The following is a 115,194-nucleotide window of genomic DNA, read 5'->3' as shown; positions in this document are numbered from 1 at the left end:
TTTAGAGCTCCACCTTGGAACTGCCCACTTAATAATATCATTAGCATATAAATTAGCTTGAATTAAAGTCCAAATCGTCTACTTGATAATGGCAAGCTGCAAAAAGTAGAATGTTAGCGAGACTGAAATCAAGGTCCCGTTGGCAGGGGTGCAGATACGTGCAGGACGCTGTTTGGGAGCCTTTCCAGAGGCGTTGCTACTAAAGATGTGATAATATCAGAAATTTGGTAGTCAGTACCAATACCAGCAAAATTCCACGATTTTCGATATCCAATTCAGTACCACGATAAAAAGCAAAACAATATATTCCATGTACTTCAGCATGTACTTACGAACATTATGATAACACGTTACCTTCAAGTATTTATACCAAACAATGCAAAAAGACATAAAAAACAAATAATAACTAAAATGAAACAACTATTGATATTATAAAATATGACACACAAGGACAACATTGGCATTGACAGTTATTGTTAATATTATGTGGAATCAGGCAGCAGATGACATGTTGGCTCTTGTACCCGAACATTGCCACAAGTAAAAGTGTGTACGCCAAGTCCGAACCCAACGTATTTTCTACATCAAAGACTATTTTTTTAAATCGGAACATTGGCAAGGATTTAACCGATTTAACACAATCTAAGACCAAGAACGTATTATAAATGAGGCCCGTGGCTTTCAACATCGAAAAACATGCAAATGCTGGCGCCTTAAAAAGTATTTTTAGCTTTCTTCGCTGCACAGTCCCAGCTAGATAAGGATGTCATGGAAAGGGCAGTCAGTCAGACAAGCTTATAATTATACCGGTGAAGCCGATAAATGCACCATATAAATAAAGAACTCACAGACTGGATACATGAGATTGAAAAAAGCAACATTTCAGTCGTTCACTTTATCAGACAATCAAAAATTAGAATACGGCATAATTTTTGAGCGCATATATGTATGTGTGCATCCTTGTATGTTTATATACATATAATAGTGGCTATACATACTAGAGCATATAATTTAATGCATCACAAGTGACTCCACCCCCCCCCCCCCCCCACTCCACCACAATTTGGTTTAATTCAAATCAATTCCGGTTTAAATGTTTAATTATCATGAATTATAATTCTCTGTATATTATAGTCCTAATGTAGGCAGCAGGGAGTGGGAGGAGTTTTCTGCAGAAACGCTCAGTCTCTCACCCACGTGCATTTTGTGATTTTTTTTAATTATTGAAGATATGAGTTAGCGGCTACTCTCTCTCTCAAAAGCAGCCCTGGTTCCCGACTGATGTGTGCTGAAAGAATTTTCCCAGCTGTGCTGTAGAAAAAACACATCATGTTAGTCAAATCTATGGTTTTGCCCTACTTATAAAAAAGCTGAATCCCTTCTCCCCTCTCATACATCCTCTCTTTTTAGTCCCTCCCAAGGGCAGGCTTCACGGTTCTGCCTCAAACCTGCCCCGTCAGCACGTAATTCAATCTATAACCCAGCCTGAATGAGTAATGTAAGTGCACTGTTGTACAAGAATTTGCATGACTGCCTTGTGGATATATGCTATTTGAAACATTTTCTCATTTCAATTGTTGCAGTGAATTGAAAAAAAGAACCATGAGATCTTTACAAAAAATGTACGAGTAGTAAAATGAATTATTTTGTCTGATGACTAAATCCAATCATACTGCACCCTCCACATTACAAAATCCCAATGAGGGCTTCTTTCTCCTTGTACAGTAATTTCATAGACAGCTGGGATATTTAAACATAAATGCTGAAATTGAATGTACGAGCATTATCATGCCATGAAAAAAGTAACAAGTACGATCAAAGTAACAAGTTCAAAGTATCAAGTAAGATCTTATACTCTTAGATTACCAATTAATATATACAGTATATGTTTTTTTTCTCAGGAAGTCTGTATAAAATGAAGAACTGAACATGTTTGAGGACCTAGACTGACTTTGACTTTGAATTAGATAAACAGCATGTGCGATTGATGGATTGATGGGGAGATGAAAGAATATCTTACTAGTGAGGAATTAAATTGTGTATTTCCATTGCAGTCTGGTTTGCACTGCCTTTGTTTGGGGCTTTAGTTCATATCCTTCTGTTGTCCCACTTACTGTAGGATCATTGTCTAGCCAGAAGTGCGAAAGGCCGTGATGATTTTTTTTAAAGCATTTGTTTTACTGCCTGGGCTGGGCAGCTGTTTTGTAATGGGGCCTGTTGGGGGGGGCACTCATGTGTCTTTTTGACTGTGGTAAGGGGTTTCTGTACTTTTATCTTGTACCTCTTCTAAACCTAGTGTGTTGAGTTAGCATTTAATCAGTAATGAGTATTATTCAGTGCGATTACTAAGATACCGCTGGAAGACTATCATGAAGGAAAATGCTTCGACAGCATGGTGTGAAGAAGCCTTAACAACAATGAGATTACGATTCATTCGGCTAAATCACTTTTAACTGGATGACCACTTCAGTGTGTTATTGAATATTGATAATCCATGAAGCCAATGTTTAATCATCCCAAGACCTCAACCTAATCACCTGCATTGATTATTCCTCCTTGTTACTGTCATTGCAATTTATCAGAGGTAGGAGCTGTAAGTGGGATTGCCATTGAACTTTATGAAAAGATAATATTCCTCAATAGTTTGCTCAATAGAAAAGTATGACTGTGTTCCAAGGTATCCCAGGAATTTTATTCTCTTGATTATTTCCATTGTGTATATTCAATAATAATGTGCAAGGCAGAGCTCCACTGAGTCCTTCACGTATCTCTTTGTCTTTTTCATGACGAATATTTGGTAATAGTGATACTACTGCTGATGTTCTTGCATGCTTGATGGTGCCCGGAGAGTTTCTGAAGTCCTTTCCTTTACTTTTCAGCACCTGTCTTATATTATGAACAGGTTGAGTCGATCAGTCTTATTTATCACAGCCTCATTCCTCCTAGTGTCAGTAAAACCTCCCTGAACCTTTTGGAGATCTAACCCCTGGATAACACAGTACTTCACCAGATTCCTCAGAAAGTGTCTGTGGTAATTGCAAGAAACATTTCAATTAATCAAACTCATTATGAGGCGGGCTCAGGGAATGGCATGACAATGGCGAGGCTGTGATGCTGTTATGTTGGTTTGTGTCGTCAGTGTGGCCAGTGACTGTTGCCTTTAATTTTTAAAAGAAAAACCTTAACTCTTTTTTAAGCAAGGATAATATGGAAATGACATCATTTCATTAGGTGCTTCGTTTGGTAGTTAATGAATGACAGTTGATCATGGCGCCTACAGAAGTAGCCCTTCTGCCTGGCTGGTGTTCTCTGAGCACATAGATCTGGGGTCACATTCGCACCTGTGACCCTAGACTTATGCCTGCTGAGTCATCTCTTCACATTTTCTGAGGACAAAAGGCTGGAAACATGATACTTGCCCAGTCAGAACAAATGAGCATTATTACAAGTTTTGACACTGCAGTAGGAGAACATAAGCCAGATGTATCCTTATCTTCATTTGATGTTCTTAAGCATATTATCATGAATTGCTTTTACATCAGGCATTGCTAGGAAAGATCGCTAAGGTTACATGGGTCGTTATGCAGATCCGGGTCCATGGAACCTGGTCATGGTCTAACCTGCACCTTGCCTAATTCTTTCTCGCTAATATTTCTCAGGACCTGCTTTTGTGGTGTGACATTTCTTAAAGATATGTCCATTTATGCCATTTGTAGTCTTTACTGCCGCATTGTTTTTTTTACTAGCATGAGCAAGTTTATGAGCACTTACAGGACCAGAGCAGTGACTGACATGATGTATTATGAAATATATTTGTTATGGCACGAGTCACATTCATGCAGCTAGTTCTTTCATAGCGAAAATGAGAGTAAAACAAGCTGATTTTCATTTCTCGAATAGTCCGCTGTGTCATAGATTGAATAAATCGTTATCAATCGTTAGTAGCACTGCAGCCTGCATTTATTTTAAAATTTTGCCAAGCGTGACTTTAAGGTCAGAAAGCACATAAAGGGCAGATACAGTGTGTTGAAACAGTATGTCCTCAGTTGCACTTTTTTGTCATTCATGAGCTTTGGGACCCATGGTTTGTTGTCTATATTGCTTTCCTTCGGTTCTGTGCTTCAGGCCGTGACTTATGAAAAGCATGACTGCCCTCCTCTCTCGCTGGAAGGTCAGTCACTCTCCTGTCTGGTTCCTCTGGCTCTGCCCTCTACTACCCTCTGCATTTCCTTTGCTACACAAAGACTTTTTTGTTTACGGGCTTTCATTGATGCCTCTATTTATTTTATGTTGAGGGTTTTATTACTTCTTAGCATTGTTAACCGTACTCTCACGTCTGCCCTTCATCTCTTATTCCTAGAATCGCTGCCCTTCTCTCGATCATGGGCAAGAATAACCATGTTTTGAGCTTATTTTTATTTTCCTACACCAGGGTAATATATTTTAAGCGATACATGCATAACAAATAAAAATAAAACGCTAAGAAAATATGCGAAAAATTTTGAGGGTTTTATTTGATTTTTAGTCTTAAAAAACTAAAGTGGATTTTCAGTGTTTCTTTGTTCCTGCAGTCCTCTGTATTGCCTGCAGGTGGCAGCAAATCTGGTTAGGTAAAAATTTTTGTGAGACCCAGTTAAGTGACGGGAGGGGAGTCATGTGGCTGAAGATTACCGCAGCTGAGCTGCAGTGATGCTCTTCAGCCACTGTGGGGGGTGAAGTGCAGCGCTTTGATGCTCAGTGACTTGAGACTGTACCTGATAGCTACAGGAGAGCCTGAAACAACTCAGTGCTCGGTGTGTCTCTGTCTTCCCCAGCAGTATACGGATATGCCATAATCATAACCATATCTTTCTGTGTCACTTCCTCAGAATCCCATTTCCAGACAGACGACAGAGTGCGGTTTGCGCAGTGTCTACAGCACCCAATAACAGTTTGCTGAAGTCTCTTCTCTCTCAAATGCACATTATATTTAGAGCAATAACAAAATATAAATAGGGTTGTACAGGCTTCTAAGGTAGGAAATGATTGTTGAATGATAAATCTTATAAATGTGTCCATCGTTTACTCTGGCACAGTTTGAAAGTGTTTATAATTCAGCAAATACTGCTATGATTTGCACACCTAATATTGACTTGTGGCTGCAAAAGAAGCCACAGTTAAAGACAACAGGAGAAACAATGTAAAAAGTCAATATGTTTACATTTGCATTTAGCTATTTAGTTTGGTCCAAAGCGAGATGCAGATGTGGCAGATCTCTGATACCTCACAAGCACACGGTTGTCATGGATCCAACTAGGTAAAAGTGCAACTAGGTTTCAGTTCCAAGGAGTGAAGTACCAAGTGCTAGCTAGAACTGGAGCAAGAGCTGCAATTCGTTACAAAACCTCACAAAAACCAGACAGTAGAGCTATTCAGATCAAAGACACCACGAGGACTAGGCTTCTATGAACTGAGAACAAAAATAAAAGAGGATCCAGTATTGACAATAGACCATAGACAGGAGATGGTAGATGTGGATAGAGCACGTCAGTGGTTGGATGAGCTGGTGAAGATGTTATTGGAAAAGATGGGTCTTCAAGTTATTCTTGAACGCTGAGAGTGACCAGATGTGGATGGGTAGCCTGGTCCACCATCGAGGAAACACACACAAGAGATGTGTGAAGTTACGCTGATTTTCATGTTGTGGAGGGGTCTTCAAGTGGAGTTGGCTTGCTGATCAAAGATGGGATGTTGGCAGCTCAGTGGAAGTGGTTGCCTGTAGGGAGTCAATGAAGAGAGACAGGGAGGGGGGCAACATGAGAGCCAACTGGGAATTTAATAGTATGCATTCTGTACAGTATTTAATATTAATCAACTATGTTTATATTTTTAAAGTCAAAACTAGAAAATTTCTCTCGTGGTCTATTAGAACGAGGTGTGTGTGTGTGTGTGTGGGGGGGGGTGGTTATATGTTATTTCATAAGCCCAGATCTGTGAGCTTTTACATAATGCTTTTACATAATGCAGTGGATGGTCCAAACCCATTATCAGATAAATCAGGCAGCCGGGGGGGGTCAAATTGCAGTGCCCCCGAAATGCGTATCGGTTTCTGCTGTGAGTAGTTTGTGTAAGTAGTAAATAACAATTGTTATTCAGTATAATGAAGAAGGAACTTTTTTTATTCCTTTTTCTCTCACTTCAACATTGGAGTGGAGCATTTTAAACATCTGCTCAAACCTTCCTGACATACCATGTTCAGACAGTACAAGAGTCCAGAAATTAGACTCATATTTAGATATATTTAAATCTTTCCCCTATCTACATTTTATTCACTACTGGACTTGACTATTCTAATGGTTCCCACAGAAACAGACGAACTGTCTGTCTCTCCTGTGCTTCTTTTTTAAGGGAGTCTTCTCTCCCTTAATAGACGGTTTATCTTTCCCCATGAGGCTGACTGTGTACATCTCACCCTGACTTGGTTTCTCCATGTGCTTCATGTTTTGACCAGAGTGGTGTCGGTCACATCCAGTGATGTCTCAGGCAGCCACAGGTCTGACAGCGACCAGGATGTTGGGAAAGGTTCCGAGGTTTGGCCCTCAGCTGCAAGTCGTCGGCAGGTCGCGGGCGGGCTAGGTTTGACGGGGACTGGAGTATTCTGGAGGAAAGAACTTAACAGAAATGGAAAACAGAGAGTACTTCCTCCCTTTCTCTGTTTTCTTTTTCTCTCTCACCCTCTCTTATGTCTATCAAGTCTCTCGACAGCCAGGCCATGGTGTGAGGAATAAGCATGGATTTGGGTTTTCAGCAGTCTTACAGCTATGCTGCAAAATTCAAGACTCGGGACCTTTGTTATGTACAATATCAGGTCATGAAACATCCTGTGCTTTTTGTTTTTTGTTTTTGTTTTTTGCACCGACCTACAACACGATGATTTGGCACAGCAAAAAATAAATAAATAAACAACCAAAAACTGGTCGGTGTTACTTTTGTCAAGCTCCATCATAAAATCTGCAGACACTCTACAGCAATTCCTCCTCACATATTGCATTTCCATAATATTTGTCTGATTTGTTTCAGCTTGCATGTAGATAATCCCACTTTAAGCTCATTTAACGCAGGTGATAGTAAACGCGAAGCATGATGTCATTTTCCACATTCTTGCCTGCGATTTCCTCAAACCCGCAGATTGCAGTGCTGGAAGGGGCTCGCAGTCTCTGCTGAGGCTGGCACTAATGAGGCAAAGCGTGAGGCTGAAGGCTCTCATTTCAACACCGTGTTTTTGGGCTCGTATGATGTCTGATTCCTTCATCTATCAAGATCCCCCGTCTCCTACATCAGGTGCTTTTAAATCTCCAAAGAATAAATGTTGACCAAAAACAAACCACTGAGGTGGTTATCAAACGAAAAGTGCCAGGAATGCTCATTGAATGACCTTTTCCCATCGGAAAGCAGACAGACACCTCCCTGCTGCAGGTACCTTTCCAGTACACTAAGGCTGGTCTTTCTTCTTCACTTCTCTGCAGATATTGCAGAATTGAGCACCGACTGCCACCACTGGCCTGCCTATGCCCTGCAGGGCGTCTGTGCTGCATGTCAATGTTTTGCTTAAGCGAGGTCTTATGCATCAGTCAGAGAGTCAAGTGTTAATTTTTGCAGCATGGAAGACCAGCAAAACTCACAACACAACTGAATTGAAGCCGAACCCACCAATACATTTGGTGTCTTACCCTTTTCTTATGCGGCAAATTGGGCTGTTTTGAAGAGGCGTACAACCTCATCTGGGTGTGACAGAAGGATAAATCCAACTCTGGCCCCTGAAATACTATCCAATTTTTCTCCTGTGAGCAGCACTTCAGTTTGGTAAGCGGTCTTCTTGATCATTGTCACTGTGGGAGAGCTGGCCAGTGAGAGTAAAAACTGCACAAGACCAGCAGATGAGCAACAACTCACTATTCACATCTCATATGCCTGCATTTAAGCAAACGTTGTCTTTACACTGAAGCGCACCAAATACCTGGCTGTCCGAAACACCAATATTACCATACAGTTATTATATTGTAAACAGTAGAGTCACCTACACAAGCTTAAATTCACTGTAAAGGAAGTTCCCAGGTTACAAATGAGATCTTGTAATCTTGTCTGTCTTTAAGTCAAATATGTAGATGAGTTGTGAAAAGAACAATACGGCACGAAATAATTAATGCTACTAATAATAATAATAAAAGTGACCACATACAGTACCGTACTGTTCCTTGAGCCAACAACCCGCTGAAGCTGCTCAATGTTTTCATAAGCATCACAAAGTAGCACATACATTCATTATTAGTTACCGTTATATTCAACTAAAATTTTTTATGTAATAGGCTTTATGACAATCCGTTTGTAAGTAAAAGTCTGTAAGTAGGACGTTCTTAACCCGGGGGCTGCCTGTATTATAAAATACGCCAGCATAACTCAATCAAAGCCATTAGCTAGGCCAGTACATTTAATCTGGATGGCACTGTACCTGTTTTATGGCTACCTGCTTGAACATATCCAACTTTGGAAGACATGAAGCGTCCTAGTTGTTTAACAAACTAAAAATTTGCCATTAATGATATTCTACAACAATTTCTCTGATTGCCTTAACAATATATTTCTTTACTTTCCTTTTGGGCTGCAAGTCTTCTGCTTGGAGATTTGATGTTGAAGGATTTTGCTTTCCAGGGTCTGGACAGTATTTCTGCTGGCTCCCAGATGAGGCAGTCAGTCCATGGGGCAAATTTTTCCACTCGAAAGGTCAAAGTCATGCACAATTCCTCGCCAGCTGCAAAGTAAATACATTTGGTATCGCGGCTTCTTGTGCTTATTATGCATGTGCTTGAAGCTGCTGGCCCCTTTGAATGGGATCCTCTTCGGTGCAGAAATGTCATGCACTACTCAGCAACATGACAGCATGTCACAGCCTAAGGGACAGGAAATGACCGCAGGACCACAGCAGCAATACCAATGATAACAGAAATGATGTTTACACCTAAGGTTTTTGTTAAATATTAAGACAAAAATGTTTGCTCCCAACACCAAATGCTTTCTTTTATGTGTTTCATCAATACATATATTTTATAAAGCCAATGAAACCTATTGAACTGAAGAGGGAAGAATGAGTTGAATTGAAAGGGATCATTTGTTCATTCATACAGGGCTGTTCATCCTTGAGTAGGATTTTCTGTTGAGTGTGTCCAATTCCAGGAATGGCTTCAGTTTGAACAGGCGACCTTTGTTTTCTGTGGGACGGCTGTTTGTGTCCCCAGGGTCGTGTCACTGAAACTTAAATTCCTCCACCTTTCTGGGTCTCCCAAACACGAATGCCAGTGTGACGACCGGAGAATGACATGTGACATAACCGCTAATGAATTCCTCCCTTTTCTTGAAATATGGGTAAAAATGTAATAGGCTGTCCATCAATGCTTGGTGCACAACCAGTCATTGACATACTTTGAAAATAAATGTGAGGGAAGGTCCTGAGGAAGGCATTGCTCCTCATTGTCCTGTTTTCACTGCCACTGTTTGTGCTTGAAATCCTGTCGTGTGACATTGCCAGTGCTGCCCTCATCAAAAACACCTGAGCTGTTTCCCTTTCTTCATCGCACTGAAAGTATTGCTCTCTCACCTTAAGTTACAGAAGATTTAACTTACGGAATTCAGCACAAGTCTTTCATTCAAAAGGAACAATTTGTATTATTTTTTTTTAGATTAATGTAAAACACCATTAAGCCTTTTATAAACAATGTATCATTTCTCAAACTTTAGGTAGAAAATATTACAAATTAAAACATACGCGCATTTCTGTCATGTAAAGTGACCTATATATTGTTGCACACACGCACACACACACACACACACTACAGGCTTTAAGATGAAATGCATACTGTTGCCTTTGCACTGCAACAGGAATCAGACAAAGTTACCCTGGATACCAGACAATTTGATAACTTGCCAAATAGTAAATGTGAATTGTAATACGATGATGCGAACCTACAGATACCAAATGCATCTATAAATGCTCGACATACCTGAGAAAAGAGGAAGCTGAGTTTTGTGTCATTTGTGCATCGTGGGGTTTTCTATCACAGTAGACAATTTGAAGACATGTCTATGTCACATTCATGCAGTGCTGGCCTTTGTGAATCTAAATATGTCTTCTTTGCCAAATAAGATCACTGCCAAACAGAGCCATCTGGTATAACTACTAGTGGGGAGACACTATCTGACACATTTGAGCATCTATGGTCACACAACATATGAGTATATTTAAAATGATCATGGGGCAACATTTTACAATAAGACATTTAATAATCGTTGGTCTTATCTATGCCTCTGATTTACTCTCATTGTCATCTAACAAGATCAATTAAAGAGAGTGCTAGATCCAAGTCCTCATTTTACGTGATATAACCCAACCCATGCCAAGACAATAATCTGCTTGTTTAATTTCAGTAAAAAATAATTTAATCTGACCATTCGATTTAATAGGAAGTCAGTCTATAAAAGATGCACAAATGGTGATAAACTCATCAATATATAATATCATCTTACTTAATAGTTAATGTGTAGCATACATCTTTCTGGCAGTTTATGCTGCTTGGTGTATCTGTGTGTGCACTGCCAGCCCCTCGCACTGCACACTGCTCTCAGACGAGCAGCTCTGCTCTCTCTGGTGTGTGTCCTTTGTGCAGGCTCTGCTTCGCACGTGGTGGTGGCTTTGCTCGGACTGTGCTGCGAATTGGAACCCGGTTTGAGCTACAGGGGCTTTCACACTTATAAACAAAGAGGAGACTGACACGCGTCGTTCTGGCTCACAGATCTGAAAGTGAAAATCAAAGTCTATTGACCCCGATGTTGGCAGTGCTCGCCGTGTGTTGCTTTGTGCTCCTGCTTGCTATGCATAGTCTCTTGCCCTCTCCCACCCCCCCCCCCCCCCCCACACACATATTTTTACCTTTCCTGTGCCAAAGAAGCGAACCAACGGACCCTATTCAGAACCGCAAACAGCCCAAAGGCCAGGCTTGGTTCAGCACCACGGAGAGCGTCGGTGCTCGGCTCGGATCTTTAGATTCTGCTCAGGGGAGACAGAAGGATACACCGTGCTGAATTATATTCCATTGATCGCCTCCACCTCAACAGGCTGCAGCTCCCAGGCCTATTGGTGCCAGGTAGAATCCTGACCTTTGAGGAAAGAAAGAGTTCCAGAAACCGACTTCGGTTTATGGTCTGTTTAAAAAGGAGAACAGATCTTTTGGGCGGGGGGGTAAACAAAACAGATTGGCTAGCTCTCGGGAATGGCATCATGGTTGTGGTCTGGGTTGGGGGGTAAAAGGAAAAAGAACAAACAAATTCATGCATAATGAATGGAACAATGGGCAGGAGACTCCAATCGACATGGAAAAGCCGGATTGGACCCTATGGCAGCCAAGGCCCACCAGAAATCTCACAGACCAGGATGTGACATCACTGGGTTCTCACAGTACCTTTCATACACTGGAGCTACTCCAGGTCATTTCATTTCAGCAGAATGTCACCCCTGCATGTAATAGCAGAAGGGGAGCACCAGCCATATGATGCAAGATACTTCTCAAATTTTGTTGTACATCTCATCCAAAAAACCTTTCAGCATGGGGTGTTGATACCTCTCCACCTTCTAGAATGGCACTACCTGTCACCTTCTGTCTGATGTATCTGCAAAATGACTGATTTGGATACATCATGACTGATTTGGAAAAGTTAGGTAGCATAAAATGTGGGCTATCAGAAAATGCTACCTTTTTGGACAGGACCGCTGTGTGATGGGAGTATGTTCTGCAGATACTTTCTGGGTGTGATGTCTGTGGCAGGGCTGGCCAGGGATGAAGAAATGGGAAAAAAAACTGTAATTAGTCACCCAGACCAGGCTGGCTTTCCAAACTTAGGCTGTGGGCAGGCATGGATCACAGCTGTTTGAACTTTTCAAGGTTGAATCCACCCGCCATGCTTGAGAAATCCTAAATAAGCATACCTCCCGCCTTCGGGAAGTGGCGGCCGTGAGGTCTCTGCGTCTCCGCCTGACTGCACCATTCATTGCTGTACACAAAGATGTAATTGAGATGATATCAGCACAGGCAACACAAGGATGAAGAATGCTGCCCATTAATCAGCAAAATGTTCCCTGGCCCCATGCAAACCCAACAGAACTGTACTAAATATTTATAAACCAAAAGGAGTAAAGATGGTCGACTTTACAAGGCTGCCTCTGGCGATAAGAGAATCTGGTAAGAGCTGTGAGGAGTAAAATCAAGGCTGAGCCAAGCAATGTAGAAACCGAACAAAAGGAGGTGTGCGTTACGTAACCACACCTTGTTTATTGTTTAAAATCAAACAGGTCCATCTGGTTAAGATGCTAGCACATCGGACAGATGCACTCACTGTGAGATTATAAATTTACTCATAGTCAGGCATTTCAGCCAATGTCCTGCTGCTTAGATCTTCAGCTTGAGTAGATATAATGGGCAGCACTACAATGCCTGGTGGAGTCTGTATGTTGTGTTCTATGAAGTCTGTATGAACAAGGCAGTCCACGTACTGAATCTCCTGCTGGATAATAGTTTGTGCTTTTTTGCTCCAGAATAAACTAAGCCTTACAGGGGATTAGACAGGATTGGGTGTTTCTGGCGAATTTAGTAGCCACCCCTTCCAAGCTTTCTAGAGGTCAGCACAGAATATCTGAAGTGCATTTCAACAGTGTGTCGGCTGAATCTCATCTCCTCGATTTCCCTTAAAGGGCCCTCGCCATTTAGCGGGGAAACGTAGATACAGATGTAGAGACAAGCACATGCTTCTTGTTTTCTGATGTGGAAAAAAAAAAAACTTTTTTTTTCTCTAAATCTACTGTGCAGGTCTTGGTCCTGGAGCAAATGCTTTAACAATACAACCTCTAGGGAATGGATCAGGTGCAGCACATATCAAACCTTATTTTTAAATGCGCTTGGACCATCATCCCTTTGTTGTTTAATAAATCCTATGATTCACTATGACCATAATTCAAAAACCATGGGTGGACTGGGAAGCTCCCAAATAGAAACTCATAATGGGCTGATTTCTGCCCCAGGCTCCAGCCCAACGTGACCCTGTCCCGGATAGCAGTTGGAAGACAGATGGATAGATGAATAATTATTCCTAGTTTTCATATCGCACGGATCTTAAACTTTCGTTAAAGCTGACTGATTTATGTCTGCACCCATGTCCAGGGAAAGGAAATCGGCTATTAACCTTTCAAGTGCTTTGGTCTCCTCCAGTGTATCCAGCTAACAGGTTATGATGACTTGCTGGAGAAGCATTTCCCAACGGCTACTCAGAGCCAGCAACCATGCGCTGCTTCCATCACCTTCAGTTCGATCCTCGCTTATCTTTACCAATAAGAAATAAGTATACATCCAATAGGGAAAACCATAATCGATTCGACTGATGGGGCCCTGATGATTCTCCCCCTACAGGACAGCCAGGGTAATGCACACAATTATCCACCTATCCTTTTTCAAAGCCTGTTGTAACAGATGATGGAAGTTTGCTGTTTCTGTTACACATGGTTTTATGTTTTTTTCCATAGTGATTAACAGCAATCTAATAGACTCTATATAAGTGCTGTTATAAGAGTCATTCTTGGGTGGCTATTCGAGTATTTTTGGTGGGTTAGAATGTTTGAATTGAGTGGGAGGTTTGGGGGGGGGGGATCTCCTGATGGATAACAGTTCTCAACCTGCGGGGGGGCATTTTAAAAGAAGGAATGGTGAGTTCTTATGGGATGGGGTCTATTAAATCACTAATGAATGGTCACATTTAGTCTGTCTCTGTTGGGTGGGCAGACAATCGGTTTGGGGGGGCAGATGCACTGCCCACCTCCCTGCCCACCCACAGCCATGTCCATGCTTTCTGTCCTTACTCCTTGAAGAAATCCCCACAAACGTATGTCCCCTTCAGCTGTATAACTCAGATATTGATGGATGAGAGATCATTCTCCCCCAAAACCCCAAGACAGAGCCCAAACAGCTTAGTACTTTCTAATTTTAAGCCCTGGCTAATGATGCCATCATAAATTGGGGGTGTTTCCTGCAGGACAGCGACCCGGGACACAGCATCACCACCATAGTGAGAGGGAGGTGTGAAATCACCCACTTTCTTCTCGATGACAACCATACACCTCCACCAAAGAAGAGTCACCAGAGGTGTAGGGGCCAGGGGGGTGGGGGGCGCAGATTTGCAACCCCCAATAATTATTTTTGCTTAATTAACTCCCCCCCCAGTTGCATTTAAATTATTAAGTTGTGTACCTTCCAATATCAGATTACCTGCAATGCCCTTGTGTGTAACTGCTACTTGTAACTGAAAATTGATTTAAAAAAAAAAAACAAAAAAAAAACAACCTTTGTATGTAGTAGAATTTTTATTGTATATTTTTATTGTAAATATAAATTGTTCCTTTCTCAAATTTCAAATCTAAAAGTAAACTGATTTACTTTGAATTAAGAAAATACAAGGGGTTTTGCGTATGTTTTTCCTTGAGTTTCGCTAAGTGTCACTACACTGAAGAACAGTACTGTACCTTTCCCCGATGCTTCACTTGGCCTAGTTGTCAGTCAACCAGGACGAGTCGAGTAAAGAAAACAGCAGCGGTAAATATCAGAAAAAAGACTGAGGGAAACCGAAGTCAAAGAAAAACAACTGTCAATAAAACTGCCGACAGGCTCCGAGGTGCAGTGTGAAGGTGTTATAATCTGCCTTCCTCAGAGCGCTGATATAGCAGAATTGCAAGGGCTTCGAAATGCAAAGCTCACAGTTTACAACATACAGAGCAGATTATAATTTATTCGGTGCAAGGAATATTCGGGCTGGATTCGGATCAAAGCGTCATGTTACCTCGTGGGTGTGACACCCGGCAAGGAAAGTGTCTATGGAGTGACAAGGTCATTTTTATCGTTGATGGACATCTTTGGTATGAATTTTGTATACTATAGAATAGAATTCCTTCATATACATTGCTTATCTTCCTACAGATGCAGCCACTTCAATTTTCCCCTCCCAGCTGGCTGCCTGCCGGTTGCCAGCCAACTGCCAGCCGGCTGCCTGCCGGTTGCCTGCCAAAAGCCAGCCAAAGGGAGTAGCCCCCCTCCTTCTGGGGGTGTGCCTAAATTCTCGTCTAAACCTGCCCATTTATTCACTTGCAGGGTGTTACCATGAGATGGCGCTTTCTTTACAAAAACACATTTTAGTTGTGGTCACAAGTTTACATACACAAGTACAACAGGTATCAACCAGAACCCTTTGGTAGCCATTAGCAAGCCTCTGGCATAATTCTGGCTGAATATTTGACCACTCTTCTTTGCAGAATTTCTAGTTCATTTAAACTAGTTGGGTTCCTGGCACGGACCTGGCTTTTCAGCATAACCCACAACTGTTTTGAAGCTTGGCATCCTGATCAGGAGTGACAATTTACATAAAAACATAAGAACATAAGAAATTTACAAACGAGAGGAGGCCATTCGGCCCATCAAGCTCGTTTGAGGAGAACTTAACTAATAGCTAACTAATTTGTTGTTCTAATATTCATTTATTGTTTTGTATTATTCCTGTAATATAATGTGATTGCATATTTTATACATCATCATTTAATCTGTTGCATGTTATAAGCTGCAAAAAGGGTAGTATTGTGTCTTTTCTTATAGTTTTGTTCAATTGCTAAGACAGAGTAGAATCTACGGTACTATCATTGCATTGCTCTGGAGAAATATCTTGGCATACAGCATTCATTGTTTGATTGTTTGATCTTGCGTCAATTAACATAATTTGTTTATTTTATGTGGTTTTTACAATCTATTTTAGAAATGTCTTGTAATTTAGCAAAATGACATATTTCAGTTTTGACTGTTTTATTGGCAGTTTTAGGGTCAGTATGTACTTATGTGCAAAAGGTTTTTTGAAGCATTTAGTTATTGATTGCATTTTGTATGAAAGCAAAGCAAATGCTTAACAGTTTAGCCCACATAAGCTAATGTTGTGGTGACTGTATGAAGAGTTTTGAGAAAGCAACTTCAGTATTGCAGTATCTGTCTTAGCAATTGAAAACAACTGTAAAATTGACACTGCCTTTCCAAACTGGTGTGAGGAGCAGTGACAGACATTCCAGACTGATGGGCCACTGACAGTATGCAAAGGTGTGGTGACTCCAAAGTCACTTCAGAGTTGTAACACTTTAGTAACCAAACCTCACACAATTCTTTGAATGTCTCATTCACCTTTGTGTAGCCAGCCCCTATGTCTATAAGCTTCAGAGCTCAAACGTCTTGGCTAGAAATGTTTATAATGCGATTTTTCACAATTTGTCAGCACTACTGAAAATAGGTTTCGAAAAGTGTATGTTTAAAGTAGATTTTAACAAAAAATAGAATAATCACATTAAAATGATCTCAGATTATTGGTGCTGAGTTTGTGCTGAATAAAAGCATTTGTAGCACTTTGGGATAAATATTGTTTAGATAAGTGAAATATTTTACAGTTTTTCTGAATTGCTGAAATATTAGAAATCATTTTGGGAACAAAACTGCATGCCAATTGCCAAAAGTCATTAAATCAATCACTTGGCAAAACTTTAAACCATGCTCACCTAGTTAGACACAATTTGCAGATCTCAGTCACCCTTTTTGCAAAACTCGAAACACATTCTCATTCATCAAAACACATTTTGACTTATGGTGAATTTTGATGCAAAATAGAAAACACAGGCCACAGAGGTTAAGCGCAGCGAGCACACAGTAGTCATTTAAACACAATGACTCAAAACTGTTCACACACATTTATAAACATTTGAAGAAGCCAAAGAGTGACTAGAACATAGAACATGTGCCATAGGTGAATAGGAGCGGAATAGGAGCAGAATTTCGACGTCAAATTACAAATGGGTCACACAGAGGATTCTTTCTTTCCGTGAATCTGGCTAGGCAGTTGCACAACATTTTACTGTAATATGCCTCTCATTTGTTTATTTTTTGGACCAGCCAAGGTCCCATCATGGAAACAGGGGAAAATTCAAGCGGCTACATCTGTATATATGAAAATGGTATAATACTTGCAATATACAATGCTATTTCATTATACATTTCATTTGAACAGTCCTTTCTAAACACAGTCGTCACCTGGATGAGTCAGAAAACATACTGATGAATGAATAAATGACATGTTCACTGCTATAGTTATTTAAATCCTAACTGATCGCTATTCAAAAGTATCATGATAAAAATGAATTATTTTTAGACTTTTAGCATATAAAATTATACTCCCTGCTGGTTGTACTTCTAATATGTAAGAAGCCACATCCAGCAACGCTGCATAATGAAGAGATTCTCCATGTCCTTTGGCTCATACATAAACAGAAATACCCAACATTTTCTTGCATATTACATACATGCATATACAAATTCACGCATCCAAACACAAATTGTAAACAAACAGATACATTCTCATACACATACGGGAAGTGATGTCAGTCCTTGTCTCCAAGGAGATGGAAACAGTTGCTAGGATACTGTGATACTGGAATCTCTTTCAGCCCTCTGTTTCTGTGTCCCTCACACAGTAAGAAACATTGTGCAGTCACACAATGAATTACTTCCTAAATCACGTCTGCATCTATTGATTATTATTTTAATCCCTCACTGTTAACAAAACAGGGTTTATTTCTGTTCATATGTCTGCAACTTTTATTTGATATTGTTTATAATGTCATATGCAATATAATTCTTCTTCTGATTATCCTGATTGCTGACCTGTTTGTATTAATTAAGTCACTTGTAAATTCCTGCCAAAAATCAGCCTTGTCTTGTGACTGCTACAGCATCATAAGCCATGCAAAAGAAGTTGCAGGTGTTGCTGGGCAACGCTCCAGAAGCAGGCAGGTAAGGGCTGTGGTCCATGTGGATCCGAGGCCATGCCCCACGCCTGCTGCCAGAAGGGTACGAAGCTGCCACCGGTCCCATCGTTCCGGCTGCATTTACCCAGAGCTGTACTCACGCTCTCTGGCCAGCTGAGATGAGCCAGCAAGTGAAGTGGAGGAGAAAGTCATGGCGAGTCCCAGGGTCACAGCAGCCCCTGTTGCTTGTGTATGTACTGGCACTCAGAGGTTCACTGATCTTCATGTTCATGTCAGCACATGGTCTGCTCATCCAGTAATCTGTTTCGGAGCAGATGGTAGCATGCACACAATATTTAGTAACAAAAATGCAAGCATAATCAAAGGTGGCTGAAAATGACTCAATAAATGTCCCAAAACAGCAATAATTGGATTCTGAGTAACACGAAGATTCCCTAATTGGGCAAGCAGAAATGAATGATGAGCTCTGAGCCTATTGTGTCTGTTTGTTTACGGAATACTGCTGCCAGGTGTCCATCAGATCCGGTCCCTGTAGCTTTTAACTCAGTATGTTGTTAATGTCCTGCAGTTGGTGTATCACTGTATTCCTCACCCTCCCTCACAATGTCAGGATCAATGTCCTGCATTATCCATTGAGTCACATGAAGTATCCGTTTCAATGATAAGAGCGACCGAGGAAAGGGTTCTTATTCTGGTATGTTCACCTGGTGGAGACGCTGCAGTACACAAACACTGATACCAAGTGGAAACAGAAAGGCAGAAGAGATCAGGGTAGTGGGGGGGGGGTATGAAGGGTTCTTTTAAAAAAGGAGAGAAATAAAGTGGGATGGACTCGAGGACAGAGAATTCCACAGAGGAGAAAGAAAAGATTGAGGAAGATTGAAAATTTAAAATGTGGTCTGTGAGGAGAAAAGCAGGAGGGAGGGAATGAGGGAGGGATATTCACTGCACCGTTGTGTGACTAGAAATTTAATGGAGGGAGGGAGGGAGAGAGAGAGGGAGAGACACTGGAAGCATAGGAATACAGAGGAAACTGACTTGAATATAATTCCTAGTCAAATTTTGAACACCGATTGTTACTGCATGCAAGAATAATTGAAAAGGGGAGTATAGAGAAGGAGATGAGGTGGGGGCAGGAAGGCAAGGCCCGAGCTAGGGGTGACTGCTTCAACATGAAGTTATCCTGCTGTCTCCTCTGCTGGGCACTGCAGTGAAAGGGCAACTCGAAAGGATTGGGGAGTGGTGGAGACAAACAGTCGAGGAGGCGAGGAGAAAGAGAGAGAGGCACACACAGACCCACTCAGTGTATGTGTGTGTTTGGAGGGGGGTCAGCTTGGAGGAGCGGATTCGGTCTCCAGTAGCAGTGGACTACGGCTATCTTCAAATCCAGGGGATTTAGTAATCAGGCTAGCAATAGTCATCACTGTCAAACTAGTATCACTACTACTGATAATAAGACTGTTGGATGAAGAAGTTTAAGGTTGCTTAGAATGACAAAAAAATATCAAAATCAGCTCTGAACTTACTCAGAATTCCTTTCACTGGTAAAAATGCAGATGTTCAGGTTTTCATTTCAGGGTGTAAAGTGTAAGATGAAGAGCAGGTCATGGATGTGCTTAAATGTGTCAGAAAGACAGAACGCGTGAGTGGGAATCAAAGAGTGACATAGCAGGGCTATGGACAGAAATAGTGAGCATGAAAAAAGAATGACTGATTCAGGCCTGAATATAGAAAACTATCAATGTACGATCAATCACTCTCATGCCCTATTTATATTTTACACTGTACTTTTACAGACTAGTTGCCTGTAATTTCCCCCAAAATGCTTCACTCCCAGTGTTCTATATCAGTACCTATCAGTATCACTTCCTCAAGCTTGCTGTGACTTTTAATTAATTTGGTCCAATTAAAAAGCCACCTTTGTTCCACTTCTGCAAATAAGGGGTATTCATTTCAGGGTATATCTGGACAGCTGCTTCTCTTCTTGCAGAAACTTGAGTGTCAGTCACTTGGCCATAGTGGATTCTTCTGTGCATGTCTGAGTTCTGAAAGATTACTACATCAGACATCTGGTGTATAAAACAAGGACTACACATTTCAGCTTCTCCTTGTAGTCGAGATCTGTTTGTTGAGCTGTGTCAAAACTCCCTTTTCAAATGCCTATGGGCAGTGTTTAAAATATAACCCCCCTATTCCTCTTAACAGTGTGTGTGCTCAAAAGTAAGCTGCCCTAGATTCTCAAAGACAATCCATTTCTGCTGTGGTCTCTGTCGTTAGCCCAATTTTACTCTCCTCCTGCTTTTAATGGAGACACTAATCAAAACAGTGCAGAAAATACTCGGTGTAGTTTTATTCAGGTGCTACAGATGACGTGGAACTGTGTTTTTACTCTCTATTGTGATTCTTTTTGTCCATGATGCAATTTTCACAGAAATAACTATTTGACATCAAGGGATACAAGTCTAGTTCACACTGTCTTAGCATAATATCTATGACTATGACAACTAGATATGCATTTCTATATTTTTTATTCAATCTCTTTATCATTTCATAATAATGAAAACAACTTCGCAAATCGCTCCATGTCTCTGCTGACCCCCAGTCATGTCGCTGCTGACTCCCAATCACGGTGAGTAAACACCCACAATAGAATTTCATATTTTCGCTGATACAGGGGACCTTTCAAAATGCAATAGTTCACGAGGTCTTGACATACGTCTGTTTATTATTTATGCTTATGCGACATCTCAGACGATGACGCCGATTAATATTGATGAGTTATTTCTGAATTTTTTTCACGTCTTTAGATGAGTCGTCCTGCTTAGTCTAATGGCTTTTTGCTGTCTTCAGCTTACCTTCGGATAGTTTAGTATATAAATAACAGTAATTTCGCAGTTAAAATACAATTACGGTACGCATTTACTTTTATGAGATGCAGCTGATGACAGACTGCATAATCCAAGCAGCGTCGTCGGGTGCTATCCGATTATAATATGGGTGTGAATTTCGTTTTCATGTTCGATTTATTCTGTATCGTGTACTTTTAATACTGGTGCGTGGTTATAAGGCAATGCAATGCTTTTGTTTTAGATTGCTAGCTCTTATTTGATCGTCACTTTGTTGCATGCTGCCAGTCCTAGTGGGTGTGCTGCGTCTCAGTGTCGCTCAGCGGCTCAGCATCGGCGGCGGCGAGAAGCCGCAGTTTATGTTCAAGCGACTCTTTTTATGTTTTTATTTCTTCCTCCTCCGACAGCGTTCGCATCTTCTTTACACACGTCTTTTGCCATCGTTTGTGGATATATTGCTGTTTTATCCGTCACCTTAGTTTGCATTTGGAGGGGGTGGGAAAAAAAACCGGCACGTCTTTTTTTCGCATCACCCTCGTTCTTATCATCTATAGATTACTTATATTTGACCGGTCCGTTTTCATCATGCCTACAGCGGACGACGAGAAAAAGCGTCGTGGTCCAAGCATTGCCGTAGAGTAGATCGATCTGGGAGCGAGAGAGGACGGAAAACTAAAGAGTGCGACTTAGAAAGCGAGGGAGAGGAGACATTAACTTCACGTCGCTTTCGTTGAAGGAAAAGACGGGGGAAAGAGGTAGGATAAATAGGAGATGGCGACAGACAATAAGAGCCACATCTTAATTTGTACAATGGCCTGCGTGTTGACGGCAACAATGCAGTTTGCTCATTAGCAAAATACATACGAGATCAATACATGATTACTTACAGTGTATCCTCATTAATTAGATTGCAGTATGTATTCATGTGCGGGCATCAATCATTATAACAAATTTTATGCGGCATCCTTTGATGTGTAAACGTGTTGATGTATCTAATGAATATTTGTCAATGCTGTACACGGTCACCTTTAAAAATGGGGAAAAAAAATCTCTTTTCTAAAGATGCACATACGCAAAGAGAAATGCATTTATTAGAAATTATGGGGATTAGAATGTATGTATATACCCTATTTAAACCCACGCAGTTATGCATATGATCATTATTACATGACATTTCCATTTTTTTCGCAGTTAGGTTTTATAGCGACCAAATCAACCATAACTTAAATGTATTTCTGCGCTGGTGGTGTGTGTCGGCTATACATAGTGTGCTCTCACCGTTGTTCAATATGTGACAAAATGCTCCAAGCTACGACAACACATGTTTTCTGGAGGAAGCGTATTCTTCCATATTGTGGTGAAGTTACCAGCGATGGTTACTTCTTGGCTGCTTTATTGCGCCGGTTGAATACTTTATGGTGGGAGAATGTGGGAGAATTTAAAAGCGTGCATATTTATAGGCACACAAAGGAAGCTGCGCCAGTGTGCGGCGGTCAACACGATCGCTTTTGCTTGTTTAGGTATTTGATCTAATTGGAAACGACGCATCCTACCTCCATCGCCGAAAATGCGGAGAAACGATATAAGCATCGCGGCCTGCACCCATTCCTTAAAGCGCAGAACTCAGTTTCCAGAGTTGACGGGGAAGGAGGTGGTCGTTTTTAGTTAGGTCATAAAAAAACCTCTTTCGTGTTTCGTCCTCAATCACCAATATATATTTATTCTACGTCGAACAGACCGTCGTTTATTAGCACACATTTAGCATGTTGAAGAGCCGGCGCATGCTATGCATTGCAAAATGGTGCATTTTTCATCAAGGGCTTCGAGTCGTTTCTTCTTGACGTTACACAATTTATGGGAAGTTATGAAAGAATTTTAAGTAGAAATGCATGTGCGTGCTTGGTGCATATGGAAATGTACCATGTTTCTTGGGTGGGCATTGTGGTTGCGCCCGTTATGGATGGCATACTCATCGTGGTTATTTTGTCATAAATAACGATAGTACTACTGGATTTGAACATTGATTAAAATGAGATTGTTTATCTGGACGGTTAAGAAAAAGTTGAAGGATGTATGTAAGCACTGAATAGGTGACGCGGCATGGCAGATCACGGCTAAAAGACTGATGCCTCGTTGTAATGTTAAGCTGGAAATCCAGCAGGTGATCGCCAGTCTTGATAGCAGACGATCATACCTCGTAATAATATCACTGGCTGTTTTTAAAACAGCTGCATACTTTTGCGGTTCACAAGTATTTTTAGATCACTGACAAACTTTAACGAGCCTAGACGTTTTAAGACTATATTATGTTATTGTGTCTATAAAGCAGCAGAGCTTCATTAACGTTTTATCTGTCTGTGTGTGTGAATATATCAATGTTAAAAAGCATATAAATGCGATACGTTGATGTACCGAAATGAAAATTGTTACAGTACTCTCAGCTCTCTCTGCTTTGATGACTGATATGAAAATTTAATCCTTATCTTGCTGTGGTTTAAAAAGTACTTTGTAATGATAATTTATTGCTTATATTTTGGGCAGGCATCCATGAATTTTAAATCTAAATAAATTAACGGCTTTGAAATTTATTTGGCAGTTCAGCATTGATGCTAATAAACATTTGTGCAATAAATGAATCATTTGTAATAGAATAAACAGGGCAGACACAACAGGATCTGACTGTTTTTTGAGAAATAGTTTCGTATAATTTTTTTTAAATACCTATTCTTGTATCCAGATATTTTCAGGTATTTGGAGTATGAAATGCTGCTTTATGCTTCGTAAAAATCACATTAGGTGAAATCCTTTCCAAAGACACATGGAAATGTTATTATGGGATGTAGTCTAAACAATTCTGTTTATCGAATGTGGCCTGAGGTCAACAGATCTCCGAAGTATTTAAATAGACTTATCATTCAAATATAATAATGAAAAAAAGCTAATTAGTGAAAAATAAAGAAAATGTGCATATATACACATTTGACATGATGACACAAGGTACAAGTTAAATGCATTTAACTTTAGCGTGTCTGTGATTCTTGGTATAGGATCTTTGAATTATTATAATAATAAGAATAGCAAGAATAATAGTAATAATATCAACATCAATGATAACAATAATGAAACACAAATGCTCTCTCAGAATCAATCATGTATGTTACTGTGTGTAATTGCCAACCATTGTCCAAAGCTCAACACATGCAGCATTCACTTGTTACCAGTATAGATTCATAGCTCTTTGTTTTTATGAGTTATTTGTCCTTTGAATTAGTGCTGGTGAAATGACATTAAAATTCAGTCCTTAACTGAAATGTCACTCTGTATCTCAGCTGTCTGGAGTCATGTGCTGGTGACTGAGAATGGGTATAGACTGGATATACGTATCTGCCTTATATGGATACTTGCCATGCTTCTCATGAAATGGGAAGTTCTTTGAGGTTGAGCAGGATTTTTTTGGGCATATTTTGCGTAACAGTAAGTTTTGCGTAAGTTACAGACATCTTATTTTAATCAATAGGTTCAACTAACATGTAGAACTTGACTATAAGTCCCCTACCATGATATTTTTACAGTGTATACAGAGCCGATATATTAAACAAATAGATGCTAACTGGCACAATACTAGTGCTGTCATTGCATCAGAAAAGTAGTATCAGACATATCTTGTGACATTTTTTCAGCTTTGTGGTATTCTAAGTGGATTATGATATGTATTGAATGCTTCCTTCTTTTCCATCAATGGGTCAAATGCCCCCCCCCCCCATTCGGTCATTGCCTGATGCACAGATTTAAAAATTTGTTTCCCCATACAAATAAACTGAAAAATCAATCACAGGGAAGTTATCTAATGGAAATAATATACAGCATTGTTATTAGAAAGCATTACTTCTTTCACGGTAATGGTAAATCAGCATAGTATTCATAGCATATAATTTTGAATTCCAGAATTCTTGCACAGAGCAGCAATTTACAGTCTCCGGAACCTCCTTGTACAGTTACATGGCACAAAAATGGTCCAAGAGTTTAAGCTGATCATCTCGAGCACAGGAGAGCTGATTTCTGCTTCTGACATTCTTTACTGTAAGCAGCCTGCTGACATCAACGGACACCTGAGATGCCTGTAGGAGATGCTTGTGTGAAGACAAATTAAGCTGTCTGAAGCCAATACAATGTGTATGGGAAGCCATTTTTCAAAATTTAATGTGACTGCTTTGTTTCTGCTGTTTTAACCTTAAAGGAACTTTGCCGATCTAGAAATGTCATTGTTGTACTCTTATGCTTTGGGGCAAGATGTATTCATAATCTCTCCTCTTGAGTCTTGAGCTGAATACATGTGTTATTCATCTGGATGCTGGATTTTAGTTTAAGCTTTAATCCACTGCTTGAAACATTAGATGAAAATGAGTGCAACACGATGCCATACCGTGGTAAGGCTTGCAAAGAAACACAGGCTCTCTTCAGAGCAGAAAAGCTAAATTTGGCGAAAAAAGAGATTGCTCCTAGTCTAAATCTAGCAAGTGTGTATATAGACACACACATGCACGCACAGGGAGAAGCGTATGTTAAAAAGATTCTTTTCAGGAAAAAAGTGTTAGGAATCAGGAAGAATCAGAGTGCAGACTCTGGAAAAGAAAACAAAGTTTTAGTTTGTCATGTCATGTATGTCACCAGATATATTTTTGTAATGCAGTCACAAACAGCCTTCAGATTACATATGGGTATATGCACTTTGATTTGCTTCAATTTGCGCTAGCAGAACAACCTAAAATAGAGTAGAGAGGTATATGAAGAGGATGTGAGATCCTGGTATGAAAAACTTTGCGAGGGTAAGGAAATTTCTGGGCAGCTATTTTGCAACCTCTTGGCTAGTTAATGAGCGAGTGTGGGTGTCAGCCGGAGAAGTGTGAAAAGTTCTCTTTCCTACATTAAGACTTGGAAGCAAATTAAGACAGGAATTATATTTCATCAAGTGGATGATTGCTCTAATCATTTCCAAACGACAGCTTTTAGCTCTCGACCAAGTTGGAAAACAAAACTTAATTTCTGGTAGTGTTGGATGCGTTTTGTTCGGTTCACACATTCTCTCATACGTTGCCTTTGCTGTGGTACATGGTGAAGATCCAACATTACACTGGTACAAGGACATTTGGTAGCTTTTCAGAAGAGGGGGCAGTCTAGGGATCCTAGATCCACACGAAGAAAAGAATAAATCTGAGTGGTAGACTGTTATAACCCTAGTGTATACTCTGAAGGCTGCTTATGTATGTTGGAAGAGCTAGAGGTATGTACTTCAGGTAAAAATGGGGAGTTTGGCTGTTTCTATAATTTTGAGCACCAAGACAGTTCTTTTTCAGCTGCAGTCAAAACACGTTGGTCTCGACAGGCTTAAAATGGAATAGTGCAGAACTGATAAGCTGAAGAAGAGTGTGGCTTGTTAAAAAGAGAGTAAGGACAAGGAAGGAGGATAGACTTGTGAGTCAGGTCTGTAGTGAAGAATGGCTCTCACGGTATTCATTAAAGGTGACCTTATTAAGAGGGAGGTTGAGGTAGGCCAGTATTTAGTTGTAAAAACGATTTGCATATATGGTGGGGTGCAAGCGGGTGTATTGTGTGTGTACTTTGGTATTCTTTGGAGAGTGCAGTGGAGAGGTTGGCGTGTTGGGGAGCCGAGTGGCCAGCCAAAAAAATAAAAATAATCACCTTCATGAATAAATTAAACCACCACTAACCCACATTTATACGAGATTTTTCTTGGCCATAATGTTCTTTTTTTTTTTTTCAAAAGATAAACAATCAAGTTGGGGTGGCATGGTGACTCAGTGGGCCGCGCTGTCGCCTGACACCTCCAGGGTTGGGGTTCAGGCCTCGTATGCGCAGTTCTGGGCATCTTCTGAATGATCTCCCTGTGTCACATAGGTTTCCACCTGCAGTTAGGTGAATTGGTGTCTCTGCATTGCCTGTAGAGTATGACTGTCGGTGCCCGGCGATGGACTGGCATCCTGTCCAGCGTGTACTCCAGCCCTGTGCCCAGTGCTGCCTGGGACAGGCTCCAGACCTTGCAACCCTGACCAGCACAAGAGAATGGATAAACAACCAAAAGCTATATATACATATATTCGGATAGCAATCATCTGATAATAATGCTTATGCTGAAGTTTCTGACCAATCAACAATAAATACATCTCTCTCTGCTATGCTCTTTACTGACAAAGTAGGTCTCAGTCTAATTCTTTTTGTATGGCTGCATATAATGTCAAGTAATTGTGAGGTGTGTAGAACAGGTTAATGAGAAAGGGAAAGGACTTCCAGGAAAGGGTCACGGTTATGCAGTATCCATATTAAGGCTCATTAGGTGGCCGATTGAGCCTGCAGAATGCGATAAATCCCGAAGAATGAAACAGGAGGAGACAGAAGCTGGATGTGTGCTATGCAGCAGCCTCTGGACGTTACTGCAGCCAGTGCTGTCCCTGCTTAACACCAGTAAATTATATCTTGTTGAAGTACCGCACTTGAGTAACATCATCATGTTTTACTTTATTTACTTATTGCCCCCATGGGGAAAATGGGTTATTACCAGGCATGGAAGCAACAGATAACGAGTGATCAAAGTGAGACGACTGGGCTCTGGAACTTAATTAGCTCTATGGAAGCTGTCACTAAATTATAAGTCTTTAATACTGATTATGACACATCTAGATACTTGATTAGCAACTCGATGTTAATCTTGATTTGTGCTGCTCTCTGGTGTAGGTCACCCACCCGTCTGTCCATTTTCCACGAAGCACTTATGCAACGAGGGGTCAAGCCGGAAGCCTGTGCCAGGAATCACTGGGCAGCGTGTACCCAAGCAAAGATGCCAGATCATTCGAGGGCACGGGCGCAGCGGGCAATTCGAACGCACCAGTTCACCTAAACTGCCTATCTTTGGACTGTGGGAGGCAACCCACACAAGCACATGTAGAACATAGCATGGCGCCAAAGCGAGAATCAGTCCTCTAGCTATGGAGGGCTGAGGCCTCAATGCTAACTACTTAGCCACCACACTGCATTCTAGAACTGCTGAAATTTACATTTGATATATATGCATGGATGGACACGCAAGTACGCATTCACCTTTAAAAACGATACGTGCAACAATCGATTGTGGTAAGAGTATAAATGCGTACTTATTTTATGTGCATTTGCACTAATATGAAAACAAAATGTCCATCCATCCATCCATTTTCTAAACCGCTTATTTTACTGGGTCACGGGGGGTCCAGGCACGAGGCAGGGAACAACCCAGGATTGGGGAGTGTGCCGTCATAGGGCACACACACACCAGTCACTCAAACATGAACTCCTATGGGCAATTTAGCAACTCCAATTAGCCTCAGCATGTTTTTGGACTGTGGGGGGAAATCGGAGTACCCGGAGGAAACCCCACGACGACATGGGGAGAACATGCAAACTCCACACACATGTAACCCAGGCGGAGACTCGAACCCGGGTCCCAGAGGTGTGAGACAACAGTGCTAACCACTGCACCACCATGCCGCCCGAAAACAAAATGTAATACATTTTAATCTTTATATGCTAATTCTACTTCATTTGCGGTATATAGGTTAAAATTAAAGGTATTTTCTTGTCATAGCAGCACAAATGTATATAAATAAGTACGCTTTTACAAACAATTGATTGTCTCATGTATCGTTTTTAAAGGTGAATTCCTACTTACGTAACAGTTATGTCCATCCCTGTGTGTGTGTGTGTGTGTGTGTGTGTATATATATATATTGTATGCGTGTGTGTGGATTAGGTTTAAAAACCTGTTTTTTGACATTATGGGGACCATTTTTCAGGTTCCCACAAGGATCTGTGAATGCAATCAAAAAAGTATGTTGTTAAAGTCTCATATTTTGTTTGGTTACATATGGTTAAAGTTAGGGCTGGGTAGGGGTTAAAATTGTCATGTTACGATTAGAATTTTCCCTATGGAAATGAATGGAGAGTCCCCACAAAGATAATTACAAACATGCGTGTGTGTGTCTGTGTGTCTGTATAAAATGTGTGTGTGTGCAAAAGCCAAAGGGAAACATATTTAAAACTATTTATTCCTGGAGTAAGAATATATTTGAAATTCCAGTTTTCTTTAACTACTTATTGATATCTGTTGGATAGAAACACACAGCTTTGGTTCCCAGATCTCTCCTCTGAGGCACCCCAGCCATTCCAGATTTCACCACCACCTCACTTAATGAGTGAACTTCATTAGTAAATTAACTTCATGACGTGCTGGTTATGCAAACAAGGTGGGTGAGTTAGACAAATACATACACATGTCGAATTGTTACTGCGTTTAGTAACCATTCATTTAGGTTTTTGAAATGGCTAAAATGCTTCTACAGACATATAATCATAGATTACACCAGCATAAACATAATTTCAACATAATGTCCTCTTGCTGCCTAAGACTTTTGCATAGTACTGTATATGTACATATAGATAGTTTTGAGTATTTAAATAGTAATAATAATTTAAGCTTTTAACACAAATACATACACTGTATGTGGTATGTGCCCTATTAGTGCACCCACCTTACAGTGCTTCTAACAGTTTATGTTTACAGCTAGTCATCCAGTTTGTGTTTACAGTGGTCATTCATTCTGCGAAAACAATAGGTGGTAAATCAGGAAGTGAGAGGGAACAGAGTGTTCTTGCTCTCGTTAGCAGCACACTGTGCTTTTCCACGGAGGAACAAAGAATGCTGATCAATCTGCATCTTACTAGTGTATACATTCGCTCATTTGTCTGAGATGGCAACATGGTTCACGAGGTCAAATGTAAGGCTGTACAATTAATATTAAACGCCTGACCGAGTGCCCGGTTCCAAATAGCTAGTCAGGTATTAGCGTCTAACCCCCTGCCATGGGAGCTCGTCATTCCTTGTTATCTCGTTAAGGCCTCTAGTCCTGCCTCATATCTGATGGTTCTCACGCTCATTTTAACTGACAAGCCTCAGTACTGAGAGGGTAGGCTGAGTAAATTCAATTACGGACACAATTAAGGTTATTAAGTGCTCAGGTGCTCAGATTGATCACAAAAAACGACAATTACCATTGCCCCCAGGATCAAAGTGGGACCCCAATACAGCATTATTTATTCATTTTTTAGGCAATACTCAGCCTCTCAATAATGTATCTTGTTGCCCAATATTTAATTCATTAGAACAACAGCTACAAAAGACAATTCTCCCACCTTTTAATGCATGCAGTCTTAATTGTATCTATTTATTTTAAATAAGAAATAGGATTAGCCTGGATTGAGAACATGAATTCCTTTTGTTTTTTTTTTGGGTCTTACTGTTGTTGCTTTTTTATGCTTTACTGCTGCAGGCAAGCTGGTCAAAGCCATTAATTAATAACAATAAGGAATAGAAAAGTAATATTTGATTATATTCGGTCTGGTCAAACTAACAATTATACTTTTGATTCTGTAGTGCTGAGAGTTTCACTGGGTGGTGTGTAGATCAGAAAGATTCAGGAAAATCTTTTTTTTCATAGTAATTCCAAGTTTTATTTATATTGATTGACTAAAATCTAAAAACAATGTATATTGGCCTGGCATTTTATATGCTCCTAAAAGTGAAATCTCTACAGCAAATGAAACGTGAAATTCGATTACGGCTTGAGGTTGAAAATAAAATCAACCCTTCTGCACCAGTAACCACTGGAACATAAAGCCTCTTTATTTGTTGTTGAATTTTTTGTGCAGCTGTTCTTCCACCAATCTGTGTATAATATTCTCTGGTTAGAGTGTTGTTGCATTGAGAATCTGACTATTTCTGGTTAGAATCCAGGCATTTTAAGTATAGAACCTGAAGGCTGGTGGATGTGGAACGACAACCACTATTACTATACTTCATGCTACAGAAACACGGCGCAGTGTAATACAAAAGAAAGTTTATTTTTCAAGAAGCAATTTTTGATAAATAGTATGCTTTTGACATGCACCAAATAGGAACGTCAGCAAAAATATTCTCCCGAAGGCAGGGAATTTTGTTTTCTCTACACATTCATGAACAATGCCAGCTGAACATGATAAACGATTTACCTGCTTGTCTACCTTGTTGAGTTTGAGCGGAATATTTTGCCATCATTCCGCTGCATTTGATAACGAATTACCGTAAATTACCTGTAAACGAAACACAAGATGAAATTACAGTGCTATTAGTCATGGTTCTCACGGTGTGAAAACTCTGCCATTGTGTGTTCATCGAGCGATTTTTCTGAAGAAGACGGGGCCCTCGGGGCTGAGCATTTTGCTTATTATCTCACTCTCATTGTGAATGCTAAGCTTTGCCCGGAGAAGCCGCGAGGAAGGTCCCAAACCACGCAGTGTACGTCCTTTGTTGCTCATCCGATGTTGCGATGCCCAAAAGCCCACAGAAGAAGCTCTGTCCAGTCTGCATGTTGTTTTAAACGTCACTTCACCAGTGAGAGGAGTAAAGCATCAACACAGCCCAATGATGCCAACTAAGGCTAATAGCCCTTTAGCTTATTTTTTCTTTTACGTTTGACCAAACTCTGCCTGTCTGTACGAATGTGTGACCTTTGTTCACTATTCTGTCCTGGTCCACTACAGGTAAAAGCACTGTATTTTTGCTACGAAGGATGGGAGGAGGGTGGCAGTGTGGGAGGGATGCAGTTAGAGGCAGAGAGTTTGGCGTAAATGTAGCCATGGTAACTGTCTTAGCAAAGATTTACATAGGGGAAAGTGAGAGGGAACTATGAAGATCACAGTGTGGTAGAAATATACGAGAACATTATTTATTTAGCCAGTGTTCATCGGCAATTTGTCACCAGACAGATCAATCTATTTGTTATTTATGTAATGCCGTATGGAACAGACAGGCTGTCTCACTGAGTATTCACTTAGAGAAATTGAGGCTGTGTAACACTATCATTTTTTAACTGTATATAACAACCACCACTTGTAAGTACAACATACATCATGTCGGGTTTCTTTGTGTTAAGATCAGCGATCCGGCCGGAAGGATGCCACATATAGACCACAAGATCTCATTATGTGGGTTTTATCTTTTTAAGAACTGTTTGGCTATTTCTGCTTCTCCACTAATGTTTTTTGGCCCCATTTCAGGGTGAGCGTTGTGAAAAGGCAGGTGCCCATTTAGAAACTGCCGCACATGTGCTGGAAGCTGCCGCAAATTGTGGTTCCCCCCCCCCCTTTTTAGGCAGATGTTCATTAAGTTAATGCAATTTAAAGTTGTGCCGTTTGATTGGTTATTAAGTATGTTTGAGTCCTGTAGCATTTTTTTAATTACACATGTGGTGGTGGAGTTGATTGCCTTCATAATTTCAGTCTCCTCTTTCTCACTTCGGTCTGAAGTTGGTTCCCTGTGAATTAAACATAAAGAGCCAGCATGAAAAGAAGTAGTGCAGGTATATGTAACAGGAAGGGAAGCGCTTTATGTCGTCTCGCCTTTACGCGAAGCAGGTGGCTGTACCCACGGGGGGAATGAAAACTCTGCATCTGTGCCAGGCTGGGCAGAAAGCTGAGGTTCTGGAACAATAAGCACATCACCTAGATTTGGGAAATATCCATTAAAGTAATGTAATACTACAACATCCATTTAATAAGCATTATTTAGTGCACAGTGGCTCAGTGGGTAGCACTGTCACCTCCCACATCTGGACCTGTGGGTTTGAATTTGCTGTTCTCTCCATTTTTGTACAGGATTCTATAAGTGCACTGGTTTCCATCTGCAGTCAAAGACAGGCACATTGGTGTCTTGATACATTACTGGGCTACTTCTCAATATGCTGTACAGCGTTACGGTACATTTTCTTTGCTACAGTTAATCCGCTAAATATCGCAGCCAAACTAGACCACACTCCTATGCCTTGCAGTCATGTTTCCCTTCACACATGGAGCCACTGGTTTTATAAACATGATGTTGGGGTTAAAACACAGCTGATGTCCTGCTCCTCGTAAGCTGTCCTTAGCTAAAGAGCTGGGTGACTCACAAGGTTGGAGGTCAGTGCTGGTGTGCTGAAGGGCCCTGGTTCATGGCTGGGGCTGGCCAAGTCATTTCTTTGGGTGGTGTTTGGCTCTGCAGGTTGGGTCTCTGTGGCCGTGATTGGAAGGTCGCTGCTTTTAATCCCATGCTCAGCAGAGTGTTACCACTGCTGGGCTCTTAAGTAAGGCCCTTCACCCCAATTGCCTCAGGGGCACTGCCAGGCACTGACCTCTGACCCCACACTTGCTCTCACCTGTCAGTGTGTTGAATCAAGAGCAAGAGTGGATAGGTGCAAAGGCAATTTTCCCATAGGGATGGCCAAAGTGCCTCTGTTTTATATTAGGGTTGCTGATCTAAGGTGACATTCAGTCTTGTTCATGTTAATATTTGTACATGCATTTAATTTGAGTTAAATTGCGAAACCTCTTAGCCCATGGTTCAAATTTCTGAACCATTTGGAATAAAGGTAACACTTGTTTGCTGAATATATCCTTTTTTAAATCAAACATCTCAGTTTAGAGAAAACCACCAATATCCAACAATATCTGGTATTAGCAGTGATGCGTAGCTATGTAAATAATATCATGGTAACTGTTTAATTTTCAGGCTTATAGAATGGTCTAAAATGGGTACCTTTTACAATCGAAATAATGTGAAAATGAGGTTAACAATTAGAAAATGAGATACATAAAAGCAAAATAAGCCCCTGATACAACTGGAGATTTTGTTAGCTTTTAGCGTGTGCTAATGTAAAGGTCACCATATGCATCTGTCACTCTTGTCTGTGCTGCTGTTTAGCTGCTTTGCAAAAGACATTTTTGACCATGATGTCATCGAGCATTAACTAAAATCTCTTAAATTGGCATTTTGTGTATATATTCAGGAATTAATATTTTAGTTCTAATTTAAAAGTGTTTCATAGATGCTACCAGTTTCTGAGGCGTCATGTAACACATATCAATCCCACTACTAAATAACTTAACCAAAACTAATACCAGATATTTACTATGCATAAGATACATGTAAACATATCGTTGTTGTGCTGGGAAGTGGTTGAAACTAAATATCAAGTCAGAACCTTCTTCATGGAACAAGAATTCTTAAGACCTCTGATCATTACAGGAAAACTAAGTACAGTCGTCCATTGACTTACGTCCTGTCAAGTAACATCCAATCGTACTTACTTCCTGGCCAGTAATGTCCAATCATACTTACTTCCTGGCCAGTAATGTCCAATCGTACTTACTTCCTGGCCAGTAATGTCCAATCATACTTACGTCCTGTCCAGTAATGTCCAATTTTACTTATGTCCTGTCCAGTAACGTCCAATCGTACTTACGTTCCATAAGAGCTTTTATAAAATTTATATCCTAAGCAGAAATTGTGGACTTCAGTGGACGTATTTTACCGTGTGTGGTGTGCACCAAGGAACAATTCTGCTGCCACTATAAGGGTTTAGTTAAATGTGTGTGATGTTGTATCTAATTGTTATTCAGTAACTTTGACCTCTTCCTTGTAATGATGGAGGTATGTCCAGATTGACTTACAGTACGTCCTCATTTTTTGTTATGAAATCTGGACATATCCCTGTGCTTGAAACTTGTACTGCCTACTGCAAAGCATGCACATTTTAATAGGGAGAGTAATATAAGTACACTGTATTCCTTAACATTGTATCATATTGCTTTCTATTGCATCAATATACCTGCTGTTTAACTTCTAATAATTACTGAATGTTACTTGGTTGTTTCTCACCCTTCTCTTCTACATAACCTTCCTTGACATTTTTATTAAACATGCAGCCTTCCTTTGCTATTTATCAGCATAACACAAACCTCCAAATGCAGCCGTTACCTGTTATCGCAGCTCTCCTGTGTGAAAGATTTGAAGGCTTTTGTCTTGGCCTCCCTTAATGTATCTGGCACTCTCCAGATTTCTTTGTTAATCTAAGAGTGTTATCCAGCATCGTCTGTCCCTGGCGTTGTTTCTGTTCCTTGTCCGTTCCTTTTATAGCATCATTGTCAATGCATGAGGTGACCATCAGTCACCGTGTCAGTATTTTATTAGTGGCTATAATGTAGTTATAATGGTTGATGCCCATGTCAATGATTAATTCACTATAAATAATCTGGAACCAAATTCTTCACTTAGTTTTGTGTTAATCTCCATCATTGTTCATGCTCTGCAGTGCCCAGTCTGCCAGTCAGCAGATAACAATAGATTTTGCTTGTCACAGAAAAATATGCTGTAGTGTCTGTATTTTGTGTGTGTAGACTAGCCCCTGTCTCTTCTTTTTACAGTGTCAAGTCGTATTCAGAAACGCTTTCCCCGAATACCGAAGAAGGAAGACATTCAACAAATACAGCAGCTATCAATACGCATTCTTTGAATGTGTAACATACAAGTAATTTTAACGGAGCAATGAACATTTCTTGCTGAAGGAAGACATCTAAGGACATTGGGAACCAAAAAGGGAACTCGGAAAATTTTGCGACGTAAAAAACGAAGATAAAATGAAGCTTTTTAAAAGGAAACATTAGGAAATACATAAAAACCAACTGCTTTAACGTTTCCTGAACAGAAGAAGGAGGTCAGTTTATGACTTAATAAAGTGTGGAGAGAAAGAAATAAATATCTACCGCCTGGAGTTGGCCAGTCATCACAGTGAGCAAAGGGGAGGGTCATGACCAAGTTGCCATGCGTGTCGCCACGGTGACCAACATTTGCAGCCCCTCCCCCCTCCTTTTTGTGCTAGTCCAGCTGCTCTTGCAGCTCCTCCCTCCTGGACCAGAGCTGGCTGTAGCCAGCTCTGCCTGTCCTGCTCCTTGCAGCTGCTCCAATCAGGCCAGTCGAGTGATCTGTACAAGGAGGAATTTGGAGGAGGTGCCTGAAAGTATATCTGTCAACACGCGATACCTCAACCTACAGGAGAACTCAATACAGGTAAATGCCATGTTTGTCTTGCTGCAGCTGTGTGCATCAATCCATTTTTGGTTGTTGAGATGAGACCACCTAAAGTCAGACTTCCCCATTAAATGTTACAGTACTGGGAACCAAAACTCACTCAGCCCTCATGCAGTCCAAGAAAGTTCCTTCCTTAAGGCCCATGAAAATTAATACTTACTTACACACCGGATTGAGAGAATTTTGGATTTTTTTTCTTTGGTGTACATTTATAGGTTGTCCATGACCATTCTGCTTAATTGTTGGGAGTTCATGTGAAATATAAGAATCTTTCAACAGTTAAAAGTTCCGTGAACTGAAATCGAAAGCTGACCATAAATGAATATTATGCTGATTACATATTGAGTAATACACATTTCAATAGGAGACTAAATCTAAAACATAGGAATGCATGGTCAGGTTTGGGTATGACAATGGGACAATGGGACCTTTAGATGTGTTGGACGTCTGTAGGCGTGTGTGGGTTGTCATTGAGTCCAACACTCTGTAGCATAGTTTGGATACTGTGTGTTTATGTTGTACTGGGATACTGTAATGTTTTGACATCATAAAGAGGCAATTAGTGGCTACATTTTTAATCAAGCTTAAAAAAGCTAATTTATGGCAACTCAGAATGATGATCACGTTAAGAAATAATTAAAAACGTCACTACATTTTACAAGTGGGTAAGTATAAATAATCTCTATGCACAACTCGACAAAGTCCAAAGTCAAGGAAGAGATAATCCACCAAGGAAGACTTCAGTAATTGAAAAAAAGGAGCAGATATATTTATAAATAGATTCATTTAAATATATATGACTATGTAAACTGAACTGCCATACACTAGGAATGTACTTTCTGACATTTTCCATCACAAAAAATATAGTACAGCAGCATATAGCAAATATAGCCAATAAATAAATAAATAGTAGTTAAATATATTTAGTTATTTACTTACTGACTTTTTTCAGCTGCATTTCTGCTCTATCGGCTAAGGAAGGTACTTTGCAGATATCTTTAATTTGCCCATTTCATTACTGAATGCTTCTTTGCTTTTTTTACCATCACTGCTACTGGTATCCTGTGCATCAAACATTTGTATATAAACCAGAGGAGGTTATTCTTGGCAAACAGCTGATTTTTATATTATTGTTATTACACTGACATGTTTCATTACCATCTAGCACCTAGTATATAAATGAAAGTGACCATGTCACCATTAGTGACTATTAACAGATTAGGAATGTCAGAGCTACTGGTACTCAAACGTTTAGGAAAGTATCAGTACTGAATCTGTTAAATTACTCTTAGTCTCTTATTATGTTGACTTCTTTTGTTTTATAATATGTAATAAACAGTATCTGTTGATATGTTGAAATCAGCTACAGTACTTGATTATTGTATGAATGTAGAGGATAAAATGAACCACAGATAAAATGTAAGATTCTATGTTCTGTTCTCATATTATCTGTCTAAAAACAGCATCTAACAGAACAAAAACACAAGATTGTATTGAAAGTGTGCATTGCGTCACATCACATTCTGATTGTCACCAGTGGTTTTATGGTTTATAGCTATAATTTGAGAGGATGAAATTTGCTGGTAAATATCTTCTAGCTGTATATATGTTTATACTTTCCATTCTAAGGTCTTAAATAAACCATGCACGACGTTTCGATCAATGATGGACCACATATGTGACCCGTCGCCACGAAATGAGTCTTAAGTCGCACTGGTAGAACTGCACCCACAAGACTCATTTCATGGTGATGGGTCACATATATGACAGTGGTCCTGTAAGATTATAACGGAGCTGAAAAATTCTTCTGGTGATGCTGGTGTCAACAAACCCACTGCTGTCAGTCATGTAAAAGTATAGCACATATTAAATAAGTATTACATAAGTAATACTTAATAATGATAAACATGTTACTGGTGTATATATTTTCTATACTCCACTTTTTATTATTATTTCAAAGTGTGCACATAATCTGCTTTTATATATATATATATATATATATATATATATATATATATATATATATATATATAACACACACACACACACACATATATATATATTTAGCGACACATGACTGTAAAGAGGGTGTTTTACTGGAGAGAATATCCACTCTTAGAGTAACAATAGTCTTGCTAATGTCAATAATTATTTTTATTCAGATATTTGGAGGTTTGACTAAAAATGTGACACACACCCTATTATTATTGCAGGACATTTTCTGAACTGCCAGTTTGCTGTATTGTTTCATGGTCTCGAAATGTTTATCATATATCACAACTGTCAAACATGAAGAATATGTGAGTAATAAGGGGAGGATTCAGGTTTTTTTTTCAAAGTCGTAGTCCTGCAGTGGTAATGTGAGACACAGGTAGTATATTGTGGAGTAGGTAACATGAAGAAAATCCAAATCCCCAGTCCAAATCATTAACCAAAAATCGGTAGTCAAACACAGGCAGGGGACTGTAGTTCTGCTCTGAGCTAAACAGGGAAAGTTACCGAATAAAAGATGCAAGACCGAGAACAAGAAGATCGAGGTGATCAGGGTGAAAGTTATACACGCAAACAGGGTAGACAAGAAATGAATGTTTAGGGTGGTGGAGATATGCAATACCTCGCAAAGAAATGAATAAAAACAAGGTCCTAAAATATCACACCGGTAAAGGAATGAGCCGCAAGTGTAGCGAAACTCTGTAGACGGAGTGTGGCGGAGCAGAGGTTTGGCTGGGTGCGCGTCTCTTCATAAAGGGCTCATTCGGTCCACTGTCCTTCTAGAAAACTAGGTTTACCTATAAAGTGAAGACCAAAATGCCTCTCCATTTGTTTACTGTCGATAGATTCCCATTTACTGTAGGTACAGATGAATTAAATTTATTTTGTGGAGAATGATGCATGTATTCATTTATATGTGCATTATAACAAATTATAAACGATGATCTTCCACAGCACAATTTCCATATTGAAGAAGCTGTTGATACGCATATTGTTGAACAGGCATATGTACTTCACATAAATGTAAATGATGCATATTTAAGGTCAGATTTATTGCATCCAGAAGAAATAATTGTCCTACTGCGAATAATGTAAGAGAGCCTTAAGGGGTTTCTGATTAGCTGGCTTATTTAGCAGAATGCCCTGTGAGTATCCTCTGCATAAATGTCACCCTCCTGTGCCTGTTATTCCCCAGTCTTGCTTATTCATGCCTTTGGGGTGTTATTTGATGTGTTAGGTCAAGTCAGCCAGAGTGAAGTTCTCATTCATCAATGACCAATCAGGGTCATTTGGCCAGAAGGGAGTGTGGCACGACGTGGGTGAAATGATATGTTGCTTGCTAAACATTATCTAATATAGTCAAAAAATAATGGTAACGGTGTTATGAGATTTCTAAACAGCTGTGGATGTAATTGAAGCACGGATTAAATCCATTTATATTAAAATGCTATATACTGCACACTGCCCAGGTAGAGTTTCGAGGTCAACAGCAAACACAACAGTCTGTGTTGTATTGTAAAGCTCATAGACAGAAATTGTGATCAAATGGAATGGAAAAAATACACTGTGCCATAGTGACAACATAGGAGTCAGAATCTTTGGAGAGGAATGTTGTGTAATTTCTCCAGGAGAGATTGCTTCAGTTGTGATTTACTGAGCGAGAAAAGTCTGGTGAAACGGCTCTGCAGAAGAGACATTCCAGCAATTCTGCAAGGGATTCACATCCCGCGATCAAAGCAGTCAGAGAGGCTGGGCAACCTTCTGTTTTTGCTTCTTAAGCAGCCCAGTGACAACATGCACTTTTAGGATCAAGGATCCTTACCCGAGAATTTCTCATCAGCGGCGAAATGCTGCATAATGATATGCAAATGATCAGTTATCATGCGCCTGCAACACGCTGCATGCAGCCCCGAGCTGAAACGAGCACAGCCATGGCTGTATATGGAAAAATGGATTTCACATCATTATGAAACAGCCTCGGTACACCTGCACACATCCCTCTTTGCATGCACAGGGTAAGATGATGTGTCAGATTGCACCACATTCTTCCTCTGTGACATCCCCAGCTAGATTCATGGCAATGAAAGTGCACAGTCCCTATTGCCATCCTGTTAGAGGTTAATGTGCTGCCTCTTAAATATTCTTCCAGTGAATATTGAAATCGGTCGTTTTTTCTTCTTTCCCCATCTTGACAATGCCTGTGCCAGAGATTTTTATAACCATTGTGACTAAATGCCCACTAAATGTGCAGTAACAATGACATGCTGCTCAGAATTATTGAAGGCTTATTATGTCATCTCTGTCCTATTTTTTAGAGTTAAGATATTGACATCAGGATTCCTACATCATAGTAAAAATGTGCTTACACTCTTACCGAAACAACATTATAAGTGTAAACCACACAGCCAAAGGTTGATCTGACATTGACAATAAATGTAAAGGAAAGATAGTGGATAGTTTTTTGACTATCCACTTTAAAAACCAATCTACAGATCATTGGTGAAGGCAAGAAATAGTTTTCTGGCTGAATATCTAAGTGCCCAATTAGTATTAATATCAATATCTCGCATGTGTTTGCAAAAAATGTATTTTAATTTAATAAATGTTATAAAGCCAGTCAAGCTGAATAATGACCATATGGTAAAAAAAATGCAGCATAAAACACATTGAAGTCAAAACTGATCGCACATCAGACTAGAGAATGAAACAAAAGTAAAAAGAGTCTATCCAGGTAATTCGTAGCATGTCCGAATGTGAACTTATGCAATAAAAGACATAAAAACTTAATAGATTCATAAAAGGGAGGTCATGCCCTTAACATAGATTTCCCTTACGATAATGAATTTCTGTTCTTATTCCAGTGAGTAACAGGAGTACATACTAGGTACCTGACTGATCATAGATTGCCAGCAAGGCTTTGAATTTCAATTTGTAGGAACCAACACATAAACCCAAAATAATACTATGTAGATTCTGCTGCATGTCGTCCAAGAAGCTATTGTGAATATTAAGAGAACTTTATATGCTTACAAATGATTTTGTCTGCTTATGTAGTTATGATTTAACAAACGTCGCAGAATTATTGAAATCCTTGCTTAAAATTTAAATGGTATTTATAACATTGGTAGAATTATAAATTACAGTAGCGAGATGTATATATGGTACATAAACGTCTCATTTAAGTGCTATTTCATTGTAGTGTACAAAGGTGTGCAGTAGATAAAGTAGTGTGTTAATGGATACAGTATACAAGTATGTTATAACATCCACTATTTGTCTTTTTGTTTGTTTTCACAGGTGATAAAGTCTGACACGTTCAAGCACCTGCGGCATCTGGAGATTCTGCAGCTCTCTAAAAACCAGATACGTCAAATTGAGGTAGGGGCCTTCAATGGCCTCCCTAACCTCAACACTCTTGAGCTGTTTGACAACCGCCTCACGCTAGTCCCCTCCCAGGCATTTGAGTACCTCAGCAAGCTGAGGGAACTGTGGCTGCGGAATAATCCCATTGAGACCCTGCCTGCGTATGCGTTCCACCGCGTGCCCTCCTTGAGGCGGCTGGACTTAGGGGAACTGAAAAAGTTGGACTACATCTCCGAAGCTGCCTTTGAGGGACTCATCAACCTGCGTTACCTGAATCTGGGCATGTGTGGACTTAAGGACATACCTAATCTCACACCATTGGAGCGCCTTGAGGAGCTGGAGCTTTCGGGGAACCGGCTGGAAATCATCCGGCCGGGTTCCTTCCAAGGGCTCGTGTCACTGCGCAAGCTTTGGCTCATGCACTCTCAAGTGTCGGTCATCGAGCGGAATGCCTTCGACGACCTCAAAAACCTCGAAGAGTTGAATCTTTCTCACAACTCTCTTCACTCTCTTCCCCATGACCTCTTCACCCCACTTCACCAACTGGAACGGGTGCATCTTAATCACAACCCCTGGGTGTGCAACTGTGACGTTCTGTGGTTGAGCTGGTGGCTGAAAGAGACGGTACCCAGCAACACTACCTGTTGTGCCCGCTGTCATGCTCCACCAGGGCTAAAGGGCAGGTATATTGGGGAGCTAGACCAAAGCCACTTCACCTGCTACGCCCCTGTAATTGTTGAGCCCCCGACAGACCTGAATGTCACTGAGGGGATGGCAGCGGAGTTGAAGTGTAGAACCGGTACATCCATGACCTCAGTCAACTGGCTTACCCCCAACGGCACCCTCATGACCCATGGATCTTACAGGGTTCGAATCTCAGTGCTGCATGATGGCACGTTGAATTTCACCAACGTCACAGTCCAAGATACAGGCCAATACACTTGCATGGTGACCAACTCTGCGGGCAACACCACGGCAACAGCAGTGCTCAACGTGTCCGCCTCAGACGCCAGCAACAGTTACAGTTATTTCACGACTGTCACAGTGGAAACGACGGAGACCGGTCAAGAGGAACATTCCGCCCGCCAGTACATCAATGAAACCTTTGTTGGAATTCCTGGTCCCACAATGCCAGGGGAAGTTTGGGGTATGACCACAACCCTGTCCACCACCTCTTCTGTTTCGTCACCCTCGAGGTCCTCATCCCAAGCCACCGTGTCACCCGAAAAGGCTTTTACAGTGCCAATAACTAATATCCCTAATATATCTGGTCTGGATGATGTGATGAAGACCACAAAAATCATCATCGGCTGTTTTGTTGCCATTACGTTCATGGCAGCAGTCATGTTGGTCGTCTTCTACAAGCTGAGAAAGCAGCACCAGCTTCACAAACACCACGGCCCAGCACGGGCCATTGAGATTATCAATGTTGAGGATGAAATTGCAACCGGAGGAGGAAACGGAGTTGGTGGCAGTGGGATTTCTGGGGGCTCTACTGTACATGGAGGTGGTGGAAGCAGTGGAGGAGGGCAAAGTTTAAGATTGCACCATCCAGAAATCGTCAACCTTCCCAATTTAGTGAGAGCAGAGCATCTTAACCATTACTACAAGGCACATCATTTTAACAATAATGTCATGGGAATGGGAATTGGGACAGGGACTGGTGGCGGAGTTTCTGGGCCTGGAGGAATTCTCAACAATAATAACAATCCGGCGTCTCTTTCTTTGCCTTCTCAGACCCCAATTTCATGTACACAAGTCCCGATCTCCTCTAATTTGCAGACCACATCTGGGAGCAACATTAACCCCAATTCCAACACCATGTCATCCCCCCTCCCTCTGCCCCTCCCCTTTCCACCTTTGAGTTTACACGCATCTCTAAAGGGTTTAATGGGTCAGAGCCAAAACCCGCAAATTGAACCACTTCTGTTTAAGAATAGCTCCAAGGAAAATGTACAAGAGACTCAAATATGAGTAGCATGTGCAGAAAGCGAGAAAGGATTTTAAGGGCCGTGTTTGTTTTAAACCCTAGGCTGTATTCTGAAATCAGAAAGCACACACAAATGATTAGACAACATTGTCCATTACATTTAATTACATGATACTAAGAATGAGACAGTTGTCAAGGAAAAAAAAACTATAAAGAGGAGTGAACAAAGGATGCAGACATTAAGTGGACAGTTCCGTACACATTAAACTATACCAAGCCAAGAATTATCACAGATATACTTAATGTAAAAAGGTTTCTGTTTTAATTAATGGCAATGGACGTGAAGTATGTAATGGGAACTGCTACAGCAAAATCTGTGCCAAAGCAAAACCTTCCTCATCAATTTTGTATCGATATCCAAACATACAGATTATAGATATTGATATTAAGTTTTCTCCACTGTGTTTTTGCCACAGTTAAGATGTGCAGAGTACACAACAGTAGTACCAATACAGTATTTATTTTCTTAACTGTTGCAGGAGCAAATAAGAATTTACAAAGCAATTGAAGGTTACTTTTCTCAAGTGCATAATAGCAGGCCCTCTCCTGGGATTTACACAGTGTAAGTTTTTGGGGTTGCATTTGTTGTAGGATCCCAGCATCTTAAAGGCTATACAAACTGCGGGCCAGCATCATTTAGAGCCATGGTTTGGTACTGCGATACAGTGCAGGTATTGTATAATCTAGAAATCTTATTGTACAGTGCAAATAAAAACTGTGCAGTGAGACTATAGATATCTTTCATATTTTCCGAGGGAAGATTTGCTTCGAGTGTAACATCTCCCTTTTTTTATTCATGAAGGACGGATGGAAAAAATAAGCGAAACAGCAGAGGATCTTATGAAAATACATAAGATGTATAATATATTTTATTTGTAGGAAGAATTTGATAATACAGTGCAATCACTGAAGGATGTTAGATACACAATGTTTAGTTAATATTATTATGGTTATGATGGACAGAAGCAGAATCTTGACAAATTTCTCTTTATTGTTGTTGTTGGGACAACAGATGAGAGATGGGGAAGTTGACTGGACCATGGAGTTCAAAGGAATCATATATAGGAAAAAGAAAAATTATTCCAGTTATGTTGACTTTAATACAGGGCATTTGTTAACAGTGGTCAGTCATCACCCAGTTCCCTAACATAACAGCCAACAGTATTTATATTTGGGGCCATTGCATTGGCAGTGTGAACATGCTGCTTAGTTGTTCTCCTCTGAATTCTTCAACCGCTTGAGTTTTAAAGTAGCCATCTATCTATATACAATTTGTGCATTTGTAATAATAATAATAATAATAATAATAATAATAATAATTGTCATCATCATCATCATCATCATCATCGGCAATGCTTTTTATTATTCTAAGTCTTTGTGACATACTAATATCTTTGACTTGCCACTCCCTTGAGCTTGTACGTGCATGTCATTATAAGTTATCCATTGTGGACCTGCTGGAGCAAATATTTTACAATTGATTTAAATAATTATACTTGCATTCTCAAGGATTTTGTGCCAAATAACTAACCACAGTAATTCTGTGAGAATCGCAGATAAACTTACATGAAGTGCAGTAAGTATATTTAAATCATCCTATGCATCAATAGCTTAACAGTAACTTCACAGTCGCTTTCATGTCACCAGTATCCATTAGATGGTCCATGGGTTTTCTTTTATTTTTTTAATTAAACATTCTGTGTTAACCATCCAACTAACATTATATATTTTTAAAAGCAAAAAATTATATTTGTACCTTAAATGATTGGTCTGTACATTTTCTCGGATCATAAAAGTCTGATGTTAGGTTCACATTTGCATTTTATTTCAAACAATGATGCAAATTATTATTTTTTTTTTGCTTCATGTACTTATATTGTGCAATATGCTTATGTATTGTCCATGTTGCAATTATGATTGTATATTAATATGTTTAGCTTTCGTTATGAATAATAATATCCACAGCAGTTCTGTGCATTAGTTTCCATCTGATAGACACTTTGAGCCTCTACTTGAGCCGGTTATAAGGGCTACCTCTCTCACCACCCATTCCGTTAAAGCTTTGTTTGATTAATATATCGACTAATTAGCTAACCATTATGAAATTCAGGAGATATACTTCATTTTGTGAAAACCTGTTTTCGTATTAATTCTCTATTGATTCTTTAGTATTTTGCTTCTGTCTGCAACAAATTACAAAGAGCAGTGCATCACCACTTCATAAACGTACAGTCGGCCTATTTCCCCCCGAAAGCCTTTTGCGAACTTTTTTTAGTAGCTGGAACTCTTATATACCATCACCGACATCACTGATCCACACATTACACATGCAGATTGAAAACAGTCTGCAGTATTATTATTATTAATATTATTATTATTATTATTATATAAAAATACAAGAGCTGTACAATCTTTTTTTCAAATGCCCTAAATTAACTTTTGTAGTTGAATAAGGTGGAAATGTATGTTTAAATAAATATTAAGACAAAACACAACAGAAATGGCATAACATCTGATGTGTCATATATGTCAACAACAGAAAAGTGAAAAAAAAACAAGATTGACAGAAGCTACAATGAAAGCAAGAAGAATCACCAAACGGAGGAAAAGGTCCTTGTATTGACAGGAAGGAAATGGAGCGTGCTATCAAAACGGACACCCCCTCCTTGTGCGCCCCTCCCCTGTTTTGTACAACACAGAACTCAGCCTGTCAAGACACTTTTCCTGCTTGTTTAAAACAAAATAAACTTGATGGATTATAGTGGATTATGATGAAACTTTAATGCCACGTTAGTATGAAAAACGCCGTGAACAGAAAAAGGGGGACAGCTTTTTCACATTTTAAAAGGTAAGCGAATCCATTTAATAGAAGAGACAGAGACTGGATTAAAATGATGTTTGTTGAGTTTTTTTAATGAAAAAGGACAAATAAATGAAAAATCTAGAAAGTTATAGATAAAATAAGTGTTTCTTTGTGTTTATTCAGTTTTATTTTTTCCTTTTTTAAAATCAAGTGTTGTTATCTCAATTGTAATATTGTTAATGTTATTATTATAATTATGGTTATTGTTACAAAATTGTTCTGTTAGCAGAAGTCACGTCAAAATTAAAAACTTGGCACATAAAATGGTGAGCGTACTCTAAAACAAGTGGCAATTAGATTTTTTTTTCTTTTTCTGAATTAATGTTGAGCTTGACACTGTGTACTGTGTGTATGTGTGGGTATGCGCGTGTGTCCAATGACCAAACACGATCCTACAAAGATCATGACATTCAATCAAGCTATAATTCTCTTCCACTTGCAGTCGTCTCATTTCTTAATGTTACAGCTCTGTTCCTTAAGTGGCACCACAATGTCAACATCATTGCCCTGTTTCCATGGAAATATCTTGCCCAAATATTTCAACATCTAGCACTGAATAATCCAGTGTCAACCGATCAAAATCCAGTCTAGCGCCTTCCAAGAAGCCCAATCAATTTATGTCAATAAAAATATACAATATAAAAAGGAAAAGGAACCTTCGTCTTTAGTCAAACGTATGTGTTGGCTTTATTCTGTCTGTTTTAAACAAGCCTAATACACAATTAATGTTACTGTGCAAATGGCTTGTTTTTTTTTGTGAGGAGTTGAGGGAAGTGACAGACAACAATCAAAACAATCAAATAATCAGATATAATTTAGTGAACTCAACAACCTCAAGAACTCAGCAACAACTGTTCATTGTTGCTACTACAATTTGAATTATTTATAAATGTGCTAATAGCTAAATCCAGCTAGTTGTACTGTACTATAAAAACATAACCATACTCATTAATTAAAAGACCCGTGGAATAGTGTTCAGTCATGCAGAAATAAAGAGAGAGTAAGAAACACTGATACTTGTTGGATGGGTTTTATTTAAAATATGACTTTGAAGGATACAAAAATCCTCAAAAAAGCAGTTCTTATCTTTCTGCACAAGTATTATCAGTTGCATTTTGCAATCTATCAGACTTTCACAGATGATACCAGACTAACTTAGGAGCCTCTGTAGACAATATGCTAGTTTTGTGCCAGTTTATTATGGCCATTGTTAAAATAGAACTAAAGAAATAATTTTTACTTTGACTTGTCACCCATTTGAACTCAGAACATACTCTTAGGCAAATTTATAATATGTGTGCCTCAACTTAAACATGTTATATTGGGTATTTCTATATTTCCGTTTATTGTTTAACAGAAGAACCAGTTATTACAAATTCATTTCATTACTAGGGTAAGTAGAATTTTCAACAGTGGCAAACCTGCATTTTTGCTTAAAATTTGGTAAATAATTTCTGAAAAATGCATTATATTGTAATGATTATATGGAGATGCTAGTGCGGGAGCAACAGCTTCAGTTTCAGAATCTTACACACAAAGGCAAATGAAATCTGATCGTTTTCCGAATCTGCAGTCCAAGCAAAGCCAGAAAGTCGCAAAATAGTTCCAAACCCCAAGATGAACAGCAAGAAGATCAGGAGGGCAGGAGGGAGTCACAGTCAAACACCGGAAAATGAAGCAAACACTCAGAATGGCAGGACACTCAATTCTTTGGAAGGAATTAAACTCGGGCCTTTTAATCCTTGCCAATTAACTGGGTTGATGAGCTTTAGGTGAGCCTGGTATTCAGGTAAGGCAGAGCTGCAGCCAACTAGGCGGAGCCAAATGGACGTTCTGCTGGATGGCGCATGTTACAGTTTGTCTTTTGCCAATAGCTGCTGATGCACTGTAGCATGTTCCTAAGCATTGTGGTTATTTTAAAAATCCACGTATCTTTGATCAGATGAGCGATAAAACAAAAGGAAAATGTGCTGCTCTAAATTGACTGAGTCACCCCAGGCAGAGTACCTCACTTAAAGTAAAATTAGAATTAGAATAAAATCACATAAATCTGATTTGGTATCAGTTGAGAGTGATTTAAGTGCATAACTGATGTTTTCTTGGTCTACTGCTTCCTACTGAGTCCATGAGCTTTAAGGCATATCCTCCTTTGCTCAGTGTTGTGGTAATTTAACTTGTTGTTAAAATCCTTACAGATAATAAATTATCAATGGTAAATTATACTGTAATCTTCTCCAGGTAAATAACCGAATGAATACCATATCTGCAGATCAGTTACACGAAGAAGTGGGTAAATGCATAGCATATTAACCAAAGAGATACTCTTATAATGAAGAAAGAATCACATTTTCCCCACTGTTTGCCATTATGCAATGAACCCAAGTTAAAATGTTATAAATAACTGTACATACATGAGTTAAGGACATTGGTTGTGGTCATTTATGTCTTAAACAGGTCTGGGAAATTGTGCCGTGAGGAGAAAATGATATACAATACAATTATCAATCTTGCTATATTATTCCTTTGTTTTTCCATATTCTATAAATATGTGTAAAGATTTTCAGTTCTTGGTATAATCATTAGCATCTTACATTGTTGCAGAAATATTCCAAACTGGTTTTACATGCATGTGACATCAACTATTATGAATAATGGATTATATTAAGAATATTAGGCAAACATAATCTTTAACAATGAACAATTATGGAAAACAATAGGCGGTTCTTGTTTCAACATTGAACATATATTTTAAAAAGCCCTCTTTGCTCAAATGAGAGCACAGAATTGCTAAATCTGAAGAAAATGGGTCTACCATTAGTGTAATTACCTGTATGAAGTAACTGAAAAGTGAACAAATGCAGTAAAATCTAAAGGTGAGAGCCGAACTGCATTATAACTTCATTAGTTAAAAAAAATTCACTGCCAACTTGGCGAAACAGTAATAAGACACATTAGCCCATGTTTCATCTTTAAATATAATAACATGTTTCAGCAATTTTACATTTTATACATTGTTTAAGATGTGGGGTGACCATTGATATATGATACACTGTCCCTTAAGTGCTCCATTCCTTGAGACTCCTCAGCCTCTTTCATGTATCGCTCTTCACTTACTGTCACACTCTTCTTGCCATTAGCACCCTGTTCACCTAGTTAACAGAGTGCACAATAGTGCTGTCTGTTCAGACTCTAACAGGGTGCTTGCTCCATTTGACGCCTGCTTTGTGGCCTCTGCCAAGACGAGAATGGCCCCAGCACAGAGTATCTCACAGTCTGCAAACGTTAGATAGTAGAACCTAAGATGAAGAAAGGATCCGGGAAGCTTAATCAGCCCCCCCCCCCCCCCCCCCCCCGTGTATATAACAGGCCTGTGACCAGGCACAGCCCACTGCCTGTGGAATTTACTTGCATTTGTTTACCGGCATTTCAAAATTAATTGCTAATAGTAAATTTTGGCTCCTAATCTTCGTCCCTTTTTTTTCCCCTCCTCTGTATTTGGTAATGTACATATGCTAAAAATGTATATTATTTTAATGTAATTAATTAATAAGTAACTGATTTGCAGAGGGGAAGAAGGGGGTGAAACTGAGATAATTTTTTTTTTTCATTTCATACTGAAGAGAAACATTTTGATTTATATTTTTAGAATAAAGACTATATTTGTATATTAAAGTTGCCTAATATATATGGATTATATGTATAAATCATCTATCTAGAGAGAAATGTAAGTATATTGTTATATATAGTACTTTTGTTGAGTTTTATCCAGTATAAGATGTATTTACATTTCTCTACACATATATGATTGTATTGTTTCTGTATCTATTCAGCTCATTTCGATTCCCTTCTTTCTAAAATGTATTCCAGTATTAGGTATATAATCTATGTGTTTTTCTCCCAGTTTAAGTTTGAAGACATATAATGGTGGAACAAACTTGTTGTTGCCCTTCAGAGTTCCATGTGCTGTTCTTCTTGGTCGTTAGCATCCACCTAATTGCATGACGCTCCCCGGATCATTACCTCCATCTGCTGCTTTAAGGTATTTGTTTGCAATGATTTAAAGAACTGCTGTTGCTGTAACTGGGTTTCAAATGAATAAATGACAAATGTTAATATGCATATATATGTATATGCATATACATATATATTTGTATAAATCAGAAGCCGAAGGACATGTGCCAGTTTTTTGATAACCAAATTTGTTCTGATAATGAGCTGTCTAGGATAATAAAAACATTCAAAAAGACGTCTGTTTCTACATAACAGTCCTGTATTTTCCTAAATATCAAAACGGTGTAAGCATATGTCTACTGGAAGAAGCACTAATCCCAAAACCAGCCTTCTGGGTCTTAAATAACCCAATCAGCCTAATAATTCTGCACCTACAGTATAACATGCAGCCAGAAATGGTGGTGGTGGGAGAATGAATCCATTTAATTAATCTTGTGCCAGGCTGTTCTCAGAGCACTGTGACAGCCCAGAAATTGTTAACATGAAGACTTTGAGAGAAGAGAAATTATGCTGACCATTAGTTATATAGAATGCATATACACAGGCAACATGAATTTCATTGTTTTGAATCCATAGGGTGAATATTTTGCCTGTGGTCGAAATTTCACCATGCGAGTGTGTGTGGGTTATCCCCCAGTTAGAAATGTGTCAATTTCTCTTCCTTCTGTTTCCTCTGACTGTGTATGCTTGTAATTGTATTTGTATATGCATTTCAGAACCATACAGTGAATTAAACCTGATAATCTATCTATCTATCTATCTATCTATCTATCTATCTATCTATCTATCTATCTATCTATCTATCTATCTATCTATCTATCTATCTATCTATCTATCTAATAATTCCTAGACACAAATGGCAAGACAGATCTGGAGTAAAAATAAGACAGTAAGAGATCTGTCATCCTATTTCACTGTGCAGTACTATGTCATGTTTCACTGTAGTTACACTGTAATTATGCTGTTGTCACTAATCAGTGACTCTAGTTCAGTCCCTGATTTGATCCATCTTTCAATATCATTTAATGTTGATGTGCAGTGATGTCACCATTCATGCCTTTCGGCTCAGCTGTGATTCAGTCATTAAGAATAACCGTTGACCTGGGGGTTAATCAATCACCTCGTAATAATACTCTTATACTCTGCTCACTCTCTCCTACCTTCTCCTCTGTTCTTACACTCCATTTACACCTCCTTTCTCACCTTTGTCCTCATATTTCTTTCTGTTCTGAAGAAAGGCATTTGTTTTCTTTGGGAGGAAAAAGCAAAGTGACATTATGAGATGAGTTATTGATCTCAAAGCTGAGAGAATAGCAGATTGTGATGACCTGCATATTCCTAAACACACAACATTGGCCAATTTATTAATATGTTTGCTTGAAAGGATCACAATTGTCCACACTTTTAACCAACGTGTTACCGCAATGAGTAAAGTATTGGAATCAAGAAGGTCTGATGTCTTCTGCCTTTTGCTGTTGTTGATGGCTCAGATGCTGAAGTGTCCACCCTTCTGCGAATACCGAGATCAGTGTGGGTTTCAAAGCAATCAGAAAAAAATGGATATCCTTCATAATTATGTCTTCATAAATGGTGATTTTGTAAAAATGCTCACAAAATGTAATTTTTGGAAAATACACTCTGGAATGTGCATTTGGTGTTTGTAGAAAGCTAGATTGTTTAGTTCCTCATTATACGATTTTATCAGAGGGTGCCTACATGATTGCAATGTCCCTTCATTTATAACAATTAGTGGCCATTAATTCAAATGAATTTTTTACCAAGGCAATTCAGGTCAAGCTCTTGCCCAAGAACTTTTGAAAGATAACTAGGTATTTCCTGGGATATGAACCTGTGCCCATTTTGACTGTAAATCCAGTTCAACATAAATCAGCTCAGATTACAATATCTCACGCTCTGAGTTTGATGTACCACATTATTCCAAAGTCGACATTCCAAGCTGTATAATTAGATGAATATACCATGTGAGATAGACACAATTTCATTGGGTGGGGCCCAATTAATTAATACTGCATCTGCAATACATGAATTCATTACTGCACATGGAAAACACAAATGTAGGTAGTCAAGGCGATATCAAAATGTGTCACAGCACTGCATGATTGAAACTAAATTACAAGTTAACTGCTGTCATCCACTAGGTGGTGATGTGAGCTATGAAAAAAGATGCTTAAACATTGCAAAATGTTTCATTGCTCTACTAAAAAAAAAAAAAAAAACTGAAAATAGAAAATCTAATTGGCTGTGCAAACTCAAATGTAAACTCGCTAAAAATGTAAGTTCAAGAATAAAGGTCTGCCACAGAAAGATCAAACAGCAATGAGATAAATAGTCCAGCAACAGCCTAAATAAACAATTGATGATGTTTGGTGAGTGACATTAGCATTGTTCACAGATGCCTTTGCTTCCTCCCCCACCCCTTTTCGCTTGTGCCCCGCTTCGTGCTGAAGCATTGCCATGGCGACTGAGAAATGTGGGAATACCTCTGTCCTTCGGAAAGCGAGAGAAGGAGGCAACTAATGGCGATAATTAAAATACATAGGCCGACTTACTGACTCAAAAAAGCACTATGACATTTCAGCTGTGGTACTGCATCGAAGGAAAGTATTTATATATCGAATATGCAGACAAAAAATGTTATCAATCACACCAAGATGAGAATAGATATGAGTTGCCAGTCAGAATAGTTATATATGTATGAATTCTAGTAATTGGTTTATTAGTCTATCAATGTGTTTTCAGAATTTCCAATCTGTAGACAGACTGCAGTCACCATGACAACCAGCAGCTTAAAATAGCCCTCACTCTTCTTGCGTCTCTCCTTCCTTTGCCCAATATTTTCACTCAATCCCCTTATCACCTACACCCAAAAGTAGCGCAATGGATGTGTACTGTTATGTTCAATTACTCTGTGTTTCCACAAGTACTCTCTTACCCTGTTCCTCCATGTAAAAATTATGCTCAAATATATTTCATTGGTTGCTTGTGTTTCCATGGAAACCATCTTGAAACCATGGCAACTGTTTGAACTGAGCCAAACGTTTTCTCTAAACTGCTGCATTCATCCTCTCTCCCCCCCTTGTTTTTTTTCTCATTGCAGTGTTGGTGTAAGACTATGGACTGTCTGCGGCTCTGTCCACGTGCTCGCCAACTGATCGGAGTTCCCCCTTCTAGAATAAAACATTTGGAAAATATAGTGATGCCTACACCTGTTCATTTGTTGATATTAGTGCCAGAGATGTGACTGTGCTGTCTGCTGTTGTATCACCGTTGTTCCTCCATTGCCAGTAACAGTACTGAAATACAACCACAACTGGTAATCCTTCGACAAGAATTACACTATGTCTGCATAAGAATCACACCAACTGCGGGAAGAAAAAAATAAAAGGAAAAATATTTCTTGTAAGCTGGCAGTAAAGAGAAATAAAAAAACACAGAAATTGTCAAATTAACAATTAATGTGGTAGAGTGCCTTGTTAAATAAGGTACAATTTTCGCTGTCTGCAGTGTGAAAAGTGCCTTTGTTTTTCACAGGTGCTTTGTGATCAACTTACCTAACAGTTTGTTCTATTTATAATGTAAGATGCTTTACTTTAGCTTACCTACAACTTCAGGACACTGATGGCTGAACCTGCATGTCCTCTTTCTGAATTAATAAGCATCTTGAATCTATAGAACAGAAAATGATGTTATTAGTATCCATTTACTTCTTTTCCAAGCTGGCTCACAATAGTTTATTTGCAAAAGTGGGAATACCTGCAAGCAACTCACTTCATTAAAGAAATCTAAATCATTTCACAGAGGATTTTTTTACCCTGTTAAGTGGAAAGAATAGCATGCTAATGTCTAGCCTCAGGTTAGAGGGCAAATTCTTTCCATGGCAAAATACTTAGGGCTAGCTAACTTTTTTTTGTAGCACAGAGATATAAAGTATTGTTATCTGAAAATGCCCAATCCTCACACACCCAGAATCCAGACAGGGTTAGTAATGTGACAGACACAAACAAGCTAAGGTCAAGCATAATTTGAAGCTTATTTTAAATCTGATGTCACCCAAACACCGTAATGTAATTCATATTTGCTTCTTGTTTTTCTTTTCCCTTCAAATGTCGATTTAATCCATTGATACAAACAGCAGTCTATCTGTTCGTAAAAGGCACTGTAATTGCCAGAAAAGGTAATAAGGGTTTGCGATGCGCAGGTGATGAAAGGCGGGATCTTCAGGTAAATGCGATATAAGGCAGGATCTGCGGTACAGGATTTAGCACTGTGTCACGGAAAAAGAGACTGCAGAGGGGCATTTGTGGTACATAAAGTGTTTAAAGGTAAATGCGTTTAAAGGGATGGGATAAGGGAGATACAGTAGAAGGACTCATCAATTTCGTAGAACAGTTAAAAAAAGTAGGAAGGCTATTAAGTTAATTTTTCTGTTTTGCCTATTTATTTATTTAACAAAACTGAGGAAAAATGTTAGATGTTAGAATTTATTCAGATCAGCAAAAATAATTTGGGTCGGAAAACAAAGGTACATGATAATTCAAGTCATATTTGTAGTTTTAAGTACATTAAAGTTCAATGGTATACTTGCATATCACCTGAATGAGAACTAAAAAATAATTAATTATTGTAGGTGACATTGAATAATGGGGTAATTTTCAAGACAATGGACGCCTCAATGCATTCATTTGGTTACAAAGTAAGGACATTGATCACTTATTATAATCATTTCCTATACCATGTCGATACAGACAGAAAGCAGACAGGAATGTGGAGCTGTCTCTGGTGTCTGGGATGCATCTTCGTCTTCTTCTGGGTCTCCTCGGAATCTCGTGTCTTAAAGTTTGTGGCGGTTGTAAGTCTGCAAACAGTCTCTGTCGGTGCACTGGTCCCTGACACACTGTGTGTCAGTATTAATGTGTGCCTTTTTCCAGGTGTTTCGCCATGGGGATCGCTCTCCTATTGAGTCATTTCCCAGCGATCCTCACAAAGAGGAGGTATGGGCACAAGGATTCGGGCAGCTGACAGAGGTACAGCCTGGGGCAGTGACTCTGACTGAAGCTCTATGCGGGAAGTAATCAATGTAAAATCTGAGCATTATTTAATCTCAAAACCTGTACATTCACTCTCCGTGGAACATTCTTTTTATGGTATGCTGGCATGCGTTTGTTTGCTCAACAAAATGCATTGTATTATAGTACTAAGAAAAATAATAGACTTTTCACTGAGTGCATTATAAACAGAAAGGAAGGCGGGGTGAGCTTGCAAATAATCGCACATTTACATTGAGTAACTGTTGTGAATTTGTAAAGCAGCCTGAAGGCTTTTTATACCTCTTCTAAAATGAGAAAGCAATAATGGAATCATGCTTTACCCTATATTTTAAATGGCTTTTAAAATAGAAAATAAGAAATAGAACTTCTTTCCAAAGATGCAGAGCTATATTTACCTGCAAACTTTACCAAATGGAAAAACTAGTTTCCCTAAGAGGTTCCAGACAAATTAGGTTTGTCACGTAATCATTTGAATCACCAGCCCACCTTAAAAAAAAAAAGTCTTTTCTGTGTCATTTTTTTGTTAAGGCCTGTTATTGCCCATGACGCTATACAATGACATGATGCATTTCTATTTCCAGTTAGGCATGAGGCAGCAGTATGAATTAGGGCGGTTTTTAAGGAAGCGCTACGCCGGCTTCCTTAACGACGACTATGACGTGCGAGAGGTGAGTGTTCGCACCCCTGACAGATGTGCTTGTGAGTGACGGTGGTCTGTGGCCAGCATTACATGTCATGTATGATGACACTTTGGCCCTCCTCACTGTGTCCCACAAGGTGTCTATACTATAATTACACAGATCACATTCTGCACGCTGCTTCTGACCTCTCTGTTCTCTTTCTGCGAAGCAACATGTAATTACCACTGTAATTATAATTCTCTCCATCCCACTGTTGCTGACTCTCTGTCTCTTTAACTCCGTATTCGTCTCTTTCTGTGGTTCCTCCTCCTCACTGTTTGTCTCCTTCCTCCCTTCCCCTGTTATTTTATTTATTTTTTTTTTTTACTGTGCCACCGAAACATTCGCTATCGTCCGCTTATCCTTTACTATTCTCCTGCTCCACTTTCTATTTTGATTGTAAGAATAGAAAAATTAAATTTCATGAGCAGTCTGCATGCCGGCTTCTCTGAGACAGAGATGTTTGTCAGAATTTCCGTCGACGTTGGTAGGTTTCAAGTGATCTAGCAAGAGGTCTGGTTCTGACCCACCTCCTCTTAGGTCTATGTGCAAAGCACCGACTACGACCGTACATTGATGAGCGCCCAAGCTAACCTGGCCGGGCTCTTCCCCCCCAATCGGCAGCCCCCGCCCATCAGCCCCCAACTGCCTTGGCGTCCCATTCCTGTGCACACCATTCCCAAGTCCCAGGACAAGGTGAGGGGCACTGGAACTATTAGTGGAATTATAGCATCTTCTCGGACTGTCCAGCAAGCCATGGCAGGCTGATAATTATGCAATTCCTGGCAAATCTGCCTGTGTTGGTGTCTGTAGGGAGCTTTGGGTAGTTTTTATAAGAATGCAAAGAGTGTGTGACGTCAGGTACTACATGCTGAAATGAAAGGAATCCTCCACTTTTGTCACTGTGGGAATATTTACTTATTTTAATGAGCAATATTTATATGCAAACCTAGAATTGGTATTTTATGTTTAAGGTCTATGCATTCCTACAACCCTTACAAATTAGCAGCATTTAATCACATCTTTCCAGTTTATCCTTCAGTAGTACCATTACCTTGAGTTCTCATACAGTCATTACGATTGTATCACATTCACTGCAGTTTTCGCACAGGCACAGGAAGTCAGCATGTGTTCACCATTCCAGCCTCACCCTCCTCATGAAGCTCCAACAAACAGTAATAGGCATTTTCATAGAATCTTCTCATACAAAGCACATTTGCTAAATCTGTGGTATAAATTAGTGGCCTGGGTAAACATACCAATTCAGACAGTCCCCAGGTTATGAACGAAATCCATTCTCTAAGTCTGTCTTTAAGTTGAATATGTAGGTAAGTTGGAAAAAGAATAATACAGCACATAATAATAATAATTATAGGGTAATCATAAAAGTGACTACATACAGTAATGTACTGTGCCCGGAGCTGACAAACTGCTGAAGCCGCAGTGTTTTCACGAGTGTCACAAAGCAGTGTGTGCATTCATTATTACCTCCCGTTGTGTCTAATTTGGATTTTTAATGTAATAGACTTTGTGCCAGTCTGTTCTTAAGTCTCTGCTGCCTGTAAGTCGGACGTTCTTAAACTCAGCACTGCCTGTAGGCTAGTATAAAAATTGGTTGAATTGTTAGATTATTTTAAGGATGTCGTCCATTCTTTGAAACCCTCCGTGAAATGCTGGTGCACTGTTCATTTTTAATGAGTGCAAATACTCGTTTGGAAGCTGAGAATTCGTAAAGATGGGTGAATACTCTTTTATTACAACTGGCAGACTTTCATTATGTCAAGTTCACTTAAACCATGTTTTACAATTGTGTTCAAGTAAACTATATTTAGCCATTTGACAGAACCTGGACAGGAACTGTAATATTTATATAAAAAAATCTTAATTATCCTGTCACTCTACTGAAGCCTTTTACTGTAGCATTTCAAGAACAATTAATTCATAAGACATTAACATGCAGTCTGCTTTTCTCTCAGCTGTTAAAAACACCTGGAAAACATTGTCCCAGATTCAGGGAGCTGATGACGGAAACATTTTCCAGTGCAGAGTATCAGAGAGCACTGAAGACTTATAAGGTCGGCACAGAAACCTTCAAATATTATTCTTGTTCCTTTGAGTCTGACACTTGACCTAATGTTCCTTTCTTTACCTTTATGTCTGTGTCAGACTTTGTTATTCTGTTTCTTTATCGGTTTGTTTCTGTCATTCTTTCCCACATCTTCTGCATCTATTATTGATTTTTTTTTTGCCAAAATGTATTTTAAATTCTCACCCTCTTTTATATTTAAAATTCAACAAAAGATTAAATTACAGGAAAAAATTAAAGTGAAAAACTTTAATTAAACAGACTATTAGGAGTCTCATTAAACAAGTAAATGGATTCTTGAGAGCCCTGTACAGTACCTCAATCGGATAGATTAAGTGAAAGTCATTGCCCTCTTGTGGCAGATCTGAAAAATTGCAGTTATAATACCTCCATGTCACATCTCCACTGTGCTGTGTCGCTTATGATTGTCCGTTCGATATTGTATTATACTGTAATAAGTTAGACTAAGTTTGGAATGAGTTAAAAATTGCCCAGTGTCCTGCAGTGTAACCTTTCTGTTCAACAATTAACTTAGACTTAGACGGAAGCTCTACTGAAACCAGCTTAGTTAATTTGAATTGCTTCAGAGTGATGTGTGTACAAACTTGAACAATTGGAAAGTGTGAAGCTGAAACTCATTTAACATGCATTGTGTGAAAGACTCGCCGAAGTAGCTGAATATTAAGTAGCTATTTATACTGTATAGTTCAGCTAACATCGGCATTATCTTCCCTGTATAATTTCAATGTAATGGGTGGTATTTTCTCAAGGCTCTTCTTATTCTTTCCTCTCTTTTGCATAAATGTATTCTTCAACAGGACTTCATCCAGGAAATTTCAAATAACACTGGTTACCCGGTAAACAGGCTGGTTATGAGGAAAATCTGGAGGGTGTATGACACACTGAACTGTCAGGTAATTACTTTTAAATGGGAGAGGCATACAAATTGTTAAATTAAATTCTAATTTAGAATGTAATCATTTAAAATTTAATTGATAACTGATTTCATTGACTAATACATAATGCTTATTAAATTAACTGCACATCGACCTAACAAATTAAATAACAAAAAAAAGCTGTAATGACTTCTAATGCATTAGCATCAGATGCCTTAATTATGATTGAAAAAATTGAAATAAGTCAATGTACCTCAGCAGCATTGCTACTTAAAGTGTTACTCCAATATCCCAATTGCAATGAATTAATGTATTTTTATTTATTTATTAAATAGAGAATTCATAACCTCACCCTGCCTGGCTGGGCAACCCAGCACGTGTTTAATACCTTGGAGGAAATTGCTTCTTTTGAGGTCATGTACAGTGTGTTCACCTACAAGCGGAAAGACAAAGCCAGACTGGCTGGGGGTGAGAGTCACTAGTGACATCGAATGGCTCCTTTCTTTCCATCTTTCTGTTATTGCTGCAGATTTTGATTTTGTTCCGCTGACTGGCTCTGCTTTGTGTTTTATGCTTTCTAATTACACTCTTATCAGCGCAAATCCTCTGTGCTCTACCATGTTTGTAAATAGACAATACTGCCAAAAATAGGTAATACATCAGCAATGTAGCCAAAGGCCATGCACTCGTTGGTGGATTGCTTGATTCGGAATTACAATGTGATGATCCCCAAAGATAACTTCAGCCATGACCATTTTACTCAAACAGAATAAGTGAAAATAAACCAAAATGCATTAAACGTGTGATAGCTAAGGTGCATTGCAGTTGGCAGTTCTTTCTGACGAGTAAGAGTTTGTTTCTAAGGAGTATGATACATAGTGACTATGACTGACGGCGTTCGCTGAACACAGTTGGAATGATACGCTCGTGTAATGTTAAGGGAGGTTAATAAGGTTGGGCTTCAATGGGGTAGATCAAGTCTTGGTGATGTTGTGGAATCGAAGGTCCAAAATGAAACAAATGGGGAAATTTAAAATGCCTTATATGTTAACATTACAGCTTGTATCTTATTTGCATAGTAGCAGCCATTAAGCAAAGGCAGTTTTTAGACTTTTGTAGCAAATTCAATTTGCAAATCCAAGCGCAGGGGAGTTTTCTGTTTTTTGCTATTTTTGCGTGAATTGGAGCCTGCACTCGAAAATGTATGAACAAGTTTTAAATGTGACCCGGCACCTTTTCAGACTGAAACCAAAGCCTCATATGAAGGTTGCTAAATCACACCATTTTTTTGGCAATCAAGCATATATAAAGTATGCTGTTTGTCCTCTGGCACAAGCAGGCGAAGATTGGTGTAAGGTAAGAGATACACAGACACCTCTTGTGTGTGAATCAAGGGAGCAGCATCTTGGAATCAGGTGCGTTTTTAAGCAGGTAAAAATGAGGCTGAACAGCATCTCCTGTTAGATTACGAATAAGTGTACTACGGTTATTCAAAATTAAGTTTTTTAAAAATGTATTTTCAAGCTTCTTCTACTAATATAGATTTTTAAACAAATTGTCGATTTCGGGGTTTATTGTTTAATTAATCATCAAGTACTATAAATTAATAAAAACTACAAATTACAGTTTTAAAATTATTATGATGTTTTATTTTTCACCACCTGTGTTTCGTTTTCCTGAGAAAAACATTTGGTTTAAAATGATCATGACCTTACAAAATCAACAATTTTGTTCACTTTCTGTATATTAACTAAATATGTGGTTCCCTTTCCTAGTAAGAAATCACAGTTTCAAGACAGCAATGTTTCATCACGAAAGATTCTGCTGAACTCCAATTTCATATGTATATCATTCTAACATGTTATTTCTGTTGGACAGAATTTACAGTCTCAGTGCTTTGAAAGGTCAAAGGTGCAAGCTTACTGGGAGAAGTTTTTCTTAATTTTATTAAAATGTTAAAGTCCTCATTAGAATAGAAGTTTTACATTTGGGAGATGAAGGGTAGTGTCTAAAGTAAACTTCATTCTTGTTCTATTTTCTGATTGTAAAATTCTGATTTGAGGCATTACACAATTTTTATCACTCTTTTCAGAAGTAACACATTTTAGGAAGGCTGACATACATGCAGCAAGTTACATAGCAACACATAAAAAGATGATGTTTGTATATGATTAAAATGGAATAGTACTGCAAAGGTTATCATTATGTTTCATATTATTCATTTGATTGCCCAGACAAAAGTTCCCAGGGCACAGGGTTTGAGTGTTACAATGTTTCTGGGGATGCAGTCATCACTGCCTTGTAACAGTGAAGCCTGGCCTTGCAAACTCCATTGTGACTGCATGTCCATGAGAAGCTGTAACAGGGCAACAATGCTCACACTTAATTCCCTTCTAAGCCATACAGTCTTATTGTCTCTGGCTCCTGATCCTTGCCTGTTCCCTTTCTGCCGTGTAGAAGTATGATTCTGACTTGCTTGTCTTACTAACCTGGCTAATGGCCATTGATGTCGAATTCTGGTTCCCTTGCTTGTTCTCTGCTCCTCCAGGTCCTGATTCCTGGTTCTTTAACTTGTCAGACTGGCCCTTCACTTTTTCTCCTAATGTCCTTCTCAGAACACAGATAAGACCATCCTGGACTGCAGTGGCTATTAAGCACTTTGGTGTTAGTCCAAACAGAAGACTAAGCTTCAGCAACAATTACAGAATTACCAATTAGATGACAACATTTTCATAATTTTACAACAATAACAGTTTTACAGTTTTAATATTACATAACTGGAAGCCAAAAGGGGTGTTTGAATGAGGGGTGAATCCAAATAAATACACTCACCGTGGAAACCACTCAAAAATGTGAAATTAAGCATTTAAAATTACGTTTAACAAGCATAATGCATCGTTAATTTCAGGAGTATTGTTGAATGCCATCCTTGGGAATTTCACGAGCACTGTGAAGAGGGAGAACGAATTGAAGTTTGTTATGTATTCTGCGGTACGTTGAGCCCTTCTCCCAATGCTAACGTGCTAATGTGCCTGGTGCTGTTAGCCGGCTTGCCTGCTGATGGTTCCCCTCTTCCTTTCAGCATGACTCCACGCTCATCACCCTCCAGGCCGCCCTTGACATCTACAGCGGCCGCCTGCCGCCTTACGCCGCCTGTCAGCTCTTTGAGTTTTACCAGGAGAAAAATGGGTTTGTAATGTCACAAGAAAACGGAAATACGCTACTGGAGTTATGGGTGCATGTGTAGCTTTATTATTTAATACATTATCCATCAATTTTCTGTAACCACTTATCCAGTACAGGGTTGTCTTGAGCTTAGAGCCAACGTTGGGCAATGTAGAACGTGGGCAAGAAACACTTTATGGCACGGCAGCCCATTGTAGATTTATTATATTACCTGCTATGTTTTATCGTTATTATGCATTATTAGCATATGGGCCCCAGTTTCTGTCTCATTGTGTTTCGGGAAACTTTCTACTCGCTCTTCACACAAAGCTTGTGGTATTGTGCCCCACTGTGAATCACTGCAAATCACGTAGCTGCTCATGGTATCACAGTGTGGCTCGCTTTAGAACTCCATCTCGGCCTTTGCTCACGTGATGCTAGTGGAAGAAAATGTTTCATGACTCACTCCTCCAAAATATCCCAAAGTGGCTCAATAATATTCAGATCTGGTGACTGTGCAGACTCTGGGAGATGTTCGACTTCAATTTCATATTCATCAAACCACTCTGTCACCAGGTAAGCTGTGTGTATTGGTGCATTGTCATCGTCATGACCCCTTCAGGGTCCAATGTTTGAACCAGTGGGTGAACATGGTCCATCAGAATGATTCGGTAGTCCTTTGCAGTGTCTATCTAGAAGAAGTAGCTTGCCTCGGAAATGCCATGATATTGCAGCCCAAATCATCACTGATCCATGTCCATGCTGCACTCAGGGTACGCACAGTCCAGTTGGTAAGCAATTTGTTTGGGGCTTCCCCACACCATAACTCTCACTGGTATGGGAAAGACAGTGAAGGTGGACACATCAGAGAACAATGCATGTTTCACATTGTCCACAACCAAAGATTTGCACTCCTGGCACTAATGAGATGAACGTTGGGCATTGGCACAAGTGACTAAAGTTTTGGCTCTGGAGCTCCCGACGAACAGTAGAAACAGGAGAGTCAAGATGCGCATTTAATTCTGCTTTGAGTTGGGCAGCTGTGATTTTACGTTTCTTGGATACAATTCGGGTTAGTACACGAACATCCCTTTCAGACAGCGTGAAACCTCAAACACGATTGGCCAGTGTTTCAGTTTCATTGTCCAACTCCTGTGTTTGTTGTATTTTAACAAAACACCTACTGTGTCTCCTCTGTTACTAGGATGTACTCCATCTCCTTGTTTTACCGAAATGACTCAGCCCATGACCCCTACCCAACCCCTGTGCCCGGCTGTCCTGTAAACCCATGTCCACTCATCAGCTTCACTGAGGTTATCAACGATGTCATTGCCCCAGACTGGGATTCAGAATGTGGACTGAAACAGACTGATTCTCACTCAGGTGAGACATAAATTGTGAATAACATAGTAAAGATATTAAAGTAAAGATTAATATCTATTTTTTTTTAACAATTGTGGTTTTATTTCAAACACTCGTAAATATAATTTTTTTGGGGCTTTTTCCAGGAATCGTTGCAGTTATGTCCGCTGTAGTGGCTGTCCTCATCATGGCACTGCTAGCTACCATAGTTTTTTCTATCTACAGGAGAAGATGTTGAGGTTCTAAGTGAACAGCTACCAACCGGTATCTTCTTCTGTGCTGTCATGACACTGTAACTTTTGATTGTATCATTACAGATTAATGGCAATGTTATGTAAATAATTCTGCTGACTAATGCAGTCCGATTTTGAGTAATTCGTAGAGAAATGAGCCAGGGTTAGGGAAGAAATTAGATGTTATCACTGTGAATGTAGAGAGTCTTACTCCTGGCATCATGGTGTGGGGAGCCATAGGGTATGACATCATGGTGCGGGGAGCCATAGGGTATGACAGCATGGTGTGGCGAGCTATAGAGTATGACATCATGGTGTGGGGATGCATAGTGTATTACTTCAGGTCATCGCTGGTAGTGATTTGGGGGACACTGATGGCACAGCGCTATGTCAGTGACATCCTGTGTCTGCATGTCTTACCCCTCCTGAGACAGCACCCTGGTACAGTCTTTCAACAAGACAACACCTGTCCACATATGGTACGTGTGTCTTTTGACTGCTTGCGTCATGCTGAGGCCATCTGTGGCCAGTCAGGTCCCCTGATCTTTCCCCAATCAAACGTGTTGATACGTCAATTTGGACGTCAACTCAGACCCAGCACCAGTGTGCAGGATCTCGAGGGCCAGCTCAACAGCTGTGGGCCGACTTGCCGCAGAAGAGGATAAAAGGGCTCTACGACTCCCTTCGGCACCATATTGCTGCACGTATCCAGGCCTGGGGGGTGGGGGTGGGAGCCACACTCTACTGACATGGGACCATCAGTGTGCCCGTACTGCCAACTCTGTTGTCCATTTCATTTGATATAATAATAATTGTGATACAGTCACATTACCTTTCACCATGTGCAGATTGAGTTCATTTCCATCACTCTGGGTGCTTCATTTTTTGTTACTGAGTGTATTTCAAATATTTAACAATTAGATTGTTCAGTTAAACGCTTATATTCAAAATAAGACATAACATTAATTTTTCAGTTCTGATTTGTTCCTCTGCTGAACTCTTTCACATGAACCAAAAATAAAAAATAAAAACTGGCTGAAATGTAAATAGTATTTGTTGTTATTGTTGTTCAAAGATAAATGTATGGAACCAAATTACAGACAGCGCTGCAAACAAGCGTGTGTACTGTAAGCAAAAGCACATATGTATTGCAAACAAAACTGATGTATTGAGAATTTTTTTCTTTGCCATATTTTGTAATAGTTATTTTTTTCTTTACATTTCACTTTTTCAGTGCTCATTATTCTATACGGTGCACATGTTGCATTTTGCAATACTTCTCTTTGTGCTGTATTTTCCCTTGTGTTTCACTATCTGGCCTCTCTTTGACCATGGTAAGGGTGGGTGGGGCTTTGTAGGGGTGCTTGTCACTACCTGCTCTGTGCCACCTGCCTGTCTGCACATGTGAACATATATACACTGCGTTACATTTTCTGGCATCACTTGTTTTGTTTGTCTTGCCATTTTACAGCAAGCGAAATCGTACACATTTATGTCAACATTCATCTACAATAAATAAAGTCTATATAGCGAAACATTATCACACCATGTCATATGTAAAAATGCATGAAATATAAGATAAAAATTTGATATCACCCAGTCCTAGTATGGTATATGATGGCGTAACTGACTGTTTATTGTGATTATAATGATAAAGTCTTGAATCCGCTGTTAGCCGAAATATTTTGGGATGACAATCTGAATATCAGTTTTTAAGGATGGGAGAACAATTAATTTGATACAACTAATTCATTGAAATGGTCACTTGATGTATTTAATTGATTTGACTTTTTGGGATGGAGCCTGGCTCAGAGGGTAACCCTTTTGCTTCATACATCTTGGTTTGTGGGTTTGACTCCCACACCGGCTCTGAGCATGTAGATACTCCATGTTCACGCCATAGATGTGTGGGCCTCTTCCAGATACCATGGTTAACTCCCACAGCTTAAATACAGGGGTGTTTTGGTAAATAGGCACCCCTAAACTGCCCATAGTGTATGAGTGTGTGCCCTGTGTTGGATTGGCATCCAGGACAAGCCTGGCCCTGCGCTGGGAAGTACTCCAAGCTCGCTGTAACCCTCTGCTGGATAAGTATTTAGGAGAAATGGATGGATTTCTTATTGTGGAAATCTTTTATTCCTAATGGTGCTAACTTTTTAATCTATTTGCCTGCATGTGTACTCTGGTAGAAAGGGATTAAAAGAGCTTACCGAAAGTAATACAAACACAAAAAGTTAAGATTTGAATAACAATTTATTTTATTTATTCTTTTTCGTGTTGTAAATTAGCATTTAAAGTGAAGTCCGCCTTGTGTTTCCTTCATCTTTCTCTCCAGGTTTATCTTTCGTATTTTCTTTCACTTTTTCTCTATGGGGATAGCTGGAGATAAAAGAGAAAAAGAAATACTTATTTAATATTACAACATCTGATTTAGCAGAATTTGTTTGCTCATTAGACCTGGTTTTCATGCAGCTGTACTATAAAACATGAAATATCACGGCAACCATAATAACTGATAAATTAATGTAAAAAAATATTATTCTGTATCAGTTTTGTACACTGTTGTGTATTTATTCATACTGAGGCTCACCCTTAATAACTGCGCATCATGATGTTTCATATGAAGATTTTACTTTTATAAATTTTACTAAGCCTTTATGTATCAATTTAGGCTGAGCAGCAAGTCTAAGCCGAATAGCTAAGAAACAAATAAATGTTGCTTATTTAAGGGATAAACCATGATGAGGTCTGTGGTTATATGAAAATAATCAAAGACAACTTGCTGTAATGTTAACCAAGTTGATTATTTTTGTATAAACGCACACCTTGAAGCGGATTATTTCGCTTATAGCATGGTTAACAAACAAAATATAAATATAATAGAATAAACCAGTCAGTTAATTTTCAGAATAAAATGATCAAAGTTAGGATTTAAATAATGTTCAATGTGCTCAATGTAACAATATTCCTCTAATAAGCGCTGGGAAGTGCAACTGCTGCACCAGTGATATTAGACAGAAGTATATCAGTTATCGATTGAAGTTTCTGAAGCAGAAATATGGAGATGCAAACAAAAAGGGTGGCCATTAATGTAAACGAGGAACAAAAATAATTCCATCTGCTCGGTTTTTGCTCTTTTTCCCACACTTCCACGTAACTGGTATTCTCTGAGGAATCCATGTTATTAGGGTCGTAATCACATGATCAGAGGCTAGTTGACATCAAGTTTAAAGTGGCATTGCAGAGCAGTAAAGTTGACTTGTCAACTAGTCAACTAGTATTTGCAACCCCTAATGGGTAGAACATCTGCTCAGGCTACTCCCTGGAAGCGGCAGGTCTGTTAAGTTACCATAGAAACAGTCAATGGTACTTCCATTTAGAAAACCAAGGAATATTATGCTGATACGAATGACTGCTTATTTATGAGTAAAAAGTCACGCTGTATTTTATATTAATGTGTGCATAGTGCACATTAAGATAGAACAGTTATTAGGCTGCCGGAATTACCTGTGTGGATACATGAATATAATCAACGCCCACCCACCCATCTTGGGAAAATGGTGTTTACCAAGGCCATGATATAAGATACTATTGTCAGTAAGTCACTATCTAAAGTGAATATAAGTGGGTTGTGCTTCAAGTGGAATGCGCTCTACTCCCAAATAACAGGACCATCATGATGGTCACAGCAGTACCTCGGATCTCCAGCTTGCACTCCACCTCATCCTGGCCGAGCTCATTGACAGCCCTGCAGCTGTACCTCCCCCCATCGAATGTGCTCGGCTTCCTGATGTTAAGGGTCAGCACACCCTGGTTGTTCTGCATGATATATTTGGGGTCTTCTCCGATGATCATGTTGTTCTTCATCCACATGATCTTGGGCTGGGAGAGGATAAAGATTGCGGATACAAGATCTGTTTTTTTCAGTGCTTTGCGGTTTGGAGTGAGCGAGTGGCCAAGCCCGAACATTCACTCTAGTCCCCTGTGTCATGGGTTTTTAGTTTTCATGAAGAATGAAATAAATACAGGGTATTTAATATGTCTGGTGTGTTTTTGACAGAATTCAGTAATTAACATCTATTTCTCCAAGACACATGTAAATGATTCCCCCAAATCGAAAAATCCACAGTGGGCCAGATTAATTTATGCCAATTCCAAATGGTTTAGGCCAGGCAGTGATTTACAGTATATGCTTGACCCCACCCACTATAGTTGATAAAGTTAATTCAATACTATTCAACTGGAGAATTTTACGTGATTGTGAAGCCACCATCTCAGGTTAGTATAAAGGCCACTACTGGTTAAGACTTGTGCCTGAAATTGGAAGGTTGCCAATTAAATCCCATAGCAGACTGACGCTTTGGACTGAAGCATCTGCTAAGGAATTAAATGTAAGTTAAAAGACTTGGAATATCAGTAGTGCGCTGGAGATAGATTTGTTTAATAAATAAAAGCAAACAGATCCAATGCAGGCAATTCTCACCTTGGGGTATCCACGCACAGAGCAGCTGATGGCAGTGCTGTAGCCTGCAATCACGGATCGATCCATAAGGGGTTGTGTAAACTTAGGCGAGCAGTTCATGTCTTTTTCCTTGAAGGAGACTGGGTGGTATTCCAAACCTATAAAAGAAGCCAGGACGGTCAACTGCAAACCAGTGCGATGGTTCCTTAAACACATTACCCGATACAATACGTGCATATAAATGAGCTGCGTACCTGTCTTGGCAATGACGGCAGAGCCCTTGCTTATTCCGGCCGATTCGCTAAGTCCACAGTAGTTCTCGCTAAAGACACGGAAGATGTACTCATTTCCCATGACGAGGTCAGACACGGTGCAGTTGGCGCGTCGGTTATGCTCATAGACGGTGAACCACTCCTGGAGAGTACAGAATTAAAACGAAGTGAACGACATACTTCCAGGCTTAAGGTCAGTTGACACGTCCCTTCTGCGCTCACATACGGAATATCCATCAATGTTTTATTACTCTTTATTTAATTTATGTCTCTGAATGAGCTTCATTATCACGACATTCTCTTTTCGTTAGTGGGAAACTGTTAGCGGCAGCATGGACTCCCCCACCCCCAATCTGAACGAATTGGGGGGGCATAGGGGGCCATGGGAGCAAATAAAGTCACATCTACACGTCTGTTTGCTTCTGAAAAACTCAGATGTAATCTTTCATCCCTTTTTTTCTAAATTGTTGAAGCCTGCTCACCTCACAATACACTTTAATGCCATTATGTAGATATAAAACTGCCTACAGTGTATCTAAGGTTCACATTTTTGCTTTAAAAACATGAATATCATTCAGGCTTTTATTATGGAATTTTATTGGTTTGCATTACAACTTTTGTAGGTAATTTGTGTTATGATTTTTCATCCCTGCATTCTTAAGGCTGCCCCCCCCCACCCCCGGATTCCGCAGTTCATGAACGGCTGCCATATTACAATAATGCTGAGATCTCACCATGGTCTTTTTGTCGGCTTTCTGTATCGTGTAGCCAGTGATCTCACAGTTGCCATTATCTTTGGGGGGCTGCCATTCCAGTGCAGCGTTAAAACCCCAAACATCCAAGATCTTCACTGCCATGGGTGGACCAGGCTTGTCTGAGGGTTAATGGTGAGCACAACATATGAGCTACTGCTGAGACTCTCACAGCATCACAACGAGTCCATACATCTGCTGCATCTTTGCTTCCACCATTAATCATTCAAGCAGAGATACTTACCTACTATCTGTATTTCAATGCCGGCCGAGTCCTGCATGTTCTCAATCTGCAGGCAGAGCGTGTATTTCCCTGTGTGATCCCGCTCAGCGGCGCGGATGAAGAGGATGGAGTCAACAAAGGAATTGCGGACGCTGACCTTCTTCACATCTATGGGTTGACCATCTTTAGTCCATACTGCCACTGGGCGAGGCTTCCCCTGGAATGCAGAGCACAGAGACAGTGACCGTCTGAAAGGCTGCACTGGCTGTGCTCTATTATTACTCACCAGAGAAGCCACACACCTGGAAGGGAATCACTAGGTTGATAGTCTCACCCACTTTACGAATGTACTTGGTTCTCAGTTGACGTGGGAGCCGGATCCTGGGATGCTCTGTAGCAGAGAATGATATTGGATGATTTACATTTCTAATGAGATTAAGCTTAATTTGTCATTTGCAAGTACATTAAAATGTTTATTATGTGCTTATTAGAATGCGCAAATCTAAACGTTTGAGACAAACACACACAGACACAGATAAAGGCGAAAGTGACACTTGGGGTCCAACCACAGGGTCAGGCCACGTGTCCCCGGGGCATTACAGAGGGGGGAGGGGCGGGGGGGGGGGGTAAGAGTCTAATGGAGATGACTGTATTGCCGGTTCTCAAACCTGCAACTTTCCAATCACAGAGGCCTCATCAGTGGAGTCAGCACCAAAACTACCACCCATGACACAATGCGAGCAAACAGTACTGTAACACACAAAAGGAAGTGCCTGAAAAAATTCACCCATAATCTCTCGGATGGTGACAGGCTGATCGAGCAGTGCGGGTGGGCTCTGGCCTGCCATGTTAACAGCCACCACCCTGAAGTTCATCCTCTCTCCCGTCGTCAGGCCCCGCACTGTGTAGCTGTTCTTCACCACTAGGTCCTTATTGGCTCGCACCCACTCGGTTTCTAAGAGACCAGGCAGGCAGACATGAGACAGATGATTTGACACCATGGAAACAGAGGATACAGTAGCAACTGCTGAATAAAGGCATGGAATAGAGAAGTGAAAGTCACCTGTGAAAGTAACAGACTGCACAGTTTGAAAGCAGCCATATCTGTACTAAAGCAGCATCTTAATGACACAAATGCATCTTTGGTTGATCATACCATAGCAAGCACTGGAGGAGACTGTATTCATGCGTTAATGCTGAAGAATATTATTTCCTGGAGCTCAATATAAACTCACAGTGAATCTCAAAAACACAAAGATTTCTTGCCATCTTTGACATTCCATCCATCTGTTCATCTTACATCTTTCATTATATGTCTTTGGGCCACATTGCTTTTTCATCATAGGTCCATGGTATAATATGTTAAAACACACACGGAACATATCGGGACCTGAATCCTCAATTACATAATATTCCTGTTCCATATTGACTGGGATGTTTTTTGCTGCTTGTTTGGTCTGTATTTCTTAAGAATAGTTAAGAACATCTGCAAAATCATGCAAGATAATTTGTGCATTTAATTTTTTCAGGACCACTGTACTTTAAAAGCTTAGAGTTTAGATGCTTATGTTACTTTATGTCTATTCTGAATTTACTGACTAAATTATCATATTAATTTTACAATGAATTATCATCTAATCATTTATTGCAGGTTAGTAATTTATAATATATATATATAGCAACAATGAATTTGTTGCACACTAGGTATGGGCATTATAAATCAGTTTTTTTTCCTTGAGAAATTATGCGGAATAGCTATTATGACCGGGGTAAAAATACTTCATTTTGCTGCATTTTGGGTTCACATTTTATTCAGAGCACAGTGATTGCCGTGATTTTTCAAACCTGCCACCCACTTACCATAATCAATGTATTTTCTGAAACAACATGCACTGGGAACACAAATAGTAAAACTAGCTCATATTATGAATGCTTCCAAATGGCAATGAAAAGAATTAAATATCAAAAGAAAGCTATAAAAAGGTATGGCAATATCACAGGAAAGGTAGAATTTTTTTTATAAATGGTACATGTTTGAATATGGAATAAAACTGGAAATGTGTCACTTTCAAATGAAAACCTAGATATGTCACGTATCTCAAAACAGCAGGAAGTGTCTCATTCTATACCATGCAGCCATAAAATAGAAACAGTATTTTCTAGCAGAGTACAAGCTGCAAATTAAACAGTTCTTTAAACTGAATAATTGTAAAATTTATAATCAGCACTTATTTAAATGTGTCCCTTGCCAGTGATGATGTGCTTAAACTAATAGTCAAAAGAACTGCATATTTTTTTCACCTCATTTTCACTGAACAAATCCGGCTCTCATCAGGCACTTGGGATTGAGAAGTTAATGTTATTTACAGTCATACGTGTTTCTCTGTTTTGTGGTATTAGCTGGTTTGTTTTCTCTCTCTGTAATGTCTTCCCTTCTCCCAAGATTGTGAGCGGTGCTGTGTTTGTGTGGACTGAGTACTGTCGACAGGAGGTGCATTAATGGGTGCTTACCTTCTGCGCTAACGCCTCCCTTGCTGTGCATAATAATGTATAGTAGGGTGGTCTGTGCTAATGTCTTCTATACTGTATTGGGGTGCTATGTATCGTGACCTCATTGCCAGGAGGAAAGCACCATTTCTGCCAATCTCCTGTATCTCCCCTCTTAGCCAGTGTTTGTGATTGGTGTTGATGCTCGATATTGGTTATTGCATTGGCCTGGCTTGCCTTTGAAAAATGGTGTATTTGACCTCACCTGCATCTGTGCATACATGTACATATTGTAAATAGTTATTTAAATATTCCACTAAGTGACAGCAAACTCGGAGGGAAAATGACTGGAGTTTTCTTCCCAGACTGTAAATGTGCCATGAATCATACAAAGTGGAAGTTTTCACCATTCCACCAAAGAAACCAGAATCTCAGTTTCAGTTTCTCTGTTTACTGATGCAAACTTTCTTCATTTAAATAGGATGAGTTTTGTTCAGTCCTGCTCAATGTATCACCTTGCGTCTTGTTGTTAGTCATAGTCAGTTTATTCAGTGCTGCAAATGACATATTTACTCATGACAGCGATTGCCAAAACAAAGTCCTGATTGTTAGCTATCCATGGAAGCATGGCCCTGATGCTGTCTGCAGATGTTTGCCTAGTATGAAGAACATATCTTGCAGACTTCTTATTTAGCATTCGATTCAGATTTGTTCAAAGAGATTTATTCATTTGCAAAGTGCACACCATTAACAGAGCTAGAGGACAGATCAAACATGGAGGATGTGATTAAACCCATCACTGAAAGTTAGGAGCATATCTGTATGCGAAGGAGAAGGAAATGCTGGTTTTCATGGCTATTTGACGTTAACAAATTTGTAACTATTAACTAGTACAAAAAATTGATATTCACATATTTAACTTTTAAATCCCTCTAGTGGAGATAAAAATGATGTTCCTATGACTCTCGTACTTTAAACACTCAGTTACACGCACCATGAATTTTATCAATTTATATTTTAACAGAGCTAGTTTTGTGCTTTGTGGGATGGCTCCGGGCTCATTGTGATTCTGTTCTGCAGAAGCAGTTATGGAAGACGAATGGATATTTGCCTGTCTATATTTATGACTCACAACTGTGCTTCCATGCACCAAGTAATGTGCTTGAAGATGAACAAATCACATGCATGCAGACTAATCATTGATTTGCCATTGTAATAAATGAATCAACCAGCTCGTCCAATCACACGACAGCTGACCTCCTTACCTCCTTCCTTGCAGTACTCGATGATGTATCCATCAAGCCCGCCTGCTCCAATTCTCTCTGGAGGAAGCCACTTCAAAGAGCAGGTACTGTCTGCAACATCGTCCACTAAAAGGCGAGTGGGTTCACTGGTGGGAGCTGAGGTAGAGAAAGAGAAGCTAGCACTTCATATGAAACTGAAATCCAATGATCACCTGTGTTTCTATGTAACTGGCATAGATGAACATGGAGGAATAGCAGAGGCACCCCCGTACCGATGGGCATGAAGGGCTTGGAGTTGAGACTCGGTGGAGACATGCCAATCTCATTGATAGCAAACACTCTCATTTCATACAGCACTCCCTCAATCATCCTCTTGGCCTCAAATGTAGTAGATTTGTAGATGTCGAAATTCAGCTTTGTCCATCTTGACGACCCCTTCTTCTTCCTCTCCATCAAATAGCCTGAACAAAAATGCAAAAACGCCCCAAAGACAGATGAAAAGCACATGATGCCAAGAGACTACTTCAGTTAGTTTGACTGACATTCATCCCCCCATAACTCCTCCGTGATTGTGGTCCCACGAGCACACACACACATATATATATATATATGTGTGTGTGTGTTTTCACATACTGTATAAACAGCCAGTTACATGTGAGTGTGTATATATATAAATATATGTATATGTGTGTGTGACTGGCTGTAAACTTGTATGAGCCTGCTGGAGTTCATTGGGTTCTCATGACTTCATGACTGATGGAGGAAATGTGATGGAAGACTCCCATAAAATACACATACTTAATAGAAGAGTGATTTATTGGCAATGACTAGAAATTATGTCTTTAAATATAGGAGGCCTGCTGCTGAAATTAGCTGATGTGGATTGCTGCAGGAAAGGGTGCGCAATTTAATGTGGTTTTTATTAGGCATTAACATCAATCATGACACTTTCTTTATAACTCTGCCAATATCCCCATATGCGATACACAAAACTTTAGTGATTTTAATGAAGGGAATAGACTTTATGCAAGTAAAAAAAATGGATATTGTTTATGTCTTAATCTGAGAGGAGAATGTGCAAAATTTCTTTGTTTTCTTATCTAAATTAATAATTGCCACCTTTGTTAAAATTTCTTTCACCCAAGCAATGATGTTTAGAATTTAACAATACGCAGAATGTTGCCTTAGTCACAGTCTACCCACTAAGTGCAATGCTGAAGGAAATAACAGAGAGAAAAACTTTTACCTTTAATTGGGACACCCCCATCAAATTTGGGTGGCTCCCAGGTAACAGTGGCACAGTCCTCTCCTACTGATAAACACTTCACACCTTCTGGGGGGTCCGGCACATCTGGAGGTGGGAACGGTGTCACAACATTAGGCACTTATGTGTGTGAAACAGGCACAGGTGGAGGCAGAGCACATTGAAAAGAGGCAGCATTTTACATTTGGAAAGGCCTTCTAATGGCGGACAACTTCAGCAAGGGGTTTAGAACAGTGTTTCCCAATGTGGTCCTCCGGGAACCCCTAGACAGTCCACATTTTTGCTCCACCCCAAGAAGCAAAAAATTTGGACTTGTCGGGCTAGGAGCTTGGAGGGAGCAAAAATGTGGACCGTCTGTGGGTCCCCAGGGACCGGGTTGGGAAATACTGGTTTAGTGACCTGATACAGACCCACAATGCGGATGTTGAGTGAGGCTTTGTCCTCTCCAGCCGGGTTGGTGACAGTGATGGTGTAGCATCCCGCATCTTCCCTCTCAGCTCCCTCTATCACGAAGCTGCTGAGGTTTGTCCTGCTCTCCACCCTTACCCTTCCTTCAGTTGCTGTGATAGGCTAAGACACCATTATACCAAATCATAAGTTCAATGTACAGAACACATCGGTGTACTTATTATCACATTCTGTTGCCGATCATGTGTCTCTTTCAGTCAATGGCTCATTCCATAGTATGGATAGTAAAGCCAACTGGTCACTCTACAGATTGACACTAATTGTTGTTGCAGTTCCTTCCTCACATTGTCCCCTTTCATCCAGCAGATCGTGGGAGCAGGTTCCCCGGTTATTTCCACATCCAGGCGAAGCTTGTTACCAGCCACAACAATGATAGTGTTCTGAGAAACTACGTTCCCGGTGGTATCCAGGTGGATTTTTGGAGGGTCTGAGAAAAAAGAAGAGAGACAGTGAATATAACAATACAGTCATCCTGCATCACTTCGTGCTTCGACTTTCGCGGCTTCATTCTATTGTGGTTTTTTGTATATTCATTAAAAAGTTGATCGAGACAGTGAAAATGATACAACGCTACGCATCGGAAGCATCTTTGCTCTTTGTAATTAAATTTACAATAATAATAATATGATATACGTAACATCTAATATGACTTATTTTCTCTTATTTGGTCTAATATATTGGGTAATACGAGTGTAATTGTCATGACCTGCCAGTATGATGCTCTTGTGTGCCACGCCCCCTTATTAGCCACGCTCCCTTATTAACCACGTGTGCAGCCCCGATCGTTACCAGCTGTTTCCTGTCAGTCTGATTCCTCCAGTGTATTTAAGTCCACGTCAGGGTCTGTAACCCCAGTTCTGTCATTGACGTTTTGATGTTACATGTTCCTGTGTCCTGCATTTGGAGTGATTCCTCGTCTCCCCATTCCCGCTTCCGTATCCAGGAATCATAACAGTAATGGTGACTAAAGGGTTTTATTTCATATCTAATAATCTTAAAACCCGTATTTAGAATGCTGTAAATAGGTTTTCTATGCTCTATAGTATATAAAAAAATATTCGATTTATAAAGAAAGAATCCTACTTTGCGGAAATTCACTTATTGCGGTAGAGTCTGGAACAAATTAACCGCAATAAACGAAGGCCGACTGTATTCACATTTTATAGACACACACACACACACACACACACACACACAAGTTGGTGTACCTATCTAAATGGGGACCATCCATTTATCTCTATTGGAAAAACCCTAATCCCAATCCCAACACCCCTAACCCCTACCCATCTCTAACCTTAACCATAAGTAGCCAACCCAAATACAAGACTTTTGGCATTTTTACTTTTTTGATTGCATTCACAGATCTTTGTGGGGACCTGAAAAATGCTCCCCACAATGTAATATAAACCTAATACACACACAGACACAGACACACACACAGGGCCAGGTTACTTGGTTCACCTACTTATTAACACAAACTGCCTGCTCTTCCAAGGAACAAATCATATGTCTGCACCTGAATACATGCAGCACACAGACAGGGTCAAAAGGTTCAGCTGCTGTTTAGAATAAGAATGACTAAGGTGCCATGCATAAGTGAATCTGAATACGGTGTTTTTATGGGTAGTAGATCGGCTGGCTCAGGCATCTCCAGAAGAGGCACCTCCCTGTGAATGTCAACACACTGCAGTGTGCAGAGCTCACAGAGAACCATATGCCGAATGGAAAACACCCAGTCAATGGCATTTCTGTGGCCGGAAGCACTTTGTTAATGAGAAAGATCAGAGGAGAATGGCCAAGCTCGTTAACAAAAATGACAAACAAGGGCGGTGTGAAGAGAGGGCTTTCTGAATGCACAATTCATCTACCCTTCAAAGAGTTCTGGGTAAATAGCAGTTCCTAATGAGGTGACCACTGACTCTATATACAGCATGCCTGTCGTGGATATTTAGCAACACTGACCTTGACGGGGTACGTAGTCAATCTTGATTTCTGAACAAAGAGAAACACAAAATTCGTTTGCATTGCATTTTGTTTGTTTTTATATTTAATTGCTAATTTTTCATATATAATATGACTGATATATGAAGTTATTTAAATATTAACTGAAAATAATACTTTATATTTAGCATGTCAGGAATGCACTATGATTGTAATGGGAAATGAGTTATGGATGGATGGATGGATGGATGGATGGATGCTGAAGCTTCTTTATTACAGTATTAAGCTTACTGCAACCTCTTTATGATGATAATTAGTATAGCAGGTTTTAATAAAAATACTTATTTCTGCAGTTATTTTGTTCTTAGCTTCTGCAGCTCACTCACCAAGGAAGTTGAGCTTGGCAGAGAGGGAGAGGGCATAGCCGTCGGGGACAAAAGTGTAATCGCCAGCATCCTCTGCCTTTACATTATCAATGGTCAGCTTGTGGATTCTGAAAAAACAGAAGACACAAGAGTAGAGTTATAAGTTAAAAAACAGACACACATTTGTATTCATATCTGTATAATCTCTTAAACGTAGAGGACGGAATTTGGAGAAACAAAGACATCACGTCATTCCAATTACATCATTATTCAAAATTTCAAAGCTTTATTTGTCACATACACAATTACATTGAGTGCAATGTGCAATGAAATGCATTGCCTAGCTTTAGAATATGGGAAAAAAGGGACATAATTTTGAGACACAAGACAGAGACAAGACATCAGGTGTTACAGACATTAGACATTGAATATAATCATGAAAATCTATATAGTGTGCAAAGTGGGCTATATGTAATGAAGCAAGGGAAGGTAGTGCAAGAGTGAAGGTAATGCAAGAGTGCATAAACAGGTAACTATTTATATATGTACATGTGTGCATTAAGTTGGCTGTAGGGCATGGTGGTGTGTGGGTCTAAAACACTGTCCTCATTAAGGACCTGTTTTGCCTGAGGAGAGAAGCACTACCCCAGCCTTCCAGTGCTGGCCTTCAGGCAGAGGCAGTACATGCCTGACGCCAGCACAAAGAGCCCATTGCTGGGGAAGGTGGGATCCTTAATGGCCCTGGGCCTGGACTGTATGGTTTATAAGTTCAGGGTGTTGGAAGTGCAGGTCCAATTGCATGCTCGCTTGGCCACACAATCCTCTGCGGAGCCTTTATGGTCCTGCCCTGTACTGCTTCTTAACCAGGCGGTAATGTTCCCTGTCAGGATGTTTTTGGTGGTGGTAGTGTATGAATGATGCTTAGCTTCAGATGGATTACATAGTCTGAAGTGCAGGTGGCATGGTTACCAACAGTAGAAGCTTCTTAATATTGATTGGGGCAGCCAAACCTCTAAGGTGGTAGAGGAATTTGTGAGCCTTCCTCACTAAGGAGCCAGCGTGCACTGGCCAGCTTGTTATCGTTGATCAGGCCTACCACAGGTGCATCGTTTGCAAAATTGACAATGGGATTAGAGTGGAATGCGGCCCTGCAATTGTAGGTATACAGGGAGTACAGAAGAGGCCTCAGGATGCAGCCCCAAGGGGGTCCATGTAGGGGGTGAGGATGGCCGAGGAGTTGCGGCCCACTTGTACTACCTGGGGTTTGTTTGTTAAGCCTCTGGAGTCAACGGCATCATCAATCACGTATCTTTCTCGTGTATTTCAGTTCATAACTCGCTGAAATCTTATTGTAGAAACATGAAAAATGATTTAATTAAATCATATTTATTAAATAAATAATTAAATCTGATGAAATCTGCAATCGGTCTTCTTTTCATAACGTCCATTGTTGGAAGTATTAAAGTTTTTAAAATTAAGTTAAATGAAGTTAAACCATGTCACCTTACTTTGTTTTACCTGCATCGGGGGCGTGTAGCACCGCCCTCACCTAAAGATCGCTATTCGCATTCTAAATATCCGCATTACCACATATTCAAATTGCATTTGCATGGTAATTTGATGAACAACACAAGGGTGAAACGCGATCCAGATACATCCCCATTAGCACCATAAAAGGGGGGGAGGGATGTGCCCAGGTGTGAATGGCTCAATCACACACATGAAAGTTGCTACATATTCAATGAAAGGAGCCCAGAAATAGTGACATGAGTTAGGTTCTTCTTATTTATTTTTCCATCTGAATGTTGCAACTACACCATTTAGTCATCTTCATGTAGCCAAGACTTTGGTGATCAGATATCTGGGATCAAAACAAACTGCCATCATTGCTTACTATGTAATTTAATAATGTTTCTGCAAGTGTTCCAAACTGCATTTTGCAATGTCTATACTTTAATGTCAAATTACAAACTTCACATAAATCTGACATATTTACAAAGTGCACTAAGATTAAGATGAGTTTAATGCCAAAAGAAATATATAAGAAATAATTTATTTGCCATGAATTAAGTTTATGATATTGAATGAAATGTGTGACCATGCCCCAGTCAGTGAAAGTATGTTCCCTACCCCTGGACCCCAGAGGGTTAAATAAGTTATGTATCCAGTTACACAAGGAAACATTCAGTCCAAGGTCACTGAGTGTAGTGACGAGTCTGAAGGGGTTTAAGATGTTCAATGCTGAGCTGTAATCGGTGAACAGCATTCTCCTGTTCCAGGTGTGCCAGTACTGCATGAAGTAGGAAGGTGATGACATCATCAGTGTGTCTGTTTGGTTGTTATGCGGATTGTTTTGGGTCCAGGTCTTTGGATAGAGATGTGCATATGAGATTTTTCACAAGTCTCTCAAAGCACTTCATTGCCATTGAAAATAGTGTCACAGGGCTGTGATCCTTCAGACAGTGTGTGGCATCTCTGGTGCCGGTACTTACGTTCCAACGTGTGTCATTTTGATGCGGTCACTGGCCTGGACCTCCACTCCATCCTTAAACCACTTTCCTGTCACCTTCTCATCAGAGACCTCACACTTGAAGACGGCCTGCTCTGCCGACCTCACTGTCAGGTCTGCGATGTTCTGCAACACCTGCAGCTCTTTTTCTAGGGGATTTTGGGAAAGAGGGACCGTGAGGCTGCAATTCAAACTAACTCCAAAAAATGCAAGCATTTCAGGCAATATATCTGCAAACTTGAAATAAGTGGAGGATATTTGGAAATACACAAAAGGAACGAATGGTTCTCAAAATGTTTGCTCAAAAGTGCACATCAGATTTTTGCTCAAAACGTCAGTGGTCCAGAACAATTTTCAGTAACAAAACAGAACTTTAATGAATTAACAATAGCCTTCGACATAGACATCAACAAATAATAAACATGGGAACCTTTTTGAGGCTCAACTCTCCGTCAATGGGGTGAGATTGCATATATGTGTGCGAAATTTGGTGATTCTATTTTGAATTTTTGTACTAAGCCTTTTTATGTTAACCATATTGATTCTTAAGGTGCATTTTTGGCTGGGTCCAGATTAACTTGTGGTTCAGTCTGCATCCGGACCGTGGTTTGGACTTCCAGAACCCATGCTATAGAGAATTTAAATACTGTACAGTATTTAAAATACTCAACAATCTTTGTGGTAGCATTCAAAAGAAGGAAACATTTAATGTAACAAATCATAATAAGCATTGTTTATTTCAAGAATTAATATTGACAGTGATTAATGAGTAACTCACATTGTGTCATGATCATCTCTCGTAGGAGTTTTGGATTGACACAGGGTAATTTTCATCTAATAAGTGGCACAGAAGGAGTGACAGTGACACGCCTCACTAGCTATGACTGCCATAGCCTTCGCTGATGTTTGGTTTAACATTCATTTGCTTCCTGCATGCTTGGTAGCACCAGACCTGCATTAAAATGTATTTATATCTCATCCTTGCATTCTCAAGGATCAACATGACTGCATCAACACAATTTGACCAAGTATAATTTCTGCCTCGAAACCTAAATTGGCATTTAAAGGTATGCCTTTTGGAAATATAGTTTACTTTACAGATATCTATAAATCTATAAATTATTTCACAATCTCTAAATTTAATTAATAATCTGAAATGCAGGGATATCTTTAAGTTAACATACAAAATGTGACAGTGTTTTATTTTTTTGCATCCAAGCCATATCAAGGTATATTTAATCTCCTTAAAATAATATTAAACACACCCTCTACATTTTTAAAGTATCCTACTTTTTATCAAGTAAATTCATGTCTCACTGTTTTCCGTCTTCAATCAGAAGTAAGTCAGGTTCCTTTGAAGTAGCCACATAAATCAGTAACTAAGTTTCAAATACTTTGCATTACCTTCATTTCATATCTAAAGTAACCTGAAGATGAGGTAGCATCACAGGAAAGGAGAGAACATAATGATGAAAAGAAACATGGGATGGAAATGAAATCTTGGCCACTGAAACAATACCTTCCACTTCCAGTTCTCCCTTGGAATGTCCACCATTGGTGTAGACATGATATATTCCTGCATCTTCCAGTGTTGCTTCATTAATGATTAACCAGTGCTTCTTCCCATCTTTCTTGAAGCGATATTTTTGAGTATTATCCCTTGATAATTCCTCGTCTTCCTTCGTCCTGAGATAAAGAGAATTAGAAAAAGTCAACTGAGAAACAGTCAATATCATGTTCTGCTATCTATGTTTTTAATAATCATCACACATATTTAGTGCTTTTGACTGCAATGTTTTGCCGGACTGCTGCATTATTTTAATAGATGTTAATTATCAAGCTTCACAGTAAAGCAGTAGAGGTGTGCAGGTGAAGCTGGTTGCACTGACCATTTAACGTGGGCACCTTCTTCTGACACCTCCACCTCAAATTCCACCCTTTCTCCAACCACAACATGATAATCATCCAGTAGCTTGGTGATGGTCACAGGAGGTTCTTAGGAAACAAGGTTTGACAACGGAGGCACATGTCAGTCTAACACAGCATTCAGACTGACAGTCAGCACGCAAATGATTATGTGCGGCTCAGTGGGTTTGGCCTCTGTGTTCGTAATCAGGTTGCTGGTTTGAGAGCAGGACAAGATACACAAAAAGAAGCATTTCAATGTACTTGTGAAAATGATAAAAAAATACATAATTTTTATAATAAACTCTTGTTGTTTTTAATAATAAGTGACTTCACACCATAGTAGTCACCTTTTTAAATTAGCCATAATCCATATTGAAATGCTGGGCCAAATACTTATCTCTGAAAAATCAAAGTTAATACAAATTAGAGATTTGCTTTTTTTCCCCTTTCTTTTTTACTCATCTTTTTTATCAACTTTGGGTAAGTGGGAAGCACATATTATTTCATGGTCTTGGTACACAAATGAAAATCTGTGCTTGTTTTTTTATTTGTGCTTGGTGTAGTGTTACATAAAGTCACTGACCGATCTGCATATCATTTGTAGAAGCAGATCAGTTTGCATTAGTTTGAATCAATGTGAAAGGGGCATTACTTATAACGTGATTCGGCGAGAAGATGGAATTTGACAAATTCTTAATAAATTAAACTATTTATGTCAACAAGCACTCTGTGCTGTCTAAGACCAAAAATGTTGCGTGAGCATTTCATGTGTGGATTATTTACATCCATACTGCTATTTTGCTCTTTTGTAATTTACTATCATGTAAGGAAGTTCTTAAAGTGTAGTGCATTGCCTATAAATGCGTTCCTAGTAAAATAGTCTGTGCACACTTTGTTTCTTTGGAATCTCAGTGATTGTGAATATATCTAACCATGCCAGTGAATGAAAATGTGATTGTATAATACTCTAGATTACGAATCCAAATCTCAATCCATTTATTAGTTGAAGTACACAGTGTTCTTGATTGAATCCCACTCTGGGTTTCAAATTAAAAAATATAGATGTTCTGTGCATATTTCAGCTATCATACTTATGACTAATGTGTTTTCTGATGATTCATAATTTGCTAAATAATCAAAAATTCTTGTGATTATGTTGCAGTGTTTTTATGTAGTTCTGACTAAACTACAATATAGTCATGCACACACACACACACACACACATATGTAATATATATATATATATATATATATATATATATATATATATATTAGCATTTTCTGTTTTCTTTTTAGGCATATTTTCTTAAAAATAGCTGTGGAGTAAAACAACGATTGCTCAATTCATGCTTTCTCTGAAGTGCCCATAAATTCAGCTATGGGATTTTGCATATTTCAATTTAAGGATGTCTAATGATGGGGGTGGTGTGCTGCTCAGCAGGTCAGGATGCTTTGGGTCCCACGGTTGGCAGAGTGATTACAGCCTTGAGCCCTGAATAAGGCCCTTAACTCCAAATGCTCCAGGAACTGGCCGACCCTGCTTTCTCTCTGGATAAAAACCATCTGCTACATAAATAAAATGTAAGGATGTGGCCATTTTTCTTAGTATTTGAAGAGCATCAGGAAACACAGGTAAGCTACGTATGTCAATTTCACCACTCTGAGTTGTTTTCATTTAGTGCTGTGTTTCGCTCTGCGGTCCTCAGGAACCTGCAAACAGTCCATACCCCAGTAGGGAGCTGGAAGGAAGCAAAAATGTGGAGGGTCTGGCAAGGAGTTCAGAGGGAGAGAAACATGGACCAATCGCGGGTCCCCGAGGAGCGAATTGGGAAACACTGATTTAGCGTAATTACCCTTAACAAAGACCTCCGTGAAGCACTTGTCCTCCCCAATGACACACTCATAAGCTGCGTCGTCTGCAAGGGTGCACTTGTTGATGATGAGTGTTCTCTTGTTCCCCACACTTTCAAACACGTATCTGATGACCAGAAAAGTGACAATCCACATAAGAAGATACAGAACCCAGCTGCATGCAAGCGAAAGATAAAAAGTATTATCAGAGTAACACTTTACCTGACGGGGTACAAATAATGTAGTATTATACTATTACTTATGTATTTACTAAACATAAACTAAGTCTTATTTACATACTGATGTCATGCTAATTCATAAATAATAAATAGTGAAGCATGTTCTACCTCAAGCAGTTACTATATTTGGTACTATATCTGTTAATTCTGTAAACCTTTGTGAACTATTGAAGGAACAAGTCATGAATAACACAAGTGAAATACTGATCTCATGTTAGTTCATCATTAATGAATCATGATGCATCTTTTATGTCCAGTAACAATTATATCCATCCATCTATCCATTTTCCAAACTGCTTCTCCTGCTGGGTCGCGGGGGGTCCGGAGCCTAGTAACAATTATATTTGTTCATGATTGGTTGATAATTTGTACATCAGTATTTATGCCCATCTGGTAAAGTGTCACTAGTCCATTTCAGCCCTCCATCTCTCCATACTTGGCTGACGGTTTGATCTCCTGTCCATTCTTTAGCCACTTGACTTGCGCATTCGGGTCAACCACTTCCACCTCCAGAACAATCTTCTTGTCCTTATCCACTGAATATGCAGGTTCCAGCTTTTTCAGGAAAGCTGCAAATTAGAGATTGAATGTTGTGTACATCCTGCACTATGTGTGCTACTCGAAGCATACAGACCAGTCAACATTGTCAAATATTTGAATATTGGAGAATGTGCAGAATATCATCTTTGTCCTTTCTCACTCAGAGTGCAGTGCCCCTAGAGACGAAATTGAGCAAAAGCAAGTGATTTTTCAGATCGGTTTTGTGTCTGACGGCACAACTCAGGGCAGCAAGTATAAGAGAATCTGATAATACTGCTGCCGTTAATGTTTTACGTATGTTTACATTGGCATGGTTGTCATTAAAAATGTCATTCAGATTCTGTGAAATTTATTAATAATAAAATTAGAGTGAATTTTCAGTGTACCAGTAGACTTCAGATTGTGAATTACTGTCTTGCCTGTCCCAGTAAATACAGACTTTCTTGGTTCCTTAACCAAGAAATAAAATAAACTTTGGTTATAGTTTATTTTGGCTAATTTTTTATAAGCATCAGTATATTTATTGCAACCAGTTCAAATATTGCAATGTGAATTTTTCCATTATTGTTCAGCCCTAGTTTCAATCATTTAAGTTGTCCATCTGCAGCAAAAACTGATGTCTCATTTTGTATGGAGATAAATTAATGGAGCAGCCTGTAAGCTACAGATGTATTGTTAGGATTGTGTTGTTAAAAATAAAGAAATCCCTATTTCCCGTCACTGCCGAGTGCACAGGCTATTAAATGTCACTGTATGCAACTGCATTTGAACTGTTTAAGTTTAATTTAATTACAGTTTCAATTTAATTAATTTAAGCCACTTTTCAAGGTTTTCTGTTATCCTTGCAGCAATAAGTAATATGTCAGTTTGAATTGAATGAAATCCATACTCCATAAACATTGTGCGGGGGGGGGGGGGGGGGGGGGGGGGGGATGGGAGATGGGGGCATCGTTAGAATTCAGAATTCAGAATATTATCTGAATAATGTCTGGGGAAATCTGACTAGTAATTCTGCCTGCAACTCCCATCCTAGTACAGACATTGTTGGAAAACTGTTACCACTGACATTTTTCAGCAAGTTGTACTGTCGTTTTATGAAAAAGTTGTACTTTGTCACAGATTCAATTGTGAGCCCCTTTACAGACCAAAGTGAACAATACCTATTTCCTGATGTCCTACTATTACTCTCACCATCACTTGACGTGGGCTCTGCCGCCTTCATCTTCTTGAGACGTTTCAGCATGCCCCGCAGATCTGTAATACCGTACTGGAAGGCAATCTTCTCGTATTCACTCGGGTGCGCATTTTTGAGAATGGCCCAAACATCAACTTCCTCTTTCACCTGTTCCTTCTTCTTCCTAAGAGTAGGAGGAAAGAGGGAGAGAAAATGATTAACTATAATCATCCAGGGAAAACTTCACATCTAGAACAATGTTTCCCAACCCAGTCCTCAGGGACCCCAGACAGTCCACCTTTTTGCTCCTCCCAGCTCTTGGTATGTGGACTGTCTGGCAGGGAGCAAAAACATGGACTGGGTTGGGAAACACTGATCTAGAGCACAGAAAGACAAACTGTAGGTAATAATTTAAGTATTATATGAGCCAATCTTGGAAAATTACACAGTCAGGAACCTGTTTTGGAAAATGACGCAATGAGATATACAAAAATAGTACACCAGACCTAAAATCTTTTTTGGTAGCTCTTTTAGCTAATATGCACTTATGTTTGATTTTAGTATAAATCAGCATTGTTAATCTTTACTGCAATAGAAATCAATCGTGCAATATGGCAGTGGAACATCAGTTTTATCTAATGGAACATGCCAGCTATCATGATTGTCTTGGACAAAGTAGCACTTACACTGTACTTGTCATTCATTTTGTCCATTTGTAATGTTCTGCTACATGTGCCTTGGAAATAGCTTTTAAATGACTGGCTGCAGCATTTTTCTTGATTTGTTATAACTTTGCATTTTAACTCTAAGACTATAAAGGCTTGATCCTTCAATGAATGTTCTCCAATTAGTAAGAACTTGCCATATATAACCAAATAAGGTATCTCTTACCTTTTGGTTGCTTTTAAGAGAGCACTGAAATCTAGTTCACCTTCGTCTTCCCCTGCATCCCTGCAGAAATTACATTGTGGTGTTGGCAAAGAAATTAACGTGCTTTAAAAAAGTTGTGCAGATGGCTTGTCCAACACATAAAATCATGCCTGGGTAAACATGTTTAGACTTTACACACAGATACACACACACTTACGCTCTTTTAAATGCTTCAAGAATGTTTTTTTGTCCCTCCTGCTGTGCAGCTGAAAAAGGAAAATATATGTTAGCATATTTGAGATGCACAAATTTTTATAGACATTTTTCCTGATCACAGGTATGACATTCAGCCAGTCCTCTTTTGTACCAATAATTATAGTGCTGTTTCTTCAAGTGGGCTCTTCTATTATAGCCACAAGATAATCATAGACTCCTTTAATTTAATTTCACTAGATTAAAATTTCTTTTCAGCATAAATCTTGTTTACTTTTCTTATATGCTGCAGTATAACATAGGAAAAGAAAGATTGAGACTATAATAAAGGTGGAGAATTCAGAACACAGACAAACATACACACACCCACACAGATACAGCATACAACATTACCCACACGGATACAGCATTACCCACACAGATACAGTGTTACCCACACGGATACAGCGTTACCCATATGGATACAGCTTTACCTACACAGATTCAGCGTTACCCACATGGATGCAGCGTTACTCACACATATACAGCGTTACCCACACAGATACAGTGTTACCCACACGGATACAGCGTTACCCATATGGATACAGCTTTACCTACACAGATTCAGCGTTACCCACATGGATGCAGCGTTACTCACACATATACAGCGTTACCCACACAGATACAATGTTACCCACATAGATACAGCTTTACCTACACAGATACAGTGTTACTCACACGGATACAGGGTTACCCACACGGATACAGCATTACCCACAGGGATACAGCATTACCTACACAGATACAGCGTTACCCACATGGATACAGCGTTACCTACACAAATACAGCGTTAATCACACGGATACAGCGTTACCTACATGGATACAGCGTTACCTACACAGATACTGCACAGCTGAAAATACATGAATAGGGAGTTACCTACACAGATACAGCATTACCTTGATAGATACAGACTTATGTTTATGGATAGAGTGTAACCTATACAATATGGAACTACCTACGTAGAAAAAGAATTACATTCTGTTCATCATGGTAAGTAACATGGGGGGAACCTGGACTCTATGCCAGGCAGCACAGGGCCTGCTTGGTACACGGTCCATTCCAGGAATAGGGATGTGTTGCGGTTCTCATCTCTCCAGAGAGACTTTTTTAATGCAGGTTATGAGCACATACAGTTCTATAACATGATCTATAACAGCGTTTGTTAATCAAGTTCTTGGGGACCCTCAAATGATCCACGATTTTGCTCCTTCCCAATTCCCTGCCAAACATTCTACATTTATATTCCCTACCAGGAGCTGGGAGAGAGCAAACACGCGGACTGTCTGTGGGTCCCTGAGGACCGGATTGAGAAATACTGTTCTATAACATCTATACCATATTTCTACCGGTAATATTTGTATTTGTTCTGTGGACAGAAATCAACCCCGTAAGGGTCGAAGGGAAGCCCTACTGTAGAAGAGAAGGCACTTCCTGGGAGAGTTAGGGAGAGAACCGGTGACTCCCATTACTGAAAGACAGTAATGCTTTCTTGCACATCAGCCAGTTCATACTCCAACAAAAGGGGATGAAAGGAAAAGGCAGTAACTCTGTACCCCAAAACCAGTAAAATATGCGACAAATGTACTAAACACACTAGGAAGGCATATGTCATCATTAGCACACACTACCAGTCATGTGCATGCACACACACTCAAACAAGACTGTTCATTTCACCTTGCAATTTGTGATGTCAAATGGTCATTTGAACATATTTTTTCCTCTCTTTTCTTTGTAGATAAAATTTCACACAACAAAAATAAGTATGTGGCACCTTTTGGCCAAACTCTGACACATTACAGTCTTCGATAATCACACACCCCCCTCCCCCCCTCCACCATGCACTGCACTGTAGTGTAATAACACACATATTTGCTTATTTTACTCAAAATTCATGTGCATGAAATTTCTTAAAAGTGCAAAACTTGTGCTGCTACGTAGGAAGGATGTTGGTTAAACAATATAGCAAGAACAACAATAGGTGGTAAAATATGGTTTCTGATTGCTTTAATCAGCCACCCAATTTTAGACATTAATTTCAAACATGGAACTCTGTGTCTTACGTCGTTTGAGAGTAATCTGCTGAAAGTAATTTGTCTATAATTTGCCTGTGTTATAGCACAGCAAGCCTGTCCATCCATTTTCCTTAACTGCTGCTCATTTTCAGTGTCACAGGGGGCCTCAGAGGCTACAGGTGCAAGTGAAGAGCCCAGGATGGAGCACCAACCAATTACAGGGCACATTCATACACACCATTGGGCAATTTGGCAACTACAATTAAACTTGGCATGTTTTTGGACTGTGGGAGACAAGACCAACCAGAAGACACCTTATGACAACAGAGAGAACATGCAAACTCCACACAAACACAACAGTGCTAACTACTACACCACCATGTCACCCACATGAAACCATGCAATTATTAACTTGTTTGTTTGTCTTGATGACTTGATAACTACATTGTTGCCTGTTTTATTAGTTATTGTTTTTACTCTCTAAAATGAATCCTAGCTGATTGTCTGTGGTAACTTCTGTCAAACTCTTCAGAGTGTGAGGTCGCTTTATGAGCATAATTATCTTACCTTCCACACTGATCTCAAATGTACTGCTATCGCACTTGTCTTTGGCACTGATCTCACACCTGTAACCACCAGCATCGCCAGGCACCACTTTGATGATCGTCATCTCATATGTGTAGATCTGAGGGCAGCAGAAGCTTTGCAGCAGTTTTCCTCCCACAGGCAGTCACTCAATGTAATGACGTTGCTATTAAACCGTATCGCGGGAAGAGGACATTGTAAATGTCACATAACTTCTGTTTAATGACCCACGTCCCAGTGAGGGAGTATGTGATAGAAAGCCACACATGCTTCAGACCAGGGTTAACTGCATAATTATATTGAATATTAATTTACAACATGTCACTTATGTGGCTCAGTTTACATGCATTTAAAATGTTATTGGTCAATAAGAGGTTACCTTAGTGCTGTTTATAAAATGTAGCTGGAATATCACTACAGTGTATGAGAAGAATATTTAGTAACACTTTCTATGAATGCCATGTCATTAACAACCTATGAATACATCCATAATACATTATAATACATCCATAAAGTATTATAAACATGACTATAAATACACAAAAACAAATCTTTAAATATAAAAAGCAATAACCTATTATAGTGTTATTAAATGTTTTATGAAGCTGACATCTATAATGCACTACAGATACCTTCATAATGCAGTCCTTAATTTTTATACCAACCGTTATAATGCATTATGAAGGTATCTATAATGCATTATAAATGACAGCTTTAATTAACGTGTTACCAAAGACTCCTTGAATATTTCTAACCAGTATGACCCGCACCCCCATTAGTACTGTGTTCCTTGGGCAGTGATTGGTTGAGGAGCATCGCCACAGCTCTGAGCTACATTGACTGGTTGTGGTGAATGAGATCTGGGTTGCCATGTCAAACTGCCAAATCATATGTCATGTGAAATGGCATCTGGCTGTATTCTGTTCATTTAATTGTGGCCAGACCTTGGTGTTCCTATCGTAGGTCTCCTTGAACTGTAGGTGCTTGCCAGCCTTGCTGCCCAGGTCCATCCACTTTCCCTTCATCCACTTCAACACGGGCTTCCTCTGCAGGCTGGAGGAGTCCACCTTCGCCGTGAATGTAATGTCGCTCCCTGGCAGTACAGCCGCTTGTTAATGGCTCATGCGGCGAACAGTCCATCCTCAATTGGCTGATTAGAAACATTAAGATGTTGATTGGGTGGGACTGGTTACTGACCTGCAACTGCGCAGACCGTCTCTGGCTTCTGCACAAAGAGCCCAGACTGTTCTGTTGCCTCCTGGGCAGGTGCTGTAGGGGACGAGTGACAGCCAGAGGTGTTACTCACTATGACAGGATTATTAGGAAAGAGAGGCCACACATCCAGTGACTCCTCTTTCTGCAAGAACTTATATATCCAGCTAAAAATGAAGTGGAGGAACAAATGTATGTCACCAGATCTGTGAATACAGAATGTACAATGATGAGTTCAGTTTTCCATATCCAAATTAGACACCATGTGATCACTTCATGTGGAGCGAAATACATTCACCTTAACAAAAAATGCACTACGCCAAAACTGAAACAGGACAGCATATAACAGTAATAAAAACCACTATTGTGTGCCTTACTGTACTGTTCAGTCATGATTCTGTAGACCTTACAATAATGTGTTTATATCATACTTACCCTTTCTCTCATCTGTTATTTCAGATCGCAGTCAAATTGGAGAAAATACTGTATAATCTTGTATAATCTAGGGAATTGGGCAGAATTATAGCTCATTTTACCTGGGGGCAGCCATTTAGTGCAGCCTGAGGCATAAGGGCAAAGTATTTACATGTCTGACATTTTGATCAGCTGAGAGGGCAGAAAAGCTTTTTTTGGTTCAGTAACTGATTCTAGTGCCAAATGCAACAAAAAATGAAAATAGGAAACTGGGGCAGCGTGCAGCTGAACAGGTGAGGGAGCTGAGCCCGTGTCCAGAGGCTCCCGAGGCTGAAGGGAACATTCCTGTCAGTGGAGGTGGGGCCCTAAATCCCGAGGCTGTTCACCTGAGCTGCCCCGAGGAAACTCGTTGAGCCTAGATGTCATCGCTCCTTCGTCACTCTGCACGAAGCCATCAGCTAAACAAATGCAACTGAATGTTTTATCGCCGATTATAAAAAAGTGTCAATTACACACTTCTATTGAATAGTTATTTCAGTAAGAGACAACTGTGTGTTTTGTCTTCAAAATTAAAAAAAAAAAATCCCTGTGAGCCAGTTTATTTTAAGGTGATGGATGTTGTAGTGTACTTGTTAGTGTATGACCTGACCTCATTATGTCTCCACTGCTCTCCTGGCATTCCTACTCGTTTGTTGACACTTTTATTTTTTGTAACAATCATTTTCTTTTGTTTTTTTCTGAGGCCTTTAACCACAGTGCTAATGTATAAGTTCTGTAGAGCTGCAATCCATAGCTCAAACACATACTACACAGATACGCACACCGATTCAGACACAGACAAGTATGTGCGCATAACAATACCTACAGTATGCAGAGAGCTCTATGCCTCCTGTCACCGAATGTTTCGATTCTGACATGTGTAACAATGCAGTACGCAGCAGGTAGATCGGAGTGATGAGCTCACAGATATAAACAGGAATGCAGACGCATACATGCACACGTCTTTCTGAGCCTGCAGAAACTGCTTATAGATGCCGTGCAGTGGCAGGCATAGTGATTCAGACATTTTTTGTCAGTTTGTGTCACTCTGGAAGACAAGCAACCTTCATGAAAATGCACACAAATGGCGTGAGGGGGAGTGTATGTGGAGAGGAAGGTAGTCTCATGCATTAATGGTCCCTCAGCTGAAAGGTCATGCAGAGTTCAATTCCAAAACATAACCTGAGACTACAGAAGCTCATGACCTCTCATCATTACAACTTTCCCACATCCTGGTGATTCCAAGCCCAAACATTATCCACATACTGTGGTTCTACCCAAAAACATAGATTTCTCTAGAGTTATAGAAGATGACTCGTAGCACCTGACCCCGTAGCAACTGGGTCACTGAGCTTTGGGTTCCCACAGTATCAGGCTAGAGGTCGAGATATATAGCATGCAAGAGTCAGACTGTGAAGCTCACTCTGGACTATTTTCCCATACAGGTTCCTTACACACAGTCTTACACGGCTATACCATATCTTACTTGTCTTATTAGGATGACTAGATAATCCATCTCAGGAAGGACACTTTGGGCTACCTCAGGTTTTACAAGCCACTTTAAATCTGAAAGGTTTCTATGCTCGGCTAAATAGTTCAGTTCTTCTTGTATTTTGACTAGTTTGCTTACTTGATTGAAAGACTCATCCAGCTGTTTCACATTAACATTAGAAACACATGTATGACTATAGCAGACTGACCAATCAATACACAGCAAGGAGTCAGTGCTTAAGCGAAATCCATGTCCTTTTGATTGAAATGGTAGTTTATAAATCCTGTCCCGACTCAAAGTGTCCTCCCTGACATGGATTATCTGGTCACCCCATGTATTTTCGCCCTCTGAAAATGAAGGGAACCTGCTTTTAGGAAAGGAGTGGATATAGTACAAGTATGGAGGTTAAATGGACATGCTGGTGAGAAAACACATAAAACCTTCAAGTGCAATACAAAGCAAAAAGCATTTCCATTTGTGTCAAGACACAGATGTCTTATTTTGAGCACATTATGAGAAGACCCAGTGCACCGAAAAAGACAATAATGCATGGAAAAATTGAAGGTACAAGAGGAAGGGGATGATCAACAAAAAATAGATGGACTCTATCATCACAACAATGAGCATGCAGTGGGGAAGGCTGAGGACCCAGCAGAAGGCAGGTCATTCTGCATGAGGCAACATTAATGTGACAGACACCCAAATAACAATGACAATACTGTACACAAACATCAAAATTTGGGGCATCTAACTTTAGTGTTATAAATGCAATTAAAAACATTCAACACACTCCCAAAACACCCATGTAATAAAAACAGTAAGATCCTATGGTAAGGATCTTATTTTCACGGTACCTGATGGAATGCTTTCATAAGCCATAAATAAATAAAATCTCAGCATTCGCACACATACAAACAAATGCCCCAAAGAACTCATGCAAAGGATTATGTCATCCTCCTCTGTAAGTTCTGTAAGATCCACACAAACTTCCATTCCAAAAATGAAGGGCCGGTAGGCTACTTGCATCAGTTAATATCTCTTCACACGCCAACAAACTTTATTGCTATTGGTGTGTATTGTTTTGCCTCAATGACACTATAAAAAACATTAATGAGGAAATACATATTTATCATGCACTTTGGTATGTATTGCATGGTGAACACTTGTCCAGTAATCACCATAATAGTCATAATCTTTATTTCCAGTTATTCATATTCACGTTCTCTCTTCTTCACCATCTTATACATTAACTCGGCCCTTCAGTTTGCTTCCAGTCGTTAATAAAACTGAACAGACTTGTATCTAAAGAGTTGTTAGGGGATGCCGCAGCATGTTGCAATATGTGTAGAAATTAAATATCACCGTGTTTGATAGTACAGCATGAATGTGAAAGTAGTGACTAGCAGAGGCTGCACACAGATGCCTCCAGCAGTGTGAAATTATGGCCTGTAGGACAGTTTTAAAAATAAAGACCACCGTGTGTCGACTCTGCAGGCACAGACACAGGAACCCTGTAAAATATAGACAGACAGCCATGCCCTCTCTCGTCTGCCTTACCATCACCCTCTGGTACATTCTCTGAAAAAGAAAGAAAATAGTAATGATCACTCCAAAATGCAAAAGATAATGTTGCAATCTTAATTATTAGTGTAATCTTCAGGGTACATTCATACTTTCTCTCTTCATAACCACTTACTTAAATAATTATATATTTAAATATTCCGTTATATAACACTTGGTACACCCCGTGAACAGAGTTCATTAAGGCCGATTCACAGTCCCTGGGTTAATCAGCTGCATGTCTTTGGATGGTGGGAGAAAAAGACCTGAAGGAATTCATGCCAGACTGGCCCACATACGTAGGAAGGCATGACCCTGGGAATAGAGTATCCCCAAGGGCCACCTCACAAAAGTACCACAATGCACCACTGCATCTTACACTGCATTTTACAGAGATGACTATTCATTGCACAATATGCAAATACTGTATGTGCAATAAGGGGCGGCATGGTGGTACAGTGGTTAGCACTTTTGCCTCACACCTCTGGGTCCCAGGTTCAAGTCTCCGCCTGGGTCACATGTGTGCGGAGTTTGCATGTTCTCCCCATGTCGTCGTGGGGTTTCCTCCGGGTACTCCGGTTTCCCCCCACAGTCCAAAAACATGCTGAGGCCAATTGGACTTGCTAAATTGCCCCTAGGTGTGCATGTGTGAATTAATGGTGTGTGAGTGTGCCCTGTGATGGGCTGGCCCCCCATCCTGGGTTGTTCCCTGCCTCGTGTCCATTGCTGATAGGCTCCGGACCCCCCGCGACCCAATAGGATAAGCGGTTTGGAAAATGGATGGATGGATGCATGTGCTATAGCCTATGACATATTGCCACTTATCCCCCCTGCACTTTACGTTATGTTATTGTTACATAGTCTGTCTCTTTATCATTTAATTCAATCAGGATATATTGTTTGCTTCTGTACATTGCTTACCTTTTGTATTTATTGTTTGCTTTGTGTTCTTGATTGCATCGGCTTTGAAAGTCACTACCATGATCTTATTGTGCGGAACACAATGACAGTGACACCTTTGAATATGAATCTTTGGATCTGGAGTCTGAGCCACTAAGTTACCCTGTTCTTCCTGAAAGGATCGGAAATGAGGTTAAGTAGTACAGACAGGTAAATAGGAATCCAGCTGAGATGTGAAGTGATGGAGCAGAACCTCATTTTGTTTTTTAGCCTATTTAAAATGTAATTATTTATATAATACCCCAAATATGCAATGTTTCACTAGCAGAGTTATTGCGCTTATTAGCCAATTTAAAAAATTTATTTCAATTGTAGTTACTTGTCAATTTCTGTTTTATTTAATGTGTCATACACACCTAAAACCTCAATACACTTCTCACAACATCTATCCTATGGATGCTAGCAGGGGTTTAGTTGTCTATTCATCCACTATATTTCATCCACTAAATTGTCCTTCTGTTATTTACTTGGGTGTTTCCATATTAATCATATAAAGGAAACTTGACTTTCTAGTCTCACCTTCAACGTCTTGAGTTTACCTCAGCATACTATTTTATGACACATTTTGAATATATTTCAATCAATTGTGTAAGTAAAACTTAAAGGTTAGTAGATACAGCACAAATGATGATTGCAGAGACAAAGAACTGAATATACATTTTAAAAATAGCAATTTCGCAACCAGGTTATTTCATTGCTCATTTAGATCTTTGGAAACGGAAAAATTGCCAAATATACAGTATAGTGTTATTCGGAACCGTGCTCCATTGCAACAGAAGCATCAATTTTTTCAAAGCATCTGTTTCTCCTTCAGTCGTCATATTCTCTCTTGAGCACACAGAATAGGACCCCTGCTGGACAGGGTGATGCACATATGTATGAGCTAACGTCAGCATGCAGGAAGCATGATGATGACAAACACTGAACCTTCTGCAAATGCTACATATAAATAGAAAATTGAGAATATAAATGTAAATATTACGTTGAAATATTATTTTAATAAAAACTTAATATTACAGGTAAGAGATAAGTAATAATTTGAAAAATATGTCATAATTTGATTCATTTTGGATTGAATTTCAATTTTGACATATCTCATTTTTAAATAGCCATAAATTTGCTTCATTCTGAGACCCTCTGTATACCTATTTTGACAGTATTAAAAATAAAGGACCATCTGTGCCCCTCAACGATTTTCAACTTCTTTAATAACAACTAAATAAACAAAATGTCTTCAGCAGGGCATTGTTGACAATCACAATGCACATACAGGTAGATTTATTCAGGTGAAACGGTGGCTGTATATTACCATTATTTCGTAAACATGCGTGTGTGTTTGTTCCGTTACGTACTTATGTCCCCTCTGAGGTCGCTGTTGGCTGCAATCCCAGCCGAATAAAGAGATCAATGGAAATGTAAACGTGAAGTAAAGTTAAAAATGGGAGTCGCACCCGACTGCTCTGTGACACAATGCAATACAGTCAGGAGATGAAGCCTAATTTAGCACTGCATGTCTCGGGACGGGGAAACCTCATGTCATGCGCTCAGGACACCGCTGTCCCGATGCTCTGACGCAGGCCTCTGAAACCGATGCAGTCAGCTGTGAAATTTTGTTGATACCAGACAATCTGCCTTCGGACAAATTCAGCTTGGCTGACATAGGTACGCTTTTCACGGATTTTCACTTATGTAGGGAGAAGATCGCGGCTAATTTGTCGTGCTAAGATTGCGGAGCCTTTTGCGATGGTGAAAATCTGTGATTCCACGATCGAAGCTTGAAGGTATGAGAGCAAAAAAAAAAAAAACACTTCCTGCTAACCAGTACTAAACTAATTAGTATTAATTAAACAGCAAAATATTTGCAAGAAACCTTACAGCTTAAAAACATAATATATGGATAACCTATATTATATTTAAAATATAGTATTGTTATATATGCTATTTAGCATTATTTATTATAAAAATCATCACATGAATAGGACCATTTCAGAATCAGGTTGATCAGAAATTGCTATGAGGGTAAAAAAAAAAAAACACACTTATTTGATGTAGCTGTGCAATTGTGACAAAGCATGTAAATGAAAATCCAAGTTCATGTCATTGCGAAGAGCAGAAAAGCTGCCGTCCAAATGTCAGTGCTGACTTAGCAGTCAGGGATAAGGGCAGGAGGGCAGGACATTAGCTGGCTTCCTGTCAGTATTCTGCACGCCGTTATAAGACACCATTCCTAGACTGTTACTTATATTTAGCAGCCTAATGACACCTCTCATTATGAGAAGCTTTACAACTAGCTTTACATTTTTCAGCTAATCTAAAGCCCTTAGTTGTCCTGAACATTAAAGAGCCTCTTTTTAAATTTGGTATTTAGCGTGAGGTCCCTGGCTGCATCCTCCAGGTCAGTGTCGTAAGAACATTTGCAGAAAACGCCAGTGACCACATGGTTTATTCCTGAGGGCTCAAGGACTATCTGTGTGCAAAGTGATAATCTGCTGTGATTGGATCATATTCCATGGTGTTGCACTTCTGTCATGTTACGGTTATCTACATAAATATCTTTTTTTGGAAGTAAGAGACTCTTCCTCATCTGTAGAGAGTGATCAATATCTGGAAGTTGTATTAAATTCCCATTTGCTGTTGTGTCATCCTTACGAACTCATGTCATTAAGACTTCACCGGAAACTCAGGATAAAGCATAAGAACTTCAACACGCAGAAGCTAGGACGCGATGAACTGTGCCGTTGTTTTAAGCATCATTTTATCATTTTCTGACATGCTGAGTGGTCTCAGTTTTCCCCAATGACTTTGTGGTTAGTTTCTTAAATAGCCTACAGTCACATGACAGCAGTGCATGAATGAAAGCCATTAAAAAACACAACAGTCCTGTGCACAACATATGAATTCAAACAAGCATTTTTACATGTCAAAATTCAGAAAAATATAGGAAATGCAGTTAAAGCAATTTTTTTTTAGTTTTCCCAAAACTCACATAACCCTATGCTGCATGGCGACCCAGATGATGGTATCATGAGTGATGTGTTAATTAACTGTCCAGTGTCCAATTTCAAGATATTGGCATATATCACCCACACTTAGCCAACTCGGAATCAGTCACAAGTAGTTTTACGCTTTTATATTATTTTATTATATATCATTTTATATTATTCTGTGAAGCAGAACCATTATTGTGGAACTTCCGTTAAAAAAAAAAAAACTGAAAAAAGTTCAATATTTGTAGAAGTTTATGCTGTCATACATGAAGACATGCATAAACTTTCAGACAGAGATTAACATTTTTCTTTTTAGAATTTTGGATTTAAAATTTTTCGGATTGCGGATGAAATACATTACTATGTGAATACTTTGCTATACATGCAATGAGGTCATTTTTTATCCATGCAATATGAGTTTGCATGATTCTGACAGGTCTTGACAGGTGTCTATGAAGGAGCAATACTTGGACAGTGATTCCATGGGTGTGTTTTGGCAGCACTAGATGGTACGGTTAAGCTGTCCATTAAATCACTAGATGGATTTACAGTTGTGCGGATAAGATTTACAAGGCTAATGTAAAGCAATCCAGGCAGACTTCAAAAACAAACTAAAAAGGAGATGGATGTTTAAAGAAAGAAATGAGAGCAATTGCAAAGATAAGACAGTACTGATGTCTGCAAAGTAAAAGAGATCAAGGCAGTTTTTATGAAATTCCCAATGAAAGGTACTTAATAATAGTGAAAAACCACTGATTAAATAAATAGGAGTTAAGACTGAAATTTCAGAAGAGACAGAAATGTAACATAAGACAGTGGTGAGGTGCAGACTGTCACCTTGTTATTACAGATTGTCGAAATGATGATACAGGTTATGACCGGGAGACATTTCACCTTAACAGCTACCAATGCTTAGAGGAAGGTGGAGAGATGCAGCAAATTGGGCAGAATGCTCAAGGTGACAGGCTGAGCACCAGAGGTCACATTTGTTGTGAAACGTTATTCTCCATATCCAAACTGCGGCTAAAAGTGGAGAGTGCAGGAATGAATTATTACCATTATTAAATAAGGAAAACAGATAGACAAGCGACAGACCTGGAATAAATATACTTGCTGGAGCAGAGACGTTTCAAATTTATTACTGATGGGGATGCATGTGATATTGGAATAAAACCTGATATCCTAGGATATAAAATTACATCAGGCAAGGTGCCTGGATGTGACACCAAGGAAAGATGCGAGGTGAGTGAGAAGGGTTAGAGGGCAAAGGTCAAAGGAGCAGATGGATGCCAAAAAAGTTCCTTTGAAACGGAAAGCAAGGGAAGGGCAAAGCAGGGGAAAATTAATGGAGGTCAGGCTGCTGGCAAATACCATGAAAACGAGAAGATGTGAATGGGGAGAGTCAGGTGCTATCATTAGCTTACGAGGCTAACTGTGTTATGTTCTTTGCCATACATACATGGAAATAATAAAATAGCATAGCGCATACTTTAATATGCAATGTGTTAAATATATAGGTTCATTTAAAATGTCGAGATGCTTTCAGCTTAGAGTATTATTCAGCAGCCCAAATGTACAGTAAGAAAGACTTGTATTATGCTAATGAGTCATTCGGTTTCATTTTCATTAAAATGAAAATGCTGTCTTCTGAAGAGTGTTGGAACATGGCTGCATGATAGATTTGGAGTCAATGGACCACAGTGCTATACGAGAGCTATGTGCCACTTCAGGCTAAGGTTAGCGTGAGCTTGAAGGTCATAGCAGGAACGTAATGGGTGGGTGCGGTGGAACAGTAAGGTAATATAATAGCTAGGAGGGCGAAGTGGAGAAGACACGCGACCATTTGACTGTCAAGGAAAAAGGAGGAAAAAGAAATTAGCTTGCAAAGTTTTATTCAATGACTGAGAGAACGACTTTGGTAACCGTTAGGCAGTATAGAAGTATGCAATGGCAATTTAGAAGGACTTAATACGCTTGACTATTCCTGGTATTAAAGTCAAGAGGACTGTTAGAAAACTTTCGTATTATATTGTAACATGAATGTGTGTTTGTGACGATCAGGTGCATGATGGGAAACGGTAGGGCAGGGATAAAAGGCAGCCCCGATGCTGTAGGAAAAAAGAGAAAGAGGGATGGTCACACCCAGTGCAGCAGAGCCCTTGTTTAACGGACAGCCGCCTCATTCCTTCCATATGCCCTCACATTCGCTCCGCCCGCCATTCTCAGGTTTCCGTCAGCGTGCTGATTTACAGTGACATCAGATCTCTGCAGTTAAAAAGGAGCAGATGGCTCATCGGGGGAGGAAGCCAGTCATATTTTTCCCTTTCTGATGTAAACATTTCTATAAAAAGCCATTCAATTTGTATTAAACGTTACGTCGTTTCCATCACAGGTTTTAGTGAATGTATTACACTGAATATGGTGTCAATGTACATTGAAATATGGATCTCGGAATGTATGCTTTTAATATTCTACACTGAAAAAAATTTTAATAAAAAAACCTCAAAATACTTCATCTAAAAGTATTCACCCCTTAATATTAGCAATGGTAAAGGAATCTCTACCTTTGCACATCATTCACCTTCAGAATTTGTATCATCTTGATTGAAATCCACCTGTTTGTACCACCTGATTAAAGTTTCAGTTAAAGGACCATTCATATTGAATACACTTGTCTATGTTGAATAATACACATATATATCAGAAGGTCCCATCATTGAGCATTTGATATGCTGTCATGTGAAGCAAAAAAGCCTTTCCAATGTGAGTGTGAGTGGACAAACACTCACCGCTCTGTGGCCATCAAATATCAAGACACAGAAGGCACATAAACCTACCCAGAATCTTCACCAAACAAATCCTTCAAAGTACTAAGAAAAATCAGCACACATTAGAAAAAGCCAAACCTCCAACATCTACATGTATCTATCTAATGACTCACATGGATGAAATTGTGAAAAAGCCAATTAAATTCAAGTTCAGATACCATATATACCTAACCATTAATCAAAAGTTCCCTGGAGGACACTGTTTGACAAAAATTAATTTGAATTTCTCTGTCATTATTATGCAAAACGTAGGAGACTCTCAAACAATGTGGGAAAAAAAACTGTAGGCTAATCAAACACAATTAGAGTTCTATTTTTTTCCTTTACCAAATGTTACATCTAGCAAGATCTTATCTGACAACCTCAGTGCCATTCTTATATGTAGTGGTGGCAGAATCATGAGCAGGAGCTGCTTGAATGGAAGGAATTGAAGGGTTGGTGGATGGAGCAAACACCACACTACCAATAGACCATTAAGTAAACAAGGTCAAAGTGGAACACTATTCAAAGGTCTTGTGGGAACAAAGATTTGCTTGCAGCAGGACAATGACACCATAGAGTTTGGAAAGACCAAGACAATGGCCAGAATTGAGTGCCAGGAATTTTCTTGCTGCAGAACCTTTAAAACAAAACCTAAATTTTTGTGAATCACTCCATCCATGGTAATGCTAACACTCTAACCTCTTGATGAAGGTCAAGGCTTGCATGAGGAGAGGTTGCAGTCCTTCCCCGGCAGCACAGGCAGGTCAGTACATTGTAGATCACATATAAGCACATGCAAATTGTAGATATCAATTAGCTTAACTTGCATGCCTTTGGACTGCAGGAAGAAACCAGCAAATCTGGATGAAACCCAAATGACATGGGGAGAGCAGGTAGGCTCCACCCACTCAGAGAGAAGCCATCATTTAAGAAAACACAATATTACAATTTCCAGCAATAGGACATGTTGACTTGTTAGGAAATAATCTAATAATGCCGGTGATTCAAGATGTTTTATTGACCGTGTGCAAAAAGTGCATTGGGGTGCTTATTTGTTCAATCACATCCAACACATTGAACAACTAACAGTCTACAAATAAAAAAACATAAACAGACAATAGGTGTAATAGCACAGTGAGAACATGTGAACTAGTAAGAACTTCATTGCTGCTATTTGTCTAAACTTATGCTAAAAAGTGGCTTTTGGGTGATATACAATGTACAAGCTCCAAGCAATGAAAGTCCCAAGAATAGTGCATTGCCTCTGGTGTAAGTGAAACTGTTGAAATGCCGCAGTGAGTGACCCCCCACCCGCCAGTGCTGGGTGCTGATAGTGCATTCCAGTGCTGGCCAGGAGCCTCAATGTGTTTGCAGTCTACCCAAATGAACCAGACAATTCAAATTAGCGCTTGACAGAACGTATCGATTTTCTGTTGCATTTCAGTCAATTGTTGTTACATTGAACAACCAAGTACCTAAAGACTTGTTCGAATTAAATTCAATTTATATATGTGTTTTCTAAATAACTGAAGAAGACCATGTATTCTAATACAGTTTTAACTATATGCCTTTTCTAAGTGCATGCATAGTCTAAGTGTTATTTTATCCATGTTCCACAATATTGTAACTTAGCCCAAACATCATGTTATAACAGTATATTTCTTCAGATGTAATATAATTCTGCCAAAACCTAGCAACCGTCGCCAGGCTGTAAAAAATATTCACACCCTCAAAACGAATGAAATATGAACCAATCATGCGGCAGCTGCAGATTAGAACAGACTTCTACTGGATTTCTCGCAGAATGTTTTCCGGAATTGTCCTCTTTTGATACTAATGGAAAGATGGAATGAAACTCTTCTCCTACTTGACACAGAGTAAGTCAGATTTGTCACGACATCATAATTCTATTAACCCTGTCATTCTATTAAGTTTCGCGGCAACCATTTATGAATTTTAGCAAAAGACAATGACCACACCTCAAAATACAGCTTGGTAGGTGTTGTGTTTTAGCACAGATACAGTATGTTATTTTGTTAAGTGTCTATAATTGCTTTTGAAGCTGTAAATATATTTCCCTTCCAACACCTTGCAGCGAGTTGTAAAACGCTGTGATACTTCCCACTTGCCAGTATTTCCTTACTTAGCACAGCTTGCTTTGCAATAAGTAAGCAGACTTTGCACCATCCCAAATATCTCACTTACTAAAGCCCTACTAAACAGAAAGTTCTTCTGCAAGTAACACAGCATTTCTCCCCGATTTTCTAAATACTTCATAGTTAGAGGAGAACTGGGTAAGCACTTTGATACCCTGTACTGTCAAGTGATGTGGATTTAACACTTAATTTTGACATGATGCTTAGACATTTGTATTGCTCATCTCCTAATCCTTGACCTAATCCTTATATAGATTAGAATACCATACTGATTAACTATTAGGGGAAGGCAGTCTACTGTATTTTTTTTCCAGAAAACCCACACAAATGGTGTATAGATACATAGAAACAGCATATTAACATTATTTTGGCCGAACCTCAATATACAAGACTCACTGATTCATTTGCCAACTCACAGCTGATTAATGGGCTTGCTGTCACTGGAACACTGTCCATCACACCTTAAAATGACACACTCCAAAAAAACTGGCAAAAATGAACACTTAGTAATACTATGAACATGCCAGCACTAACAAAAGTCTGTTTCTAGTATATTCCATTGCTGTAAATGACACCTCTGCATGAGCTGGCAAACAGTGAAGGCTCCTATATAATTGAGATTACTGCAAAGTATATATAAAAAACAAATTCTAGCATAAATGAGTATGTTTTAGGAGCTTTTACTAAAAAAAATGATTGCTAAGCAGTTTTTGAGGGGAAAATGAAAAAGCTACCCAGTGAACAGGAAGCAAAAAGTGGATATATTATCAAACTCACAAATTCCAACACTGATATGCACTGCAAATTCATGAGTGTAATAGTATCCATTTCCAGAATGTAGCAGGTATTATCAACAGGTATTTTGCCAGTCACTTCAAAGAAATTAATCTTATTTTTCTAAGTGATGTTTCTGTATTCTCATCAAAACAATGTCCTGTACTTTTTTCAATTATATCAATGTTTGCTAACAAATACAAATGTATTTTTTTTTCTATTTTTATCAGTAAAAAAAACATTGGTCATTATTACTCAAGTTATGAAGTCGGTTAGAGTGTTGAATAGTCTTCCTTTAATTTAAAGTTTCCTTTAAATCATAGCTTGATAAGATTTTAACAACTCAAAATAAAGATAAGGGGCTTATAGTTGAGCTATAAGTTGAGTTCTCCCCAGACGAGCTTGGCCAAATGGCCTCCTCTCGTTTGTAAATGTCTTAGGTTCCTATGTTCTTGAATTAAAACAACTTTTAAAATCTTATAGAATTACAAGTATTTCAAAATTCTAAGTATAATACGCCTTTATACATAGCAGCATATGAGAATAAGTCAGCTCGTTTAATATCTGTCATAACTTATGTGCTGTATAATAATGAAATGACAGGCAACAAATGTGATTTTCGCAGTCTCCTGCCGTACAGCAGCTTATGACAGTTGTCACAAGTGTCATGACAGCTGCCACTATCTCTGCTAAGGCAAACAATAAGCTTATTGAAATGGTTAGGGACGAAAATAACGCAAAAATAACTTTTTGAACAAAGTCTGAATGGTTGCATGATTATTATTATCATTTTTGTTATTACGGGATTCGTCTATGTGTTTGTAAATGATTTGGCAGCCTAAGAATGTAACCCTACCTGCTTTCTTCGCTTCTGGCATGGCTGCGTATGTCTCTCCTTTGCTTCCCCTTCCTCCTCTCCTCTGTGTATCTGGGCTTCCTTCGCTTTTCCCTTTTATTACTGTCACTTGTTTCCCCCTTGACACACGCCCTTCCGCCCTTCCCGCCCTCCCTCCCTCCCTCACTCATCCCCCACCCAAAAAAAAAAAAAAAAACTTTTGGTTTCTTGCCCCCCTAAGGCATGGTGGAAGGTGTCACTTGAAACTCATACAAGCTTTCCAAAAAAAGAGGGAAAGAGGCAGGATTATGCGATGGCAAAAGAGTGAGGGAGTGGGTGAATGAGAGCATCACTGTCATATGGAGAGGAGCAGACTGCCAAACACTGGTGAATAGCCTGACTGTAGATTTGGCATTTGGTCCCACATAATGACACTGAATCACAGAAAGTTGTTTTTTTTCCATGAGGACCTTTATTCGGTTTTAAAATGCTTTAAAAATGCATAAAGATAAAATCGAAGCCATTAATTCACCTTGAGAAGGAACATGGATCACTTGGAAATAAGGTCCCTTTCACAAAGACTTGACCTCAGTCTGCTAGGCATTACATATGACATACATACAGTATGCAAGTAGGACCCCTACTGGTTTGCCTGGAGTCACCTCATAGAGGATGCCTGTGTATCAGATTAATGCGCAAGGATTTAAAGAGCCGCTTAGTCTTAGCAACATATTTGCTTGGATACAATAGAAGTGACAAATATCTCTCAATAATGGAATCTAGCCTCTAAAAATAGAGCAGAGTGGAACCAAAATTAACCTCCTCAGTCTATAAATAAATATGGGGGCTCCTGCTGCTGTACCAGCTGGCTGCCTTTGCTCAGACTGTGTATTTATTCAGAAGCGGTGCGGCCCTTAAGGGGCACTTTGGCAAGAGCGACTATCTCTTACTGCACATTAATTAATTGGCATGTCCGCAAGGTTCACGGATTTACACGTTCAGAGAATAGCAGGGGGATATTTTAACATGGAGAGTCACAGTCTGATCGCTCAGGGAGATGGCGACAACCTGGGGGGGGCGGGGGGGTCCACAGGGTCACATTTTTCAAACTCTGCACTATCACAAAGTCTCAAAGCTGCTCACATGGCTTAACTCCTTTTTTAAATCCAGTAACTATTTTAAATATAGCCAGACACTTTATGCAAATTCTTTATACATATGAACATAGTAAATTCCCGATTGTAAGGGAATACTCATCATAATTTCTATTTTAAGAAACATACTTTTGTCCAAAGCGTTGCACAAGTGAGGCAAATGGTACATTACAAATATACATGTTGTAGAGAAGTTGCTAAGGCATAAGTGCAGTCAGGCTGAGCTTCCAATGAATTCCCAGGTAATAAACAGTATTGGAGAAAGAGTTGCACAACATTTTTATAACAAAGCAAGAACTTAAAAAGACAACTATTCAATCATCAAAAAGTGCAACATTAATGAAACATGGAATTGTAAATGTTTGGATAGGTATTCCTGGATCAGATGGACCTTGAGATGGTTCTTTTACGGGTAGAGATTGGGCAGCTCTTTCCACATTCAGGGAACCATGCATGAGAAATGTCTGGAGTGAGACTTCACATATGGTGAAGGGATCTCCAAGTGGTATTGGTTTGCTGACCGAAGGGGGACAGATGGGATGCAGATCTTAAGAAACCTCTTGATGGAGATAGATGCTTATCCATTAATGGCTCTGAAAGGCAGCAGCAAGGTCTTCATGTGAACAACTATAGGGATCCAATGAAGAGAGACAAAGAGAAACAATATTAATGAAAGACAAGGGATGGGAGGGCAAGGTAAAAAGGAACATTTGCTATTTGTCATACTGGTTTAACTAGTTTGTCAGATATCTTGAAAGATCAATTAAAGTTAATATCCAATTATAACTCATTCTATAATTGTTCCTTAATATCATTTATAGTTTATTTGAGTTTTGGATCAGCTATAACAACATAAAGGAGGCCATTCGGCCAATCAAGCTTGTTTGGGGAGAACTTAACTAATAGCTCAGAGTTGTTAAAATCTTATCTAGCTCTGATTTAAAGGAACCCAGGGTTTTAGCTTGTGCTACACTAGCAGGACGACTATTCCATATTCTAACTACACGCTGTGTAAAGAAGTGCTTCCTCAAATTCATTTTAAAATGTTCTCCTGCTAATTTCCACTTATAGCCACGAGTTCTAGTATTTAGACTAATATTGAAATAACCATTTGGCTGAACAGCACCCAGACCTGCTAGAATCTTATATACCTGGATCATGTCCCCCCTTAGTCTCCTTTGCTCGAGGCTGAACAGATTCAGCTCAGCTAACCTCTCCTTATAAGACATTCCTCTATGACCATGAATCATTCTCGTGGGCCCTACATTGCACCTTTTCCAATGCAGCAATATCCTTCTTAAGGTATGGTGACCAAACCTGCACACAATATTCTAGGTGGGGTCTTACCAAGGAATTGTATAATCGTAGCATCATTTCCCTTGACTTAAACTCCACACACCTACAGATGTAACCCAACATTCTGGCTTTTTTTATTGCTTCCCCAAACTGGCGAGAATGGCAGTGGGGGGACGCAATGGCAGTGTGGGGAAGCAGTGGAACCCGTAAAATATCGGTACTTTATATTTATCCTCCCTGCATGGATTACCTTACATTTATCTATGTTAAATTTCATCTGCCAGGTATCAGCCCAGTTGCTAATTGAATCCAAATCCCATTGTAGCCTCTCCGTTGCTAGATCAGTATCTGCTACACCACCCACCTTGGTGTCGTCTGCAAATTTAACCAGTTTACTTTATGTATAGGTGTCAATATCCATCCATTCATTTTCTTAACCGCTAATCCTACTGGGTCGCGGGGGGTCCGGAATATCTTGGAAGCAATGGGCACGAGGCAGGGAACAACCCAGGATGTGGGGCCAGCCCATCGCAGGGCACGCTCACACACCATTCACACTCACACACCATTCACACTCACACACCACTCACACTCACACACCACTCACTCACCAAGACCAAGTCAAGATCAGAAACAGACTACATAGAACAGCACATTATAAAATACCACAGGTGCAATCTTGGGGCTAGGCAGTATGGCCTAAAATTTGTGTCACAGTATAATGACACACACACACTCTGCCTATAACGGAATATCATCTATAATGAACGAGGTCCACTGCCTCCCGGCCAGCATCGGATATAACATCGGATATAGCGGACTCTTATATAACGGAATTTTGCTTATGGCGGACAAACAATTTGGTCCCCAGGGCCGCTTTTAGCTGTAGTTTTTATAACGGACATGCAGGCTCCGCCTACAAGGTGCCGATACGATTCTATTTATCCAATACACCAATAATTGTATGTTGTTTACAAATGTATGGCACCTGATTTTTAATCAATTTGTAACAATAAAATGGTGCACCGAACTATTACAAATACCATGGCAGCTCTTGCGTTATTGGAAGACATAGCTTATGGAAGAATTAGAAGATGTGCTCGGCACAGCAGCACCATCGCCTCCTGTGTCGTCCTCGGCACTGGGGGCACGTCTTGTACTATTGTCTGTAAGAATAAACAAACAGGATAAACAAAAGTAACACCGCATCTGCGCCTTACTTGTTATTCATAAACATGCAAGTAATTCAAACAAGTACTCTCACTCTCTGAAATTCTTCTTTTTCCCACATGGTTTATCCATTGTTGTTTAAGAAAAACATAGAACAAAGTGGGTATTTATACGGATTTACATATGCAAATATCCTTAATTATGGATGGGTTGGGGGGTGTCTCTGGGCTTGTTCACGTACATAAAATTTCACACTCATTGGAATTTTTAAAGGGAATGTGCATAGATCTCTGCTTACACACAGTTTTGTGCATCTGGATTTTTCCTTGCATATGCACATTCATAGTTTTGTCTGTACGCCATGTTTTAGTGTGAATTCTACGCACGTCGTTATACATGAGGCATATATGTACAATATAATAATTTATGCCACAAGTGTGTCTGTTGGGGTGTGGCATGAGTAAATGGTGTCCTGTAGTTGTGTTCTAGGCATACAGCAACTCTGGATATAACGGACTTTGGATATAATGGACTGTTTCGCCAGGTTCCCTGAGGTCCGTTATAAGTGGATTCTACTGAGCTGGGACAGGAACCTACTGAATATCCTTGCCGGCCCCTGGAGGATGGGCTCCCCCTTTGAGTCTGGTCCCTCCCAAGGTTTCTTCCTTCTTGGGAGTTTTTCCTTGCCACTTTTGCCTTTGGCTTGCTCACTGGGGGCTTTGGGTGCAGATGCTGTAAAGCGCTTTGAGACAATGTAATGTTGTGATAATGCGCTATACAAAAATAAATTTGTTTGTTGTTTGTTTGTTGTTACTGTGTGTGTGTGTGTGTGTATATATATATATATATATATATATATATATATATATATATAATTTATCTGAAAGAATTCGAATTAGAAAACCATTGATTAGCTTATGATCCATTAAATAAACAGACATAACACATGGTTTTAACCCTCTGGGGTCTAGGGGTAGGGAATACACTTTCACGGACTGGGGCATGGTCCCACATTTCATTCAATATCATAAACTTAATTCATGGCAAATAAATTATTTCTTATATATTTGTTTTGGCATTAACCTCATATTAATTTTAAGTTTACTCTGTTAATATGTCAGATTTAATTTTGGAATTTGGCATCAAAGTATAGACATTCTAAAATGCAGTTTGGAACACTTGCAGAAACATTATAAAAATACATAGTAAGTAATGCTGGCAGTTTGTTCTGATCCCAGATATCTGATCACCAAAGTCTTGGCTACATGAAGATGACTAAATGGTGTAGTTGCAACATTCAGCTGGATAAATAAATAAGAAAAACCTAACTCATGTCACCATTTCTGGGTTCCTTTCATTGAATATATAATAACTTTCATGTGTGTGCATGAGCCATTCACACCTGGCCACATCCCCGCGCCCCCCTATTATGGCGCTGATGGGGATGTTTCTGGATCGCGTTTACAGATTTAGTCAGCGTTTTTTTTCATGATTCTACATGAAGATTTCAGTGAGATATAAACTGAAACATACGCGAAAAATACGCTGCGTCGCCAACAAAGCACTCAACCCCAGAGGGTTAAAGTCTAATGCTGAATGATTATTGCTATTGTTTTTCTGCCTATATGCACTATGGTTGGTAAAATTAAATTTGAGAATGAAGCTTTTTAGACTCAAACAACAAAACAACGCTGTAGCACGTCATTGTGTTTACATGTAGGAGGTGTTCCAGTTACACAATGGGCTCGTTCTATTTCAAATGTTTGACGGAGCTGGACATCAAACATATGTCTCTCCGTGGTCGCTCGTCCAATACATGGTCATCACAGATCATCACAGAATGACCGGACTTCGCAGGAGGACGCCTCAGCTAACAGAAGACGAATATGGCGATCTGGTCAGTGATGCGCTGTATTGGTTACAACAACCAGAAGTCCAAGAGGACCCCGCAGCTCGCACATTGACCACACACAAGGGGGATATCCTGGGGAAGATTTCCCCGACAAAAGATGCGTTTGTCGCGGAAGAGGTGCGTCTAGACTTGCGGCAGCGCCAAAGTATGCCGGTGAAGGCCAATTTACAGCAGGTAACCCTTGACTATCTGTAGATCCACCAGCTGAACTGCCCGACGGAACCCCGATGTCAAGTAGGAAAAAGAAGTGGAAGAGTCGGAGATGTATCGAAACACCGTAAATCTTCTTAGGGGCCATCTCCCTGTCTCCTGATCAAGTACCCAGAGATGGAGGCAGCTGCCACTTACCCTGAGCGGCCACCTGACGTCCATATCACCACCGCTCAGCTACCCAAGCCAGTAGTTTGCCCCTATCTAGGGACGTGCTAGGCCCTTTAAGGTGCCAGGTCACTTATGGACGCAATTCCGCGGATCCCTAAGATCCTTAAAGTGGCAATGCCTACTCCTAAGGCGCTGACCCTGGCTGCTGCGCTTGATGTTCCTGATCTGCCTGATGTTCCTGATCTGCATGATGTTCCTGATCTGCATGATGTTCCTGATCTGCCTGTTCCTGGTCCGTCTGGTGTTCCTGACCCATCTGGTGTTTCTGACCCGCTAGTCCTGGCGGCTGACACACCCTCCTGCGGGGCCCCAGTCCCTGCTGCTGCATCGCTGCCCTCCGAGGCTCCTGCTGTGTCGCCACCCTCCGAGGTCCCGGCTCCATCCGAGGTCCCAGTGCCTCCACCTCCTGCTCCGCCCGAGGTCCCGGCGCCTCCGCCTTCTGCTCTGCCCAAGATCCCGGCGCCACCAGCCACGCACGAGGTCCCAGCCCTGCCTGTCTCTGCTCCGCCCGTCCTTGATTCGCCCACTGTGGTACTTTTGTTCCTCTGGTTGGTGTTCCCGTAGTTTCTTGGTGTGCCTGTCTGTGTTTCCTGTTCTTTGTCAGGTTCTGGCTCCAGCAGTTCCCACACCAGAGGTTGACGTTCTGGCTCCAGCGATTCCCGCAGCAGAGGTCAACCTTCTCGCCCGCACCAACCACAGAGGCCCCGGCTCCACCTGTGCCTGATGTTCTGGCCCCGGCTTCACCCACACCTGATCCACCCATGCCTGAGGATCCTGCTTCCGCAACTGATGTTCTGGCTTCACCCACAGCGGATCCTGCTCCGCCCGTTACTTTTTATCTCCTGAAAGGGGAGAGGACACCTGCGCAGGGGTCACATCCTGCCCACCCTACCTCCTGTCTCGCCCTCGGTCTCCTTAGCTGTGGTTCCAGGGGCACCTGTGGGTCCTCCGGCTCCTGCTTGGCGGTCACCTAAGGGTTCCCCGGCTTTGACTCGTCCGTCACCTGCGGGTCACCCCGCTCCGGCTCATCCATGGATGGCGCCTTCGCCTACTGTGGCTGTGCCATCACCTGCTGCGGCTTCCCCTCCCTCCTAGCCTTCGCCAGGGTACCTTTCACCTTACTCCTCGCCTCCCCTAGTGCCCCCTCCGAGGTCCTTTCTTGCTCCAGCCTCGTGGTCGCCTGCTGCCCCTATGGTTGCCACCTTCCGACCTCTGGGGTTTCCTCAGGCTCCCAATTGTCCCCCATCCTATCCCTTCCGACCTCCTGTGTCTGCTCCTCATCCCTTTGTGTCTCTTGTGTTCCCTCTTGGCCCTTTTGTTCCTCCTGTTGGTGTTCCCCCAGTGTCTCCTTTCTTAGTGTGCCTGTCTGCGTTTCCTGTTCTTTGTCAGGTGTTGTCCTAGTTTCTGCCATTGTGCTTATTCTGTGTGTCTGTCCTGTTCCCGGTGGCCCAGTGATGGTCTTGTCTTGTTTTCCAGGTCCTTTGTCTCTGATCCCATCTCTTCATTCTCCCAGTGCGTACCCAGAGTTCGTGCCTTTGGGGGGGGGGATCTGTCATGATCTGCTCGTTCTATCCTCCTGTGTGCCACGCAATATATCCCCCATATGGATCGCCATGAGCTGTGGAGTCCTCCTGGACCTCTGGCTGTTGCAGCCAGTATACCGCCTCACTGACAAGGTTGCCATATTCAGCTTCGGTTCGCTAAGGCGTCTTCTTGGGGAGTTCCATTATTCTGTCACGCTGCGTGCAGGGCGAGCAAGCAGGGAGTCAGGATCAGGTAGCAGAGATTCAGGAAACGGGGTTTATTAGATGAAAACGAGCAGACAAGGCAAAACACAATAAAGTCTTCAATGACGGAATTGGGGATACAAACTCTGACGTGGACTTAAACACACGAGACTCAATGAAACAACAAGAAACAGTTGGTTACAATCAGGAATTCACATGAGGTAAATGAGGGGGCGTGGCACACAGGAGGATCGAACAGGCAGGTCATGACAATAACCATGTTTCTCAAACACTATGAATGCTCTTTGAAGGCCTCATCTATAATGCATAGGGGTATAACAACATACTCAGCCCACAAGAGGAGACACGATATTGGGTTCGCTTGAACGAGATGATATTTTATCAATATTTTAAGGAAAACTTCGAAGAGGAAATATATTATTGGAAAGTAGCCTTTTATTTGATTAATTTGACAAAAAATGCTAAATAATGCAGATGTATGGTGAAATGTGTCAAATAATCACCATCATTATATGCAGTAAAGAACAGAACAAATATCTATCACCATAAAATATTTCACTACAAACTCAAATGACAGGCTTCTCTCGTATTTCACTACTCAATTGAACATAAAATAGAATATAAATAAAACAATATAAATAACAAACAGGGCGGCATGGTGATGCAGTGGTTAGCACTGTTGCCTCACACCTCTGGGACCCGGGTTCGAGTCTCCGCCTGGGTCACATGTGTGTGGAGTTTGCATGTTCTCCCCATGTCGTCGTGGGGTTTCCTCCCCAGGTACTCCAGTTTCCCCCCACAAAGCATGCTGAGGCTAATTGGAGTTACTAAATTGCCCGTAGGTGTGCATGTGTCAGTGGATGGTGTGTGAGTGTGCCCTGTGATGGGCTGGCCCCCCATCCTGGGTTGTTCCCTGCCTCATGTCCATTGCTTCCGGGATAGGCTCCGGACCCCCCACGACCCAGTAGGATAAGCGGTTTGGAAAATGGATGGATGGATGGATGGAAATAACAAACATAAAACATGTTTTCTTCACCGGTGCAGTGGATTTAAGTAAAGAGCTATGATGGTGCTGCAAATGGCTTTGCATAGTAATAGCGTTAGCCGCTGTGTTCGGCATTATTTTCCGACAATGCTTACAGATGGTTCGTGTTTTGTCTGTCACCCGTTCGGCGTTAATATTTTTCGCCGGGTGCCCAAAATGCTGCCACACAAATGATTTAAATGTGTCTGGGGCATCTACTATGGTAATATTGTAAGACGCTGACATGACTACAGCAGCTGATTTGCAGCACCTTTGCGAGACCGATTTTCAGTCCCACGAGAAATCTCATGTTGTAATACCGCTAGATCTCGTGACATAAGATCTCGTTACACCCCTAATAATGCCGAACAGGTGCTCTGTCTGACCGTGATTGATGTGAGGAAAACTCTGCTTAGAGTCAACCCGCGGAAAGCTGCTGGACCAGACAACATCCCTGGTTGTGTGCTCAGAGGATGTGCAGAACAGCTGGCTGATGTTCTCACGAATATCTTCAACATCTCTCTGAGCACCACAGTCATCCCAACATGCTTCAAAACCGCCACCATCATCCCCGTGCCAAAGAGGTCTTCAGTGTCCCGCCTCAATGACTATCGTCCCGTTGCACTCATGCCCATCACCATGAAGTGTTTCGAGCGGCTCGTCATGAGGCACATCAAGCCCCTACTGCCACCCTCACTGGACCCCCTGCAGTTTGCATACCGTCCCAACCGCTGTACGGACGACGCCATCACCACCACCCTTCATCTGGCCCTCACCCATTTGGATAAAAAGGACACTTATGTTAGAATGCTGTTCATAGACTTCAGTTCAGCATTCAACACCATCGTTCCTCAGCATCTGATCGGGAAGCTGAGACTGCTGGGCTTAAACACCTCTCTCTGCAACTGGGTCCTGGACTTCTTGACTGGGAGACCTCAGTCAGTCAGGATCGGGAGCAACATCTCCAGCACCACCACACTGAACACAGGATCCCCCCAGGGCTGTGTGCTCAGCCCTCTACTTTTCACGCTGCTGACCCATGACTGTGCAGTAATGCACAGCTCAAACCACATAATGAAGTTTGCCGATGGCACAACTGTGGTGGGTCTGATCAGCGGGAAAGATGAGGAAGCCTACAGAGAGGAGGTGCGACAACTGACGGATTGGTGCAGAGCCAACAATCTCTCCCTGAATGTGGACAAAACAAAGGAGGTGGTTGTCGACTTCAGGAGGGCACAGAGAGATCACTTCCCGCTGAGCATCGGCGGCAAGAAAATTCCTTTTTCATGGGATATATACCTCATTACACACAGGATTATTCTGTAGTATTTTAGCTCACAACACTGCAACTTGGACAATCGGATCGAGTAAGTTCTCTCGATAGCAAAAATATGTGATTTATCCCTGTGCATTATACCTATCCAAAGTTATGAGCCTGAGACTAATGGGTGCAAAAATCCATGCATTTTGCGTTTGTCGGGTTTGCTGGGATAACAAACATGAATCTTAAGCCATTGTGATAAATACTGAGGCATTTTAATAAGTGGTCTTCGCCACGGACAGATTATGGGTTGTGTGGGTCCCTGGGCAAAACGTTCGCGAGGCCCCCCCCCCCCCCCCCCCCCCACCACACCACCACAATTCAGGGGCCCTTGGCAGCCAAACGCCCTCCCTATAGGGTCAGGGGCCCTTGTAGGCAGAGGATCAAAGAATGTAGCTGATAAGCGTTGATAACTTGATAAGCGTTGCAAATTGTTTTGGGCTAGGGGCCCCACGGGCCCCCTGCACCCCAAGGGCCCCTGGGCAGCGGCCCCGCTGGCCCGGTCCATAATCCGTCCCTGGTCTTCGCTGGTCCTGGAATAAAATATTGAGTCCTCTATATCTGAGACCAAGACAAGACCGAGTTAAAATAAAGTTGATTCTGAGATGAGACCAAGGTCGCAAAAAAGTTTCGAGACCATGACCGGTCTTGAATACTACAAGACTAGTCCTGTCCTGATCATAGTCCAGTCTTGTCACCAAGTCCATCCCTGGCTACTGTCATGTGCAGTTTAGAGGTTTCCACAGGCCGGTAGAGGTGCTGGCCTATCTCCAAGCTCTGTCACTGCTCAGTTTTTGTCTCAAGCCAATAAATCAGGGACCCCAGGCAAGGCAAACACCAGGAGTAAACGACCAGTGGCAGCTCAGAGGGGTCGCCTGCACAGGCGATGGTGTTTTACAGCACTTTCCATGCCTGGGGAGGGGAACCATGTCAGCCCTGCCTATTGCGTTACTCTATTGTATCTAGTAATTATCGTTTATTCTGCCCTGATTGCCCTCATGTTTTTCTCTCCCATTTATATGTAAGGACTTAGGCCCTGGCTGGCAAGTCAAGCATTTGATGCATTTGTTGTTGC

General features: G+C 40.1%; 3 protein-coding genes across 8 annotated transcripts; 2 read left to right on the top strand and 1 right to left on the bottom strand.

Annotated features, from left to right (window-relative positions):
• The first annotated feature begins 20,226 nt into the window (after window positions 1-20,226).
• LOC125743010 (leucine-rich repeat-containing protein 4B-like) lies at window positions 20,227-44,339 on the top strand. 3 transcript variants are annotated; one of them, XM_049015580.1, is made up of 4 exons: window positions 20,227-20,543; window positions 21,356-21,515; window positions 35,080-35,722; window positions 41,033-44,339. In XM_049015580.1, exons 3-4 carry the CDS (start codon window positions 35,477-35,479, stop codon window positions 43,070-43,072), a joined length of 2,286 nt encoding a protein of 761 aa, XP_048871537.1. In that variant the 5' UTR covers window positions 20,227-20,543; window positions 21,356-21,515; window positions 35,080-35,476; the 3' UTR covers window positions 43,073-44,339. The 3 variants fall into 3 exon arrangements, with proteins under 3 accessions (XP_048871537.1, XP_048871538.1, XP_048871536.1); XM_049015579.1 differs by lacking the exon at window positions 20,227-20,543 and adding an exon at window positions 20,729-20,825; XM_049015581.1 differs by lacking the exon at window positions 21,356-21,515.
• Window positions 44,340-44,386: 47 nt separating this feature from the next.
• Window positions 44,387-64,755, top strand: LOC125743025 (testicular acid phosphatase homolog). Of its 4 annotated transcripts, XM_049015623.1 has the most exons (14): window positions 44,387-45,936; window positions 49,904-49,990; window positions 53,081-53,296; window positions 54,729-54,832; window positions 54,912-55,007; window positions 55,613-55,699; window positions 56,252-56,407; window positions 57,688-57,786; window positions 58,616-58,711; window positions 59,029-59,161; window positions 61,602-61,684; window positions 61,776-61,882; window positions 63,063-63,241; window positions 63,367-64,754. In XM_049015623.1, the coding sequence occupies exons 4-14, from the start codon at window positions 54,746-54,748 to the stop codon at window positions 63,456-63,458; spliced, it is 1,215 nt and encodes a 404-aa protein (XP_048871580.1). In that variant the 5' UTR covers window positions 44,387-45,936; window positions 49,904-49,990; window positions 53,081-53,296; window positions 54,729-54,745; the 3' UTR covers window positions 63,459-64,754. The 4 variants fall into 4 exon arrangements, with proteins under 4 accessions (XP_048871580.1, XP_048871579.1, XP_048871581.1 ...); XM_049015622.1 differs by having other exon boundaries at window positions 53,081-54,832; window positions 63,446-64,755; XM_049015624.1 differs by lacking the exon at window positions 54,729-54,832 and having other exon boundaries at window positions 63,367-64,753.
• A 932-nt stretch (window positions 64,756-65,687) lies between these two features.
• On the bottom strand, window positions 65,688-104,268 carry LOC125743007 (myosin-binding protein C, fast-type-like). The gene is made up of 28 exons (XM_049015567.1): window positions 104,135-104,268; window positions 93,589-93,609; window positions 90,072-90,143; window positions 89,819-89,967; window positions 88,857-88,974; window positions 86,240-86,288; window positions 86,044-86,103; window positions 85,170-85,336; window positions 83,875-84,007; window positions 83,202-83,326; window positions 81,330-81,435; window positions 80,960-81,126; window positions 79,424-79,589; window positions 76,953-77,059; window positions 76,588-76,617; window positions 74,910-75,052; window positions 74,568-74,727; window positions 74,140-74,244; window positions 73,166-73,354; window positions 72,915-73,049; window positions 69,950-70,117; window positions 69,465-69,553; window positions 69,184-69,379; window positions 68,922-69,061; window positions 68,170-68,329; window positions 67,937-68,073; window positions 67,149-67,335; window positions 65,688-65,832 (listed from the first exon to the last, which is right to left on the bottom strand). The coding sequence occupies exons 1-28, from the start codon at window positions 104,154-104,156 to the stop codon at window positions 65,810-65,812; spliced, it is 3,324 nt and encodes a 1,107-aa protein (XP_048871524.1). The 5' UTR covers window positions 104,157-104,268; the 3' UTR covers window positions 65,688-65,809.
• Window positions 104,269-115,194: the final 10,926 nt, after the last annotated feature.

This window comes from Brienomyrus brachyistius, chromosome 5, assembly GCF_023856365.1.
Source record: "Brienomyrus brachyistius isolate T26 chromosome 5, BBRACH_0.4, whole genome shotgun sequence".
Taxonomy (NCBI): domain Eukaryota; kingdom Metazoa; phylum Chordata; class Actinopteri; order Osteoglossiformes; family Mormyridae; genus Brienomyrus; species Brienomyrus brachyistius.
The sequence above is the reverse complement of the archived record's forward strand: the minus strand, read 5'-3'. Positions and strand labels throughout refer to the sequence as shown.

Bases quoted from the DNA above. Each gene is read 5' to 3' on its own strand.
- LOC125743010 (XM_049015581.1), top strand. From the start codon at position 35,477: ATGCGTGTCGCCACGGTGACCAACATTTGCAGCCCCTCCCCCCTCCTT. The intron at 35,723-41,032 runs GTAAATGCCATG...TTGTTTTCACAG, and splicing joins TACAGGAGAACTCAATACAG to GTGATAAAGTCTGACACGTT.
- LOC125743025 (XM_049015621.1), top strand. From the start codon at position 54,644: ATGGACGCCTCAATGCATTCATTTGGTTACAAAGTAAGGACATTGATC. The intron at 55,700-56,251 runs GTGAGTGTTCGC...ACCTCCTCTTAG, and splicing joins ACGACTATGACGTGCGAGAG to GTCTATGTGCAAAGCACCGA. The intron at 59,162-61,601 runs GTGAGAGTCACT...CGTTAATTTCAG, and splicing joins CAAAGCCAGACTGGCTGGGG to GAGTATTGTTGAATGCCATC.
- LOC125743007 (XM_049015567.1), bottom strand. From the start codon at position 104,156: ATGCCAGAAGCGAAGAAAGCAG. The intron at 90,144-93,588 runs GTAAGGCAGACG...CGTCCCCTACAG, and splicing joins GAATGTACCAGAGGGTGATG to CACCTGCCCAGGAGGCAACA. The intron at 74,728-74,909 runs GTGAGGAAGGAA...ATGGTGTCTTAG, and splicing joins GCTGGATGAAAGGGGACAAT to CCTATCACAGCAACTGAAGG.